Raw genomic sequence first — 144,179 nt, 5'->3', positions numbered from 1 at the left:
CAGCTATACATAAAGCACTTGCAACAGAAACAATGCAGCACTGGCACTGTTGACCCAGACAGGAAGGAAACTGTGATTCAACTGTAATTCAACCTACTCCTCACTGGGTGATAAGACCTGCTTTCAAAAGCTGTGAAGGTGTCTGACAGATGTAGGTCACTGAGAGAGGTCAATGTGAACGTGCATAAAACCACACGAATTAGATGCATCCGCTGTGAGCCAGCTGGATGCTATAAAATGCTCGCAGACCTGGGACTCAAAGGAAGTATGGAGGCCACCTGAACCCAAGCCTGCCCTCATGTAGAACCAGTACCCACATAGTGTGGGAGAAAAAACGGCTCTTACCTTGCATCTAAGAACGTAAGAAAATAGGAGCACCAATAGGCCACTCGGTTCCTCTAGCCTGCCCCATTCAATGACCTGCCCCAGGCCTAGTCTCCTGTTCTGTGCCAGTTCCCCATGGCCCTCGGTTCCAAGGGCTGGGGTTGCACCTGCTCACCATCTCCACCCTGTGCAGCTCCCATCCTGCATGGCAAAAATTTAGAAAATGGGTGAGGGAAAGGTAACAACAAGTGGGATTATTCCTTAGGTGACTGCCCCGTCCCTGGAAATCCACTCTTACCAGTCAAAGAGCTGGCCATTGACTTCAGGAAGGGGGGCGGTGTATGTGGTCCTGTCCACGTCAATGGTGCTGAGCTCAAGAGGGTTGAGAGCTTCAAGTTCCTAGGAGTGAACATCACCGATAGCCTGTCCTGGTCCAACCACGTAGACGCCATGGACAAGAAAGCTCACCAGCGCCTCTACTTCCTCAGGAGGCTAAAGAAATTTAGCATGTCCCCTTTGACACTCACCAACTTTTATCAATGCAGCATAGAAAGCATCCTATCCGGATGCATCACAGCTGGGTATGGCAACTGCTCTGCCCAGGACCGCAAGAAACTGCAAAGAGTTGTGGACACAACTCAGCACATTACAGAAACCAGCCTCCCCTCCTTGGACTCTGTCTTTACCTCTCGTTGTCTTGGTGAAGCAGCCAGCATAATCAAAGACCCCACCCACCCCAGAGATTCTCTCATCCCCTCTCTCCATCAGGCAGAAGATACAAAAACCTGAAAGCACGTACCACCATGCTCAATTACAGCTTCTGTTCTAAGACTATTGAACGGTTCCCTAGTACGATAAGATGGACTCTTGACCTCACAATCTACCTCATTATGACCTTGCACCTTATTGGACAATGAGTAGCAAATATGCTCTATAGATTGGAGTTCATGGATTTTTGATGTATATTTGTCTGCCCTCCTCACATCTGGGTGGAGCATGAATGTTGAAATTCGGCAGTTTGGATGTTGGTGGTTGGATTTTGCTGCTGGCAAGTGAGGTCCATCCTGATCATTCATCCATGTGGTTATACATTAAGATATAGGAAATAGAAGCGAGAGAAGACCACTTGGCCCCTCGTGCCTGCTCTGCTATTCAATAAAATCCTGGTTAAACTTTACTCCCCCTCCCCCATATTTCTTGATTCCCTTAACATCAAAAAATCCTTTAGCCAGAATGTGTCTCTGCCCATAAATAAAGGCCTCGATTCATTGAATGTACAGGTGCTTTGTGTCATCATGACCATGACAGCTCCTATAGGCTGAGGAAATGAAAGAGGATAAGACCACATTCGTAACTTAATAGAAACATTGCACTCTAACCCAAATACTGCTTGTTCTTCCATAGGTCCTGCCTGACTCTTGGGTCACAAATTTTATTTCAGAACTTTCAGCATCTGCAGTATGTTATTTTTGTACAACATTCGGACCATCCAGCGATGAAGATCTTTGCCGCTCTCACGCAGTTGTCCTATTGTTTGGGCAGATTGGAGGACCTCAGCAAAGAGTATTATGTTTGAGGTCTGAGAACCTGGGGGTCCTTGACACCTCACACAGTGGGGCAGTGGTTTCATTACTGATCTAATGATCCAGAGAATGTCAACTCAAATTCCATTAATGCAGCACAGATATATATCTTCATTTTAAAACAAAAACTTAGAAATAAAAGGCAAGTTTCAATAAAAAGCTGTCAGGTTGCTGGAAAGGAACAAACTGGTTTAATTGCTTCCTTCAGCCAAGAAAATCTGACAGCCGATCATTTGTTTGATCATTTTTAGGATCTGTACAGCGCCGGCAAGGTCAATGTTTATTACTGCTCTGTCCTATATCCAACTGCCCCTGACATGGCCCTGCAACAGAAGACCCACCTCCAGTCTCCCAGGAATTAGGATGGGCAATGAATAGCCGGCCTACCAGTCATACCCACGTTCCAGGAATAAATATAATTGAACATCTCCAGGACAACCAGAGACACTTCCTGTACCCTGTGCCTGGCCGACTGGCAACCTTCAGCTCCATCTATGTCACGGACTTTAAAAAAAGTAAAAGATGAACTAGTTGTGTGGTTAAACGAGCATTTATTAGTAATTAGACCACCACTTCCTAGTGCATTTATATCATAGTCATATAATTCAAATCCAAAAAATATTACTTACTAACTCTCCAGTAAAAATACAATTTGACATATTCAGTGATCCTGAAAGTTTAACTCACTTCAAATGTTATAATTGCTAAACTCATCTACAACACTAGGTGCTACATTAACAACATTTTGACACCATGCCAGAGGCCACATTCCAGATGTGACACATTGTTGAATACCAACTTCTGTCCAAGTTCAAGGTGATTGTCATAGGCATACATACCCAGAGTATAAATGCCATAAGAATTAGCTTTTTGCAGAGCAGCACAGTGCATTACCAACATCTAATTCTGCATCACTCTAAACTGGGTACAGAATGTCTGCATGTTTATAATTCCCACAAAACAAAGCAGGAATTCTGATCCATGACCAAAACAATGAGGAGTGATTACACTTAAAAAGGGAGACACAGTTGTGTTTTCTCAGCAGACTAATTCATTGCAAGGCTGGGGGTTGGAGCAGGAAATAAAGGTGGGTACCTGAAACATGCTGGGGGAAGCTATTCATCAGGCAACACTGGATCCACTTGTGTTACCAGACAGGCTCAAGTCTGTGGAAGTTTGTTAAATGCCTCACAGCTGTTCTTGAATTGTTCTGTTCTCTGTCCTGCGTATCCCTCTCCAAAATCTCAGGTGGAAATTATTCACTGTCACAACCATTTCTTAAGTGTAAAACATTCACTACACTGGCCAATTTTGCGTGTGCCCTACAATCAATCAGTGTGCTAACAAACTTGGGTGCAGTATCACTAATTACTGGATTAGTAATTCAAAGGCCAGGATGAATCCGGAGACATTGAGTTCAAATCTCCCCCGCCACATTCCACCAGTATGTGACTAAAAATGTTGGAATTTATAAAATGACTTAGTAACAGTAATGGTAACTATGAAACTGCCTTAAAAATGTATCTGGCTCATTATGTCCTATTGGGAATTTGATGTCCTTTTTTTTGATCTGGCCTGACTCCAGACTCAGAGTCGTGTAGTTGTCTAAGTGTTCTCTAAAATGTAAGTCAATTTGTGTTATAACCATTGCTCTTCAGTTCAAGGACAATCAGGGACAGGCATTAGATTCTACCCTTGCCAATGATTCCCATATTCTATGAACATAAACATTTAAAAAATGTGCGTCTGTCCTTTTCCTGAGCATTCTGGGCAGTGGCCTAGAACAGGATCATCGCAAGTGTTGGCCAGGAGTTTATTCCTGTCGAATCTTGAGCCATATTAGGCTGCCCCTAGTTTCCAGTCTCCTGGAACAGTACAGTAGTGTAGCGGTTAGCGTAACACTATTACAACACCAGTGACCCGGGTTCATTTCCCACCACTGTCTGTAAGGAGTTTGTATGTTCTTCCCGTGTCTGCGTGGGTTTCCTGCAGGTGCTCCGGCTTCCTCCCACATTCCAAAGGCCTACGGGTTAGGAAGTTGTGGGCGTGCTATGTTGGCGCCGGAAGCGTGGCGACACTTGCGGGCTGCCCCCAGAACACTCTACACAAAAAGATGCATTTCACTGTGTGTTTCGATGTACATGTGACTAATAAATAAATATCTTATCTTATCTTAGTTGGCTGAGCAAGAGCTGCCAGCAAAAAGGGATGTAAAAAGAGTTCCTGTTACTCCTGCCAGCTTGCCCTGAATACATTGGTTCTGTGTGGCAGAGTAATTTCACCAGTAATTTTTGGGACTCTGCCTTTGGGTACAGGGATCACTCCTTAAACAGCCTGAAGGAATGACCAGGCCTCTGTTCTACTTAATACAACCATGTGTGCAGTTCCCCCTCTATTTATGTTCCACCAGTGATAGCTCAGGGCACCGGGTGCTCTGTGAACCCCTCCCTTTCCACTTCTGCCTAACGTATAGAGTCATGGGGTTGTACAGCATGGAAACAGGCCATTCAGCCCACCATGTCCACACTTATTAATTCCACCTTCCAGCACTTGGCCATCCACCTTCTAGCCTTGGTGATTCAAGTGCTCATCTAAGCACTTCTTAAATGTTGTCAGCGACTCTGCTTTCACCGCTCTCTCAGGCTGTGTATTCCAGGTACTCAACTCTCTGGGTGCAAAAGACGTCTTCTCAGTCTCTCACCCCAACACTAAATTTATGTCCTCTAGTTTCATCTACCTTTGATATGGGCAAATTATTTCTGCAGTCTATCCTACTATACCCCTTAAAATTTTATATACCTCAATCATGTCTCCTCTTAACCACCTCTGCTTCTGGGAAAACAGACCTAGTCTCTCCAGTTTCTCCTTGCAACCGAAACGCTACATCCCGGTAAAACCCAACTGATTAGGCTTGGATGAGTGGGTGTTTTCCCAAGTTGGTGATGTGCCTTCACAGTGCCATCTTGTGGCGTCAGCAGAGGAGCAGATTTTGAGAGGCATTACACTGGATGGTTTGAACAGCACCATAATACAGTTGCAGCACGTAACTACGCACCCCTGCAGCTGGGAGCCAGAAGCTTCTTTGCCCTGCAATGCTGACTCAATCAGAAGCTGCATGAGTCGGTGGGGGAATGGACTGCACTGATTTCCACAAAACTGATGGGAATCCTGTGATAGGGAGCCAAGACAGAATTCCTTTCAAAAATTTATGATCTCTTGCTCGTCAATGGCTTTTCTCTGATGCCTCCAAATGGAATTTCTGGAGGCATCAGAGAACAATCCAGAACACTAACCCTGATTCTCTATCCACAGGTGCAGCTGAACCTGCCAAGTATCATAGGAAGGATGTGGAGCCTTTGGAGATGGCATAGAAGAGGTTTACCAGGACACTGTGTGGATTAGAGGACATGTGCTATAAGGAGAGGTTGGACAAACTTGGGTTGTTTTCTCTGGAACGGCGGAGGCTGAGGGGAGACCTGATAGAAGTTTATAAAATTATGAGAGGCATAGATAGAGAAGACAGCCAGTATCTTTTTCCCAGGGTTGAAATGTCTCATACTAGAGGGCATGCATTTAAGGTACGAGGGGGTAAGTTCAAAGGAGATGTGTGGGGTAAGTTTTTTACACAGAGAGTGGTGGGTGCCTGGAATGTGCTGCCAGGGGTGGTGGTGGGGGCAGATACAATAAAGGTGTTTAAGAGGCTCTTAGATAGGCACATGAATGTGCAGAGAATGGAGGAATGTAGACATTGTGAAGGCAGAGGGATTAGTTTAGCTAGGCATTTAATTGCTAGATTAATTAGTTTGGCACAACACCGTGGGCCGAAGGGCCTGTCATTGTGCTGCACTGTTCTATGTTCCATGTTCTATTACCTGTAATTTTTCTTTTTATTTCATTGTCCCCCATCCCAAAACTAGCCAGTGATAATTTTTCCCAGAACTTTACAACTCTAATCTATGATTTACATCATGTTTATTTGCAGACTGCTGAGAGATACAATCTGTGTCATCTACACTGAATATAGTGTATTAATGATTGATTCAGTACAAGAAATACCGATATATACTTGGACTAGCATGATATAAATCCCTATTTGCTCTTGCAATATAGCATTCCCTTTCTCTTTATTTTTTTCTGTTTTCTTAATATTTTTAACTTGGATGAACTATATTAAAACTTAAACCTGTTATTACTTGTCGCACTTTTTAAAGTTTCATTCACAATCTCACTCAGGGCATAAGATGTAGCATCTTCATTTTGTGGACTCCAATGTATTATTCATTTTTGTGATGAATTGATGTTTTCTGTTGGTGACCTGTTGCTTGTTACTTCTGTTGCTTTGGAGGTTGGACTTGTCATTGTTGATGTTGAAGATGATACTCACTGTTTCACCATTTCAGGTCTTGGCCAGAAATGGATTATATTTTGTCCCATCTGCTACCCAAAGTTTCTAATCACTCACTTGGCCCATGTACAAATATGGGACATCAACTTCATCAATAACTATAGCTGGGTTCCAGGTTTTCATAACTAGAACCTGTCCATGTACTGCTTGTCCTCTCAACAACTCTTGTGATGATTTAGAATGGTTGTTCTAGCATTGGCTTTGTTGTGTTAATTTGGTCTTGTATAAGCTTATCTCGTATTTTCTGTCATTCAGTTGTTTGGCCAATTTCCTGTCAGTTTTAAGAGGTGAAGCCCAGAATGAAAGTAAGGCCTACGATGATGGTCCTCTTGAATGGTCAGACATGCCTCTTATTGATTGTGTGGAGATGAGGCCACAATCTGCAAACTGCTTAAAGATGAATTGGGTTCTGTTGCCATACACCAGTTTCTCAGGAATTCCCAGTTCTGAAAACAGGATTCGATCTTCTGCGGCAATTGTTCTGCTTCCAGGTCTTTCATCCTTCTGATGAATGAGAAACTGGAGTAGTAGTCCCTAGTGGTAGAAAGGCACCATTCTTGTTTCTGAGTGAGCAAATCAGCTTCCATGGTACGCCATGGCCTAAGTGATATCTCAGTAGCTAACATCTCTTTTTGCTCTGTATTTCTGTACCTCCAGCAAACACAGCATGTTAGTGTCATTCTCTTTATATTTTTGGAGAAGTCAATTCAGTATTTGCTTATCTCACTCTCAGCTTGCATTTCTCTGCACTCACATGGCCTTCATGGATCTTTTAGAGTAATTCTCCTTGTACCTTTTCGGATATGATGATTAGAAATATAGAAGGTAGAAAAGTAGCAGAAAGGGTAGGATATTCGGCCCTTTGAGTCGGCTCCATCGTTCAATACAATCGTGGGTATTCCTCAGTACCAAGCTCCTGCTCTCTCCCCATACCCCTTGATACCTTTAGCATCTAGAAATCTATCTATCTCCTTCTGAAATATGTTCAGTCATGATCTCCTCAGCCTTTTGTGATAGAGAAGAAATTTTTCCTCTCCTTGGTTCTAAATGTTTTACCCTGCATCCCGAGATTGTGGTCCCTGATTCTAGACCCCCACCACCTTTCTCCTTCTAGCCACTGAAAACATCTTCCCTGCATTAACTTGTAAAGTTTTTATGTTTCAAATAGATGTCTCTCATTCTTCTAAACGCTACAGATACTGGCCTAAATAACCCACTCTCTCCTCTATAAAGAGAATGACACTAACATGCTGTGTTTGCCAGAGATACAACTGTCCAGCCATCTCAGGGATCACATTGTTACATGTACATCCTTTTCTAGGTAAGGAGATCAAAAATGCACAGAATACCCCAGTTGTGGGTGTAGCCATGGCCATGGTATCCTTGCTCCAAAACTCAAATCCTATTGCAACAACGTTCAATGTACCATTTCCTTCTTAACTGCTGGCTGCATGTTTGCTTTCAATGACTAGTGTACAAGGACACTCAGATCTCTTTGTATATCAATATTTCACAATCTCTATCACTATTCAAATAATACCTCTGCTATTCTTACCAAAGTGGATAACGTCACATTTATCCACGTGATACTGCATTTGCCATGTATTTGTCCATCCCTCAGCTTGTCTTCATCACTTGAAGCTGCTTTACACCCTTCTCGCAATTCTCAATTACACCCAGTTTCATATCATCAGCAAACTTAGAAAGACTGCATTTGGTTCCATCATCCATATCATTGATATACATTTGGAATAACTGGGGCCCGTGCAGGGCTATGTGCCTGTGATGCTGCTGCAAGTAAGTTTTTCATTGCACCTGTGCATATGACAATAAACTCGACTTTGACTTTGACATTAATCGCACCTCAATAGTTATCATCTGCCACACTGGAAAAGACTTAATTCATGCTCTTGTTTCCTATCCATCAGCCAATTTTCAATCTGTGCCATTGCATTACCCCTAATGTCATGTGCTTTAATTTTGCACACTAACCTCTTATGTAGGACTTTACTGAAGGTCTTCCAGATATCCAAGTACACCATAGCCACTGGTTCTCCCTTATCTATCCTACCAGTTACTTCCTTGAAAAAATCCAGGAGGTTTGTCAAATACTATTTCCCTTTCAGAAATCCACATTGCCTTTGTCTAGCCTGTTCATGTTTTCTAAGTATCCCTTTATTGAACCCTTTACAATAGGCTTTCCCTGCAAGTGATGTTAGAAAAACTGGTCTGTGGTTCCCTGTTTTCTCTCTCACTTTTTTAAAATAATGGATTATATTTGCCACCCTCCAAACTGCAGGGACCATTTCATAATCTTTAGAGTTTTGAAAGATGAGTACACACTATTTCCGTGCCTACCATCAGTTTTTGGTGCTATTCATTTCTACAGCACCTTTTTTCAGAAATACTAATATCTTTTAATTTCTTTTTCATTAGTCTCTTAGTTTCCCAGCATTTTGGGAAGTTACTTGTGTCCTCTTTCATGAAAACAGAACCAATGACACTTCTTTACTCCCCATTATAAATTATCCTGTCTCTGACTATAAGGCACGTACATCTGTCTTCACTAATCTTCATATATCCTTATAGAAGCTTTTATATTCTGCTGTTATGTTTGCTCTCATACTCTATTTTTGCTCCCTTAATCAATCTCTTGGTCCATTCTGGTTCCCACCACTAGAACACTATCTTCCAGTGAAATGTCATCTCTTATAGTCCAGTAATATTTAGTTTGTAGCGACTCACCGTCTGGGTAAGCGAACCGGCTCGGCAGTCAGGTCGCACGGCGTCGGAGCGGCGAGGCCCAAGATGGCGGCGGGCCTTCGTCTTCCCTGAGCGACGGGGAGAACCCGCGCACGGGAAAGACTTGACGACGTAGCATATACGTCATTGCCGGTTGCATTGAGCGGGAACAGCCTTAAAAGGCCTGCGCAAGGCGGGAAAATAAACCAGTTCTGTTCTGAAACTCTACGACTCGCGTCTTGTGTTCATTCCGCGGTAGCACCCGCTACAACTTGTAGCTGACTGCGTTTGCTTTATCCTTTCAAGTCATCCTTTTTTAATTTCAAAAATAAACTCTATTTATAATTTTAAAAATCTACAAAGGAAGAAAGTGCAAAATACAAAAGCTTAACATTCATGATTGTTACATTCAGCAGTGTAAAACTTAAAGAGAAATAAACACATACACAAACAAACATAGCACCATTGCCACTAGTATAGCTCCCTGAGGCGATACCCCTTTCATTGTTTGAGGTGCTTCCCCACCCGATTCTGCCCCTCCCTGTGCAGTAGCGGAAGGAGCCCAGACTGTGGTCTGTCCCCCACAGAGCCTTAGCATTGGCTGCCCCAAGTTTCAGTGCGTCCCTCGGCACGTACTCCTGCAGCCTGGAATGTGCCAGTCGGCAGTATTCCCCTACGGACATCTCGCAGTGCTGGGAGACCAACAAGTTTCAGGCAGACCAAAGGACGTCTTTCACCAAGTTGATACCTTCCAGTAGTACTTGATGTCTGTCTGTGTGTGTGTTCCCGAGTACAGCCCGTAGATCAGAGAATCCTCTGATACGCGGCTGCTGGGGATGAACCGGGACACAGACCCTTGCATCCGTCTCCACACCCTCTTTTCAAATCCACAGTCTGCAAAGAGGTGCATGACCGTTTCCTCCCCCCACAGCCATCCCGAGGACAGCGTGCATTGGGGGTGATGTGTTGTCTACAAAGGAAGGCCCTGACTGTGAGGGCACCTCTCACTGCCAGCCAAACGAGGTCTTGGTGCTTGTTGGACAGATTTGGCGCTGAGGCATTCTGCCATATGGTTTGTACCGTTTGCTCAGGGAACAAACCCACAGAATCCATAGTGTCCCTATCCCACAGTATCTGCAGTACATTCTACACTGACCACTGTTTGATGGACTTGTGGTCAAAGGTGTTTGCTTGGAAGAACTCTTCCTCAAAGGACAGGTAGTGCAGTAACATCCAGCTGACTGGGACATTGCGCGGTAGGGGGGCCAGGCCTCTCTTCCACAATACCGGTGACAGGTAGAACCGCAGCACGTAGTGACACTTGGTGCACACGTACTTTGGATCCACACACTGGCTGATACAGTCATACACAAAGGATGTCATCAGGATGAGGGCAAGTTTGGGTACACTTTTGTCCCCATCCTCAGGGGACTTGTGCAGCGTGACTCATCGGATCCACTCCATCTTGGATTCCCAGATAAACTGGAAGATGTTCCGGGTGATTACCAAGGCTGAGGAGCGAGGAACAGGCCACACCTGTGCCAGGTACAGCAACCCTGAGAGCACATCGCACCTGATGACCAAGTTCTTCCCAGTTATTGACAGAGAATGCCATTTCCACAAACCCAATTTTTATTTTACCTTCCCAATCCTCTCCAGCCAATTCTTGTTACACACCTCAGCCCCTCTGAACCAGATCGCCCAGCACCTTCAGGTAGTCGGACCTGACGGCGAAGGGGATGTTGGATCAGTTGAGCCAGTTACCGAAGAGCATGGCCTCGCTCTTCCTACGGTTGACTCTGGCCCCCGATGCCAACTCGAACTAGTCACAGATGCTGATCAATCTGCGAACTGGCCATGGGTCCGAGCAGAAGATGGCGATGTCGTCCATGTACGGGGAGGTTTTGACTTGTGTGCCTCCACTGCCTGGCAATGTCACCCCTCTTACGCTCTCATCCTTCCTGATGGATTCGGCAAAGGGTTCTATGCAGCACACAACCAAGACTGGGAGAGTGGACAACCCTGCCTGACTCCAGACTTGATGGGGAAACTATCTGTCTCCCACGCACTGATTTGGACTACACTACGGAGATCTGTGTACAGCAGTTGGATCTTATTTCTGACTCCCTCCCCAAGACCCATTTTGGAGAGCACATCCATCATATACATGTGTGTTATCCTGTCGAAGGCCTTCTCCTGGTCCAAGCTGACCAAGCAGGCATCCACCCCTCTGTCCTGCACATAGGCGATGATATCTCTGAGAAGCACAAGTCTGTCAGAGACTTTCCTGCCAGGTACAGCACAGGTTTGGTCCGGGTGGATCACCTGTCTTAGAGCAGACTTGACCCGATTGACGATGGCCTTGGACAGGATCTTATAGTCCACATTCAATAGTGAAATTGGTCTCCAATTCCTGATGTCCTCCTTCTCTTCCTTCTGCTTATTGATGAGGGTAATGATTCCCTTCCTCATGGAATCTGACATGCTGCCAGCCAGAAGCACAGTGGTGTACACTTCCAACAAGTCCGGGCCCATCTAGTCTGCAGAGCCAAGTACAGTTCTGCCAGTAAGCCGTCATTTCTGGGAATCTTACTCGTGCCAAGGGAACGGATGAGGCCAGTCAGCTCTTCCTGGGACAGTGGCTGATCCAGGCTCTCCTGCTTGCTGTCATCTAGCACCTCCGTGACAGAGGACAGGAAATTTTGGGAGGCTGTGCTGTCTGGTCTTGCTGTCATACAGACTGGCGCAAAAGGATCTGCAGATCCTCATTATGTCTGTCTGTGAGGATGCTGCCGAGCCATCCTCTTCCTTAAAGCTGTGGATCACAGAGCTCCCCCTGTGAACCTTTTGGAAGAAGCGTGAGCACGTCTCATCCTGCTCCACAAAGCAGACTCTGGATCTGAAGATGATCTTCAAGCATTCAGAGGCAAAGAGCACAGCTTGCTGGCTCTTCGCCTCAAGTCACCCTGACATTTTTTAATTTCAAAAATAAACTTTATTCATCATAAAAATATTTACAAAGGAAAAATACAGTGCAAAATACAAAAATCTTAACATGCATGATTGTTACATTCAGTAGTATAAAACTTTAAACTGGAAAAAAACACAAAAACATAGCACCATTGCCACTTGTGGCTCCCTGAGATGACACACCTTTGTTCGAGGGGCATCCACACCCTCCTCAGCCCCTCCATGTGCTCATCCTGACTTTTTTTTCATCCAAAATAAACTTTATTCAGAATAAAAGACAAACTATATACAATAATAAAACAGTGCAAGCCCTTACATTCTTGTACAGATCAATCATTAGTGTTACCTTTTTATATATAAAAGAACACAACACCGATGCCACTCTTGTGGCTCCCTGGGGCTGGGTTGCTGGGAAAGGATCTGTAAAAGTTTGTCTTTATTGGTCTCTGCACTCACTCAGCTTTGTTGGTGTCACATTTAACTGGTGGTGTTTGTTCACACTTAAATCTCTCATCTCATGCTTCTCCTGTAGTGACAGACAAGATAGTGCATCTGCTACATCATTTCTTGATTTGTATTTCAGAGTAAAATCATAACTTTTGAAGATTCAAGAATAATCATTGCAATCTTACTGGCTTATCAGGTTTTTCTTCTAGGAGTTAGTGATCGCATTCTGCTACAAATTTCCTTTTGTGGTCATAAATGTATATCTCACATCTGTATGTGAATGCTAATAGCTCTCTTTCTATGTTAATGTATCTTGTTTCTGTCTATGTGACTGCTTTAGATGCAAATGCTATCAGCTTGCTATCTTTGCTTCTTCCAGGGCTATTAGAGAAATGTAGCTGTAAAATGACAGGGTTTTTTTTCCTGTTATACCTCAGTACATATTACCTCCATAAGTCTGTTGAAACCTCTTTCCTGGATTGTGATCTATGGTTTTCAGTATTGTTCCTCATTAGTTCTCTCAGGTTTGCCTATGTTCTGACACAAGAGGAATGAAAGAAATCACACATTGGATTGGTCCAGAAAGCTTCTCAGTTCTTTCCTAGTGCTTTCATCTCAAAATCTTTTCCCCAGGATAGAAATGTCAAACACCAGAGGACATGCTTTTAAGGTTGGAGGGGGGAAGTTCAAAGGCGATGCAAGATGATTAAGGGAAATGCTGTGATAGCTGACATAAACTCAGTGGACTGAATGGTCTCCTTCAAGGGCCATAAGGAAATACAAAAAACATCAGAAAAGCTGATCTCCAAATGAAAAATTTACGCAGAGCGGTAGGTGCCTGCAATGGGTTACCAGGGTAGTAGTGGAAGCAGGCAGTTTGGTTGAGTTTAAGAGGCTTTTAGATAGACACATGAATATGAAGGGGATGGAGGGATATGGATGATACACAGGAAGAGGATATTTAGTATAAATTGGCATCAAGATCAGCACAATGCGTGGGTCGAATGGCCTGTCCAGTGCTGTACTATGTCCTATGTTCTACATAAATAGGTGTGACTTTTTCTGGACTTGGCTTAACTCTATTTGGTGTACTTAACATTCTTTATCCTTTGTAATGTCTGTCAATATTCAGTTTGAGCCAAGCCTTACTCATTCTTTCCATCATTTCTTTGAGCTGATGCTCATTGGCTTGGTTATCCGTTGTATAGATCAGCTGTGCCTGCTGTTCGCTTGCATTCTCCATAAATCTCATTTATTCCTTGCTAAGACACATCTTGGCTTCCTCTTAGGACCAAATGTAGATATTGGAGCTCACATCTTTCAAAAGCTGCTTTAGATGTTCCTCATAAAGCTTTACTAAAAACTTTGACCTCTGCCAAAAGCAGAACTTTTTTTTCAAGAGTTGAACTTGGGTAATGGTTCCAGTTGATCGCTTGATCGAAGTCTTTGGTTCTTAGGCATATCCTCAGCATCCATCTGATTCCTCTCCTATCACAATAGTATTCCTTTTCAATCTTTCTCCTCATTCTCATTAGGATCAGAGTTTTCATTTGGAGATCAGCTTTTCTGATGTTTTTTGTATTTCCTTATGGCACTTGAAGGAGACCATTCAGTCCACTGAGTTTATGTCAGCGATCACAGCATTTCCCTTAATCATATTCCCTACTTACTTTCCTGTAACTATTCCCTCTCACATGCCTATTAACTTCCCCTGCTTCTCCTGCCATCCCCACACTAGGGATAATTTATAGTAGCCAATCAACCTGCCAACTGGCACATCTTTGGGATGTGAGAGGAAACTGGAGCACCCAGGGAAACCCACACGGTCACAAGGAGAATGTGCAAATTTCACACAGAGAATACTGGAAGTCAGGATCAAACCTGGGGCTGTGTGGCAGCAGCACTAAGTGCCTGCCACCCCCATTCAAAATTCTCAAAACATCCAGCGGCTTCATCAAAATATTCTGGGCATGTTTGTATTAGGTCTGTTTTGCTTCTTATTGACAGATGCTTTTAAGTCAGCATGCTGCTTTGAATACTCAGTGTTGTCTCCTCAACTTCATGGACTGAGAAGAACTAAGGTTTCATACAACTTCTCAGACCCAAGATGGCAGGTCCATTTCTACAACTTAGTAAATGCAGTTAACTTTCCTTTTGTCTGTCACTCTGATTTGGGTTGTTCCAAATTGTGGATTTTTACCTCCTCCATACACCATCAGCATGACATTGCTTCATTTAAGACATTTTCCTTCAGATACCCTCTCCTTTCAGGTTTTTAAGGAAGATCTTTTGGTGTGGCCTGAGATATATTATTTTGTGCTTCATATCTGGCTTTAGAATCAGGTTGATGGCTGTGGGTTTATTTCTCATCCTTTTCCTTTTCCAGATGGTGATGTCTATTTCATTTCTCTGGGAACATCCAGTCCCTCCATAAAGATGATTTATTCTCTGTCACCTTCTATGATATGGATGTTCTGATTTTGTTCCTTTTCCGTTGGTCATTTTACTCTTCCTTTCGTACTTCCTCTGTCTATTTTCACTTCTGAATTGCTCATCTTCTCCCATTTGGTGAGTTTACCATCTGATTGCAGCTTGAACAAAATGGAGACATTATTTTAATGTGTAATTAAGGAATGGAGCTCTGGGAACAAGAAGGTTTGATGCGGCAATCTACTATATAAAATTCCATACCTCAGGGACAATATAAGTGCTGAATTTGACTCTTTAAAATTTGGTCTGTGGGCTGAAGGGCCTGTACTGTGCTGTAATGTTCTATTTTGCTGTGAGGTCATCCACAGCTACTTACTTCAGTCTGTTTTTCATTCTTCGTTTTCAATTATCCAACAGTGTCAACTCAGCTTGTTCTCCCACTACTGTCCTGGGTATGGCTGTTTGAGTAGCCTGCATCTTGGATGCTGTCTATTTAGAGCCATAGAGTTGTACAACACAGAAACAGGCCATTCAGCCCACCATGTTCATGCTGACCTTTTTGGCATTCTACACTAATTCCATATGCCTGCATTATGTCTGTACCTTTCTATGCCTTGCCTTTTTAAGTGCCTGTCTAAATGTCTCTTAAACATAGTGATTGTATCTGATTCCACCTCCCCTTCTGGCAGCTTGTGGCTTTCTACGGTTGGGCTGTATATATGGCCTGTGCTGCAGTGAGATTCTCCTTCCCAGTCAAAGCTTTCTGCACTTCTGGCTTTGCTGAGCCCGAAATGAGTTGGTCCACCAATCATTTCCTTCAATATGCTTATACTGGCTATGTTTCTAAACTCACTTAATTCCTGCCTCAGGCTTTACAGCTCATACTTGTGGATCTGGTGATTTAATTTTGGTCGAGGCGTGTGCTGAATTTTTTGAAGATCTACTCAGGACTTTTATTCGCTGACTCAATAATTTCCCAGCTATTGTAAAGATCTAATCCTTTCTGTGTAGAAGGTTTCCTACATACTTTTCCACAACTCTTTTCATTCCTGGTGTCCTTTAGAAAATTGTTGATTGTTAAAAATTTTTGTAATGCCTCCTCAACACCATTGGCTTTCAAGTTCGTCATGGGTTAGAACAAAGAAGATATTGCAGCCATCTTTCATTTGCAATTACCAAAGGTTAGTGTTTTATTTTAAAGAGTCAAATTCAGCATTCATATCATCCCTGTGGTATGGAATTTTATATAGTAGATTGCCACATCAAACCTTCTTGTTCCCAGAGCTTCATTCCTTAATTAAACGTTAAAACTCAAATCTGTGACTTACATTGATTTTCTGACCACAAACCATGTGTTTTCAAGAGATTGAATGCATATTTTCCACACAAAATATAATGCCTTAGAAAGTAACATAGTACAATGAGTGCATTGTAGTCAATAATGAATTTCATCACCTACATCTGCCTTCACTGAGAGACAGTTCCCGAGATATCGGCTGTGGTTCATGTTTTCCAGAGTTTTATTGTAAATGTTTACTATCAGAGGATGGTGTTGTACATCAGGGCAGGTTGGAAGAGGACCTTTCCTGCAGTGTGTCAGCACAGCCTTCAGTCTGGACGGGTGTTTTAAGATCAAGAGCTTAGACTTTGCACAAAACTCATGATCTACCAGGAAGGATTGATCTCTGCTCTCCTATATACTTCTGAGACCTGGACCATCTACAGATACCACTGGAAAAATACCACCAATGCTTTCTCTGAAAAATCCTCCAAATTAACTGGAACAAACATCAGTGTCCTCTCCCAGGCCAACATCCCTACTGTTGAGCCTCAGTTACACTCAATCAGCTTGGTTGGGAAGACCCTTTTATTTGCATGCCGACACTAGACTTCCAAAGCAGACACACTGTTCCAAGCTCTGTCTACCTTAATTCTACCTCTTCTGTTATTGTCACTTCAGCATTTCTTTTTTGCACTAGCTCAGTTTGCACGACTATACTTTGCACAATTACATTTTTTTTTGCACTCATAACTGTATTTATTGTTGTATTTATATATACTGTTTAGTCTGTGAGCTTCACGCAAGCAAGGAATTTCACTGTACCCTGGTGTATATGACAATAAACTAAGCTGAATCTGTCATGGGAAGAGATTACCTGAAGGAAAATATTCAAAGACGTGCTTGAAAAAATGCATGATCCCTTGTGACTCTTGGGAATCCCTGGCCCATGGCAATGATGGTATTGAGAACCTCAAGTCCACACATTGGGAAAAAAGAGAAGCCCTGAAAATGGCAACAGAAGTGTACAACCTCACAAACGATTCCCACTTGTCCCAGCAGACACATTGGGCTCATCATTAACTCAGAACCCACAAAACTGAAATGGAAGCCATACTCAATACTGCGTGACTGCCGAAGAAGATGGCACAAATAATGCCTGTAATAATGTAGATTATTAATTCCTATAATTCCTTTACGACAATATCGTATCCTGGCAAATATCAAAAATATACCAGAGAAAATAGTTGTAAACAAATGGAGAATTTGTCCCTATATAAAACCACTTACCCTTAAGTACTGGCAGAACTTTTATTTGCACGTGATTTACCAGTTTCTTCATTTGTCCTCTTTATTATTGAATTTTCTTGATCTAGGCATCACTGCCAAGCCAGTATTTATTTCCCAGCCCTTAATGACCTTGAGAGGTGGTGATGATCCATTTTTTTGAACTACTCCTGTCCTTTTGATTAAGGTATTCCGATAGTGCTGTTGGATAGGGGAGTTCCAGGATTTAGACAAACTGTGATGAAGGACCAACAATATGTTTCCATGTCGGGATGCTGTGTCATTTGGAACCTTCAGGTTTGTGGAGTTACTGCCCTTGTTCTACTTGGTGGTAGAAGTCACGGGCTTGGAAGGTGCTGTCAGAGTAGCCAAGGTGTGCACAGGTGGTGGAAGGAATGAATGTTTAGGGTGGTCGATGGGATGCCAATTAAGAGGCTACCTTGCCATGGAAGGTGTTCACTTTCTTCAATGCTGCTGTCGCAACACTCTTTCAGCCAGGTGGAGAGTCTTCCATCACACTCTTGATGTGTCTTGTTGAGGGTGAAAAGGCCTTGGGGTCACTTGTTTCATGATACCTTGCCTCTTATGTCCTTATGTGGCCATGGTATTTATGTGGTGGGGAGCTTCTGCTCAATAATGATCCACAGGATGCTGATGGTATGGACTCAGCAATGGTAATGCCATTAAATGTCAAGGGCAGCTACTCTCTGTTGGAATGATCATGGTCTGGCGTGCGTATTACTTGCCACTTACAGCCCATGCCTGGATATTGTCTAGGTTTTGTTGCACATTGGCATGGACTGCTTCATTTGCAAAGGATTATAAATGGAGTTGAATATTGTCCAATCATCAGCAAACAACTGCAATTCTATCCTAAAGAAGGTCTTTAATAAATAAACTGTAGATGACCAGTCCTAGCACACTACCCCAAGGAACTTCTGCTGTGATGCCCTGAGGCTGGGATGACTGACTTCTGACAACCATAACCTTTTTTTTCGAAGCCATATGACTCCAACCATTGGAGTGTTCCTCCTTGATACCCATTGATTTCAGTTTTACCAGGGCTCCTTAATGCTACAGCTGGTCAAATGCTAGCTTGATGTTAAAGGCAATCACTCTCACTTCGTGTCTGGAATTCAGCACTTTGGCCTTCATTTGGAGCAAGGCTGTGATGAATTCTGGAGCAGAACAATCATGATGAAATCCAAACATAGGTTATTGGTGAGAAAGTCCTGCCAATGACACCTTCCATCATTTTGCACTGATTAAGAGTAGACTGATTGGGCAGTAATTAACCAGATTTAATTTGTCTTGATTTTTGTACCTGTACAAAGTTTCACATGTTGGGGTAGTCTCCAGTGTTGTAACTGAACTGCAAAAGCTTGGCCAGAAGCACAGCTGGTTCTGGAACACAGGTCTTCAGGACTGCAGCTGGGATGTTGTCTGGTCCTGGCACCTTTGCTGGATCATTTGTTCTCAACAATTTATGAGTATAATGTGGTGTGAATCGAATTGACTGAAAACTGTATTCTGTGATGGTGGGGATCTCAGAAGGAAGCTGAGATGAATCATTTATTCAGCACATCTGGCTGAACATGGCTGTGAATGCTTCAGCCTGCTGGACTTGAAAATTTGAGTGAAAGATCTTTACCCGGGGAATGCTTAGAATGTGGAACATTTGAGGTAAATATATGCATTTAAGGGGAAGCTAGATAAACATATGAGAAAGAAAATAATAGAGGGATAGAGCATAACGTCACAATAAGATATTGTATTGAATGCTCTGTTAACTGAGGGAGAACAGTAGGTGGTAATCAGCAGAAGGTTTGCTTGCCCATGTTTTACCTGATATCATGAGAGTTCATGGGGTATAGAGTCAATACTGAGTACTCCAAGAGCTATTCCTTCTCAGCTGTGCTGCCACCTCTGGTAAGTCTGTCCAGCTAGTGAAGCAGGACATACACAGGCATTATGTTGGAGGTGTCTGGCACATTGTCTGTAAGTCTAATTCTGTGAATACAACCAGATGAGGCCGTTACTTCCTTGATTAGTCTGTGGACTATAATGCCTGTGGACTCTCAATTTAGACACTTGTCCCCAAATGTTCGCAAGGAGGAATTTTACAAGGAAGTCTGAATTTGGTGATTTGGTCAATGCCACATGGCTCATCTGCTTTTATTCTTCTTCTGTTTGATGTAGCAGTAATGGTGCAACTGAATGGTTTGCTTGACGATGTATAGAGTCAACCACATTGGATGTGGTGGGTCTGCAGTCACATGTTGGATTTGATGACCTTAGTGAACCAGGTGGGTTTTTCCAACAATGCAGTGGTTTTTGTAGTCATCATTACTAGTTGTTGTTTTTTTACAAATTCCAGATTATTAACTACTTAATTCAAATCGCACCCCATTACAGTTGTGGAATTTCAGGTTTCTGGAGTCCAGGCATTGGATTACTAGTCCAGTAACTTAACTACTATGCCACCTCCATACATGATTGCTTCATAACAAGCCTAAAGCTCCTCAAGCCCTGCTAATATCCCAAACATAGAAATTAGAGCAGGAATAGACCACTCAGCCCCCAAGCCTACTCTATTATTTAAGAGGATCATATCTTCTTCAAACAGGATGAAGCAGATATCTGGAATAGTCAGTTCAGTCACTACACCTGGTTGTTGTTCCACCATCAAGGCAAGAAAGCATCTACTGCACCATTAGCAGAAAAGAAGCCTTGATGTTTATCCATTATCAACACTAACTGGCCCTGAAATTTCATAAGAGGGCTTTCAAGGGGGTAGAGTGAAATATCTTTTCAGCCCTCCAGCCATGCCCTGGACTACAACATACTGGTTTCCGGTGTCAAAGATATGATGTGGACACAAATGTCATGAACAGTGTCAAGCCCAGATAATTCACAACTGCACCCAGAACATCATGGTAAAGGTGGTGGAAAGGAATTTCAAGAAGTAAAATGGTCCCTTGGAGCCACTTGAAGATTGGGGATGACTTCATCACCCATTATAAGCCTCTTAAGAACACAATAGTTCCCATCTCAGTATTGCTAAGCCTTGGGGAAGAGTCTTCTGGCAAACACACAGCTATGTAGGATGTCTGATTCTGCATCACTGAGTTGGATAAAAATTGAATTGAAGGAGATGGGAAGCAGGCCACCAATCTGACTGTAGAAGAAAGTCTAGAATGAAAGAGATGATCTGGAGACAGGATTGCTCCAGCCAATTCAAAGTCCTGTGATCCAAGTTGACACAGCCCAGGCCCCTTTCAGTACTGCTTCTGTGACACCTTCTGGTTACTTTGAATTATAATAGCATTGGGAGAGCTCCATTTAAATATGTTCCTGAAGACTGTGCCTACCTATGGCTGACATCAGGGAGGCTTAGAGTCATAGAGTTATACAGCACGGAAACAGGCCCTTCAGTCCAACTCATTTATGCCCACCAAGATGCCCATCTAAGCTATTCCCATTTTTATAATTCACACTAACCAGAGTGGACAATCTGGGATTGAACTCAGGGTCCCATACGTGAAAAGCATGTGCTCTCCCGCTGAGCTACAGCCATGACTTTTTAAAAATGCACCTCTGAAACTGATGGTAGCAGGCAGGGGTGCATTGGAAGATATCTGAACACTCTTTTGGATGCCAATCCACTCCCATCTGACTAGTAGACTAAATTCAGGCCTTAGACTCAATTTGCAAATGTTAGATTGCCAGTGTGAGGGATGAAAATGATTTTGAAGATTATGATCATGTCAGATAACCTTGCCAGTTCCAACAAAATTAACTGCAACAATCAAAGAATTACTAATATTATGTTGCAATTGCTGTTATCTTCTGAATATTCTTTTAGTAATAACAGAGAAACATAAAGGCATTCAATTGACCATCAGAATCAGGTTCAGTATCACTGACATATGACGTGAAATTTGTTGTTTTGCGGCAGCAGTACAGTGCAAAGACATAAAGTTACTATAAATTATTGAAGTAAATAGTGCAAAAAAAAATTGCTGTTTTTCTCCCTGGAGACGCATCAACTTTTACCTAGAATATTTGCTCTAATAGTGGAAGTGAAAAACTTTTATTCTTTTCATACTCAAGTAGCAGGTGATGCTAGAAATATCACAGATAATTGTTCCAATTGCCCAGAAACTATAATCATTCCAATCTTTACCAATTCCAGATCTAGCAGGAGATTTTGGCTGGACGTCCACTCACATATAAAACTGAAATTCAACCCAAGCCTGGCTGGATCCCAGTCAGTCTAAATCTAACCTGAGCCCAAGCCCTTATAAATTTTGCCACCTGACCTGATCACAGAGGCAGCTCCACAAAAGCACACTGAAAGACATTGTGCTATTGATCAAGCACAGAGGACAGTGGCAGTTATAGCAAGATAGTCATCCTGACCTGGATAAACTACAGCACAACATGACTTAACCTAACCCACATCTGAATGTTTGAACAGAATATGCACCCAGCCCAGTCCAAACCTGATAGATGTAGACGGGTCCTGTCAGGCTTTGATCCATGTTCATTCTTTTTAATTTGCACCATTCTCTCTTCAGCGCGTAGCAAAGAATAGTGTCTGAAATCATGATCTTCTTAATATTTCTGTGATGTTTGGAAAAGCTTCCAATTGCTGCTTTACAATGTGCTGCCAGCGAGCTGATGGGATATTTATAGCTGGGTCTGAGCATCCAGTGATGATGTCAGGAATGAGTCATGGGGCATCCACAATACTGGAAATATATAAATGGCATTTCATCAGGCCACACTATGCAGCCTAACTTGCACAAGATAAGTCAGTAAAATTAGAACTCTCCCTTTCAAACACGGGAAGATATTAAATTCTTAACAGAAAGGATTTCTTTTTCTAGCCCTTCGGATGAAACTCAGTGAATGCATTGATTGTGGCAATCACTCCCAATTGTGTCATCTGGCCAGACATATAAAATTATGAAGAGCATTAACAGGGAAGATGTTGAAAGGCTGCTATTTTTTATTTCAAAACTAAACTTTACTCATAACTATATATATATATATATATATATATATATATATATATATATATATATATATATATATATAGAAAGAAAAAAACGGTACAAAACTCTTTACATTATTGTCATTTGGTCAATATATTCAGTAGTGTTAATACTTTTTTTATTAACTATAGCACCATTGCCACTCATGTGGCCTCCTGGGGCAATACACCCTTTCATTGTTTGAGCGGCTTCCCCACCAGACTCTGCCCCTCCATGTCCAGTAGTGGAAGGAGCCCAGACTGTGGTCTTTCCCCACGGAGCCTTTCCATTGGCTGCACCGTGCTTCAGTGCATTCCTCACCATGTACTCCTGCAGCCTGGACTTTGCCAGTCGGCAGTATTCCCTTATGGACATCTCGCTGTGCTGGAAGACCAACAAGTTTTGGGCAGACCAAAGAGCGTCTTTCACTGAGTCGATGATCTTTGAGCAGTACTTGATGACCATCTGTGTGTGTGTCCATTGGAACAGCCCGCAGATCAAAGAGTCCATTGTTACACAGCCGCTTGGGATGAATCAAGGCAAGGACCCTTGAATCTTTCTTTACACCCTCTTAGCAAATCCACAGTCCGCAAAGAGATGGATGACCGTCTCCTCCCTAATGCAGCTGTCCCAAGGGCAGCGTGTGTTGGGAATGATATTTCAACTGTTCAGGAAGGCTCTGACTCAAAGTCAAAGTTGAGGTTATTGTCATATGCACATGTATGCACAGGTGCAATGAAAAACCTACTTGCAGCAGCATCACAGGCACAAAGCATTAGATAAGCAGCATTCATAAGAAAAACATAAATTAAACATAAATTATACGTAATCTTTACAAGAAAGAACACAATTAGAACAAAAAAAAACAAAGTCCATTTTAGTGCACAGTGACCAAATTGTTCATAGCTTTGTTAAGCTGCAGTGTTTAGGGTTTTGCTGGTTGGTTCAAGAACCAAGTGGCTGAAGGGAAGTAGCCATTTTTGAACCTGGTGGTTTGGGGCTTCAAGCTTCTGTGCCTCCTGTCCGATGGTAGCTGCAAGAAGATGGCATGGCCCAGATGGTGTGGATATTTGATGATAAATGTTGTCCTTCACATTATGCATGTTTAGTGATGCCAATTTAATCTCCATGGTATTTTGGAATTCAAGGTTCACAAACACACAGTCCAATCAGCCTGAGCCCTCAGGCCCATAGGCTTGGTGAACTGCAACACTGTTTTCTGGCTCAGGTACTGGGATTGGTCTTCCCCAGGGAGTGGGGTCCCTTGTGGCGATGCTGGTGGTGTCACTGGGGGGGAGATCAGTCTGCATTCCTGTCTGGCCTTTGACTATTCTGTACCTACCACCTCCCGGAGCTGGGGTGCATCAGTCGCAGTGTTACTCCTGGTCTGCCAGAGCTGGGGGCCAACAGCCTCTGTGCTGCTGCTGATCTCCGGAGCTTGGGGGGGGGGGGGGGGGGGGGGGGGGCGGTGCGCAATGGGCTCGTTTCTTCTTTCACCCATGTTTGTCTGTAAGGTCTCCTCCTCCTCCTCCTCTTTGTCCCCTCCATTTTGTCGCTTCCTCTGCCTATAACGTCGGCTTCCCGTATTTGTTTCATGCTCCGACAAGGAAAGTTTGCTAGCGTCTGTCTGTTGTATTACCCTTTTCTTCCCAGTAGTCTTATTCTCAGTAGCCCCTTGTCTCTTTAGACTAAAGACTTCACACTAAGGGGTGTAATCTCAGGATAAGGGGTAAGCCTTTTAGGACTGAGATGGGGAGAAACCTCCTTACACTGAGGGTTGTGAATTTTTGGAGTTCTCTACCCCCAGGGAGCTGTGGATATATCTGGGCTATATTCAAAGCTGAGATTGAAAGATTTTTGATCACTAAAAGAATCAAGGAATATGGGCTTTGGGCAGGAAGTTCGGTGGGGTAGAATATCACTCATGATCTTAGTGAATGTCAGAGCCAGCTCAAATGTCTATTTATACCTCAAGCACTTATGTCCTTCGTCATACAGGACCATGCAAATAATCCAGAGCAAAACACTACAGATACGGGAAACAAATAAAAGCAGAAAATGCTGGAAACACTCAACAGGTTAGGCAATACTGTGGAAAAAGAAGCAGAGCTTATGTTTCAGGTTGATAACCATTCCAGGCCTTCAAACTGAAGTGTTAAGTTTGTGGCAAGAGAAAACATGTTAATGTTTCATTCGAACTGGAAAAGGGCAGAGATGAAATCAGAAATTACTGGAAATACCCAGAAGGTCAGGTAGCTTCCGTGGAGAAGGGAAGAGTCAATGTTTCTGGATGATGAAATATTAATTTAAGCCATAGACCTGTAAAACTCACTGTGTTTCTCTATTCACAGCTGATGCCCCTCCTGCTGAGTACTTCCAATGCTTTCTGTTTTTGGACAAATCACCTCTTTGTCTCATCAACGGCATTTAGAAAAACTGAGGAAAGCACACAGTTTAGAGCAAACAATGACACCTTCTTTCTTTGCCTGGGTTGGATGTAAGGTTGTTTCAAAACTTCCCTCCTTTTATACTTTATACCGTTTGCAGTAAAAACCAACATTCCATCAGCTTTCATAACTGCTAGCTGTATCTGAATGATAATTTTGTTTTGTTTTCTGTTCTAAGATCACCAGATTCCTTAATACTTCAACATTTGGTAGTCTCATTCCACTTAAATAATAATTAACTTTTTTAAATTCTTCCTTCCAAAGTGGATAACCTGACATTTTCCCACAGTATACTCCATCTGCCGACTTTCTTTGCAGGGTCTGTGCTCCTCGTAATTTGCTAACCCAACTAACTTTGTATCCTCAGCAAATTTGGCTACAGAGACACAGTCTCTTCATCCAAGTCATTAACATGGATTATAAGTGATTGAGGTCCTACTGCAGATCCCTGCAGCACCCCACTAGTTACTGACTGCCAACGTATGTTCTCTATTTTTAGAATCTCCTACCTTGAAGACTGATTCAAAATAATTATTCAGAATCTCTGCTGCTTTTCATTTTGTCTTTACCAATTCTCCAGATCCTACTGTATAAGGGACCAACATGTACTTTAGCTTAATACTTAAGTCAACAGGACAGAATGAATACCTAATAAAATTTAACAAGCAATAAAATTTGTGTCTGATTGTGCCATATTGGTGCAGCCTCAATGTGCTGTTTCTCTAATACTCATTGAAATCAATATGGTGAATTTCAGAGACAGAGTACAGTGCATTGATGCTAGTATATATATGTTCAGTACTACTTATCAGAGATGAATTTCTCGACATCGATTTTTCCATTCTCAGCTCTTAATACCCTATTTCTTAATTCCCATAATTACATTTTAGAATGGAGGAAAATTCAGATCGACACAGACTGACAAAACAAAATTGAGCCATTTCCTCGGGAACTTGCTCACCATTTATATACTTCTGTCACATTTTACCCACTTTGCATAATTCCAGTCATCAGTCACCCAATTAAAATCAGAATCAGATTTATTATCACTAACATATAACGTGAAATTTGTTGTTTTGCGGCAGCAGTACAGTGCAAGACATAAAAATATATAAATTACAAAAATAAATAAATAATGCAAAAAAGAAGAATAATGAGGTAGTGTTCATGGATCATTCAGAAATCTGATGGCTGATCTCAAGCATGTATGTGTGAGCTGTGAATGGCAAATTGGACCAGGATCAACATGTCTAGCACCGAAGCATCAGGCACAATTTAGCAGAATTTTGGGTCAAAGTTTCTTTGACTGAAGTAAGTTAGAATGTGATAAGATGCTGCTGAGGTGTCCTGATGAGAAAGATCTGGTTCCTGCGTCTGAAAAAGAATGCACGATGTTGTGCCTTTGTCAACAGCACTTCTCTGCAACTTACATTGAGATCTAATTTTCAAATCTCAATACCAGAGAAGGAAATGATTCTAGGCACAATGACATCACAAAGTCAGAAAGACAACTGATCAACTTGCTTTCTTGAGCAGGAAATCAATACGTATCTCAATTCCGTTATGTCTTGTTGGTTGATAACCTTAAACAATTGTATAGGAACCATCTACCTATACTATTGCTATCAGACTTCTGAACCAATCACCCCATTCACTGCTATCAGACTTTTGAACTGATCACCCCTTTCACATCCCCTTCCCAGTGGTGCTGCCATGTTCTCAAATCCTCAATTCTACCTCTTCTGTTATTGTCACTTTAGCATTTCTTTTTGCACTACTTCAGTTTGCACGACTATACTTTGTACCATTCTGTTGTTTTGCACTCGTCACTGTATTTATTATTGTATTTATTATTACCATGTATACTGTTTACTGTGTGAACTTCACACAAGCATGGAATTTCATTGCACCCTGGAGTTTAGGACAATAAACTAACCCGAATCTGAACACCTGGGCAAAATATATGTCTGGATAAAGTGTGCTAGATAATACTGCGATGGAGACACAATACTGAGGAGGCACTAACTCATGCATGGCTTTTCCATTTTACAGTTATTTATCCAGCATCACTAGTACAGACAGATATTTCCTTACTCTTTACTTCTCAGAATAATGGTAGGCTCAAATTCAGGTGAAAATGTTTTGTGACATCACCATGTCGTTATTATGTCACACCTATAGTAGAAATAATTTTCCTTCCCTCACTGCCATTTTTCTTAAGTGGGTGACACCAATACCACACCCCCCCAAATCCTTTTACTGCATTTCTTTCTTATTTCAGCTTGCATCCTGTTTGAACAGAGCAAGTCTCACCCTAATGTAAAGTGGTAGAGGGCAAGAGGGCCAAAGTATCTGTTGTGGAGGGGAGGATCATATTACTTGGCAGGGCCATGAAGATTTTGACACATTCTGAATCGGAGGTGGTAAAAATTGCATTAAGACACCAGGTACAAAGATTTTCAAGGATTCTAATAGTGTGAATTTCAATTTGATCTCCTTTGTGGATTAAGGCAAAGATTCTAAAAGAAAATATCACATTTTAATGTTCCTGAAGTTCTTCAGCTGAGAGTCTATTTAAATATTAGGGGCTAGAATTACAGTACTGAATATACCCATGCCATATGTATGAGCACTGCTTGTTTTAGGTCCAGTGTAAGTTTGCATATTTTTAATGGATTTATTTTAATTGTATTTCAGATTTTGGAATGACTTCTTCTCATCTTTAGGTTTCCTGTTTTCCATGCATTCAGTGACTGAGAAAACAGGCCATTGGCCTGCTCCTGGAACCCCACCAACACCAACCTGTGACCAACTGCAAGGAGGTGCACCAGAACTCAAGCTGAATCACCTTCGTGTCTCCATTTCCCCCATGTGAAGAACTGTTTCCTCAATGACCTGGTTGTAATTGGAAGCTCAAGGTAAGAGAATTCATTGTCACAGCATAACACTATTACAGCGCCAGTGACCCAGGTTCAATTCTGGCCGCTGTCTGTAAGGAGTTTGTGCATTCTCCCCATGACTGCCACATTTCAAAGATGTAAGGGTTAGGAAGTTGTGGGCATGCTATGTTGGCGCCGGAAGCGTGGCGACACTTGTGGGCATACTATGTTGGCGCCAGAAGCGTGGCGACACTTGTGGGCTGCCCCCAGAACACCCTACGCATTTCACTGTGTGTTTTGATGTACATGTGACTAACAAAGAAATCTCATCTCATCTCAGTAGCTGTATGTGCCACTGTATAATGGAATGGCAAAACCTTTTGCTCACAGATGCTATAGAATGAGTGAGCATTTGAGTTTTGAGAATGGGCAGAGATGTTCTTGTCATGGATGTTGGTTTAGAGCATTAGATAAAGATATTCTCATACTGGATGTAGATTTATAACAGTTGGTACAGATGTTCTGGTTCCCCCGTGTTGATTTATGACTACTGTTAAAGGTATACTAGTCACCGAACTCGACCTAGCCAAATGTTTTAGTGTTCCAGTAATTGCTCAGTTCATTGCAATTTTGCATTTGAATTAGTAGTTTGTGGGTTCAACCACACCCCAGAGATCTGAGCATAAAAATGTGTGCTGACTCGCCAGTGCAGTACTGAAGGAGGTCTGAACTTTCACAGATGCCATCTTTCAGCTGTAGCTTTAAACTGACTTGTTTGTCCTCTCAGATAGAGATAAAAGATCCCGTGAGCAGGAGAGTTATTCCTAATGTCCTGTCCAATATTTATTTCTCAACCAATATTACTGAAAATAGATTATCTGGTCATAATCTAATTGGAGAAGCTTGCTGTATCTAAACCAGTTGTTGCTTTTCCAAATTACAACAATCCTCCTTGGCTGTGTGATGTGTAAGAGTAAGCTGGCATTGACAACACCAGCGATGTTTGTTCAATCCTGACTTGGGCGCTGTTTGTGTGGCATTGCTGCATTCTCACCATAGCCACATGAGATTCCCCCAAGTACTCCAGTTTCCTCCCATATCTCAAAGTCATACTGGATGGCTAATTGGCTCTGTAAATAACCGCTGTAAATAAGTGGCAAAATGAATCAAAGGGGAGTTGATGGGCATGTGAGAGAGAATAAGTTGCAGGGCTACAGGAAAATAAGGAAAGGATGAATGAGACAAATGGAATTTGCTCTATTGGAAGCATTGGACCTGATGGGATAAGTGCTATCATTCTGTGTCATAGTAAGTAAGTATTTCTTTTTTCTGTAAGTGTTAGTTTATGGCAGCAGCTTGGGTGACACATGTCTCAGACAATCCAGTCTTGTAGCTTTTGAATTGGATACCACAATATTTTGCTTAAAATTTACTGATATTGGGTGGTGTTTTCAACTTTTATCTCCTCATCACATTTTACAATCCCCCTTAAGAAAATCATTAATCCATTAGTGTTTAATGAGGCACGAGAAAACAAAGAAGATGGAAATAAGAATGGATGACGCAGCTTGCTGGAACAGATTTTCATCATCCTCCTCCCTTGACCTTGAATTGAACTGAACATCTATTCCTTTATTCTTTCGAAAATTTCACTGAGATTGCAATATTTGCAATATTAGTTTGTATGCAAAACTAAAGGATAAACAGGCAGTTTTAGTCATTTTTATTTTCCAGAAACAAGCTCAGAAGGGAAGTGATGAAGTACGAAAGTGGGTGATCAGTCCAAAAGATCTGACTGTTCTCCATCTTCTATTTCCTGTGAGGTTTTGGCTGGTCAGCTGCTCCTGTCCAAAATAAGTAGAAACTTCAAAAGCATATTGCTAAACAGAAAATAAGGTAATTCCATGAGTTTGTGTTAGAACATGGGGCTTGTGTAGTAACATTATTCCTGAGACAGATCCAGGAAGGACCATGGTGAACTGAAGAACATCAGAACACGAGTTGTAGAATCCTCCATGTTAGTCATTGTGCACTGTAAGCTCCTTGAGAAATTATTCAAAGCTTGAACCGTCAACTATATTGGAATAACTTCCTTTTAAAAATTGATGCTCCATGGTCTACATCCATGTTCTCTTTGACAAAACAAGGATAAGCAAAATAGACTGAGATGAGAAAATCATACAGAATAGAACCGGGACTATTGTCATAGGTTAATCTCCCATCGCAACAGAGTTACATTGGAACCTGGCAAAGTGAAAACACCCAACCTATAAATTTAATTGCAAATTCAGATACAAAATTAATATTGACTGAGTAAAATATTTAGCCAGGTCAATATCAGCAACTGGTACCCCTGTTCTTACCTCTAACAAAGGTAATTTACTTCTTTTCCTCCAGTAGCACTGATACATGTTGCTGTTTGGTCATACTCCATACCCCAACCTGTGCACTCCATTCAAATTTGCAGTTTATTTCCCAAAGGAAAGCTATTATTCTTCTCCTTCGCCAGTAAGAAAAGCTGGGCTCAATTATCTCATCCTTTAAGCACTTATTCCAGCTCCTTGGCATACGTCCAGCTGCTAGCAATTTCCTGTTCCCTGAAGGACCAGCTCCCAATCCCAAGCATGACTCACAAGTGGAAACTTGGCTGAACCTGGAAACAGTAGAGTTGTGGCCTAGGCTTGTGGACATTCCACAGTCTCCAAGACTAGACAACAAAATTGGCCTCAACAACTCTATATGAAGCAATTATTTTTTTTAGGTCATATTCGTCTTAAAATTGCTGTTATAAAAGTACCCCTCAGCCTCTTCAGTATAAATCAGTTGTCTGTACCCACCTTATTGATTCTTCTAAAGTGATGGATTGAGATATTTCAGATTCCAGACGACTTGTTGGAGTGTGAGTTCAGTGTTCAACAACCTCGACCCCAGGTGATTTTTGGGTCTCAGGCTATTTTGCAGGCTTCTCTGGTTACCCTGAGCAACCTGAGAATTACGGCACAGTCTGTGGCCACCAGCCATACCATGCAGCACTGATAATTCATGCCTGTTCCAACATATCTTTAAACTGTTCATAAGTAACACCTTAGCTTATGCAATCAATCAAACCTTTTTCATCATTAAAGTCCTACCTCCACATTCAAATGCCACAGCAAATGTATTTTCCCCAACTGATATTATATTGTATGATGCCAACCCATTTGAGCAGATGAATTGTTCTTCCCCTATCATGGGCATCAAACCTTTCAAAGATGGTGAGAGCCAGTGTAGTGGAGACTCCCAAAGTATTGTATAAGATGCTGGTGTGGATCATATTGTACAGGGACCTGGTGTAACTATAGTGGAAAACTCCTCCCCATGATGTTGCGATTTTTTCATATTCCACAAGATAAGGGGTATCAATAGTAGACAAAGATTATTTTCCATTTTGGGCATGAGTTGGATGCAGAGTTATATGCTCTCGCTTATAGCTATAGCCAACCATATAGTGAAGTGTCTCCTAACTAATGCACTTTGGGATTTTTTTCATTTTTCCACAACAGTCATTCTCTTGATCTCTTCTGCCTGTAAATATTAATCAGGGTCCTTAAACCTATCAAGAAAAGACACATTCCAACCAAATTTTCAGTTCTTGATGATTACAGGACATAGGCCCAGAATCTTTTTCACCCAGTCAATCAGTTCCATGTGGCTGCTTTGATCACAGTATTCAAGGCAAGATGTTTCATCTGGTACCGTCCTGTCTCCTAATTTTTATAATAGGAAAATGTCCATTTCAAAGTTTGCTTCTTTCTTTCTGCCAGTGTTTGTCACAGATATGATCTTGGGGTGTAATTTCTCCAATTTTGCAAAAGGTCAGTGTTACTTCATTGTAAATTATGCTCCATTCATTCATTTATATGACAACGTTATATCTTTAATACCAATATTCCTTCAAATGTGGCCTTTCTCATTACTGCTTTTTTATTTTTTTTATTCATTCACTAGTTGTGGGTATAGCAGCTGGGCCAGATGTTATTTCTCCTCCCCCCCCCAACTGCCAATCAACCAGGGGCAGCTAAGAGTTAACAAGATTGTTGTGTGTTGAGTCACAAATAACCAGACTTCTGACATTTCCTTCACTGAAGGAGGTAAGCGGTCAAATGGGTTTTTAAGACAATTTGGTATTTTCATGAGTATCATTACTGATAGTGGTATTTTTAAAAAATCATATAATTAAATAAATTGGAAAATTTAAGTTCTCCTGCTGCATTGGTGTAATTTGAACCCATGGCTTCATATCAAGTTTAGGTGTCTGGATGTTAGTCCAGTAGCAAACGCTATGCTACCAAAGATCTAAATTAATTCTGAGTATTTTTTTTTCTGTGAGAAATATTTGCTAAAAAGTAGGTTGAAATAGCACATTATTCCCACTTATCAACTCTGCTATGGTCTCAAAGAATTTCAAATGGATTTTGTGACTGCAGTAAATTCCATCTTTTGACGTAACTTTAATGTTGTCTTTTGACTAGAAGGAAATGTCAGAATTATTTCCCTTGAAAAAGACAAAGTAAAATAATTCAAGGATCACAGTTCTAACCTCTGCATTGAGCTGCATTGCCAACTCAGTTCCCCAGACAATATTCTTCTTCATTTTCCAATGAGTCCTCACTTCAAAGCATGATTCATGTCCAAACCATTAAATTATAAAAAAACATAGGTCATGGAAATATGTCACTTTAAGAGTAAAACAAAGTTTGAGAGTGCATCATGCAATTTCAAGGTTCTAAGACCAATTCCTTGTATCCATTGGATTTTGCAAATTTTCTGCCAGCACTCTTTGTAATTCATTATCGTAGTCTTATCTTATTTAATGAATAATTATAGAATTATAGAACAATTCAGGCCAGAAAGTGGCTACTTAGCCCACCATGCTTCTGCCAGTTTTCTGAAAGTGATTAAGCATCAATGGAATTTTATTGGTATTGGTTTATTATTGTCACTTGTACCGAGGTACAGTGAAAAACTTGTCGTGCATACCATTTGTACAGATTAATTCATTACACAGTGCATTGAGGTAGTACAGGGTAAAAATAACAGAATACAGAGTAAAGTGTCACAGCTACAGGGAAGTGCATTGCAGGTAGACAATAAGGTGCAAGGTCATAACAAGGTAGATTGTGAGGTCAAGAGTCCATCTCATTGTATAAGGGAACCATTCAATAGTCTTATCACCATGGGATAGAAGCTGTCCTTGATCCTGGTGGTATGTGCCCTCAGGGTCCTGTATCTTCTGCCTGATGGGAGAGGAGAGAATGACCCGGGTGGGTGGGGTCTTTGATTATGCTGGCTGCTTCACCAAGGCAGCGAGAGGTATAGACAGAGTCCATGGGGGGGAGGGCGGGGTGGTGGGGAAGGCCGGTTTCCGTGATGCACTGGGCTGTGTCCACAACTCTCATCAGTTTCTTGCGGTCACGGGCAGAGCAGTTGCCATACCAAGCCATGATGCATCCAGATAGGATGCTTTCTATGGTATTTTAATATATTTCTGAAATATACAAATATGTGCATTACACTTCAATGAGAATACTGTTTTAAATGTTTCTTCCTTTTAACGTGCCCTTAAGGACCTTGTGCGCCATATTGGTTGAGGTACTGCTACTTCAGCCATAATTAAATAAAAATATTTTCTGAATGGATTAGGTACAAATTATGACAAACATATATCCTTTTAAACTAATTAGTTAGTGGTATTAGGTAGTACACTTTCTGTGTAATTCTTCCCAATTCCCAGTAATAAATTCTTCACCATTAGCTCAATATTATTTGATTATCAAAAAATATTTACATTGATCTTTTTCAAATAATCTACGTGAAGAATCCATTTTTGTTGCAGCATTGCTTTCAGGACTAACTGCCTGCACATGTGTGGCTTCAATATGCAGTTTTCAAATCAACATGAGTTCTTGTAAGAAACTGTTTGAATTTCTCTCGTCTGTAAAAGGTTTTGCTCAGAGTAAGTTAAACCTTGATGGTAAGTTTACTGAGGTTTCCTTTGGCTTTAAGATACATATTGTCAGTAGTTTTTAAAAATCAATCATGATTCACTTTAGTGTCCTTATATCGTTCTATCTAATTATGCTGACATTTTGCTTTCTATGTTCAACAGTGGATACTGAAGATGCCAATCTGTGATTCCCACCTGGGTGAGCTGGAGCTTGACAGCCCCAGTGAGTTGTGCATTTTCTTCATAATTCATGTGGCACCGACTACTTAGTTTATAAAGATATATGTTTGTCATAATTTGTACCTAATCCATTCAGAAATATTTTTATTCAATTATGGCTGAAGTAGCAGCACCTCAACCAATGTGGCACACAAGGTCCTTAAGGGCACGTTAGAAGGAAGAAACATTTAAAACAGTATTCTTATTAAAGTGTAATAGATCAGAAACATATTAAAATTGCATTGATGCTTAATCACTTGACTCTCCTCTGTGGCCTTATTTAAGTTGCTCTAGAGATGGAGCTTGCAGTAGCTGTCAGGAGTTTTGATACCTTCTATTGTTTATCTTTTGTGCAATAAGAGCAAAATACAGATCTGTGAAATAATAACAGAAAATTCTGAAAACACTCAGCAGGACAACCAGCATCTGTGGTAAGAGAAACTGATCTGAAACAAACTCTTTTTTCTTTCTCCATGGATCCTGAATATTTCCAGCACTTTCAGTTTTTTTTAAACAAATTTCCACGACACACTGTAGTTTGCTTTTGTACTTTAATTAGGATCAACCTTTGCTTCCCCACAAATGGTTGAATGGAAATGATTTGCATTTTATGCAGTGACTTTCACCTCCCTGTCAGCAGTTTACAACAAAAAAAGTACTTTTGAAGTAGAGTAAGTTATGTATTATTGGAAATGTGGTAGCAAATGTACACATAGCAAGCTCACAAACAGCAATGGCCAAGCAGTCTGTTTTTAATAATCTAACTTCAAAATACTGCAGGTGCTGAAAATATGAAGTAAAACTATTCAGCAGCCAGGTAGCATCTATAGCACAAGTAAAATAGGTTAATGTTTCAGGTTGATGATCCAGTTCTGATAACAGCGCATCAATTCAGAATGTTAACTGTTTTCTCTCCCCAGATGTTGCCTGACGTGCTGGATATTTCTACCATTCTCTATTTTATTTTAATAAATATTTGTTGAAGAATAATAATCCGGGAACCAAGAAAAAGGCAGGAAACTTCCAGATTTTCTTTTTATTTTATCACTTCAGTTTTGATTTCTGATTTCCAGCAGCTGCAGCACTTACATTTTGTGCTGCTGTATTGGTCAAAATGTAACTGGATCTTAAAAAATAAATTGAGAATGAAAGAATTTAACTCTTTTAAATGGGGGCTTTTGGCATCCTTTTCTTTTTTTGGAGAGAAGGAAGACAGGGGCTTCATCGCCTCAATCAGCACCTCCGACAGTGCGGCATCTCTAACGGTGAGGCCCCTCAGCCTACCCTTCAGTGTAATAAAAGTTTTTTCCGCATAAAAATAAATGGGAGTTCTTTGTGTGTGTGGGAGGGGCTGTGTGTGGAGGTTGTGAGGAAGGAGAACTGTGTATATAAATATTAAATGTGGTTTGGCTGGTTTGCTTACCCCCACTTGCAGCGACAGGCTGACCAGACACCTCGGGTGTCTTGTTGATGACATCCCGCCTGCCCCTCCCCCCCGCCCCGCCGAGCCGCGCATGCGCCTTGCGGGCGTGACATCTGCGTCGCGCCGCCATTTTCTGCACGGTGCGAACAGCGGGGCTGAGGAGAAGAAGGAGGCGGCGGCGAGGCCTAGCGAGCGGGACGCAGCCTGGGAGACAGCGAGAGGCAGGGGAGGGAAGAGCGAGAGAGAGAGAGGAGGCGCCAGCCGGGCTGTTAGCCGCCACCGCAGCGCAAGCGACGAGCCGCTAGAACCACCCACCCCCCTCAATCGGCGTCGATTAATTTTGTTTTGGAAGACGCCCGCCCGCACCCCCTCCGGTTTCGGCCGAATAAAAAGCCGCTAATTTTGATTCTCGGCTCCCTCTCTCCTTTCCCCCTTCCCCTCCCGCACCCCTTCTTCCCCCTCCCCCCCCCCCCGTCCCTCTACCTCCCCCACCCCCTCGGGAGGCGCTGGCTCTCCCCCCACCTCTTTGGGTGCAGGCCGAGGCGAGTTCCCCCCTTTGCCGTGACGAGCGGGGAGGGGGGAAGCTTCGAGCGCGCAAACCCCGGGCGAGATTGGGCGAATCGCGAGCAAATACGTCCGGGTTTCCGTTCCTGTCACCAGGGAGCCGTCGCTCGCGTCCAACCCCGAGGTGAGGGGGCCCGAGGCGGAGGCCGGCGGCGACACCATGAACCACTGCACCAAGTCCGAGCAGAATGAGCAGCACCTCAGCGAGCCCGAGGAGATGGAGATGGAAGGTAGGCAAGCAGCAGGCCCCGGCGCCTCGACTTCTCCGTCCGCAGCCTCCCCGCCTTACTCAGCACTTTGCCCCCACTCCAGGAACAGGAGCAACCCCCCCCCCCCCGAGTTGGCGCTAGGCCGCAGGCTGAGAGCGCGGGGTTTAGGCCCCCTCCCCCCTCCTCCACTGGGCACCACGAGTAGGCCGCAGGCCTCCCTCCAGTTAACCCTCCCCTCCCAGTCTGCCAAATCCCGAATTATTTACTCAACAAGCTTTAAATAACTGGGTGCCTGTTTTCATTTAGGCGTGTGTCTCAAAACGTAGCAAGCAAGGCCTGTGGCTGATGGGAGCCAATGGCTTCCAGATCTCTGCAGCATTTGCTATCTCATGCTGGCTTGGCTTGTTTTATTGCCATCAATGTCTATTTTGTTTTCTTTAACTGGGATCTCACGACAGACTTATTTTTGAACAGAGGTCGGTGGATGTGTTAATGTTTTTATTTTGAATTACTTTTTGATATTAAATGCTCCCAACAGCCAACGTGGAGCTTTATGTTCCTTAAAAGTTTATTATCTTAACTTTTTTTAAAATCAATTCCATAATTAAGATGTAATTTAACTTCTGGACAATATGTCCTGTACAAACAGCATTGATTCATACATCGCCTTTCTAATTTGGTATTGGCTACTGTTCTTGAAACTGAACAGATTATGCATGTTCTCCTCACATATACTCAATTTGAGAGAGTGAATCCTTAATATTCTGTTGTCCAGACATATGTCAAGAATTGTTCAGACCCTTTTCTTGCAGCTTTGTAGTTATTTTCACATTGAGGATAACCTGATTGTTTACACCGTATTGTCAATGTAAATTATGGTCTGTGTTGTGATTAAACTTAATGTTTGTCCAAGTTTTTCAGCAGTTGGATTGTTACAATGTAGCAGTCCATTTGGCCCACTGTCTCACTGTTGGTAACAGCCCTACAACTGGATCTATAAACTCATTTCTATTCCAGTCAAATATGGCTGTTTTTCTTTTGCAGATTCTAATTGTTAACATAGCTGCTCTATTAGAACATTTTTCAAATAAGGTGCTGGGAAAACATCATAATCCACCCTTCAGTTATACTTGTAATTAATCTGTCATTTGCCACTCCTAACATATATTTGAAAATCTATCCATATTTTCTCCTAAAAGTTAGAATGCATTATTTGGATACATTTTAACATGGACACTAGCATAAATTGTCCAGTCATGTACTTGTGCATACTTTTTTTAGATTTTTATGCTAATTTGTTATTTAGGTAAATAGCCATTAGTTTGGAGTTTGGACTTCTCTTGAGCATCTTCGATAATATACACAACAGTGGATTATGTGAATAGATTTGAACTTTCTGGCCCATTTGTGTTTATGGGTTTTGCAATCTGAATGAGTAAGTGGTAAAGCTGTAATGAATTTTCAACTGGACACCTTTCCAAACATCGTACTGACACTTAAAGCATCTTTTGTAATCTTTAAAATTCCAAATAGTTTTGCACCAAATTATGTTTAGTTGGAATGTAGTTATCTTTGTAATGTAAGAAATGTGGCAGCCAATTTTCACACAGTGAAGTTCCATAGTCATTGGAAATGTTGACTAGATATTCTACTGTTCATGATCTCAGTTGAAGGATAAGTTCTGTGGTATTGAAATAATGGAGAGATCTTTATCATATGTTTATCATTGTGAAGGAAACATGTGATTTTTGTTTGTATCTCATCTGAAAGATGGCATTTAACTGTATAGAACTGCTCGTATCACATTTGGAGTGTCAGTTCAGAATGTGTTTGTGTCCCTGGAGTGGGATTTGGAGTCATGGCCACCTGTTTCAAATGAGAGTTGTGCCACTGAGCCAAGGATGACTCCTTGAATTATATTTGGTTCATATTAGCATGTTTTTATTCATGTTGAAATACAATACAATCAGTGGTTGAAAAGCAGCTTTAATTTTAAAAAAGACAAATGTTCTATGCTTAATGTTAGCTTGTGTGGAGTCAAACAGAATGCATTTGTTTTGAGACTATATGATTGTGTTAAATTAGTTCCAATAGGAATTCAGTTTTGCTTTCTATCTTCTTTCAAATGCAGAGATTAGCTGAGCGACTGAGATGCTGAGATTCCAAGTAACATGATGCTCATGTATTCTAAATGTATCTTCCTCAAGGCTCTAAATTGACAACCTAAAGGTTCTCAAATAACTTTGGATTTTCCAATTGTGGCCCTTGATGTTCTCAGTGGCATTTGCATGATGGAATGTGGTCCTGAGGAAAAACTGAGCAGGAAGATCCCAAGTTTTTTCTCTGGAGGAGCGATTTGGTGTCGACTTAGTAAAATGGAAACAAAAATTAATGTTCAATACATGAATAGTGATTTTTTTTTAAGTTTGTAATGTCTATGCTAACAGTAGCTTTCAAATGCAACACAGGAACATGCAATCCACTATCTTTGCTGGTTACTTGAAACGCCTTATGAAATTCTTAAGTTATGAAGGAAATTGTTGTCTTCTAATTTTCTAACTTCCCACTAATTATTCCTCACCTACTCATAAAGCATTGTAGCTTTATATTTTCATGAAATTTTAATTAGTATTTTTTCCTATCCTTTGTTTAATGTTTAAAATTTGTAATAAATTTTTAATTGTACTGTGCACCGTTCCTTGGCTGGGATGTTGATGTTTTCAAGTATTTGTAACCATAGGCTCAAGTTTGAGTGCTTCCTGAGTTGACTGTTCCTCAGTCAGAAGTTGGGTTCATATTACTAGCTTCATCCTTTGCTCCCTTTTTAGACTAAGAAACTGATATTGTGACTTTGAGAATTGTTAATTTATTTTGGAGTTATCTATCCCTCAGCAAAAAAACAGGTGTTTGAGCTGGTTTTACGGTGTTGCTAGCCATTGATATAGAAACACAGAAGGTGGATGTGCAAATGTGGTGCAATTGAGGGCAAGGTGAAGGCAAATATTGTTTAATGCTTCTCAGAGCAGCTGATTGCCTTTCTGTGATTCTGATGTTTTCTGAGATGATGCCTTATTGTAGGACCAATGAAGAAAGAATTGCTTTGGTGCATTTTCAGTACTGCACATTTTGTGGGTACATTTGTATACTCAACCAAAATACTGATGCCTTTTAAAGGCGAATGGAGAGGCTGAAGATAGGAAATTGTAACTTGATAAGTTATTCTTTCCTACTAGAGTGCTTAAGTGTGATCATATTCTTCCCCGACTGATAATGTTTACCTGCCATTTGACATGAAATGCATGAAAGTATGAAATAATATCATGGGGGATTTTCTTTTAAGATTAAAGGTGGTGTGATATTTAAAGCACTAAATGTCAAAACTGCAAATTAGAGTTCCATCAGTGATTTAACTTGCTATGACTTGTGCTGTATGCTCAAAATATTAATGTAGATGTAGGATTTGCACTTGTAGTAAAAAGTGCAAAAAAAAATGTTCACATATAAGAAAAAAAGAGCTTGATTCTGCTTGAGTTTGCTGCACCATTCATTAAGATCATGGCCGATCTTCTACCTTTGCACCATTTTCCCGCGACATTTAATCCAGAAATCTTCGATCTGTTTTGAATGAATTCAATGACTAAGCCTCCATAGCCCTCTAGGATGGAGAAATTTTCTGAATGGACTGTCTCTATCTGAGACTGGCATCTTGTTCTAAACATGTCAGCCAAGGGAAACATCCATCCTGCATCTACCCTGCCAAGCCCTCTGAAACTCAAATTCCTTAGCAAGATGAGAGGTGATCTCATTAACTCAAACAGAGTAGGTCTGTGTTCTACAATTTGTTTGCTGATCTCATTTTATTTGGCTGCTGTTGCTGAGAGCATCTTCCTCAGTTTACCAGGTTCTCCTTTTAAATTGTATTTCAAAGATCAGACGACTTACTGTGCCAGAATACTAATTTGTGTTACTGAGGGAATCCTGCATTATTGGAGGTACAGTCTTTTGGATAAGACACAAAACATGTCTGCTCATTAATAAAAGGTCCTATGGTAGTAGTACTGAAGCAGATTATCTAGCTGTTAACAAGTTACTGTTTTGGGGACCATTTTTTTTCATGCAAATTGCCCTTCATTTCTAAATTATTTTGGTTATTAAAAATATTTGCCCTTTCCTGAGGTTATGAAAAGCAGAATTCAAGTCCTTTCGACAACTTAACATAATTGGTGATGCCAATTTTGCTGGACCAGAAATATTTGTAGCAGATTCTCATATATTACCTTTCCATGCAGACTTGGGTTCTTTCAAATATTACATTCTATCATTTATAGACAGCTGCTTTTAATAAGGCATCTAAGTTGAAAAGCAATTTGAAATTGTATGTGATATTGTCTAATGGAACATAGTATCCCATTAATGTAGATTAGAATAACTGAGCTGAAAGTGACAGTTTGTATTTTATGGCTTGGCTGACTTGACTATTAGACCAATGGTATTGCTCACTTGTGAATACCCTGGGTTTTACATTTTCATCCATTCTTTATTACTGATGCTACTTTCTGGCTCTTCTAAAGCTAGTCTTGCTCTGTCTATATGCTTCACTTAATTACCTTCACTCTTGTGTATATTTCCTCCACTTTGCATTTCATGCACCTCCCAGTTTTGAAATACTGAAATTTTTAAGGCTACAATATGCAGCAAATTGAAGATAATATATCCAATTGGGTGCGATTAAGGTCGAGGGTATTTGAGAGGCACTGAAGCATAATTTTCTCAGATGTCTTGGAATCTGCAGCAGTGGAGGGTAGCAGATCTGGATTTGTTTGTTGCAATGGCTTTGAAGTGGAATTGGTGCAGCAGGGTCTCAGTTGTGGGATTGCCACAATGTCACAGAGTCAGAGTTGTACATCACAGAAATGGGCCCTTCTGACCTTCGTGTCCATGCTGCCTGGCAATGCTAAGCTGTCAATATCTTCTCTGTGAGAGGGACTGAAGCTGACCTGAGGTGTTCAGGGAGAGTGAGGGCAAAACAAAGGTAGAGTGAGTGTAATGGTAATTGAAAGTAGATCCATTTGGGAATGGGATTGGCCTGACCATAGACATACTGAAACCAACCCAGTGATCTGATGGTACTTTTTTCAGGCCAATGCTGGTCCTGGCACACACTCAGGTTGGGTAGCCAGGCTCTGAATAAAATGCTGAGCATTGGATTTATTGAAAATAAAAAGCCAGCCTGATCCAAGCCTGAGGGCTTGTAATTATTTTAGTACCTGACAAGAGCACTCTTTGGATCTTAGTATTAATTACATGACACCACGCACCAAATATATAGTAATGTTACTGCCATTTTACAACATTATAATCTCTAAATACAAAGCCCTTATTCATGTAGCTCTGTGAAAGTGCAACTGTTGTAAATTGAACTGCCAGCATGGGGCAGAGAGTAGCTGTTTCTCTGGGTTTTTTTTAAACTGCAGTTTTTAGTTTAAATTAACATTTGCCTATCATAAATGAATTGTATTATCCATGTTGCTGAATGCAAAATAGGTATGCCTTGCGTATATCACCTGTTTGTCAATGCTCTTTTTAAAAACACAAATTTTGTGTCCCAAACTGATATTATGGGTTGTCTTCTTGGACTTGTCAACAGGGCATGTCAATATAAATTGCAGAACTTTATAGCACCATGAGTACAATTGCTAGAAGTTTCAGTAAGATGATGACAATTGATGGTTGATTCTCCAGCCATTGAAGTTTAAGCTACAGTTATTGTTTATTTGTTACATTGTGATAAGGAAAGATAATTCCCAAGGTATTGGTGTTCAAATAGGTCTTCAAAAAAAATTATTGTCCTCAAGACTTAAAACTTGTAGTTAAAACTTGTGAGAAACTCCAGGAGAAAGTGGTGTAGATTCTTGATTTCTTTCACATTGGTGCTTCTGTTCTCTCCACTTGGTTTTCACAGTGCAGTTCTGCAGTTTCTTTCCTTGGATGGTCATCACTGATGTCACCTTCATTGTGCATATTCTATTCTGCCATAGATTCACCTGGCAAGCCGCACTTAATGTATATCATGGTTAGAGTTGTATGAAGGATCAGCTTTATGCAGTATGTCATCTCCAAGTTGTAGCGGGTTATTGCTGTAGAGAAACATTCTTAAATTATTTTCAGTGCAAATTCTATCATTAGGTTTAAAGATTAAGTAATGTAAATTTTCATTATTCCTTGACTCAGCTATTATTTACATCAAGTTATTGGCATGATCATATTAATATGCTGCTTTTGGAAATTGCATAAATTTCTAGACAGCCAGGCTCTGAATATGTAGACTTTATAATTTTGCATCAAGTGTCAAGGCTCCATTCAGACATAGCATGGACTCTTTGCATCTTTCTGAAGAAACTATTTTATGATGTGGTCATTTGTTGGGATTTATAATATCTTCAGTGGAAATGTTTTTGCAAAAGGTGAGGAAAATATGCTGACATTTTTGATCTGGGCATCTTGATTACTCATTAGTACATGTAAACGAGGGACATGAAAGGTTACTGAGGACATCTTTGTTAAATTTTTTTTTAGGGACATGTATGAAATGGAATCCAAGATGGTAATTTAGAGTTCAAATATTAGAGTATGGCAATAATTGAATTGTTAGAAGTTGGCTTTAAAGCTAGAAAGTGGTATTGCCATGATTGAAGCTATCCCTTTTGTTTTGAATCTCCATAATTAGGTGTGTACTGCCTTTGTTGGATGCACATTACCTCCAAACCAGATTGTGACCCAGAAAACCTTGGTTTTGTATTGAAGTGTTATACCATATTTGTTTTGTCCCAGTTATTCAACTTGCAGTGGTCCACCATTCCATCTCGTGAAGATGTAGAAATCTGCTCTTGGTTGAATTCTGTCTGACCAGGGAAAGTAATGATCTACACCCTTTTGAAATCCCTCTGTGACTTTGTTTTGCGAGTCCTTTCTAGATTGTACACTGTACGATATTGTTTCTTGCATCCTTTTCTCTATCCCTGTTCCAGGAATCTCTCATGCTATTTTAAGGTTCATGAAAATCAAAGTAGAATCCAATTTTTGGGTAATGAGCTTTTCATAAGAATAAGTGGAAGATACAGTATTTTAAAAAACTAATATCATGAAAAATAAATGACTTGTAGACTTGAAACTGTATAGATATTTAGATTAAACATTTTGCATACAAAAGAAATACTTCTCTAGTTAGGAGCATGACCTTTCACATTATAGTATTGGGTGATGTTAAATGTGAAGCTAGTTACACCTCAACACCTGCAGATGTTGTTTTCCCTGTAGCACTCAAAGCTTGCTTCTCATAGCTACCTTAAGTTTATCTCTTGCAAGCCTCTTTTTGCGCACATTTCCTTTTATGGCCGTAATTTGTCATATAGTTTAATAATTAATCAAACTTTCTGTGATAAATAAGTTGAGCTAGCTGGTATGTTAGAACTACCATCATTCTCAGTAGGATGAGCATGTGGATTTTTTTTAACTTGGCGTTATTCAGAGGTCAGGTTGTTTCAGTTAGTGGATTACTCTGGCAGAGTTCTTGGATGTGAGGTGCTATCAAGAGTCATGGCAGGTTCATGGGATCACTGAGATTCCTCCCACCCACATATTGTGAATAAAGTAGTTATTTGACATCAATTTTGTGACCATCTTTATTCCATCGGCATCCATGTAAACTTAACCAAGTTTTAGTTGCTTGATATGTTATGAGAATAGGTTTGCAGAATTTAATCTTGGAGGCCAGTCAAGCAATGAAAACTGGGTTCTGTTTGATTGCTTGCACCTAGTGTGGAGTTATTGTAATAGTACACAAACTTAATTTGCATTGTAAGGTATTAAAAATGAATTTAAGCTGGTAATGGTTCTGTGCTATACATTTCACTAGTACCACAAGTTTAAAAAGTCATTTATGGAATTTAATGATGTTTGAATATGTCAAATACTGAAGGCAGTTAGGTTGTTTTATGACATCATGAGAAAGTTGTTTTGGGATGAGGGGTTTCTACAAAGGTACCAACTTTTAGTTTAAAATTGTCTGGGACATTATTAAAGGAAAATTTAATCAGCTGTTTGAATACTAAGCATGCACACTTCTGGGGTACTCAACTGTTCTTAGCTTCTGAAGTGCAAAAGAACTGTTTTCATTGCAGACAGTTTAGAATGTGAGTTATGGAATGTAGAATAAATTCATTTCACAATAATGGACTTGAATTTTCACACTGTTGTTGGATGTGAGGCTCTTACTTCGAGAACAGCAGGTAGCCAACAAAAAATGAAAAGTGAGTATAGATAAAATGTAGAACTGTTACCTTGAGATTAACACTTCACTATCTGATTTTTCGGTCCAGTTGTATTGTTAAACAGCCATTATGATAGGGTCAAAAGCACCAGTAGTGAATAATACACCTGGGTATTCCTTTAGGTATATGCATTTCCCATTGCTTTCACAAGATAATGCTGCATTAAAAAAATAGGCAGTGAACTGACATTTGTGATGTCGGTACACTATTTCAGACTACAGAGATTTAATTGACAGGAGTTAAACATTTCACAGAAGTTAAAGGAAGCTACCATTTTCAAGAAGTATAAGGACTAATGGGTCTGTAGAGACTTCTGTTGTCTGACCAACATGGTTGTGGCTTTTAAAATTAATTTGACCAGCTGGGACATTGAATTGAGACCTTTTTAAGACTATTTTTTGTCATATGCCTCCAGGTTATCATTGAGCCAGTTGTACAGACAGAATTGGGCCCTTCAGCCATAGTTCACGGTGTCCATTGTAGTGATTTTATACCAATCCCTGTTTCCAACATTAGGTCCTTGGACTGGGTTCTTTGCCTTGTGATTTAAGATGTTTTTAAATGTCATGAGGGTATCTGCCTCCACCACCTTTTCAGACCATTTACAGAATCCAACCACCATTTGTGTATGTGGGGGGGGGGGGGGAGAAGATCCCCTCTAAACCTTTTGTCTTAACATGCCTTCCCCACGGGCAAAAGACTCTATCTATCCTATTCGTCCATCTCATCTCAGCCACCTCCACTTCAGGGAAAACAAACCTACCCTATCTAGTTTCTCCTTGTAACTGTAAAACTACAATCCAGGCAACATCCTGGTGAATCTCCTCTGCATCCTCTAGTGTAATCGCATCCTTTCTGTAGTGTGGCAACCAAAACTGCACATAATACTTGGGATGTGACCTAACCAAAGTTTTATAAAGCTGTAACATGATGTCCCAGTTCTTTTATATTCTGTTATCCTATACTCTTTGGTCAACAAGCCTTTTGATTGCAAGCTCAATTTTGTCCTTGCCAGATTTGTGTAAGGGCTTCCTTTGGAGGTTCCTTCTAGCAATCTGGTGCAATGATTGTGGTCTGTTTTTCCTTTTTTTTCTCCTGACTTTATTTGATGAACTCACTACCATACCCCTGATGAGAAGTGGCAGCACACCTCAGGAATAGAACCAGTAATTACCCTGTATATACAACTGGAGTGCTAATTTGAATAAACTCGCAAAATTATCAGTTATGTAGAGTTCCAATCTGTAAACTTCATACAAATTAATACCTAGCTACTGATATTAAATATTATTGTTTTATTATGAAGTGTTACTGGGTACAGAAGCAAGAATTTTCTTGACATAAATAATTCAGTCAGTTTTTAAGTGATCTTGTTGAGCTTAACAAATGTAAATTGGAGAATGAAGTTTTACCCATGCAAGTTGGCTGCCTTTGGCTAGGTGGGATGCTGTAATTTCCTGGAAAACTTCCAGTCAAATTTGTTCTGTCAAAGTTGTTTGTATTTTGTTACCAACACCTCTTGCCTTTGCTATTTGCCAGATGTTCGTGGCCTGCTGTGGCCTTTCCTTGGATGGACCATGACCATTTGATGACAGCACCTGGTTTTGAATTTTATACTGGATGTTGTAGATCCTTTGTAGCTACCAGAACCTGTTTTCATTGTGTACTTTCCAGCACCGGAGAGCTTGTGCAGCGTTCGGCAAAAGTACTTGTGAATATCTTAACTGCTGGAAAACCATCCTGTTGTCAAAAATGTCCAAATTTGGTTTACTTCTGTGTCAGTCCTGGAATTCAGCATTCTAGAAGAAACATGCTTTCATCTACGAGTCCAAGTCAATGCTCCAGGAAGCAGCTTGAAGAGAATACCGATAAAGCAGGTCATAAAATTTCTTAGTCCCTGTGCTTTGGAACCTGTTGATAAATACCAGGATCTTTAAGCATGGTTTACATTTCTAATAGTTAGAAGAATATGTACTTGATATATTGTGAACCTATGCTTTTTTTTGCCTCCATTGAGATTTGCATGACACCTTAAAAATTACAGTGCTCTTGTAAATGCAAGACTAAATCATTAGAAAGACATTAAGGGACTTCAAAAGTAAATCCTTTTGCATTTCACCAGATCAATATCTTGTTCGATATTACTTTAATCTCTTTTTGCTAAAATCTCTTCCACTACTGAACAAGTGTTGGTTGGTAACTGATCTTGGTTCCTATTAAATCAAGAAGCAGAAACAATTGGATGACCAGTGCAAGAGAGCAGATCAAAAAACTGTCTCCATCACTGTAAATTTTGTGTTATCTTCATAAACCTAGAATCGGTTTTTCAAACAATTTGGAGCATAAAATTAGTCTTGGGTTCTTCAGTATAACTGAATAAACTAAATGTAGAAATTTTAGAGGCCAGAATAACTTTCAGTAAAGTTACGGAGGAGAGAAACCACTGGCATTTGCATCCTAGCCAGCAGTATGTTCTTGAACCAAGGTTCTAAGTGTTCTCTGTTCTCGGGTTATTTCACGTGCAGGCAGATAGGGTGCTGAAGAAGACATAAGATGCGTACCTTCAGCTGTGGCACAGAACATAAGAGCATAGTATATAAACCATTGGTTAGGTTGCACCTGGAGTGTTGTACAGTTCTGGTTCCCACTCTGTTGGAAGGGTAGTGCCCTTGAGGCTTGTGGAGTAACTGGCTTAAAGCACCATACTTGATTTGAAAACTACCTCAATATGGATTTTCTTCCAAGTAGATCTGTTACAAAATGTCCAGTCTCTGAACCATCTTGTCCATTTCAGACTTTGAACAATGACAGAGATTCAGTTTACCTAGCTTGTTTGTTTAAATATCATGGCCTAAAGATAACCTTAAATGTAGTGCTAGTTTTCCCCAGAGTTAAACTTTGCATGTTAGAGTTCTTAGTGAAAGCCCAATTGGAATAATTCTTTCAATACCATTATTTTTAAAAGAAGTGAGCCAGAGTTATATAGTGTAGAAATAGGCCCTTTGGTAAACCATAGCACTTGTCTACATCAATCCCATTCATCTGTATTTGCTCTGCAACCTTCAATCCCTTAGTGATTCAATTGCTTCTCTAGATGCTGCTTAAATCTTGAAAGAGTAGGTTCCATATTCCAAACGCTGAAAAATCCCCATAAAATTCCCTCTTAAACCTCCCACCTTGAACCTATGCCCTCTTGTTTTAGACACATTACCATGGAGAAAAGATTGTTATTGTCTGCCCACCTCACAATTTTGTGTCTGTCGGGTGCCCCTCCATCTCCTCTGCTCCAGAAAAAAACAAACCCAGCCTATCAATCCCCCCTTATAACCAAGATATTGCAATCCAGTCAACATGGTAGAGCAGAGGAGATGGTTCATTGGGAGGAATTGAATACAGACATTGGAAGTTTTTGCTTCATTTGTATTGGGCATAAGTAAGATGACATTCGTGTGCTGTGTATTGGTCAAAATTACGGAAGGATGTTAATGTGTTGGAAGGGGTTCAGAGAAGGTTTACTAGATAATGGAATGCATTGGGTGCCTTTATAAGGAAAGCTTGCAGAGGCTAGGCTTGTGTCTGCCAGAGTTCACAAGTGATAGGCAAGTTGAAACACAATATCCTAGGGATTCTTGGCAAGGTGAATGTAGACAGGATATTTCCACTGTAGGATTAAATACTGGGGTCACTGTTTAAAAATAAGGGGGTGTCCCATTTAACTTGAATGAGGTGACATTTTTCCTGAGAATCTTTAACAATGCTCTTCAAAAGGTAATGGAAGCAGTCTTGGTCTGTCTCTGCTTCAAGAATATTCAGATACCTGATGAGCAAAGGGGACAAAACCTTATTGTGGGTAAACAGATGTGATATTTAGGTTACAGTTAGAACAACCACAATACTAAATGGTAGAGTAGGCTGAAAGGGCTAAGTGGTCTTATTTGTATTTTAAATGCATTAAGTTTTTTAAATTTTCGTTTGGGTTGTGAACATTACTTGCAAGACCAGCATCTTAATGCGTGTCCTTAATGACCATTGAAGATAGTGATGCACTGCATTTCTTCTTGTGAAGCTACTGCCAATGTTATGGATGTGGGGCCAGTAGTAATGGAATACAACATTTTTCCAGGCCAGCGTTTTATGACTTGGAATGGAAGTTGCAGGGGTGGTGCTCTCTGGGGTCTCTTGTGCTTGTCTTTCCATATAGTGGAGGCAAGAGTTTTGAGTGTTGCTGTTTCAGATGTCTTGCTTAAATTTGGCAGTAGATTTTATAGATGGTATACATGGAGACCAGATTGTGCCAGAGATGCTTTTCCCTGGATGCTATCAAGCTGCTGTGTAGCAGCACTCATTTGGGCAAGTGGAAAGTAGTTATCAGTCCAGGTGTCTTTTGTAGATGAGATTCTTGTACCTAAACCCCTCCCCCTGCCCTTTTTCAGATGTAAATAGTGTATACTTTGGTATTTCTATTGATAACAAGTTGCAGGCACCCTTCCCCCATTGTCAAAGTTACTTCTTGGACAACAACTGAATGCATATGCAAATAAATATAGCTTTCTTTTATCTGGTACCTTGCAAATAAACTGAAAACTGCAGTTGTTGCCTTGAGGAAAGGTTGCCTGTAGATTTGTCGTGATTAGCCTCCAGCAAGCATAGCCACCATCCCAAGGTATTGGTTTATGATTCCATCCATTGGGGTCAATTTTGGTTTCTTTTGGTGTTGATTTTATTGCAATTGCTTCATGACATTAAGGAAACATTTGATGAAATGTGGTGAGGCCAGTGGCTCTTTTCTCAGCTCTTGAATTTGGACCAAGACTGTAATGAGATATGCAGTCCATTTGATCTTAGTTAATCCTAAACTAAGCACCTATATGTTGGTATTAGTGAGTGAATGGCACTTGATAGCACTTCAGGTATTTATTTCATTGATGGGGCAGAGTGAGGGGGTGATTAGCAGGAAGGATTTTTTTATCAACAGGAAATAACTGCTGTGGAATTTTCCACTTTATCATGTAGCTCCTACTCTGGTTAGCTAGAAATCTGACAACTGTACCTGGTTTTTGTTTTGGTGCTCTCCCAAACTTGAGACTGGTGTTGGACTCAGGCTTGATGGTAATAGCGAGTCATGAGGTTAGAGATCCCAAATGAATAGAACTTGACTGCAGGTAGCCAAGGCAGCCTTGTGGATTCGTATGTTGAGTTGCTGAAGTCAGAATCCAGCCCATTAGCTTGGTGGTAATGCTTCACAGATCTTGATGAGGAAGAATCAATAGGGAAAAACCTTATCCTTTCTTCTGTTGGTGATGGGCATTGAAGTTTAAATACAAGCTCTCCCTTTCCCAACGTCAAGGTCCTCTCTGAGTAGTGCTCATTGTTAAACTGTTTAGTACTGATTCATCAGGAAAGTACTAGATGTTAACAAATGTCTAATGCCAAAGGAGTCACTCCTTTGACTACTACTCCCAAATGGATTCCACTGTGACACTTACTCTACTGCTCTGTCCTGCCATTGGGGTATGACATTATGCAGAATAATGAAAGGAGTTTGACTGAAAAGTATCACAGAGTACAAATTGGAACATTGCTTAACTTGTCCTGTACTACCAAAGATCCAAGAGCAATGTACTATTATTTTGTATTATAGAATGTATTAGGCCAGAATGTGTTAACTATTGCAATTAGAAAAACAAGGTAACATGCCTCAATGACTACTGACCGGTGGCTCTGACATCCACCACCATGAAGTGCTTTGAGAGGTTGGTCATGGCACACATCAACTCCAGCCTACCAGACAACCTGGACCCATTGCAATTTGCCTATCGGCGAAACAGGTCTACAGCAGATGCCATCTCCCTGGCCCTACACTCGGCTCTGGAGCATCTGGAGAGTAAAGACACATACGTTAGACTATTGTTTATTGACTACAGCTCTGCCTTCAATACAATAATTCCAAGCAAGCTTGTCACCAAACTCCGAGACCTAGGACTCAACACCTCCCTCTGTAACTGGATCCTTGACTTTCTAACAAACAGACCGCAATCAGTGAGGATAGGCAGCAATACCTCCGGCTCGATTATTCTCAACACTGGTGCCCCACAAGGCTGCGTGCTCGGCCCTCTACTCCCAATACATTCACAACTGTGTGGCCAGATTCTGCTCTAACTCCATCTACAAGTTTGCAGATGATACCACCGTTGTAGGCCGTATCTCAAACAGCGATGAGTGAGAGTACAGGAAGGAGATAGCTTAGTGGAAGGGTATCATGACAACAACCTTTCCGTCAATGTCAACAAAAACAAGAGAGCTGGTCATTGACTTCAGGAAAGGGAGCAGTGTACATGCACCTGTCTACATCAGTGGTGCTGAGGTCGAGAGGGTTGAGACCTTCAAGTTCCTGGGTGTGAACATCACCAGCAGCCTGTCCTGGTCAAATCACGTAGATGCCACGGCCAAGAAAGCTCACCAGCTCCTCTACTTCCTCAGGAGGCTAAAGAAATTTGGTTTGTCCCCTTTGACTCTCACCAACTTTTATCGATGCACCATAGAAAGCATCCTATCTGGATGTATCACGGCTTAATACGGCAACTGCTCTGCCCAGGACAGCAAGAAGCTGCAGAGACTTGTGGACACAGCCCAGTGCATCACGGACACCAGCCTTCCCTCCTTGGACTCTGTCTTTACCTCTCGTCTTGGTGTAGCAGCCAGCATAATCAAAGACCCCACCCACCCAGGACATTTTCTTTTCTCTTCCATCAGGTAGAAGATACAGGTGCCTGAAGGCACGTACCACCAGACTTAAGGACAGCTTCTACCCCACTGTGATAAGACTATTGAACGGTTCCCTTATACAATAAGATGGACTGTGACCTCACGATCTACCTTATTGCACTGCACTTTCTTTGTAGCTGTGATACTGTGTACTGTTATTGTTTTTACCTGTACTACATCAATGCACTTTGTACTAACTCAATGTAACTGCACTATGTAATGAATTGACCTGTACGATCGGTTTGTAAGACAAGCTTTTCACTGTACCTTGGTACAAGTGACAATAATAAACCAATACCAGATAGTTCTGATCAAAACTGTTGGCTGTTGAAATGCAAGTAACCCCTAATTCCGCACTGTGAAACAATTCCAGGACTTTGACTGACTGGAGTACAGTATTCCTTAGATTTAAAACAGGATTTGAGATCTGGCTGTTTTCATTTGGGATTATTGGGATATTGTTTTAGAAGCAAAGATAGCTTGAAGTTTGTTTTTCTTAAATTTTTTGTATATTCTTCCTTTTAACTTTTCAATTGTTTTTGAGTGCCTCTGAATTTTAAATTCCAGTTGGCAGAGCCCTTCCCTGTGCCACCTATCAAGTGTTTTGGGGACAGGGCCTCGTCACTATACCCCCAAGTTCCTTTTGCCACAGAGCACTGCATTCCAAAATGGCGAGAACCACAGGGCCCCCTATATCTGTCATGGGTGAACCATGTGTGATTATTTCAGGTAGAGGTTCTGCCCCATTTCTGTGGGTGGTAACTGCCCAAGAATAATCAGAGAAATTTGAATTATGGTTATAAATCTAATAAATGTGCTTTTGGGTCCTTTTGGCACTGAAGCAATAATGAAATAACTTCACGTTCATGGTTACTTTCTTACATTTGCCCCCACAGACTTGTGCTCTATTCTGTGTCTAATTGAATAGCATGCACTCTTCCAAAAATCTGATCAAACAATATTTTGTTTCCACCTCTTTGTGTATTGTCATTTCTAAAAAAGGTATCTGATTAGAACCATGGATTTCTCATTTCATGGAATTTGCTGTTGTTTGTAGCTTCTGTTGGTTAGTTTGTACTTTAGAATGAACTGGTTGTGTTACTGCTTAGTATTTTTCCCCCCGAAGGATGGCATTGCTGGTGGAATAAAGCATGGTTGAAAAAAATAAGGGGGTAAAAGAGGACCATAGATGCTGGAAATATAAACAGTATTTGAAATATTCAGCATGTTGGGCAGCATTTGTGGAAGGAGAAACTTGATGTTTGTTCTCTGCCAGAGGGGAGGGTCTTTGAACTGACGTATGATCTATTTCTCTACCCACGGACACAACTTAACCTGTGTTTACTGTTTTTATTATAGAAGAGAATAATGTTCCTGTGTTTGTGCCAATTTATTCTAAAGATCAGCTCTTGGTCTGCTAATGGGGTCCCAGTAGTTAGCAAGTTGGGCAAATTAAGTTCCTTTGGCCTGACATATCAGTAGAAGTACTTTATTTTGTAGCCTTTCCAGTGGGATTGCTGCTATCCTGCTATCTTTCCACTACTTGTCACCTAACCAAACTTGCTCACTTTTGCATTCAACTGCATAATTAAGATGAAGAATGCAGTAATTCCTCAACAAAAACCATGTAGTGATGCTATTACTCATTGGTTACTTTGCTTTTATTTCTTCTTGTTTGAGCATGATCAACCTCTTATTTTGTTAACAAGCCATTTTGTAAAATTGACCTCAAAATAAATGTTTCGATTTGCCCCTTGCTTGATTCCCTATTGTCTTTTAAGTCAGTTCAACAATGTTTTGTATATCTCTAATACATTTTTTAATTTTTAAATTTAAATTTTATTTTACAGCATGGTAACAGGTCCTTCCAGCCCAATGAGTCCGCGCCACCCATTTTAAACCCAAATTAACCTACCCGTACGTCTTTGCAATGTGGGAGGAAACCCACGCAGACACGGGAGAACGTACAAACTCCTTACAGTGATGGGAATCAAACCCCGATCGCTGGCGCTGTAATAGCATCACACTAACCGCTATGCTACCTGTTAATCATGTTATTGGAATTGTTGAGTGCATCCACTAAATTTATTGGTAATTTGTTTAATTTTTAGGTCTGATATTTGTAGAATGTTCAAAATACTGTAAGCAGACATATTTATGGAGTCTTTAGCAATATGCATTTATTATTTTTTCAGCTGGTGATGCAGATGATCCTCCACGAATTACCCCTAACCCAGTCATCAATGGTAACGTAGCAATGGCGGATGGACACAACAATACAGAGGAAGACATGGAAGATGGTAATGTTTTGTTTTTTTATTAGCTTCCAATTTTAAAACAATTAATGTAAGGGAATGTATATCACTTGAAATATGATGACTCCTGAATGTTGCTCAGTTTTGACTGAAACTGCTTGCTTCTGGCATGCAGCCAACATTTGAACAATGTTTGCAGAAATTTGTTCTAGTGTATCTGAAACAATGTATTGATGCTTGACTTGTTACATTTTTGCTTTTTAGAATAATGATGGCTGCTGCAAATGAAAGTATTTGTGTCTACTATGGTTAAGGATGTTTGTGCAGCTACTTAAAGGTTCCATCTTTTTTTAAATCTCCTGCACACCTCACTTACATTTCCCTTAAGTTTGAACCTTAATGCTGTCATCACTGTCACCTCAAATTATTTATTTACTCTCATCTTGTTGTGACGTTTGCCTTTTGATTTGAATTCATTGTACTGCAACACAACATAAAGCTGGCTGGGAGTATGAGCTATGGGGAGGATGCAGAGGGGCTTCATTGATTTGTGCAGGTTCAGTGAGTGGGCATATGCATGGCAGATGCAGTACAATGTCAATGTGCGAGGTTATCCACTTCAGTTAAAAACGGGAAGGCAGAGTGTTGCCTGAATGACAATAGATTAGGTAGGAGAGTGGTGCATTGAGACCTGGGTGTCCTTGTAGACTGGTGGTTGAAAGTAAACATGCAGTGCAACAGGTTGGTTAAAGACATGTAATGTGGCCTTCATCGCAAGAGGATTTGAGTGTAGGAGTAGTAATGTCTGAGTGCAATTGTGTAGGCCTTGGTAAGATGACATTTCTGAGTATTGTGTGCTGTTCTGGTCTCCCTATCTGAGGAAGGATGTTCTTGCTATGGAGGGAGTGCAGCAAAGATAGTGTCAATCCTGCCATCCCAGGAATCTAAGAGAATTGGGATGGTTAGGCATGTATTTGCTAATCTTGGGAAGAATGAGAGTAGATCTCATTGACACTTGCAAAATTCTGATGGGACTGGATGGAATAGATGTGGGAAAAATGCCCCAGAGATGGGGAAGTCCTGAACTAGTGGTCACAACCTAAGGATGCAAGGTAAGCCATGTAGGACAGATAAGGAAGAATTTCTTTAACCAAAGTGTGGTGAACAAAGTAGAATTCACTAACACAGAAGGTATTTGAGACCAAATCATTCAATGTATTGAAGGAAGAATCAGAAGTAGTTCAAATGGTTAAAGAAATTAATGGATATGGGGAGAAAGCAGGAACAGGGTATTGAATTTGGATGATCAAGCATGATCATATTGAATGGTGGAGCAGGTTTAAATGGCCTAATACATTTTGCTTCTCTGTATTAAGAGAGAGTTTTATTCAATTGTCTTCAACTTTTCTCATTTAAATTTATAGTTCCTCCTCTTCACTCATCTCTCTTCACAATTCCATCCTTCACCCCCACCTGCAATCTGACGGGAAAATGAGTCAGCAATTATACAAAACTAATTTTGCCAAATGGTGCAAATTTTGTTAGTGTATTGTGACTTGAGGTCTTCCTCCAATTTATTAAGTGTTTGATATTGTGTGGTACAACATCTAACCAATGACATAGCAATTGGTGTCTTTTACGGCTATTTCAAAATCCATTTGCATTTGTGTAGCTGACTATTGTAATACTAAAGATAGAATACCGAAGACATTGGAACTACTTTTGCAGTAGCTGAAAAGCTCTCCCTAAATATGGGGAGAAAATGTAGGCAGGATGATGTATTTAACATTTGAAGTTATTTCTGCTTTGAATTTTGTAGGTGCAAAAACAAATTTTTCATGTAGGAAATATTTAATACTCCGTCAAAAGCTCAAAAGACATGCGACCAAAATGCAATTTTAAACAATAGGACTTCATAATAGTTGTCTGGGGCATTGTATGCTTACCTGTAGTTGTGCAGTAGTAATTGCAATGATTTTTGGATGCTGTGCTATCCTATTGTGAAGTTTTAAAGGTTAATCTACAGTTTTGAGCATACATTTGACTGATGATGCTATTGGTTTATACTTTGCTAAATATTTCTTAAGGACCGGATTTATTACACGTGTTCTCCTCCAGATATTCCACAAATGAACACTTATGGGTTATATATGCCTGCACAACTAAACGGACGATTGAGAATTGCACACAGTTCTAGCAAGATGCCTCCCCATGGGGTAGGTGCTCTCTGATTTAAAAAAAAGTCCTGGTCACAAGGAATTTTTTTTCCCTACTTGGAGCATGTTATATGAGAGTTCTCAGTTCCTCATTCATTCAACTTGTGCATTCATATAAGGAATGAATCATTAATTTTAGGGGATAAAGGAATGGAAATGGCCACATTGCAAAATTTGCCATTGTGCTACCAATTGAGTGGTAATATACCCATTATACATCAGCTTTCTAAGATTTTTCATTCTAGCGTTGATTTAGTTTTACTGATGTGCACAGATTTTAACTGGCAGTAGAAAATTACTGCTGAAGTAATTTTGGAAGTATAAAAATTTAAAGGATATTTTTGTTTTGCCCGAGCTTGTACTTTGTAGGTTCAACCCAGAAGCCCATGAATGAAGTTAAGTTTCAACTAAACCTTGTAGAACACAGTCTTTGCCAAACACATGCCTTTAATGTTTAGGCTGTGCCAAACTGCAGGAGTGTTGAATGAAATGGATATTTTCTGCATTGCAAATGTAGATGCTTCTAATTACAGCATAGGGTAACTTAGAATTCCAGTTTTGTTGAGTGCAAATTCAGCTCAGATGGAATTGAGTTGAAATGGAGCTGCATTGTGCTAAGTGATGAGAAGTGCTTAGGCCTTTCATGACTCATGCAGTCTCCCAAAAATTAGTTGGAAATCTTCAAAATTGTTCTGGGATTAGGGCATTTGCTGAGCAATCATAATTCCACTGAGGCGTTGTAGCACTGAATTGGCTAACATTTAAATATTGTCTCCCGGTGTTCCTTTTGGAGTTGATAGGAGATAGCAGATAAGCAGTGTTTTGCCCTGAACCAGCTTCTAGAGGTGCATTGCAGCTTAACCATTCTTGCTAAGTGAATTGCATTGTCAGACTTCTGGCTGCTTTCTCGAGTTGGGAAGTTGGGATAAACTGCTCACTGGTGAATCTCTAACCTTCTCTGATTAACCATGGCACTTAACTAGCTAATGGAGTTAAGTTTTTCCATTGATGACAATCCTAAATGTTCATTGGGGATTTTGCAATTGTACTGCCTTCAATATGGATCAGACTCTTGTTGGAGATTCTGTATATTGTTTAGTGCGACTGTTGTCACTGATTTGCCCCAAACCTGATGTGTATGCATGTTGCTGAATAAAAAGCCTTGTTAGAGCCAGGTGAGCAGGTAGCAACTTCCTCAAATGCAGAAGCATATATTGGAACAAGAACCTTTGATATTTTGATACAAAGTCTGTGATGTTTTATGCCCTAAGGGAATTATTTTATGACATCCAGCTGAGAGCAATTTATGGAAAGGAGCCTGATTTTAGCAGACTAGTTCATTTTAAAAAGTTGAATGCACTTTTATCACTAGAACTACAATTGACCCAACAGAAACTGATAGATCTTCTGCTCAGTTGTAGAATGAATGTGTGCTCTTTCTAAGGGAACTAGTTTGAGGAAAAGGAACATCTTTTCTCTAGATGGTTAATTGTACGAATTTGGTTGTCTTGGATTGGCTTTAAGTTGTAAGAAACTAAAATTATTAAAGTAATAATGTATAAATAGTAACCCAGAAGCAAAATGCTGGAAATTTGAAAATGGAACAAGCTCACTTGGCCCATGGCAGCATTAGTGGGAAGGTACAAGAGTTTAAAATTTCAGGTCTTGATCTTTCGCCTGGAACATTAATTCTCTCTCTCTCTGCATAGAATGCCTCATCTGAATTCCAAGCATATTCTTATAGCGTATGGAGCTGCTCTACAATTCCCTTCTTCATGTCTGCTTCCCTTCCCCCATGGAAGTCACTGTTGCAGACATAACACCTGGTATCTGTACACTGCTTGAGTTATCGCAACCACTTTGACCATGGAACCGTTTCAAGGTGGCTTAATTTTGTGAATGCAAAATTGGAAAATTTAATGTAAATACAATGTAAATAGTTTGGCTCTTACCAAATTTGATGTCCTTCAATAACTCAGTAGTCACAATGCTGAACATAAATCTTGGAGAGCCATATTAGTTACCATATTTGATATTAAAATCTGGGAGAGAAGCTTTGAGTGGGAAATCAAGTAACGTCTGTTATTTCTGAACTGAGGTAGCTCAGTTACCATTAACTCCGGTATTTGGAAGAGGACACTGAAAATTTCCTTGTTTATTAGGTGCTTTTGGTAAAATCTTTGTATGTGACTACTTGGATTGAAAACTGTCATGCTAATCTAAGAACTAAATTATCCAGCAGGAGTCATGGTCTTGGTGAGGAATCTCATCTCAAAAGTATTTGGGGCACAAGGGGATGGAATCAAGTACAGTACTTAATTTCCAAAGCTGTTATGTTCTATCATGAACCACTTCAGAGCAACTAACATGAATGAATGAGGGATAACAAATTTGTGCTAACTTATCAATAAGGGAATATTGATTGGGATAACTGTTGCTGGCACGGCCAGCATTTCTTAGCCATCCTTAAACGAGAATATTGGTGAGTCACCTGCGCTACTGTAGTCTGTCAGCTGAAGGTATTCTAATAGAGCCAATTCTAATTGGGTAGAAATTTTGAAGAAGTTAGATCTAAAGATGTTGAAGGGACAGTTTAAGGAGCTGTATTTGTAAAAGTAATTTCCACTAAATTAGAAAATTACGTATAATGATGTTGAATTAGCATTTGGCTAGTTATAAGCAGTCAGCCAAAATAAACTTTGGCAGCACACTTCATGCATTTTCTGTAGAACTGTGCAAACAATTAGCAGGTAAGTGAGAAGAAACATTTGAAGAGGTATGGACAGGAAAGTTAAGAGAGCTAAGGGCCAAACATGGGCAAATGGGATTAGATTAGATTGGAATCTTGGTCAGCACAGACAAGTTGGGCCAGTATAACTATGAATCTCAAGTAGAGTTTAGAAATCCACTGATTGCCTTTCAGATCTATTTAGAAAGTGCTCTAGAAATTTCAATTATAAATTTATAAACTTTCATGGGTATCATGCATTATCCACACCTTTACCCTTTAGACAGGGGAGGGAGGTGTGTCTATACATTCATCACTTGCTGAAAGTTGTACCCTTATGTAAAATGTATCTGAAATCCAATTTTTAAAACGGACAGCATTGTAGTAACAACTCCCACTTCTCTGAAGGAGGATCTTCCACACAGACACAATCCACCCAGTCCTTTTCTGATCTTTAGTATTTTGTTTTAGCTCAGCTGTTGTTAGAACTATCTGCAGGTGATGCATGCAGTCTTCAATATTCCAGTTAATTGGATTGGTGCAGATTAATGTTTAAGTGTCTGTGGAAGACGCTTTGTGGAGAAATGAGTTATGAATGTGAGTAACGATCCCTTTTGTATATGAATTGGGTTACAACTAACATTGAAATTAGGAGGATATTAAGTATGATTTTTATTTTTAAATTACGCAGACTTAGAATTTCTGTGACTTGTGCTGAACACAGGTGGTGAACTTTAATGAATAGGAAGAGTATTTGATCTTGAAAAGCAGTGGTTTAGGTTGTGCAAGCTTGCCTTAATAGCTAAAGAAATTCCCACCTTGATAACATTGTTAGAAGCTGTATGACCTTTGCGACTGTGAATTGCATTTGAGTATAGTTTCCATTTTGATAGCTCTCAGTAACTAGACAATGGCTAATGAGTAAACACTGGTGTTACAAAAGGATATTATTGAGAATCATAGAAAATAGGAATGGGTAGGTCATTTGATACATGCCTGTACTGTCAGGTACAATCAAAGCTGATCATCTGTTTCTGTACTATTATTCCTACTCTCTCTTCATAACCCTTAATGCTTTTTGCAATTCATCTATCTCCAGTTGTGATCTTGTCAAGGTCCTGTGTAACTCTAGCAAAACATCCTTGCTCTGTTACTCGGATTGCTGTGAAGGCAATTTGCCTCTTAACTGCTTGCTGTATCTGCATGTTTGCTTCCAGTGACTGCTCTACAAAGACACAAGTCTCCGTTTGTTACTGTCAGGTACAATCAAAGCTGATCATCTGTTTCTGTACTATTATTCCTACTCTCTCTTCATAACCCTTAATGCTTTTTGCAATTCATCTATCTCCAGTTGTGATCTTGTCAAGGTCCTGTGTAACTCTAGCAAAACATCCTTGCTCTGTTACTCGGATTGCTGTGAAGGCAATTTGCCTCTTAACTGCTTGCTGTATCTGCATGTTTGCTTCCAGTGACTGCTCTACAAAGACACAAGTCTCCGTTTGTTTTTGCATATTAACATTTTCCGATCTAATACAATTTAAATGTGCTCCCTTTGTGTTTTTCTGATCAAAGTGGATGACTTCAAGTATAACCACATTTGTACTGCATCTATCATGCATTTACTCCTTGCTCAATCTGTTGGTCACATTGAAGTCTTTACATCCTTCTCATAATTCATAACCACACCGAGTTTGATATTATTTGCAAACCTGGGAATATTACTCTCATCCAAATCATTCCAGTGTATTATAAACACATGTGGTCCAAGCACTGATGACTGCTGTACCCTGCTCGTTCCTGCCTGTCATCTTGAAGACACAATTAGTGCTTTTGTTTCCTGCCTTTCAGCCAACTTTCAATCCTTGCCAATGCATTACTCTGATTCCATATGTTTTAATTTTGCACAGTAACCCATTACATAGGACATAATTGGAGGATTTATGAAAATCTAAATACAGCGCATGTATTGTTTTCCATAATAATCTACTAGTTTACATCATCAAAGCTGCAGTAAGTTTATCAAATTAGTATGTGCTTAGTAGAAATCAATGATGACTTTGTCTAATCCTGTTAATATTTTCCAAGTGTCCTGTTATCTTGTCCTTCGATAACCTCCAGTGTATTTTCTCCATTACTGATGTTAAGATAACTGGTCTGTGTTTCCTGTTTGTGAATAATGAATTTGCATTTGCCACCAGCTAATCTGCAGGAATGATTCCATAATCACAACACTTCTGGAAAATGATAACCGATCTATCCACAGCTACCTCCTTTTACTACTTTGGGATTAAAAATCATCAGGCAGTGGGGGGAGAACTTGGTTATAAGTTCTCCAGCAGTATTTTCATTAATTATCTTTAGTTTCTTGCGTTCATTGGATTGTTGGTTTTGTAATATTTCTGGAGAATTACTTGTGTTCTCTTAGCTGAAGCCAGAACCAAAGCATTAATTGCTCTGCCATTTCCTGTTCCCCATAATGAATTCTTGTATTACTTTCAACATTATTGCAGAAGTTTTTACTGTCATTTGTTTCCTGCAAGTTTACTCTTCTACTTTATTTTTGCTCTCAATTTGCTTCTCCTGAAATGTAAATTGCTCCCAATCTTAAGGTTTGCTACTTACTCTGGCAATCTTCTGATTCATAATTACATCCTTCACTTTTGTTAGCTGTGGTTGGGTCAATTTTCCTTTTATATTTGTATGCTGGGTAAGAATATATACCACATATTGCAGATGTTATTATGCATTGCATTTGGTATATCCATTGGGATGTTTGCATGATGTCTCTGTTCTTTGGTGCAATGAAAATCATGTTAACTTGGTTATCATTTGGATTAATGATTCTTGCCTTTAGTTCAGTTAACCCCCGACATTCTTGACCTATCTCATTTTAAGGAGATTTCTTGACCAATGTCTTTCATTGCTAGAGTTAGCACAAAAATATTCAATTGCCTTTTACATGACAATTCTTCAAAAGCTCAAACTCAAATGATGCCTCATCTATTGAGTCTCGAGAGAAAGCATTTCATTCCTGGACCTGGAACAAGAGAGAATTGTTTGCTAGTCAGTATCTTTCACCTAATTTCTTCTAACTGCAGATGTTTCCAGAGCATTCATTGATAATCTGGTTTCAATTTGTGTTTAAGTAGGGATTTTACATTCAAGGGGGCACATTTTATATCAGAAGATTTGATTCTTCATTTTTGCATATATGCAAATCATAACAGGATAATGTCCCTGTGATTTCTGTTTTTTTTATATAGTTTATAATCTTCAACCTTGCATAGTTTGCATTCTGCTTTCCTATTTTCAGGGCATTGTCCTGGACCGTGCCCTGCCCCACCACTTTGGTATTGAGGCAGATGTGGAAGAAGTTGATGAATATGGAGTACTGCTAGTTTTACTTATTAAATGGTAATCTGTGGATATTCATTTTATCCAGATGTGCATCATACTCCTTTCGGAGTGAGCAATTTGATTTTTGGTTGCTGCGGTATAATAGACTAAACAAATGATGTACTTTCTCAGAATTACACTGTTAACTTTCTGTGCAAGTTTGTTTTACTGCTTTTAGTATGCAAAGGTTGAACAAAGGAAAAAGCTATGCACGTCTATAACAGAAATGGTTTTCAATTTGGCCTCTAATTCAAAACTACAAGTCTGATCCATACTGATTTTATTAACCTTTTTGTAGTTACATTTGGTTTCTTGCTGTTGACTTGTTAGTGCAGCTCCTCATGGGGTTGGGGGACAGAAGAAAGAAAAGGTCATGTAGGGAAGAGTGGCGAGAGATCATTTAAGAACTTGTGAAATTTTCTTGGTAAGAATAGTATCCCATTTGTTGTAATCCTTCACTCCCCCCATATTCTATTTGTTCAAGGAATCTGAGCTGCTTTGCACAAATACATATTTCAAAGAAAGAAGACAGCGTACTTACGATATGTCGAGTGGACTTTTTTTTTAAAAAATGCCACTACCAGTCACGCTCAAGCCAGTGCAAAGTGGTAAAGTTGGTCACTGGTCATTATTTTGTGACCAATTGGTCATTGTTGTTGTATACAACCTACACCTTTATTCTTTTTGCTAAAGTTCTGTATACTTTTGTGCAAGTTTGGTTCTTAAGTGAGCTTGTATTAAGATGCTCTCAATAGATGCTATTGCTTAAGCATAAGGGCATCTGGTTTGTTTTCTTTCCAAAAGAGCAACAATTCTGTAGTTCAACAGTGACCTACAAGCCAAAATCAACATAACTAGTGTTTAGTTGTAATGGAGAATCAAAAACCTGAATGTGCATTCTAATGAAGAATTTGTATCTTCCTGTTGAAAATTATTTTGTACTGTAATTGATATTTTATCATTTAGTTACTGTGGAAATGAGAAACATTATTTGTTTTGTCGATGCATCAACTTGGGTTTGTGTTAACACCTTGGAAGCCGCAGGATTAAATACCGACCAACAAAGCAACACTTTTAAAATGCAGTTCTTCTTGATTTTTGACAGATACCAGTTGGCGCTCAGAGGCTACGTTTCGTTTCGCTGTTGAACGGTTTAGTAGGCTTAGTGAGTCTGTATTAAGCTCTCCTTGTTTTGTGCGAAATTTGCCATGGAAAATTATGGTAATGCCTCGCTTCCATCCTGATCGGCCTCATCAAAAGAGTGTTGGATTTTTCCTGCAATGCAATGCTGAGTCTGATTCTACGTAAGTAAAATTTTAACTCTTTATGTGAGTGGCTTATAAAGAATCAACTCACTTTATCCTCTACCCTGAGGAAAAAGTAAGCATGTACAAACAAGACAGAGCTCCTGTATCTATAAAGACTTAAATTATGAAAATAAATTCATTAGCTCTCTAAAGGGGACTGTATGATAGGTGACTGACTAAACCTATTTTATTGTCCAATACAAAGCTATATGGGATATTATGAATTTAGGTTGCTTGAATAGAATGTGTCAGGATCTTAATCTGCAAGTGATTTAATTTGAATTGGGTTGAGAAGGCAGCTTCCTGTATCTGAAAGCCATGGTGCTAGCCACAGATCAGTAAATCCTTCCAGTTTGGTACGATTTCACTCAAGGGTTGCGGTCTTCGCAGACTGAGCCTGCATTCAATTGCCCATCACCAATTGCTCTTGACAAGTTGGTGATGAGCTGCCTCCTTGAACTGCTGTAGTCCTTGAGGTGTGCATGTACCCACAATGCTGTTTGTGAGAATGTTCCAGGATTTTGAAACAGCGATGGTAACGGATATCCAAGTCAGGATGGTGTGTGACTTGGAGGGCAACTTCCAGGTGGTGCTGGTGTTTTCATGCTTTTGCTGCCCTTGTCCTAGCTTGTAGAGAATTTTGGTTTGGAAGGTGCTGTCTATGGAGTCTTGGTGAGTTGCGTTGGTGGTTGAGTGAGGAATGGTTCAGCCTCTTAATTGTTAGTTTAGTATCGTACTTCGCTTCCATATCCTTCATTTAAAAATCTGAATTCCTATCTTGTTATGCAACTGGATACTGATGTAACAAGGTATTTTATTCTTAACCTGGATACATTATGTTCAGTTTTGTAAAGAGAAAACGTATTTCCTTGTGTTCCTTTCTATAGGTCATGGTCCTGTCATGCGCAAGCTGTGTTGAAGATTATTAACTACAAAGATGAAGAGAAGTCTTTCAGTCGAAGGATTAGTCACCTTTTCTTTCACAAAGAAAATGATTGGGGTTTCTCTAATTTTATGACGTGGAGTGTAAGTGCTGAAAAATTTATTTCAATCAAATTTTCTGATTTTGTAATCGAAGTCAAACTGCAAATTTGGAATGATAGTCTTCATTTCTCTATTTCAAAATTGCTGCAGGAAAGTGAGAGTGAATATGCAGGGATGTGACTAAACATTTAGTGTTTTTAAAAAAAAAAGCTCTACAGTGGAGCAAGGCATGTTACCATCAACCCACAATACTGAATTCTTTCTTGAATGTTGTCAAATGATCTTAAATTTGCTGCTAATCCGAAACTCATTTGGCAAGCTTCCTATCTAATCCAGGGTTGTCCATGTTTCCAGGTACCTGTCATGGTCTTGCTGGAGTGAGGTCTTTGATCCTTTCCAACTGAGCCATCTGGAACCTGATTCATTTCCTGCTACTGTTTTGCCAAGCAGCTAGAAAAGGACTTGTCAAGAGGATTGCATAGTTGGATTCAGTGCATGTGACGACTCGAGTGGTCGAATAGCCAAAGCATCCATTTTGTCAATCCAGCAAGATCGAAACATGGACAATCCTGCATTGCAAAGGAGGCTTACCAAATGAGTTACAGATCAGCATCAAATTTAAGATCCCTTGACAATATTCAAGAAAAAGTAATTCAACATTGGGCTGATTTTTGTGGTCAGTGGCAAAGCAACACTGCTTGCTCCTGACCTCAATCTGCTTATAAAGATCTAGCAAACTCTGGTGTGGATTTTACCCCTTATTTGTTGCAGTCAAGCGCCAGTTTTTGTGGATCTCTGGTGTCCAGCAATAGTGATGCAATCAAGCAGGTTCAGCAAACAGTCATTTAGAAGAATTCTCACAGCAAATCAAGAAGTAAAAAGTACAGTTTTTAACCAACTTTTTAAACGTTTTACAGAGCTGAAATAAAGATTGGAACATGCACACAAGATTAAGGTAGAAATTGAAATATCATGAACTGATTTTTTCAATTTAAACAGCTATGGAATTTTGAAATTTGTGGGAATGATGAACCAAACATGGTGTCCTAATACCAGTTTTAGTAGTAGTTGAGGCTTAGTCTGCAATTTTAAACTCATATTTCAAAGATGTTATGCTGAGCTGCTTGAAGTATTTTCATGGCAAAGATATGAAGTTCTCACCAATTCAGTGATTTCTACACACTTTGCTAGAGGAGGCCGCAATAGCATGCGTTGAGTAGGAACAGGAGGTTGTCGACACCAGTTTCAAGACTTGCATTATGCACATGCAAATACACAAGTTATTGCCCCATTTACTCTATAATGGTGGGCACTGAAAGCCTTGTGGTGACACAATGGTTATTTCTTAGCATGAATTCTGAGCCATTGTTAATTCACGAGACTTGAGAAATGGCTTTTGAGAGCTGGTAATAGCACTGCCCTAAATTGGAAGAGGTGCTGCCAGGCTTCCCCTTTGATTCATTGATTTTTAGATCATTCTTTCTCTTAAAGTGCAGGTCATCTTTATTAATATGAAAGAGTTAAATATTTAGATTTTAATACTATTTATCCGTCAGTGTTCGATGTCTGGTTATATTCAGTGCCTCTTCCTCAATTGCACAGCCTTCAAGGATATTTGCTGTACTACAGGAATTGTTTAGGAAGCTGCTATTCTCCTTCCTAAATATTATTAATTCCCATCTGATTAGTCTGCAGTTTGTATTATTTAAAGTTGTAATGTGCATCCTAATGAAAATTGTAATGCAGAGAGAATATTGTGGCTATTATTGCTTATGGTGTCCAGTTATGTTGGGACTCCAAATGTTTTCAATTTCTTCACACTTTTCTGAATTATTCTGTTTTAGGAATTTATTCATTTGCATTATTTTTGCGTACTCTTTATTTGATGCAAACAGAGACCTATAATCAAATCTACTTAAAATTTTAACTTAAAATTTAAGTGATATTGGAAACAATTTCCTGTCATTTCCATCCTCCCCGGGAAAGAAAAGTCCTTGCATCTATGTTTAGATTTGGTCTTTAATTGGGCCTAATTCTCTTGGTAAATTTCTGTCTACGTTTTTCAGCTTCTGAGGTCATGGTGTTGCTATGATATTGTTTGCATAGTTGATATTTGCCTGGAATCGTACCATTGTAGTTTAGGTGAGTTATAAATCATTGAGAGTTGAAGAACATGTCCATTGATTTTTAACAAAGGCATTCCACAAGATCATTTTAAAAATTAAGAAATAGAGAGCAGGAAGTTATAAATAAATATTGGGTCATTTGCTACATTGTGTTGCAAATACCTAGTATGTTCCTAAATTCTGGCCTCATTATTAAGCCTGACTACTTTAACAATTTATCAGTTATAATATTTGAACAAGCAATGGAATGAAATTTTTAATTGAATAGTTAGTTAAAAGCTTATTTAAAATCTCTTTAGGAAGCAACTGATGCTGAAAAAGGTTTCATAGAAGATGACAAGGTTACTTTTGAAGTCTTTGTTCAGGCTGATGCACCACATGGTGTGGCGTAAGTATTAGCATTATCCTATGTTTAGTGTTCTAGAAGTTGATTAATGGCGAGACATTTACATGAATAGTCAATGATAAAGTACATTTTGCATAAAGCAGCATTAAATCATGATTTTTCAGCTTCTTGCTGATGAAACTGGGAGGTAAAATGGGAAAACCTGCTTAACAATGTCCTTGAGCCTCCTGAGAGGCATGAAATCTTAAATTGGAAGCTGCTGAATTTATGCACACACTTTTGCAAAATCTACAAACTAATGTATTATTTTTAAAAATGTCATTCAAGGTGGGATTCTAAGAAGCACACAGGCTATGTAGGATTGAAGAACCAAGGAGCAACTTGTTACATGAATAGTTTATTGCAGACATTGTTCTTCACCAATCAACTACGAAAGGTAACATGGATATCACTGCACAGAAATCTGGAGATAAATTATTGGATGGATACAGTGGTCTACTGTGATTATAATTTCTTTCTGAATATATGATCTAAATACTAAGAATTAAGCTTGCAAGTATTAGTGCCCAGGCAGTTACATTTTGTATGATTTTGCTGTGGTAGACCACATTTTATTGGATCAGGAATAATATTAGCCACACCTTCTGTCTAATCAGTTATGGAAACTGCGAGGGTATGTTAAATAAGGATGAGATTTGGCTTGGCTATGATGCTCATGAAGATGAGGTTCCAAGACGCTGAGGAGGCCTACTTTAGGTGGTGAATCTGCACCATATCCTATGAGGCTTTTTGCCTAGGCTTTTTCTCCTTCAGCTTTTTTTTTGGTATAGTTGAAATATTTTATCATTTCTTTGGGTTATTCCAAGTGGTGCACAGAATACTGTGGAGATGTATTGGTAAATCAAAAAAAAATTGCAGATACTGGAAATCTGAAATCTAAAGAATGCTGGAAACACTCAGCAGGTCAGGCAACGTTCAAAGAAAGAGAAGTGGTTAATGTTCCAGGTCAAGATCCTTTGGAAGAAAACGGGTTACAGTTCCAAGAAGGTGGGGGATGGATATATAGAATAAAGGGAATATCACTGATGGGGTGAGGCCAAATGAGTTAATGTAGCAGTTGGGTTCAAGTTATGAATAAGGTGGCAGACAATCGGAAGGTCGGGTTCACTTCTGAGGAGTGAATGATTACATTCATGATTTGGTGTCTTGGGTTGGTGGTCACCAAAATGGCCATTGCTGCCTTGAGTGCCTGTCTTTTGGGTAAATGGACATTTCCATCTCTGACTGCAAATTAGACAAATGAAGGTGTGACATTTTGCAATGCTACTTCATGTAATTCAAATTTCACACTTTTTTTTGTTATCATAGACTACCACTTGCATGCACTAAACTTGCAAGTGTGGAGGTTGTTTAAGGAATCCTTGCATGGGGCTCTGGATGAGTTTGTCCCATTGAGGCAGGGTAAGGATGGTAGAGTGAAGGAACAGTGGCTGACACGAGATGTAGAATATCTTGTCAAGAGGAAGAAAGAAGCTTACCTAAGGTTTAGAAAGCATGGCTCAGACAGGGCTCTGGAGAGTTACAAGGTAGCCAGGAGGGAGCTTAAGAATGGACTTAGGAGAGCCAGAAGGGGGCATGAGAAGTCCTTGGCAAGTAGGATCAAGGAAAACCCCAAGGCCTTCTACACATATGTGAAGAATATGAGGATAGAACTGATCAGGGATAAAAGAGGAAATGTGGCTGGAGTTGGAAGAAGTAGGGGAGGTCCTTAATGAATACTTTGCTTCGGTATTCACCAGAGAGACCTTGACGTTTGTGAGGATGGTGTACGACAGACTGATATGCTAGGGCATGTCGATGTGAGGAAAGAGGATGTGCTGGAACTATTGAAAGACATTAGGGTAGATGAGTCACCGGGGGCCAGACGGGTATATCCAAGGTTATTACAGGAAGCTAGGGAAGAGATTGCTGTGCCTTTGGTGACGATCTTTGCGTCCTCACTGGCCACAGGAGTAGTGCAGGATGATTAGAGGGTGGCAAATGTCCTTCCTTTGTTTAAGAAAGGAAGTAGGGATAACACTGGAAATTATAGACCAGTGAGTCTTTCTTCAGTGGTGGGCAAATTACTGGAGAAGATTCTTACAGACAGGATTTATGGGCATTTGGAGAAGCATAGGCTGATTAGGGACAGTCAGTATGGCTTTGTGAGGGGTAGGTCATGCCTCATGAGCCTGACTGAATTCTTTGAGGATGTGACAAAGCACATTGATGAAGGTAGAGCAGTGGATGTGGTGTACATGGGTTTTAGTAAGGCATTTGATAAGGTTCCTCATGGAAGGCTCATTCAGAAAGTCAGGAGGCATGGGATCCAGGGAAACTTGACTGTGGATTCAAAATTGGCTTGCCCATAGAAGACAGGGTGGTGGTAGATGGAGAGTGTTCTGCCTGGAGGTCGGTGACCAGTGGTGTTCCACAGGGATCTGTTGTTGTGATTTTTTTTTATAAATGACTTGGATGAGAATGTTGAAGGGTGGGTTAGTAGGTTTGCTGATGATACAAAGGTTGGTGATGTTGTGGATAGTGTAGAAGGTTGCTGTAGATTACAACAGGATATTGATAGAATGCAGAGCTGGGCTGAGAAGTGGCAGATGGAGTTCAATCCAGATAAGTGTGAAGTGATACACTTCAGGAGATCAAATTCGAAGGCAGAATAAAAGGTTAATGGCAGGACTCTTAGCAGTGTGGAGGAACAGAGGGATCTTGGGGTCCATGTCCATAGATCCCTCGAGGTTGCCATGCAGGTCGATAGGGTTGTTAAGAAGGTGAATGGAGTGTTGGCCTTCATTAGTTGGGGTATTGAGTTCAAGAGCCGCGAGGTGATGTTGCAGCTCTATAGAACTCTGGTCAGACCACACTGTATTGTGTCCAGTTCTGGTCGCCTCATTATAGAAAGGATGTGGAAGCTTTAGCGAGGGTACAGAGGGGATTTACCAGGATGTTGCCTGGATTGGAGAGCATGTCTTATGAGGATAGGTTGAGCGAGCTAGAGCTTTTCTCTTTGGAACGAAGGAGGATGAGAGGTGACTTGATAGAGGTCTACAAGATGATAAGAGGCATAGATTTGAGTGGACAGTCAGAGACTTTTTCCCAGGGTGACAATGGCTAACACGAGGGGACATAATTTTAAGGTGATTGGAGGAAGGTATAAGGGGGATGTCAGGGGTAAGTTTTTTTTCCAGAGTGGTGGGTATGTGGAACACACTGCCGGCAGAGGTTGTGGGGGCAGATACATTAGGGACATTTAAGAAACTCTTATATAGACACATGAATGACAGAAAAGTAGGGGGCTATGTGGGAGGGAGGGGTTAGATAGATCTTGGAGCAGGATAAAATGTCGGCACAACATTGTGGTCTGAAGGGCCTATACTGTGCTGTAGTGTTTATGCTTTCTCCAATAAAATTTCTAAATTGCTGTGATAAAATTTTTGTTCACCATTTTCTTTTAGTACACTACTTCCAATAATATTTTACCTCGTTTGTTTTGTTATCATAGGCTGTCTATATGATGCCAACAGAAGGGGATGATTCATCCAAAAGTGTCCCTTTAGCATTGCAAAGGGTGTTCTATGAGTTGCAACACAGTGATAAACCTGTTGGAACTAAGAAACTGACAAAGTCTTTTGGGTAAGTGGGAACTTTGTACATCCATGGGAGAAAAATATTACCTTATTTACCTTTTTATGGGTTCCAACTGCATTTTTGTATTATTTATTCTGCCATATGTCATTTTACATTTTGATAAGATTTTCCCCAGCCTTTGGACAAATAGATTATAGGTGATATAATGATTAATTATGTTATTCCAACACAATCACAAATAACTTGTTTAAAATGCATCTTGGTGTTTTTTGCGCATTTTCCATGTTGATTTGTGACAGCATGACGGTAAAAGCTTGCGTGAATTACTTATTTCCATCTGACTGTAGATTAGACAACTATTGTGATATGATTTGCAAGTAGAAGTTACTACTTTCTGTAATCAAGGTTTCATTGTCCATTCTGAAACATTGAATGTTTTGTGATGACCAACAGTTTGAATTAGCCTTCTAGGGAAAATTTGTGCATACTTGATGAATTTAAAGTTCACCTCAGAACATTAGATTATTACAGTTCATATATGGTAGTATCCTAAATGAATGAATTTTCTCACGCAGCTGGGAAACACTAGACAGTTTTATGCAACATGACGTCCAGGAACTCTGCAGGGTGGTAAGTTTTTTGTTCCCTCCTTATAAATTCAACGTTTGCATTTGTGGCATTTAAGAATATTGATCCTATAGTGTTTAATTCAGTAACAACATCCCAGGTTGCAAGTATAAGTTTTTTTTTCAAACTACTCCTGATTTCAAAAATGGTCCCCTTTGTAGAAACATGAGCATGATTAGACCAATCGAAGCCTCATGCCTGCTCTGCTGATCCAGTGTTATACTCAACACCATTTTCCTGCTCTCTATACACTTAACTTCCTAATAGTTTGAGCATCTTGGTCTCCACCTTGAATATATTTGGTGACTGGACAGCTCTGAGATAAAGAATTCCAAACATTCACCACCTTCAGAAGTTCCTCCTCCTCTCCATCTTAAGTGGGTGACCGCTCATTCTAAAACTGGTCTGTACTTCCATTACTGTAAGCATCTCGGCATCCAACCTAACAATTCCCCTCTAGAATCTTGGATGTTTCAAGAAACGTGTTTTCTTTCATTCTAACTCCAGAGTAGGAGCCCAAGCTGCTCAATCTTCATTTGTCAACCCTTAATCCCAGGAAATAATGGTGAACCTTATTTGCATTGCTTCCAATTCAAGTGGATCTTTCCTTAAATATGGAGGCCAAAACTGTTCACAGAACTGCAGGAATGTTTTAATCGGTACCCTGTGAGGTTGCATTAAATGTTCCCTCTTTTCAAAAAAAAAAGTTTGCATGCATGGTGATGGAGGACAACATTCCATTAGATGTGCTAATTAATTACTGTATCTGCTTGCTAACTTAAATGTTATGTTCTCAGACCATAGGTTCCTTTATCACAATATTTTTATATTCTCGCTCCATTTAAATTAGGTTTTCACATTCTTCTGAAGTGGATAACCTCAATTTTGTGTTAAATAAAAATGATTTGTTTGTAATCTCAAATTATTTTAAAACTTCATGCTTAGAGCTTGTAATTTTTTCTTCTGGAATATTGCAGTAATTGGACTAATCTTAATTATTATTTAGAAACTATACAGAAAATACATGTAAAGTAACTTGCAACCTAAGTTGATATCCTGGATGTCCAAATGAAATGTTGGATATGTGGTAGCAACTACATTGTTAACTACTCCTATCATATCTTGAATATTGGTGCAAACAATTTCTTCTACATGGTTTATTCCTCTGTGTTGGAAATGGGTGTGAAATATTCCAGTTGGTAGCAGCAGGATTTCAGCAAATAATGTAGACACTTGAACAATGAAATACAATTGTACACATCTGCTTTCCATGACCAGCTAGATGTCTTTGTTTGCTGAGGGCTGCTGATGGCGAAAGTAGGTTACTGCAATATTAATGGAGACATGAGACTTCAGATCTGGAATCTAGAGCAATAAACAATATGCTGGAGGAGCTCGGCGGGTCAGGCAGTGTCTGTGGAGGGAAGTGGACGGTTGACATTTAGGGTCAAGCCCCTTCATCTGGACTGGTCAGATGAAGGCTCTCAATCCGAAACATCAACTGTCCATTTCCCTCCATGAGTGCAGCCTGACCCTAAGTTTCTCCAGCAATTTGTTTGTTACTGCAGCAATAATTGGTCAAGCAACTTTGATTTTCAAAACCCTGCTGACTTTAACATATGCAGTAGGTAGCAAGGTTCTGTATGGCTAAGGGTAAGCAAAGTATCTTTAAATCATTCTAAATTGAACTGTTTCAATGCTGTTATAAGCAGTCACTCCTGTGAAAAGTAATGTCACAAGGTCATCAATACCCATGGCAAACTTAATAGTATATTTGCATCATTTAGTAATCATTATGATTGAAGAATCAAGGGAACGTGCCTGCATTTGAACTGTTTGGCTGGTGGCAAGGCACTGTGGCACTGTCGATTTGTGGAACTAGCCATGGTCCTGGTTAATACATTTTTGGTTTGATTTGTTCAAAACTTTAGTTTGTTTTTAAAAAAAATATATAAATCTGACAATGGAATTCAACTTTTTTTTTCAGCTACTTGATAATGTGGAGAATAAAATGAAAGGAACCTGTGTAGAGGGAACTATTCCAAAATTATTCAGAGGGAAAATGGTGGTAAGTGCCTTTCGAATTACTCAGTTTAGATTGATTTTTATTGATTTTGATATCAATGAACATTTTTACTTTTTATTTTTAGTCATATATTCAATGCAAGCATGTGGAGTATCGATCTGAGAGAATAGAAGATTACTATGATATTCAACTCAGTATAAAGGGAAAGAAAAACAGTGAGTACAACTATTATTTGTATATTTAACTATTTTGAATTGCAGCAAATTAAGTCTCTTGTTTTTTGTTCCACAGTATTTGAATCTTTCAAAGATTATGTGGCAGTGGAACAGCTGGATGGGGATAACAAATATGATGCTGGAGAGCATGGTTTACAGGTATATTTTTGGCATTGATGTACAGTATCAGGAAGCATCAGTCATTTCAGCAAATATTATATAGCTATATTGTGTGGAGATACCACTAAACATGCTAAGTGAATTCAAATTAATGTAGACAAGTTCTGTTATCCTAACAATTCACTTTAAACATTCAAATTTTCTTTAAAAACTATTTAATGTATAAATTTTGGCAAGCATTTCCAGTTTTCAGTCTGAACTTGAATCAAAATTTAACCATTTCAATTGCAGAAGCTTGCATTGTGTGAGTCAAATTTGACTTTTCAGTTTTCATTCCATATAAAACTGGAACCAAATATTAACTGTGGCACAACTGCAGTGTTATCTGCTTTTGTTTTCTTGGGTCTTGACCAAGGCAAATTTATAAGTGCCTCTATCAGGTCCCTGTTTCCAGTAGCTCCCGTCTTTGATCTTTTGTTGCTCTTGTAAATCTGTTGCAGTAGTTAACTCAAGTATCTGCATTTACTATTATGATCACTCCAAAACTTGTAAAAGGCAGTTTTTCCTATTTGTAAAACTGTTAAAGTTCCCAACTACATCTGGTGAAACTTTTACTGGGGTCCAATCTAAGTCCTGTACATTGACATTCCTTGTGCATCTGAGACATCACTCTGTTCTTGTCTTAAAGGACATTTGATCTTGCGTGTATAGGCTAATATTTACCTACTGTTCACAGGATGCAGAAAAAGGTGTGAAGTTTCTTACCTTTCCACCAGTGTTGCATCTTCAGCTTATGCGCTTCATGTATGACCCACAGACTGATCAGAATATTAAGATAAATGACAGGTAAGCAAACTTTGGAAACATTGTGCCTTGGTATTGGGAAATTTATTTCATAACTTAAACTAGTACAGTTTGTTTCAACATGATTCAAACGTGAATTTTGGTTTTAATTGGCTTCTCTACTTTGTGGCAATATGTGGCTAAATATAGTTTTGATTTGGGTCTATGCAACCTAAGCGCACATAAATAAAATATTATGTCAAATACAGTGAAAAATAAATGCAGAAGATTGTTCTGAGCAGTATCAATTTAATTAGTTTTAGCTTCTAAATTGCACATGCACGCTGCTCTCTGTGGTTTCTAAGTTTAGTTTTCAAATTAACTCATTTACTGGACATTGACTACAAAATAGCAGGTGCATTTCCTTTCCAGTGCTCATAGCTGCAGCCATGAAAATTGTGTTCCAGGATTCCATCAAGCTTGTGAAACTGTTGATCACTAATAATTTGAGAGGTGTAGGATTGCTGCTACTCATTGCCATCCTTGCATATGAGAGGTCAGGTACATTAGATTGAGGTCACAAAAGAATCTGGACAGAAATTATATTAACCTTGCAGTAAATTATTCCTGCACCCCATTGAGTCTTTGGTAAATGAATTTTTGCCTGTTAGAAATGTAGTTTGTGTGATTGGAATGCATTGGTTATCAAATTTTACATGAGAAATCTATTTTAAAAAAGTCCATGCCAAGTATGTAGAACATCAGAGGAAAGAATTGTCCCAAGGAAATTTGAATCTGTCAAATTAATGTATTTATTTCAGAATAATATGCTACTTACCACGGGTAAAATTCCTTGAAGGATGACTGAGTTGTTACTGCAGGTTTGTTTCAGAAATAATTTGTGGATAAATATAAAAATGAAGGCTGCTTGCATTCATTAGTGAGCTGTGAAAAAGCAATATATATTTTTGAGTAGCCACAAAGTGCAAGGAAGTCCCATTTCATCACAGTTCAACTTCAGAATGCATAGCCACTTGGTTAACTTTAAAATGACAACAAATGAGCAGAATTTAACTTGGTGAGATTTATTTTCAAATTCATTTTTGGGAGTTGGGCATCACTGGTGAGAGCAGTGTTTATTGCCCATTCCTAATTGCTTTTGATAAGATGGTGATGAGCTACCTTTTGAACCATTGCAGTCCTCCTGGTGAAGATATTCCCACAGTGCTATTGGGTAGGCAGTTGCAGGACTTTGAAAATGAAGGACTGGCAAAATAATATTTGGTGTCAGGGTGGTGGCAAATTAATCTACCGACCAGTGCATCTTTGAGATGTGGGAGCAAACTGGAGTAACCAGAGGAAACTTGTGCGTCACAGGAAGAATGTGCAAACTCCACACAGGTGCCACAGGTTAGGACTGAAGCCAAACTGCTGGCACTGTAAGGCAGCAGTTCTGCAGCTGTTCAATTCACCTTATGCGTGCTGCACTACAAAAAATGAGCAGTTTTCTTCTCTTTGAAGGATAACTTTTTTGCTTTTTTTTCAGATTTGAATTTCCTGAGCATTTGCCCTTGGATGAATTCCTTCAGAAACCTGACCCAAAGGATTCTGCTAATTACATACTACATGCAGTGCTGGTACACAGTGGAGATAATCATGGTGGGCACTATGTAGTCTATCTCAACCCCAAGGGTGATGGTAAAGTGAGTATACTTTATATTTTAAAACAAAAAGCGTAGCAACTGTGCATGATGGGTGTATTCTTGACAAAGCTGAAGTAACAAAGTATTGGATAAAATGTTGAATTCATGTAGGGACTTGGGGAACCAATTCTCTTTCAAGTAATTGATCACAATTTGATAACTAGTCTGAAAAGTTTGTTCTTTATTCATTTACTGGGGACATTTTTTCTAGATTACTTGATGGAAGAATCATTAATCAGTATAACAGATCTGCTGCCATCTGCTACAGCAACTTGAATTTTACATTTGTTTCATTGTGGATGATTTTTAAAAGTAGGGATGAACAGTTTCAGTAAACAAGTTGCATATGCCAACATGTAATATTTCATGATGCCATGCCACTTTGAAACATTAATTTTGTTGAATGTTTTGATAAGTACCAGTGATTGGGCTTTGAACTGCAACTTTACCTCTAAGCTTTTTCAATTATTTTAAATTTCACATTCACTTAAGTTCTTCATCTTGAATTTGGCTTTCCTCAAACGATAAGAGGAATAAATGTGGGAATGTAGGATTGTCTTAAGATTTTATTTTAATCTTTGTATTAGTGTATAAAGCTACTTGCTGTTTCATTAAAAATGGTTACTATTTCAAACCTTCAAAAGATGAATTTCCTTTTTCAGTTTCAAATAATTTGGTTTAGTATGGGTGCTTGTTTTAAGATGTGCTTTCTGGTGGCTCATCAAAGCTATAGATGAGCGTAGTTTACTCTTAATTGTGCTTGCTTTCTTGACCAGGCAGTCTGTAGCTTGGTACTTAAAATTTATTACTCTCCTTTCACTTCATTTCATTTGCTTTACATGTATCCTATAATAATGCATGATATGTATATGTGTAATATCAAAACTTGTCTTTTTTTAAAAAAAACAAGTGTTAATGTTTCAGTTGGTTGACCTTGCATCAGAATGGGGGGGAGGAGAGATCATTCAAATATGAAGTCCCAGAGTAGGGGTAGGGAGAGGGGGCCAAGGGTGGGGGATACAGTGGGAATGTCTGTGATAGGATGGGAAGTAAAGAGGCAGAATGATACGCATGGTCTTGGTACTGGCAGAAAGATGCTGGTGAAGGTTTGCTATCATCTGTCTGGAGGAAATATACTTGAATGAAGATGGAGAGGGAATGGAAGAATAATGCTGCAACTTTGAGATACAAATTGTAAAAGAAAAAGCACTGCGGATGGTGGAAAAAATAGTTAAGACAGAATACTCGGGCCAGGCAGCATCTGTGGAGGAAGAAATGGGGTTAACCTTTCGGCTTTTGGTAAGTAGCTAGAAACTCCGATATCTGAAATTGTTGAATCCAGTGTTAAGACCTGAAAGCATGAAAGTAGCTGTTCCTTGGGTGACATTGGGCTTTGTTGGAATTGTGCAGCAGGACAAGGCCAGAGGTTAGAGTGGGAGTTGGGTGGAGAATTGAAGTGACAAGCAGCTGGAAGCTCATGGTCGTTCTTGCACTGAACAAAGGTGTTCCCTGAAGCAGTTACTTGATCTGGTTGGTATCACCAATGTTGAAGAGGCTACATCATGGGCTCTGCATTAGAAGAGATGCAAATGAATCCTGGCTTCATTTGCAAAACGTGTTTACATTCTTGTATGGTGGGGAGGAAAGAGACAAAAGCAAGTGCTGCATCTCTGGTTGTATGGGAAGGGCCTGTGAGAAGGGGAGTGAATGTTAATGGAAATGGAAGGGTGAACCAGAGCATCCTGGAGGAAGTCCCTTTGAAATGCTGGGAAGCAATGGGATGATGTCTTGTGGCAGCATATCAGAATCGGGTTTATTATCACTGCTATATGTTGTGAAATTTGTTTTGCAGCAGCAATACATTGCAAGACATAAATTACTGTAACTTATTGAAATAAATAGTGCAAAAGAGGAATAACAAGGTAGTTTTCATGGACCGTTCAGAAATTTGATGGTGGAGGGGAAGAAGCTGTTCCTGAAACATTGAGTGTGGGTCTTCAGGCTCCTGTATCTCCTCCCCAATGGTGGTAACAACAAGAGGGCATCTCCCAGATGGGGAGAGTCCTTAATGATGGATGCCATCTTCTTGAAGCACTACCTCTTGAAGATGGCAAGGAGGGTTGTGCCCATGATGGTGCTGGCTGAGTCCACAACCCTCTGCAGCCTCTTTTGATCCTGTACATTTGAGCCTCCATACCAGGCAGTGATGCAACCGGTCAGAATGCTCTCTACCATACACTGTAGAAATTTGCAAGAGTCTTTGGTGACATACCAAATCTCTTCAAACTCCTAATGAAGTAGAGCCGCTGGCATGCCACCTTAGTGATTGTATCAATGTGTTGGGCCCAAGATAGTTCCTCTGAGATGTTGATGCCCAGGAACTTGAAAGCTGCTCACCCTTTCTGCCTCTGACCTCTCAATGAAGACTGGTGTGTGTTCTATCGACTTCCCCTTCCTGAAATCCACGGTCAATTCCTTGATCTTGCTGATGTTGAGTGCGAGGTTGTTGTGACACCACTCAGCCAGCTGATCTGTTTCACTCCTGTCTACCGCCTCATCGACATCTGAGATTCTGCCAACAACGGTGGTGTCATCAGTGAATTTATAGATGGTGTTTGAGCTGTGCCTAGACACACAGACGTGAGAGTAGAGCAGTGGGCTAAGTACACATCCTCGGTGTGCCTGTGTTGATTGTCAGAGAGGAGGAGATGTTACCACCGATCCGCACTGACTGTGGTGTCCCGATAAGTCAAGGATCCAGTTGCAGAGGGAGGTACAGAGGCCCAGGTTTTGAAGCTTGTTGATTAGTACTGAGGGATGATGGTGTTGAACGCTGAACTGTAATCAATAAACAGCAGCTTGATGTATGTATTGCTGAAGGTATTGGAAATTAGAGGATCATATGTTGGCACTTGTTTCAGTTGGGAAGAGAGAGCAAGAGTAACAGAAATTGAATTCAGCAAGCCTTTCCAGTCTTTCTTTTGTATCTGACCAGTTCTGATGAAAGGTTGTCCATCTGAAACGTGAACCCTGTTGTGCTCGCTGTGGTTACTGCAGGGTCTGAGTAGTTCTAGCTTCATTTGTTTCAGATGTCCAGAATCTGGAGTGTTTTGTTTCTCTTGCTTTTTTTTGAGTTCCACAGTTATCTTTCTCTCTTCCCTGTTTTCATTCCTGGCTTTCGTATCCGGTGAAAATTCATTGATTTGAAATGTTAACTGTTTTCTCTCCACATATGCTGCCTGACCTGAATATTTCCATCAATCTATTTTTACTTCTGGATACTTGCAGTCACTTTAGAGCATTTCAATTAACTCAATTTGAAGAAATAACTTTAGTCATGTTCTGTTTTTAATTAAAACTATAACATGTCTTGGGCTAAAATGAGATATTTAATTCTTTTTCTCAAGTGGTGTAAATTCGATGACGACGTTGTATCAAGGTGTACAAAAGAAGAAGCAATTGAACACAACTACGGCGGTCATGATGATGATTTATCTGTGCGACACTGCACCAATGCCTACATGTTGGTGTACATCAGGGAATCAAAACTAAGTAAGCAAAATCCGACTGCTCTCTGAAATGTCTTTGTGGTATCTGTGATCCTGCCTTTTGAGTATATCTTTAAGAGTGCATATTTGCCACCAGACTTGAGCCATCTGTTCTCAGACCCAGACATGAATTCGTGTCACGTATGTGCAGTGGGATTGGCCAATTTAAAGAATGGTTATCCAGTAAATCTACAGGGGTATTATAAAGGTTTGAACTGTCCATCTACGTAACCCTTAGAGACTTGACACACACATAACAAATTAGGGTAAATTGTATGCACATTGGCATGAAGAGCAAATCCCTTTCAATGTTTATTTGCGTAGTTTTCTCTATCAAACCAATGGCTCATTCATCTTCAAGTGGTGTTAGTGGAGTCAAATCCAAAGAAAAGTGTCTTCTTCAGACCACTATTTGGAATATTATCAACACATTCAGTTCACTTTGGAGTATTTGCAAATTCACTCATTTGACTGCAAAATAATGAATGCATTTCAAGGAAGTTGCTGGCTGTAAAGCACTGAGTCAAACTTGGAATGCAAGGGGCAAATGGGTTGTAATAACTTTTATTGCTTTGAATATTTGGCCTATTTCAGGCTGTTGTAGGTTTTAGATAATGCATGTAAATACAGATATTCAAACAATTCTGTTTAAAGGTGAAGTTTTACAAGCAGTGACAGACCACAACATTCCACAACAACTGGTCGAGCGTCTTCAAGAAGAGAAGAGAGTGGAAGCTCAGAAGAGAAAGGAAAGGCAAGAGGCACACCTCTACATGCAAGTGCAGGTACTATTGCATTCATAGATCCATTTAATCCATGACAGCAAAAACCTTGCTGATGTGCATGACAAACACTGTATGTGCTCTATTTCGTGTGAGGAGTTTCTCTGAACTTCAAGGAATCAACCAATGTACCTGAAAATTGAATGTATGCAAAGTGGAATAAATCCCGGTTAGATTCTATTAGCTTTATGCTGCTTTTGTTGTGCCTCAAAGATTTATTTCACCCTTTCTATTTGTACATTTTCCAGATGAATAAAATTTGCTTCTATTTTAAAAATAATTGTCCATTGCATGTTTGCCCCACACTTAATTGAAAGCCGCTCAAGTCCTTTGCCCTAGTTGTGTGGAAAATTAGAGGAGTGGCACAGTCTATTGTCACCCTTGTCACTTGCATTTAAAGCCCCTTCTGATGCCGTTGTTTACCATTTCATGTTTTGTCTGATTTCTTGTGACTGAAGGCTGGGATGGTGTTCAGTTTTTCAGCAGTATACTAGATAAGTATGGAAGCCACTACTTAAATCTATTTCTAATTAACTTCTCCAGATTTACTTTATCCAGATTTCCATTAGAACTAAAAATTCACAGGCTTGTTTTGCTTTCACTCTTGGCATGTGTCAGCTCTGATGCCTGCTTGTACTTTGTCTTTTCTGCAGAGAAGGTGACAAGAATAAAGATGAAATGGCTATTTAATTTTGGCCTCCGCCCAGAGGTTTTTTTCTAAAGAATCCCGCATCCAATTTCATTTCATTAAAATTACAAATAAAATGTCAAGAAATGACATGGCTGAGATGAAGAAAAATGTAGATGTTTCTGTATCCAAAGTGAATGTGCAGCTAATTCCTGTGTTTTATTTCAGATAGTAACAGAAGACCAGTTCTGTGGACATCAGGGTAATGATATGTATGATGAAGAAAAAGTGAAATATACAGTGTTCAAAGTCCTCAAAAACTCCACACTTGCAGAATTTGTTCAGAATTTGTCGCAAACAATGGTGAATATTTTAGTATGAGATGCGGTTGATACTATGAACCAGAATGGTTTTTGCTGACTATAGATTGATTTGTTGTTTAATTGCCTAATTATCATTAAAATGTTCTAGTTATGTTTTTGAAACTACTCTGGATCACTACTGAAGGTATCCAGCATTGGCAAGTTGATAATTTCCTAATTTAGTTGCTCTGCTTCCGAGGTCTTGTCTTCAGCTATGGGGTGCTACATTCTAGAATTCCTTAAAATTCGACAATATTTTCACACAGGTACTTTTTAAGAGCTGTGCTTATGGTCACTTCTCCTAATATTTCCTTACATACCACTTTCAAATAATGCTCCCACAAAGTGGTTTGCATCAGATTCTGCTACATTGACTTGGGGTGCCATTGATATGACACATGTAGTACACATGCTCACATGCTCTTGGGGTCCATGTGTAGTGAACCACCAACTTTAAATGTTAAATAGGGCCTTATGGGATTTTGGCAAAATAATAATGGGGGGGATAAAAAGTAAATTACTAAGCTTGGAAAGGATAGCAAATCTGATTTGGATGGTAGAGTTCAGTTATTTGTAAGTTATAATCTAAGAAACCTTAAGTTGCTGATGTGGATTTTGTAGATGGGGCGTACAGGACTTTGGATGGGGTATATTGGGTAATAAATCATAAAGACTACTTTGTCCTGAATGCCATTTGAGTTTACTGAGTGGCTATTGGCTACATTTATTTAGGCAAGTGGAGATATTCTGTGTCTCTGACTTGAATCTTGTAGATAGAGAACAATTTTGGGTGTTAGGAAGTGAATCACTTGGTGCTTTTGCCAAGACTTTCATCCAATATGTTCTTTCTATAATTTAGGGTTATCCACAGGAACAGATAAGGTTATGGCCAATGCAAGCCCGGAGTAATGGAACTAAGAGACCAGCAATGTTGGACTATGAAGCAGATAGCAACAAAACTGTAAGTGTATGTTCTCAAAAGCCATAGTGGTATATCAAAATTTATTTTGTTCTTGAAAAATTTAACATAAACTGGAGATTTCAGAAAGCAAATTGCCTTTATTTTTCTCTTGTTGAAAGGTAATTCTATCAGGCTGTTATGGTAATTTTTCCAAACTGCAGATGGCACAGCTCACAGTGCCAGTGACTCTGGTTCAATCCTGACCTTGGGTGCTGTGTGGAGTTTGCGAGTTCTCCCTGTGACCATATGGGATGTGCAGGTTGGTAGGTTAATTGGCCAGTGTACATTGCCCCTAGTTTGTAGATGAGTGGCAGAATCTGGGAGGGTTAATGTAAATGAATGATGGTCAGCATGGATTGGGTGGGCCAAAGGGCCTGTTTTTGTGAAGTGGTTTCACAAAGCTTTTACAGATGATCTTCAGCTGCTACGTAGTTCAGCTTCAAATAACTATTTAGATGTCATAAACTTCAAATCCATTATATCTTTTTTGGGGGAAAAAGAAACCTTGGCACATTTCTCACAGTTCAAATTTGGAGAATTGACACTTAAGCAAACTATAATCCAGTAATTCAGAAATTTCTTCATTTTGAGAAACTTGGAGGAGGAAAGTGATGTGGGGAAGAGGGGTTTAGGAAAGAAATTCAATTGTTAGCAGGAATGAATGAAGGGGCAACCTATAAGGTGAGGCAGGCAACGAGGGAGATGGGTACACAAGTATTTAGGATCAAGTGTATAGTATCATTTGAGCTCAGGTTGTAACTTTGCAATGGCACATTAACTTTTTTTTAATGAAAACAAAATGCAGTAGATGCTCAGCAAGTTGGGTTGCATCTGTGGAAAGAATGGTTCATGTTTTGGGTCCTGAAGTGATTCCTTGTTTCCTCACAGATGCTGCCTGTCTTTGAGGATTTCATGCATTTCCTTTTTCTATCACAAATTTCAACAGCTACAAAATTTTTCAAATGAAATCTCTCCTCAGCTTTGCTGTTAAAATTGTAAACCCTCCATTGTCTTGTCCTTTCTTCCCCCTCTAAGGGTGACCTGAAATGTTAGTTGATTTTTTTTTTCCTTCCACAGATGCTGCTTTGACTGGCTAAGTTATAGCATTTCTGTTTTTGTTTGCACATTTACGTTTTGGCAAAATGTCACACAATGAACATGCGGATGTATTGCAATTGAGCTATCTTTTGAGTACCACCGTTATTTCAAAAAAAAAATCCATCCTAAGCAGTTTATTCTGAGTTAATTTTTTTTAGAGCTGTTCCCTATCCTGACCCTGATAGAAAGACTTGTACATTACATTTCCATATTTGGAGCAAGTCTTAGTGGGCATTTCTTAGTACAACACTAATGCTGATTGGGAGTACTTGTTATAAATAATCATATGACATTTATCAGAAGCAACCTGATGTAAAACGATAAATATTTGTAGTTATGTTTATATATGTTCTATTTAGTATACTGCCCATTCAGCCTGTGCAGTTTGGATTTTAAACCAGTTCAGTATAGGAAAAATTAGTGTATGATATAAAAATAATGAAACAAAGTCAACTTTTGAGTTAAATGTGTTGTAACAACCAAAATTTGATTTCCCTCAGATGATTGAATTGAGCGATAATGACAACCCATGGACAATATTTCTAGAGACAGTAGATCCAGAGTTAGCTGCCAGTGGAGCAACATTGCCCAAATTTGATAAAGATCGTAAGTCCATGTTAATGTGCTCTTATTTGTGATTATATTCAGCGGTTAATTTTTGTTCTGTCATTACAGGTGGCCCCCCTCGACACCTTAGAAAACAGGCTGTATCATGATTTTCTGTTATGTAAATCCAAGTTATTACATGTGTCAAGAAATAAGTTGAAAATGAATTTTGTTAATTTACTTTTTTCCCCACACAACTTCCATGAGAGAGTTTTAGTCCAGATCTCAAATTTCGGGATTGTTATTTGTAAACTCTTGTGAATTTCTGCAACTCGTGGCTGTAACTTGGGGATCACCTGTACTTGGAGACGAGCTGTTAAGCATTAGGAGGAAAGGAAATGACGTAAGAACACAATAGGAGCAGGAGTAGGCCACCAGGCCCCTTAAGCCTTCCTCGTCATTCAATATGATCATAGCTAATTTATGCTGGCCTTGACTCTTGTGTGCCCATTTCCCCACAACCCTCGATCTTTCAAATATTTAACTGCCATTTTTCTTTGTTTCCTGTTATTAATTTGCCAACCTTGCTCTCTAGAGGTCCCACACTTGTGCAATATGAGCATACCATATGAATTAGGAGCAGGATGCTACTGGGCTGTAACCTTTCACTTCTTTGCGTATCATCATTTCATGCGAACAGTAATGTAGATAATACCATAGTTTTTATTTTTACTTTTTTCAGATGATGTGATGTTGTTTTTGAAGATGTATGATCCCAAAACTCGGAGTTTGAATTACTGTGGACATATCTACACCCCTATATCGTGTAAAATCCGTAAGTTGAGAATTGATGTTGCAGATGTTAATTTTGTAAAGTATTCCAAATAATAACTTTTACACCACTTTGTGCAGGTGATTTACTGCCGATCATGTGTGAGAGAGCAGGGTTTCCGCAAGGAACTAACCTTATCCTCTATGAGGTATGATAAACAGCAAATATTTTAATATTTTTGAAACATTATTATAGCATAGTATTGCTATAAGAACCTGACTTCAAGTATGGTTTCTTTGGGAATTTGTAAACTAAAAGATAGTTCAAACGCTAAATGATCCTGACATTTTAGATTACTTTCACACTTCAAATCTTGAAGCAGCATGTTATTGGTGTCTAGTGTGAGGCAGATGTGAATGTGTATATACAAACTATGTAGGTAACTTATAAAAGTACTTAACAGAAAAATATGCTGAGCAACTTTTCATTCAGAAAGAATGAAAATTTGTTTTCAGTGTTTTATTTCGAGCTATGAAGTTCATTTAAAGTACAAATCTTTTGAGCCCATTGATTAAACTTTTAGACCTTCTGATTATAGGTTGTTTGGCTTTTACAATTGTTGCAGCAGATAAGTGGTAACTATTCATAATGACAAATGTTTTTTTTAATTGTCTGCTTTAATTCAATTATAACATTCTTTACTTTAGGAAGTAAAACCCAATTTAACTGAGAGAATTCAGGATTATGAAGTGTCCCTTGATAAAGCACTTGATGAACTCATGGATGGCGATATTATAGTATTTCAGAAGTAAGTAATGTTTCCGAGCAAATTAATGTGTCCAACTCATCAGGTTATGTTTTAGTCTGATATGCACTTCATTAATTTATGTTGGGGGGGTGGGGGTGAGGATGGGGGAGGTGAAATCCCAGAAAATATTTAGTGGGGTAGCAGCTGTAGTGATTAAAAATATACACAGCTGTATGAAACTGTTCTAATTTATTGTGTTATAGAAATTCATCAGAAGGAATTTCACTGCAGAATATAAGAAAACAGGCTTTGCAGTCAAAGTTTGGAACAAACATCCCATGAAGATAGTCATAGTTGTTTTTTTTCATCCTTAGAAAGCTGTTAATATGGTGAAACTCTAAGGCTATTATGACCATTACCTGGATGAGTGAAGAAATCCTTGTAATCTAAATAGCCCATAAATCATCTTAATTACCATATGTGAACATGTATTCATTTTAAAGGATTCTTTAAAAAAAATCTTAAAGATTCTTGTGCAAAAAAATTCTGTCCTTGCATTTTTAAAAAAACATGATTCAACTGGAGCAAGCCAAATGACCACCTTGAAACTGCTCTACCATTCACTTAAGATCATTGCATTACTACTTTCCACCCAGTTGGTGCTGGATAAGGCAATTTTGATTTGTAAAAAATGTTAATTATGCACTTTATTTTCTTTACTATGCAGAAATTGTCATTTAACGGAGTAAGATGCAACAGCTGGCAACAAGCTGTTATCATTACAGCATACTCCCCAAAAGCCCACTTAGTCGTGCAGGATTTTTTACCAGTGGAAAGCATCTCGTCTAAAGCCAAATGTTCTGTCAAAATCCACATTGATGTGCTTTCCAGCAAAAGCTACTGAATTATATTTAGAATGGAATGTAGATTTTTTTTTCGCTTTTCCCCACTTCTTCCCTAACCCAAAATACTTAAGTTAATTTGAAGTTCCAACACCTCTGTCCCATTCTTGGCAGGTAACTTGGGTATGGGCCAAGATATAGGCTGGGTTTTCATGTTTTTCAGCTAGCTCTGGCAGTAATTTCTTATTCTTTAGACTATTACGTGAGCTTTGCTTGATTTCTAAGTTTAAGATGTAGTTATACAGCATAAAAATAGGCCCTTTGCCTCACCGTGACTATCTGCACATTTTTTCCTCCTTGCATGATCTTTCAACCCTATCTTCATGGGTTCTCATGCAACCCAAGAGCAATTTACGGTGGCCATTTAATTAACCAACCTGCACGCCTTTGGCATGTGGAAGGAAACCTGATCACTGGGGGAAACCTACACTGTCTTGGGAAGAATGTGCAAACTCCTCGCAGATAGCGACCAAAGTCAGGATCAAACCCAAGTCTCTGGAGCTGTAAGGCAGCTGTACTAATTACTGTGCTACTGTACCACCCTAATATATTAATGATTGCACCACAGTATGGCTCCAAAGATCTAAAATCACTGAATTTTTTTGTATCTGAAGCCCTTTTAAGCTCTTTGAGATTAGTGATCAGTATGATGTGGTTTGAGCTGGGGGAAGCATTTTTTTTTATAGCACTGCAATGGAATGCTGCATTTCATCAAAACTTATGTTCTAGTTAAAGTCTGCAGTGATGCTACCTACAGTTTGGTTTTCTCTTAAGCTATCAAGAAAACAAAAACTCAACTGTAATCAGTGACACTGGACACTTGTAACTATTTGATTTCTTTCCAATTTGGTGGCTCAAAGCATATTCCACCTTATTTTTCCAGTATTTTGCAGGTATCAAAATTTGCTACCCCAGCTCAAAATGTAATCCGTCCTGCAGACGCACAAAACACCAGTGTGAGTTACTGCTCATTTGTGACAGGCTCCAGACCACAGCTTGCTTCCACATTGGGTAATGAAATTGCCTAGCCTTTGCATGTTTATCCTTATGATTGGCAAGAGGTACTATTCAATGTTGGAAAGCCAGAAAATTATAGCTAGCAAGTCAAGCATTCAACACTTGTGTTATTGATGTACAGTTGGATGTGCACACATTCCATTACTGTTTGTTTTCTGTAAGCCTAACTGTATGGCAGAAACTTGTAGTACAGTACTATTCATTGTTTTAATTAGAATTGTGGCACCCACCTATGACTTCTAATATTGGGTCCTTCCAGTAGAATATTGCATGCTTATAAGATACCTCCTTTTGACTTTTAATGTGCTGGAACATGGACGCTGGAGGGCACTAGATGAAGTTTAGAGGTATTGTTTAAATTTCTTCCAGAAATCTTAAACTTGTAGGATGTTATGTCCCCCACTTTAAAAGTACGTAGCTAACAATACAACTAACAATGGCAATTTTTATGACGAGGGGTTTTGTCAACCTTGGGTGCATTTTTTTTTAAATCTTGGCATAGTGTGGGTAGTTTTATTTCTCTATTTGCATGTCACCTTGCCTTTTATTTGTTGGTGTTACGGATATTTATGGTGGTGATTGGTCACTGGTTGCTTGCCGTAAGTCAGTGCTGCATCTTCAATGCTCTGCATGATTTTTTTCCCCCGACATTTTCCGGTGGGAATAAATGAACAGTGGTCAGAATCGGCCAGTTGTCACTCCAACCTCCTGCCTTCAACTGAGTCTGGAGAATTGTTGTAGCAAAATTAATTTGTTGTTCCTCTCTGTGGGATAGTGTTCTTACTTGTACTATAATTTTCATAATTAATTTTACTTCTAAATTATCTTATGGTCTTCCAGCTCCTGTCTGTTCGGCTCATCTCTAGTCCTTGAATCCCAGCCTATCTGTTTATCTTCCTCCTCAAATTGGGAGTTTTCATAGTAAGAATAGATTATGTGTAGAATTGACCATTTTATATTGATTAGTATTCCATTGATTATTGAGGAATGTAGAGCAATCTTATGGAAACAAAATTATCATGTAGCTTGCTGGAAGGATGTTTCCCTGGATTGTGGAGTCTAGGATGTAGGGTTACTGTCTCAGAATATGTGATAATAATTAGGAAAGAGATGGAGAGGGTATGCACTCCATTGCTGTATATTTTCAAAGTTTTCTGCTGTGGAAGGTGAGCTAATTGTTGGCTTACCAGGGAAATGGAGGAACACTTTGCTTGGCTGAATAGATGTGAACAGAAATAAAGATTCAAGGAAATTTAAATTTTCACTTTGCAACCACTTAAGCAATACCTGAGCATAGTGGCATAGAATTTGTACTTAACAATTTTAACACTTTCCAATTAAAGTCAATGGAATTCCCCCCTCCCTCCCACACCATTGCAGTTGTGAATATTATCATAACTTTGACTGCATGGCAGGCACAGAACATAGATTGGAAAAGCATTGAGTACATGTTTGGAAGAATTGTTTGGCCATTTAGAGTCATTAAAATATTTTGACTGGTTTTCAGGGATGATCCAGAAAATGACTCCAGTGAGTTACCAACTGCAAAAGATTATTTTCGGGATCTCTACCATCGGGTTGATGTCATCTTTTGTGATAAGACTATTCCTAATGATCCAGGCTTTGTGGTCACTCTGTCTAATAGAATGAACTACTTTCAGGTATGGAAGTTTTGACATTTGTTCACTTGAGGGGTTAACAATAGGTATAGTAAAATTTAGGCTGAAATGATATGAATTTGGCTACATTGAACCATACCAGCAAGTGAACCATCCATTTAAAGCAATCTAAAGGTGGGAATTGGATATTTTGAAATGCATGTAGTGTATGTGGGTTGTGCATGATATACAGTACATTGTAGAGTTTCAATGCTATCTCTGAGTTCGGTAGTTACCTTTGCAACTAATCATTTCTATTACTTTAGCCTTGGTATATCAGCTTGATCAAAAAGCTGATCTTCGAGTCAATACTGTTAAATCAAGTTCTATTTACATGATAGCTCACATTTGTGTAATTCCTTTAACGTAGTTAAATTTACTAAGGGCTTCATGGAAGGATAATTTTACAAAATTTGATATCCCAGCTGGAGGAGGTTATAGGTAGAGGGCAGAGTCCCAAGCCTTCAGGAATCTACAAATGGATGATTATTTTAAAATCACCGCTGGGTTGTTAGACAAAGTAGGTTACAGAGATAATGGAATGAGTGGGACATTGAAATAGTTAAGATCAGAGAGAGCAGCAAATGAAATGATGCTGGAGTAGAGCATGGCCGCATTACAGTGGAAGTACATGTTTTGCTGATGGAACACACATGCAGTCATCCCAGCTTCAGAACATCACTGCAGGTGATCCTCAAAGTAGTGTTTTAGGCCCAATCACTTTTGACTTGACGCTTAACTTCCCTCCACAGTAAAGGTCGGTAGTGAGGATGTTTGTTCCAATTCACCACCTTGACTGATTATTGCCTCCAACAGCAAAGCACAGTGATGGCAGGATGTCTGCTCTACAACATGTTCTGCATTATTTGTCTAGCACCTCCCAAACGCTCAACTTCAGTCACCAAGAGCAACAAGGTTCTAGGGCATGACACCATCTGGAAGGTTTCCTTCCAAGTCGCACACCATTCTGATCTGGAATTGTATTGCTGGTTCTCCCTTATTGCTGGGTATAAATCCTGGAGCTCGCTATCCGACAGTAAAGTGGGAGTACCTTCACCAGATGACCAATACCACCTTGAGGGCAGTTAGGGATGGGCAGTTAATGCCGGCTTGCCAGTGATTTCAAATCCTGGCGGAAAAGAACTGAATAAATTATTAATAAAAGTTCACATTGTAAACTGCCTCTTTTTGGTGTCTCTGACCTGGGATGAGGTTTGACTGCTCACCTGGTAACACTTAAGGTTCGAAATATGACATTCCATTTTTAACTTAACGGTGTGTGCAATGAAGTTCAAAAAGTTGAGTGTATGGAGTCGTGATCTCATTGAATGCAAAATGAAGATTTTGTGCTGGACTCTGCTTCTAAGACTTTTCTCAAGTGAAGCTCTTATTCCAAGATTGTGTAAATATCACATGAATTGTTGTGAGGTTGTACGGCAGGGAAATATTTTGCAGAAAGAAGTGATTTGCATTTCTTGATTTGATACTTATAATAAGATCATGTAACCAGCATTTCAGTTAGGATTCCTAAATTTCTGAATGGTAATATATAATGGTAAAAATAGAACTTTTACTGCAAATAGGTCTCAGAACATGTATTTCTTCTGTTCAGTGTTTCATTCCAAATGTGTCTTCATTCCATTATAGATGCTGCCTTGTGATATCCATTTTTAATGAATTGCTATTTTTAATGGCTGGTTTTAAATGTGCTTTCTTTTTGGTAGGTTGCCAAGACAGTTGCTCAGCGACTAAACACTGACCCAATGTTGCTTCAGTTCTTCAAGTCTCAAGGGTAAGACTACGTAATTTCATTGTTGAAATTCAGTTTGTGTACTAGTGCATATTGCCTCCCAACTTGAACAATAGTGAACCCTTCAAGTAATTTCAGTTACTTTTCCAGATGTGGCAAGATGCAGATGGAGTGTAGTCTTGAATGTGGTCTTGCCATACTTGATCTGCAGTGGCTGCTGCTAATGTAGCGTGCCTGTTTAATTGAGGGAACTTTTAGTATTGTGAAGTAATTGTTTGCTCACTGAAGATAAGTGACAGAGTGGAGGTGGTGACAGCAGGGATCAGAGTTGTAAATTGGATATGCAGAACAAAAGTAACCCTTGATTTGTGTCCTCTGCCTTTTTATCCATGCAACTGACATTGAATCAGTTCATTTTGTCTTGCGTTCTGCAACCTAATAGCCAATTCATTGGAGCGGTGCTCTTTCTTAAAGAGATTTTCAGAAATTAAAGAATTTTATTGTTAAAGTTACAGGGATGGGCCTGGTAATCCTCTTCGACATAATTATGAAGGCACACTTAGAGATCTGCTGCAGTTCTTCAAGCCAAGGCAACCAAAGAAACTCTATTATCAACAGGTAAGCTTGTTTGTATGCGAGCTCTGTAACATATTCCAAAGGCTTGGGTAGACCTGTGTTTAGAATTTTCAAATAGATTTGCTGATTTTGCTCCTTGTGATAACATGTCACTGTTCTGGTCCAGTTTTACCAAGTTTTAACTATTGGTAGACTTGTCACTACTTTTAATTGAGTGCTGCCAACCTGTAGAACATTTTAATCTCTATATTTAAAGAATGTGAGGTTATTCTACTACAAGTTTATGTGGAATTATTTGGATTTGTGACATGGAAATGCAAAGAAATAGGAATGTTATGTTTGAAAGGTAAACAACAGGTTTTAAGCTGATAATTGGTCTTTTTTTATCAGCTTGTTATACCCAGTTGTCTTGAGTATAGAAGTTTTAAAATGCCTCTTAAATTGTCCTTTCAAGGTGTTTCTAAGGAGGACAAGCTCAGTCTGTCGACTCTTAATCACATTACTAAAACCCCTTATTCCTAAAATCAATTTAATCTCTCCTGCACCCTTTCTGGATCCTTTGCATCTTTCCTTAATTTATTACAAGATACTCCATTTATGACTAAACAAGTGTTTTATAAATAATCATCCTGATTCTTCGCTCTTTTGCTGAGCTTCTAGTTATGAAGAATAGTCCCATAAGCTGCTGCACTTTCTCAATCTGCCCTGCCACTTTCCAAAAAAACAATACACACATGCTCCAGATCTCCTTTTAGAATTATGCTCTCCAGTTTTTTTAGTTCCTGCCAAATTAAAATGTTTCATTTCTCAGTATTAATCTTAACCAAGAAATCTACCCATTCCACCAGCCTGTTTGTTTTGTTGAATATATTACTATCCTTGCAGTTCACCACACATCCAAGTTTTGTCATCTATAAATTTAGAAATTCTGACCTGTAAACAAGTCCATATGACTAACATATATGGTCCTAATACTGGGGGACTTCACCATTTGTTTCCCTCAGTCCAAAAAAAGATCCTTTCACCACTACTATTTACTGCTTAATGAGTCAATTTTCTATCTGTGCTGCTGCAGCCCTTTGCAGTACATGACCCTTAGGCCAGATGACAAGTCTATTAAGTGGGACTTTATCAAATGCTTTTTGGAGCACATAACCACATCAACAGCATTTTCCTCGGCAACCTTTCCCTACAAACAGGGATTTTATTAGCCAGTCTCGAAAACAAAATAAATTGAAAGTCAGCTTGAAAGAAAAAAAATCAACTTCCCTTCTTAGGCCCAATAGTCTAGAAAAATTGCTTCATGACAGCTTAATGCTTGAAACTTATTTCTGCATATTTATTGTAAACAAATTTCTTGCTCGTCTAGAACATAGTAAAGCTGTTTTATTAATACCTGTGAAATTGAAGCTTCCAAACTTAAATTATTTGCTTGTTCTGTAACTGGAGTTTGCTTGTAGTGGGCTTAAAGCATTGTAATCACCTTAAACGGGATGGAATTCTTATGTTTTGATTTTGGAAAGAATGGACAATATGACAAAAACTGAAAGGGAAAAATGTTCTTAAAGATCTTGTTTTCATGTGACATTCCTGCCTTTTATATGTTTCAAGTGGCTATAAAATGGTTTATATCTCAACAGCTTGGCAGTCTCTGTTGCATTATTTGTTGGTGATAAGCATTTGAAGCCATTTGAGATTAAAGCTGGATTCAGCTGTAGTTATTGTTTTCATTTTGTTTTCGTTGTACTGGCACTGCAGTAAAATCTTATTTTCTGATCTTTTAGCTGAAAATGAAGATCACAGACTTTGAAAACAGACGAAGTTTCAAATGTATATGGCTCAACAGCAATTATAGGGAAGAGGTGAATATCTACTTTTGGGCTACACTTAAGATTTAATAGACATGTAGTTCAATGTTCTAAAATGGGTGCTATTTCAACAAAATTGTGGGGATACATTCTGAAAGATGACTAACTCGGGTAATGAACGGTTCTTTGCTTTTTGCATATAAACACTTTCTAGTTAATAACATCTGGGAAACTGTTTCCTGCAGAGGTTCAATGCTTCTCATCTCTGCTACATTCCTCTTAGCAATTTGACCATTGATAAGATTGTATAACTTAATAATACATACCAGCAGAAGAAATGGGAGTAGGAGAACATTCAGTCCATTTCTATTTAATAAGACTGAACTTCCAAATAAACCTCAGTTTATTTTTCCCAGTATCCTTTATTCTCTTAATGTACAGAAATCTTTTGATCTGTCCCCTAAATAGGTTCAATCATTAAATATCTACTAACAAAGTAAATTGCAAAGATGTATGATCTTCTGAAAGAACACACTTCTCTAAGCGCCTCTAATGAGATTGAATGAAATCTGTTGCATTTTGCATTTTCTTATTGCTGAAGAATGCAACATAGTTATAGTTTTGTTAACAATGGACATTTTTTGGTAAACCTGCACCAGGATTTGTAATTATAACAGTAAGATGGAAAGATAATCTTTGTCACTCATTTCCCATGGTTTCTAGCACTCAAATGTGCTTTTATGGAAGTATTGACTTTTTTCAATCTTAATTATTGAAAAGCTTTTACAGCAATGAAAATATTTTGTGGATGGTTCAGGTTGGAACTGAGAGCCATCACTTGTGGTCAGGTGTGACTGGCAGTGAACTTTCCAGTACATTTAACTCACAGCGATTAAAAAGTGCAGTCACGGGAATGGTGCTGGCAGCAGGGTGGATTGTGCATGATTTGACCAATTGTAAATAGATTCAAACATTTATTCAGTCATTATTTGGTTTTATTACAGGAGATAACACTATATCCTGATAAGCATGGTTGTGTTCGTGACTTATTGGAAGAATGTAAGAAAGCTGTAGAATTGTCAGATAAAGGATCCAGTAAACTAAGGTAAGAATCTTGTAGTGATTGCCTCCTTGTTAATATAGGCAGTACAAGTGAGTTGCATGGTATACTACATTGTCTTGTGAATCTATTATCTGTTGTCTTGTGAATCTATTATCACCAAATCAGTAGTATATCGTGTTAACAACCCAAAAGCCTTTCAGCCCAATTAACACTTCAAGTAATAGTCAAACTTTCCTACACATTTTGGTAGTATAACTTAAAAATTCTAATACATCCTATACAGTTTTGTCTTCTGGTAACTTTCATGCAGGTTGAGGCACGCTGAGTGATGGCTGGACATCTAGTTAACACATTTACCTGAAGAAAGTAATGCTTGGATGCTAATTAGTATTCACTGTAAGATTTACGTAGTGAAAAACAAATTTATTTGCATATTTTAAAGTGCTTTATATTGCTTTCCAGTCATCATCGATTCCAAGAGTGACAATAATGTATAGTCAGATGTTCCTGGCTCAGTTTCTGTAAACAACACCAAAGATTAAGAGCAAGGTTTTTTGCAATCCAGACAGGTCCAATTTGAGTGGATAATGTAGAGTTCCTTCATCTCTGAGCAGTCAAAGCTGAATCCTGAAATATCCTGGAGTAAATTTAAGCAAAGATCATTTTTATCTTTTTGTGCTTTTTACTTAAGGCTACTGGAAATTGTAAGCTACAAAATAATTGGAGTCCATCAAGAAGATGAACTGTTAGAATGTTTATCTCCAGCAACAAGCCGGACTTTCAGAATAGAGGTACACTGTCTTTAAAAAAAAAAGTCAAACTGCTAAACTACATTCTAATTTTATTTTAAAGTTTCCAATTGGTATATTGATTTGAACACTTTTCAGGAGGTTCCACTAGATCAGGTTGATCTGGATAAAGAGAATGAATTACTGATCCCAGTGGCACATTTTCACAAAGAGGTTTTTGGCACTTTTGGAATTCCATTCTTGTTGCGGATATGCCAGGTGAGCTGCCTAATGTACAAAATATTTGTTTGTATTTATAGGATATCACCAATTTGCAAAAATTTAATGTTAACTATTTGTGGACATTTGAGAAACTTTGTATATGTTTCTGGTATGAGGTCAAGATTTCACCTGTATTTGCACATTTTAGAGTGAACCATTCAGGGAGATTATGAAACGAATTCAAGCAATGCTGGAAGTCCAAGAGAAAGAATTTGAAAAAGTAAGTGCTTCCAATTTTTATTTTCTAATTCGTTTATTTGTGGCAGTCTATAGGATGAGAAAGCAAATACATTCTTGTTGCCAATTCATAATCCTTTAAGATCCAGAAATGGTTATTGACAGAGCAGTAAATGCAACTGTGTTCACTTTGCTTTGTTCAGAATTGGTATTAAAACACATCTCTTTTTAAGTTCAAGTTTGCAATTGTGATGATGGGTCGGCATCAGTACATAAATGAGGACGAATATGAAATCAACCTGAAGGATTTTGAACCACAGCCCAGTGAGTAGCAATAGAATATAAATTTTTCATTTTCTCATCAGAGGTGGAAAAGGTTGGTTGGAATGCCTAAAAATGCTACTAAATTGATTCCATATTTTTTATGAAAATAACCATGGTCATAATTTGTTTCGGTGTACATGTTTGCAAAATATTTCTAGGCAGCAGTCAGGGTTATCTCTTGTGGGAGTTTTATATACATAACTTTTTTTGCAGAAGACTGGCCTGTTCCTGATTCTCTTCAGTTAACGGGTAAGCTTTTGTGAGACTGAGAATAGATTAAAAATTGTATGTGTGACCTGTGTGTTTGCATGAGAATCTGAATATTGAAAGTAACAGCAAAATCATGAAGTGCTGTTCTTACTTTAACGAGGTCCCAAGATGAGATGTTGAAGTTTGGATTTTCAATACTGAAGGCTATTTTTATGGCATAATGCATTCCAAGTTGTTTTTGCAACTAAATGCTCCACAGAAAGCTAGCATGGACTTGCTGAGATGAACTTTCTCCTGTTCCATTGTGGTTGTTTGATTCTAAATCCAGCACAGCCAGCTTCACAATTTCATGTATTGGCATTAGAATTTTCACTGTTTTCTTGTAAGGTGTTCCAAAGAAAGGTAAATCACGAGTTCACTGCAAACAGCATTACCAGTCAGTCATAAGTGGTCCATTCTTCTACGGTGCCATTAACTGTGTGAGATGTCCCACCAATTGCTGTCTCTTTTGGAATTTTCCTGTAACCAAGTTGAAGTGACTTGTATGCATTTGCATGGATGCTTTAAACTGCTGCTCCAAACTCATACTTCCACATTTTTCCGGTTGTTTTCCTTTTGCTGCCTTTGTTCCTCCCTTCCAGTTATTTCCATCCTTCACTATATGCCTTCTGAAGGTTGCAAAGAGACACTTGATACTGCTTTACAAAAAGCAACTCCAGCTCTCCATCTTCCTTTCTGCTGACATCCCACATGGGTGAATTCTGGGTAACGATAAACACTTCTTTTTCCAGGATTCTTGGGTGAGCATGCAAGTAGTGACTAAGTCGTACTGGAATAGTGGGATATTTTTCATTTGTGGTGGGGAAGGGATGCAAGTGCAAAGGAACTGAGGGGTCTTAGAGTATATTTCCACAGATCCTCAAAGGTAGCAGAAAAGTTGTAAAAGGTTAAGGTACATTTCCCTTGATTAACCAAGACATTGAAAATAAGAGCAAAGAGAACTGAGAAAGAGATACAAGAACTGTATAAAACACTGTATAGATTGTCCAATTCTGGTTATCGCATTCCAGCCAGGATGTAACCGTTCAAAAGGAGGAATGGATCAGAATCAGGTTTATCATCACTGACATATGTCAAAATTTGTTGTTTTGCGGCAGCTATACAGTGCAAGACATAAAAATTACTATAACTTACAAAATAGTGCAAAAGAGAAATAACGAGGTAGTGTTTATGGATTGTTCAGAAATCTGATGGTGGAGGGGAAGAGGCTGTTCCTGAATCGTTGAGTGTGGGTCTTCAGGCTCCTGTAACTCTAATGGTAGTATCGTGAAGAGGGCATGTCCTGGACGGTGGTCCTTAATGATGGATGCTGCCATCATTATAGATCAGGATCGGCCAAGGTTGCTGCCAGGGTTGGAGAATTTTGGTTGAGAAGATGGGTTGGTTAGGCTAGGGTTGGTTTCTTCAGAAGAGATTTGACTGATGGGATATTTATTTGAGATGCCTACATGTAAGGGATCCAGATAAAGTGGATAAGAAGGATTTTTATCCTAGGCTTATAACAGAAACAGACCCAGCATGGCAGTGCCAACCATCAGGTACCCATCTTTAGCCTTCTGCCTTGGCAATTCAAGTGCTTGCCCAGATGCCTTTTTAAACATAGAGTAGTTCTCACTACCATCTCAGGCAGTGCATTCCCAATTGCAACCACTCTCTAGGTGAAACATTTTTCCTCGGGTCCACTCTAACCCTCTTGCTCCTCACTTTAAACCTATGCCCTCTGCTCCAAGGAAAACAAGCTCAGCCTTTCCATTTTCTTAACTGAAATGTTCCATTCCAGGCCACATCCTGGTAAATCTCTGCACCTTCTCCAATGCCACCACGTCCATCCTCTACTGTGGTTAGGTTACAGCCAGAGTATTGTGTACAAAATTTCAGAGTTGTACCATGACTTCATTAGGTTTATTTTCTGTGTCCTGGCTAATCAAGGCCAGCAGCTTATGCCATCTTTAATACCTTATCTACCTGTGCTACCACCTTCTGGGATCTATAGATTATACACCCAATGTGCCTTTGCATCTCATACTTTCTCAGCCTTATTATTTATGGTGTATGTTCTATCCTTATTATTATTATTATTATCCCAAAATGCAACACTCAAAACCAAATTCCACCTGCCTCTCTCCTGCTGTACTTACCAGGTGATTAATATAATCATTCTGTAGCCTAAGACCATCCTCCACACTATCAACTAGGGGCATTGAAACAAGGAGTTGCGGCAAAGTCATGATTAAATTTTAAAGTCATAAGATGCACGTTTGAAAGTAAGGTTATAGGCCAAAAGCTAGAATTAAACTGAGCACTCTGACTCTCACACAAGTGAGAAATCAAATGATGACCTGTGTGATAAACTTCTGATTAGCCAACTGAAAAAGGAGTCTTTTTTCCTTAAGTATTGCAAGTTGCTGGAGCTCATCAAAAATAAATATTCTTTCCCTCTAGTGAGTGTGACCATTCAAGCTTGCATGTAGTTTAGTCAATGTCTTCCTTGAGTATGTCGGTATGTAAGTTCAGATGATAGGTTAATGGCTGCATTTCACAATGAACAACAAGTAGAATTTATCATTAACTTCAAAGAAATCTCCCACAAACTTTAGCTGCTGTCAGGCATGGACTTAGATCGTTTTCAACACCTGGTTGGTGTCTGGCATCAGTTCAAAAGGATCCTTGACAACACAATTACATGAGTTGTCAGACAAATTTTCAAGTAGTTTTAAATACTTTTGTGTTTAAACATGAAAAAATACCCATGGTGGTAGATATATCCAACATGTTTTTAAATCCATTATTTTGAATTAAGGAATATTAAATCCCATATGTAATTTTGCAGACTGGTTTAAAAGCCTTTTGTAAAAAGTCACACAACAAGCAATGAATTGCAACATATTTTGTTTTACACCAGGATTAGTTCCAAACACTGATTTCCCTTGTCATTTCGACTGATTTCCCTTGATTACTTCAGTAAGGGCAGCAGTCTGAACTACTGAGCACAGTTGTGTGATTTCTGTGCTGTGCAGAAATCCAGTAGGATGTAATAATAGAAAACCTTAATAAAAAGATTGAGAATAATCTGTGGATTTATTAAGGGAAAATCAAACTTAACTAATCTGTTGTACTTTGAGGATGTGATGAGTAGAATAAATGAGATTCAACCAGAGGAAGTGGTGTATTTGGATTTTGGGAAGGCTTTTAAGGCTCACGTAGGAGGGTGGTTAACAAAGAGTACATGGAATTGGGGTCTATGTACTGACATAGACTGGGAATTGGTTATTGGATAGAAGGTATGGAAATTTGGGAACAATGGAAATGAAACCCTCAAGTTGGAAACCTGGTTTAAAAGCCTTGCAGAGAGTAGGATTCATAAGTGGTGAGGTGATGACACGCCTCTTTTGATAATCAGTCTACACTTGAGATCTGGTATGGATCTGTTAAGTTTGTGGCTTGCATGTCATCGTGAAGCAGGTGATAATGGCAGACTTCTGGGCAGCTAAATTTGAAAAGGATGCTCCACATCCCCCTTCAACACAGTGGTCCAGCTAGTAAAGCTGCTGCCTCAGTTCTAGTGACCAGGGTCATCCTGACCTCTGGTGCTGCCTGAGTGGAGGTTTCACATTCTCCCTGTGACCATGTGGGTTTCCCTAGGATGATCCTGTTTCCCAAAGATGTGTGTATTGGTAGGATAATTGTCCACTGTAAATGTGTTGATCGGGGTGGAATCTGGGGGAGGGGGGTGTTGATGGGAAGGTGAAGAGACTAGATCACGCAAGGCCTTGTACAGTGGTTGATGCTGCTCCCTGCATTTCTCTTGGAATTACTGTGTGGTGAAGATTTTATCACCTCCATTTAACTTCTGAGCCTTTGGCAACCTAGTTGTGGTAAACATAATTTTCAAAACCACAATGGATATACGAGTATAAAACTGGTTAATGATTCAAGATCAAGGCTGCTGCTTCAGAGGCAATCATATCAAAATTCTCTATAGGTTTATCTAACTTTCTCTAAGATGCTTTCTAAAAATCTAGCTCTGATCAAAATGTATTCATGGCTCCCAATTTTATTTACAGTAGCTTTGGGTTGAGCTTTGTCCAGTGAGGTGTTTGAAAGGGGAGAAGTTAGGGTAGTTTGAGAAGTACAGTTGGATGGAGGACAGTGCAGGTTGAGGTGCTAGGAAGATGTATAATAGGATCTGACTTGTATTATAAAATTCAATAAAAATTGTAATGGGGAACAGTGGCAAGGATTGTTCAATGTTTTTGAAAGGTAGAATATGTTCTCTATGAATACTGAAGTGTGGAGGCCAATAGGGCAAGAATAGCTTGAGTTTAACTTGCTCAGTCATTGAGACCATAATTACCCAAGCAAACGGCTGAATCATTGGCCCAACACAAAAAGGCCGCGTACTTCAGTGCTGTGTTTTTATTGGCCCACAACTTGGCTGTTAGCCCTGTCACCAGAGCTAAACACAAGGGAGAATACAAGCTGTTATTAGTCAAGGTCCACAAGACTGATCAGTGTCAAAAATCTTGTTTTGCAGCATTTCTGCATGATGTTTATTCAGATTCAAGGTGGTGATGAAATTTCATAAAATGGGTTTCAATCAGACAGGCAGTTGTTTGACAGTAAAACCTATGCCATTTCCTCTTTCCTGTTTGACACTTTGAACTAAATTACTAAGTGAACCAAGTATATAGAATGTTTGCCCAGAATGTATATTGTACCCATACAGTCAAATGTGGCTGCACAGCATCCAAACAGTTTACATGCATGTTGTCATTTTGGAGTATTGACTTGCTATTCTCAGTTTGTTGAATGGTGGGGGTGGGTTGGGCGGGGTGGGTGTGTGAGATGTCAACCCTCATTGGCTGCAACATTGGCATTCTTGGTATTTACCCAAAGTTGTACCAGTGTGAAAGGAAAACTCATTTTTACAAGGCATCAGGTACATTAAGTTTGTCTCATCAAGTGTGACTGTGTAATATTTTGGCCATATTTTATCTTTGGTTTTCACTACCATGTCTTTGGGATTAAAATCAGGTATGCTTAACATAGTAACACATGCTGGAAACTACCAGTTACTCACTGGATTTACACATTGCTTTTCATGTTAATTTATATGTACGACACATGGTGGGATTCCCACACCATGATCATGTAGGCCTAAACTGTCTGGACTGGTGTAATTTTAAATTGCAAGAATTACTACTAGTGTTTCTCCAACAGAACAATAGGGGTATCTTCAGTGGTTCAAGGATCAGCAACAGCACTTTGAGCAATAAATGCTGGCCCTTACCAGTGCTGTCAAGATCCTGCAAATGAATTTCAAAACGAAGGTTTTATTAAAGTTTTATCTATGTACACTCTTTGAGGAGGCGTGATATATATAAGATTGGCAGCATTGTTTGACTTTGGAAATGGATATCTTTGCTATCTGTGTCTGGTTAAGTTTCCTGGAACCAAGAATGAATATCAAAAAAATGCACATGCTGGAAATCTGAAATAAACAAAATGTCAGAAATGCTCCAAATCAGGCAGCATCTGTTTGAAGCATTCATTTTGGACTTCATGCTTTGAGTCGAAGACCCTTCATTAGATGTAAATGAGTTTTTTTTAATGAACAGGTGGAAAGAAACTGAGCATTTCTGTTTATGCATGCTTTTGTCCGTAATGATGGAACCTGCATCGTGGAAATTTTAAGGGTGTTTCTTTAAAATACGAGAAGTCTGAATTTGCAGATGGAGGAATGACTTTGGCATCCTTGTATTTTAGCAAGTGTGTGAAGCTCTGAGAACCTGTTTCTTATTTGCATGCATGGGCTTAATAACACCATTGGTTGTATTCCAAAGTTTCTGTGATCCTAATTATAGTAAGTGATGTTAATAGTCACTTTAAAAAAAAAAGCTTCAATTTATTCATGATATACAATTGAGTGTTTATTGAATAACATGTACATCAATATTAAAGATGCATCTAATTTTTTTTTCCTTGTTTCAGGTAATATGTCCCAGCCAAGGCCATGGTTGGGACTTGATCACTTCAATAAAGCTCCAAAGAGAAGTCGCTATGCATACCTGGAAAAAGCGATCAAGATCCACAACTAACACCAATACCTGACCTGGTCAGAATTGTGTGTCTTCAAAAAAAAAAATTGTTAAAGAATCAAAAAGACACTGTGCACCTATCCAACAACAGTAAAAATGAACTTTGGTACACGTGCACCTTGTCAAAAGTCTTCAGCGACAGGATTTGCTGCTGATGCTAATTTTATTTTGTTGAGGCTGTTCGGTTTGGCTTCCCTGTACCAATTGACTGCCTATTTTCCAGATGGAGAGAGGAAATGGATTTACCCTTTACAAAGAGCAATGCAGGCGGATGCGAGTTCTTGTTTTAAAGATGAAAAGATGCGGCAGCATAGTGAAGGAGCTGAGTAGTAAGGAAACAGCTAGTCATTTGCTAAATGGTTTCATGCCTTTAGAATAACCCACAGCAGATGGCATAGGATTCACATCTCTGACTGGCTGCTAATTATAAGTGTTGTGAAACTTCACAAACACTTGAAGCAGTCAGCATGTTCATGTTTACAGTCATTTGGATAGTTTTTCTTTATTTAGGTAGTTTGGATGAATTCAGAATTTTTGTGAATTTGTACACCACCTACTTTCACAGCATTAATAAATGGTGTCTGTACTACATCTTGCACGTTGTTGGCACTTAATATTAAGGAGATTTTTTTTTCCTCCCAGCTGAATGTGGTCTTTGATTTTGTTTTTAAACATGACCTGGGTTTTTGTTCCCATACCATACTCTTTGTAGAACACCTTGGCAATAATAATAAATCAGTACTCATTGTATCCTGCCTGGTGCGAGTTTGTAGATCTGGCTATGCTTGTTTTACTTTGATGCTATGGCCATTGGTGCTTCCTAATGGTAACTGACTGGAGTAAGTGGGGTTTACTGTGCTGCCTGTGGGAAATGGTTTTAAAACGGTGGTGGCTGGAAAGGGCAAAGTTGAAAAATCTGAATGTGTTCTATTTTGTCATGGTGAGATGTGAAAAATTATAACATGACAAAAACAGCCTTTAGCACAGAGGGCATGCTCAATAACGTAAGTAGTAAGCTGTTGACTTTGTAAAAATTTTTAAAAAATACAAAAAAAATTGTATATTTAATGATGAACATGTACAATTTAACACTCTAAGGATAAAATTCCCATGGAGGAGTCTGCAGGTAAAGTCACTGATGTTGATATTCATTGCGTGTAGTTTTATTTCAGACTGGGTTTTTTTAAGCTAATTGCAGCAGCGTGTCTAGTTGAGTGCAGTAAAATAGAATCTGCAATTCACAATTTAATTTCTCTTCCCTCCTATCTTTTTAATTCACGTAGCAGTGTATGAAATCTTTTCCTGTATATTGCCTTTTTGCTGGAAAATGTTGTATGTTGAATAAAATTTTCTATAAAAATTGTGTCGTATTTGCTTTGTGCATCATCAAACTAAGATTATTTTGTTTTGTTTTTTGGTTAAGAATTTAACCTGCAAAAAAAAATGTGTTCTGATAGGTTTGCAGATTTTTCTGTAATGCTGAATATTATAAAATAGATTTAGACCAAAATATGGACTCAAGCAGCATTTTATTTCTTAGAGTAATTTGGTTATGCTGTGGGTATTAGATAATATTTATGTACTTAAACTGTATTTCTGCTTTGTGCTTCTGTCATTACCTGCCAAGCTTAACTGATGGGCTTAGTTCTGCTTTTATCAGTTCCAGTATAAAATGTCATTACACCCGTAAAATTTATTCCATCTTTTTGCAGTCCTATTTAGGGTGAAGTGACACATTTGTGTCTATTGGCTCCATTGATTCTAGAGTAAAGTTTATTCTTCTCTCGTGATGCTGTGTCCAACTGTCACAATTGCAAAGAACTACAACTGAGAAATGGAATGGTCTAAAACTTCAAATTGTTGCAGAGATCAACAATATTTGAAGAGGGACAAGATTTCTGAAGTTAGATATATATCTATTTGTGTAGTGACAGTTTTAGCAAGATGCTATACCCCATCCTGAAAATATCTTTGTCATCCAGAATCCCAACTTTCTTAAAATAATTTAAATGCTAGGATGACATGCTTGGCTTGGGGAAAAATAATGGTTCTCCTTTAACAAAACTAACGTAGTAGAGAAGTGGCTTTTCACATGGGGTGGAAGAGGTGACAGATTTTTACCCTTGTGCATATCCAGTTGGAAAAAAGTCATTTCGTAAGACGCTAAGAAATGAATCGTTTTGGATGTTCAACAATTGTGCGTGTGCATTTCATTTTGCTTCCATAGGCATGTTATGTTAATGCTATGCGCCAATTTAGATTCTTGGTTTTGTTTCTTCACTGCTTTTTTGATTGTCAAATTTTCTGCACTTTTTTTGCCTGCCCACAAAGACTGCAGAAAATTTGGCTATCCTCATTGGGTAACGAACCCTGCTTGACTAGAGTGTACCTATCAACTGCAGCCTTACAAAGGCTTTGAAATTTGTATTGCAAAGTTGCTCCTTCCCAGCTATTGGTTATAATCTTACCAGCAAGATTCTTATTATCAAGATAAAGCTTCCATTTTAGTTTCTCAAGTTCATTTTCCTGGGATGGTAGTAATAAAGAAAAAAATGAACAGCAAAAGCTTCTGTTTCCTACAATGCTTCCCAAATGTGCAAATTCAATTATTTTGCCCAAAACAAAAGTGCAATGCTAGTCTTAGTCTTTTGAGATCTTGAATCTTTAGATGGGTCAGGCATAAAATGACTCCATTTCCTACTAAAGTGAAAATAAATGGATAATTACCCCTATCATTCGTGTGTGGTGGGTATTTACCCACTCTCCAGTCACTGCATCTTTCTGCTTTTATGTTGAAGTTGATCATCATTTTGTTCTACCCTGCCTCTAGCTGGCATAGTGTCAACTGACAGCCTATTTAAAAATGCCAGAACCAAAGGAAACAAAAGTGACAGGAAATACCAGGTAACAAAGGGCAGTTTAATAATCTTGATGGATGGAAGATTTTAGAAGCAATTCAGAAAAGTTAAGAGGAACCTGGACAATTTTGAGTTAATGAAGGAGAGCATCTCTGTTAAAGGCAAATTGTGCTTGACCTGTAATAAATTCTTGGCGATGGCAGAAGACTGAAGAAGCAAATGTCGTCCATTGGATTTTCGGGAGACATCCAACTGGGTGCTACACAAAATTGAAGCCATTGGGCAAGAGACCTGAGTTTGGATTTTAGAATAAAAATTGAGAACGATTTGTGATAAGATTCAAATGGTATAATTTGGGATCAGTAGTAGAATTGTGATTTGCTTTTGATAATGACTTGAATTTGGGTGTAAAGTTTCACATTTGCAGCTGATACCAAGTGTGAGCATATTCATCAAGGGGATAGTAATAAATGGCACGAGTTAAATTTGCATACTGACTCATCCCTAGGATGAATGTGTAATGCTCAGTTTCTTTTTGTTGCTTTATAATAATGGATTTTCTGCATTTTATTGCCCTGTGCAAATGCGGATGTGTTTGTCATCAATGAATGCCATTTTGTATCAAGGCATGCTCTGCACCAATCAACTGCAGTCTTTCAAAAGCTTCATGTTCCCTGGATGTTGATACAGAAGCTCCAACTGAAATGAACAGGAGAGGCATTTGAAAATTTGAGCATTTTGTCTTGCATGCACAATTATAATTGGTTTTGCTGTGATTTGGCATCCATTGTGGTCTGTATTTTTAAATCTTGAGATTGGTCATTGGGCACACAAGTGCCAGATGAAATTAATATAGAAGTCAGGTGATGAACTTTGGTGAAAAGAACAGAGAAACATGAGTTTAATTGCAAAGGGTGTGCAGGGCAGGTAGACAGCAGTTGGTAAGCATGTGTAGTGGCAGCCTCAATAAACAGCTCCACACATGCAAGCTTATTTTGACAATATTTAGTGCACAACTGAAGTTTTGCATCCAGTTCAGTCACCACGTTTTAAATAAATATGACAATCCTGGGGCCCGAGAAGAAATTTACTAGGAAGGCTTTAGGGATGAGGGATTCCATCTACAAGGTTAGTCTGGAAAAGCAGAATTCCCTCTGCAACAAAATGAGATACGATTGTGAATTCCAAGCTTGTTACGGGCTTGGATATGATAGAAGCTGTTCTTAGCATATGGTTTATGGATCAAGTGATCAATTCAAAGTAATGGGCAAAAGATGATAGTGCGTGGGTGGGTTGTGGGGGGAAGAGCCATAGAGGAGGTTAGGAATGTGAAGCAAACCTGTTACAGAGTGCATGATTATAGAATGGAATTCAGCTCCCTGTAGTGGTGGAAATCGTAAATCATGCTTTTAAAAAGGAACTTGGATGGGACTTGAGGGGAAAATAATTTGCAGCTCTGTAGGGGAAATCAAAGAAATGGGATTGAGTTGATAGCTGTGCAAAGAGCTTCCAAGTACTTGGGCTGAATGCCTTATGCAGTTATAATTCTATAATGCCAACATGGGTAGTGGGAAGTTGAAGTATTTACTCCAGCTCCTGTGGTTTCTCCAATACTCTTTTGCAGTGTTAGCTAATATTATGCAGCAAGGTAATTGCATAAGTTTAATAGAACAAATGCCCAAGGAACTTCACAGGCCTTTTACATCAAGCAAAAAAGTATTGTAGGTCCTGGAAAGCTGAAATAAAAACGAGTGCTCGTCTGGTCCAGCATATGTGAAGGAACATAGAAAAAAGTTCAGGTCAACTTGCCTCTGGACATGAAGGGGTTTGGGTATTAATAGTACAACAGAGTTTTTGATGAATTGCCAGATGTTTGATGAGCAAACTGCTATTGGCATTGTATTTGTGCATTTCTAAATGGTACTTGATTATGTGCTATGTAATAGGTTTATCATCAAGATTGATGCCTCTGGAATAAAGGAACAAGAGGAATGTGATTGAAAATTGGCTAACCCAAAAGCTGGGAGGGCTGGGGGAAGAACAGGAGGAGGCCAGCTGGCCCATCGAGACTGCTCTGCCATTCAATAAGATCATGGCTGATCTGGCTGTGGCCTAAGCTCCACCTACCTGCCTTTTCCCCAGAACCCTAATACCCCTACTACAAAAATCCATCTAACTGTGCCTTAAATATATTTAATGAGGTAGCCTCTACTGCTTCCCTGGATAGATAATTCCACAGATTCACTACTCTCTGGGAAAAGCAATTCCTCCTCCTCCTCTCTGTCCTAAATCTACTCCCCCCGAAGCTTGAGGCTAAGTCCCCTAGTTCTAGTCTCACCTACCTGTGGAAACAACTTTACTGCCTCACTCTTATCTATCCTTTTCATAATATTTAATGTTTCTATAAGAACTCCTCTCATTCTTCTGAATTACTTTCAGAAGACTCAATCTCTCCTCATTGACAAACGCCTCATCTCTGGAATCAACCTGGTGAACCTCTCAAGTAAGGAGACCAGACTGCACATAGTACTCCAGGTGTATCCTCACCAGTACCCTGTACGGTTGCAGTATAACCTCCCTGCTCTTAAATTCAATCCCTCCAGCAATGAAGGCCAACATTCTATTTGCCTTCTTGATAACCTGTTGCACCTGCAAAACCAACCTTCTGCGATTCATGCACAAGCACTCCCAAGTCTGCACAACAGCATGCTGCAATATTTCACTGTTTAAATAACAATCTGATCTTCTATTTTTCTTTCCAAAGTGGATGACCTCGCATTTGTACAACATTGTACTCCCATCTGCCAGACCCTTGCCCACTCACTTAACCTATCCATATCTCTCTGCACGATTTGCTTTTCCACTCAATCAAGTGTCATCAGCAAACTTAGATACACTATACTCAGTCCTCTCTTCGAAATCGTTAATGTATGTCGTGAACAGATGTGGGCCCAGCACTGACCCCTGCTGCACTCTGATTGCCAACCAGAAAACCACCCACTTATCCCAACTCTCTGCCTTCTGTTGGTTAATCAATCCTCTATCCATGCTAATACATTACCCCCCACTCCATGCTTCCTGATGGATAAGTCTTTTATGTGGCACCTTATCAAGTGCCTTCTGGAAATCCAAGTATACAGCATCCACCTGTTCCCCTCTATCCACTGTGCTCATTGTATCCTCCAAGAACTGTATTGTAGTTGACAAAGGAGTTGCTGGTGCCTGATACTTGAACTGCTTAAAGGAAGGGCCATTACATTGTTCTCTGTGATGGTGGATCTGTTGTGTGAAGAGAGGTTAATTAGACTGGGCCTCTCACTGAATGTACCAAATTCTTAGAAGTGTTGATAGGGTGTCTTGAACTGGAGCTCAGCGTCAAAATGAGGTGTTAGGCACTCAGGACCAGAATGAAAAGACATTTCTTCAGCAGGAGGGCCGTGGATCTTTGCCAATACCGAAGAGGGTTATGGAGGCTCAATCACTAAGTATATCGGAGATTAATCAATTACCCTTTTTGTACATTTAAAGGAATCTAGATTTGGGGGTAATGAAGTAAAGTGTGCAGAGGAATAAATATCTTAATGGAAGGGCCAAGTGCCTGACTACTATTTATGTTCTTAGACATGAGTGTTCAGGGCACTGTTTCTAAATTTGCAGATGACACAGAGGAAATGGACTGAACTGGGGGTGGGTGCTAATTGAGATGCTGACAGGTTGGCAGAAAGGGCAATTAAATAACATTAAACTGTGAAATGTGCAGTTGGTAGAAAGAACAATCAGCAATATAAACAAGTGATAATTTGTTGGAAGCAGCAAAACTAATTCAGAAATTTATATTTAAAAGAAAGAGGTCCAGGATTTGATAGCCAAGCTGTTAAACCATGATGAACTTGTCAGAAAATATTGTTTTGGCCACAAGTGAGCTATTAGTTTTGATCAAGTGACCAGATATGATGGATGTGAAGGTTTTAGAAAGAATGCAGAAGAGATTTGCTAAATGTTTCCAGGAATAAGATGCAGGCAATGTAGACTGCAGTGGCTGGGGCTGTTCTAGCAACAGGAGAGGTAAATGGGATCATCTGTTAGAGGTATTTAACACTGTGAAGGGTAATGGGCAGAGTAGGTAGAAGTTGACCCCTTTGAGAAAGGGGAATAGTGACAACTGGCAAATAATCACGTGACAAAAATTCTGTGCGGGTCTGGGGGCAAGATTCAATTGTGACATATCTGAAAGGAAAGAACTTGTAGGGTGGAGGAGAGGACAGCAATTAGGAATAGCTGCTTTGCTCTTGCTTCAAGCCAATACTCTAGGTACTGAATTTTACGGTGCAGAACCAAACCCTTCAGCCGACTGAGCCAATCATCTGACTACCAACCACCTACATGGGTTAATCCTACACTGATCCTATTCTCCCCATAGTCCTCTCAACTCCCAGTTTCTACCACTCACCTGCACATGAGGGACAATTAACAGTGGCCAATTAGCCTAGCAACCAGCACATCCTTGGGGTGAAATCAGAGCACTTGGAGTTGGGGGGGAAACCCCCATGATCACAAGGACAATGTACAGACGATACAGGAGGTCAGGATTGAACCTGGGTCACTGGAGCTGAGAGACAATGGTGGAGGAACTGCTGTCCTATGATTCTGTGTAGTAAGGAGAAAGTGCTGGAGGTGAAGTGTGGAACGTTACAGTAATGGCAAGGCAAAACAATTTCAGGATGAGGACTTCATGTCTCCGCAACAAACAGAATTTGAGGCAACAATGGTGTAGGACAGGTCCAGCCAGTGCATCTATAGGCAACATGGAGTTTGAGGACAGATGCTCGATATCTACACTTTTCTCCTTTTAGGCTTCTACCTAAAAACTAAAATTTAAATATGTTCCAGGTAAAGGAAGAAAATATTTGAAACCTAACTTTGTTTAAATAGATCTTGTGTAATCTGCTCCATTGGGCTGTGTTGCTGCAATATGAGCATGAAGTCAGTGGGACACAAGCAGTGCATGTCATGGTCAGAAATCATGCCTTTGGTTTTCCTATTGCTTCGAAAAAAGCACGTCAAGCATACAATGTGACACACTGGTTAGGGAATGAGGTAAAATCTGGTCTTGTAAACATACGGTGGCTGACTCTGTGCCTGCAGATGTCATTGGATCATGTAGATGTCAAAGAGATGAAGTGTGGCACAAAACAAGCTTGACATTGAGAAATCCAGTCAGAATCACTTATTGTCCGTGCGTTTACATTGGTGACCCTCTGAAAGTGATGGTATGGGTGTGATGACTGCAAGGGGAAAATGCAGTGCTGGGGGGATGTAGCAGTTTTGCTATGAATGAGAGCATTAATGAGGTGTTGTGGAAAGTGGAGGGTTGGAAGTGTGGAGGAATTTTTCTTTAAAGCGAGTCATGAGACTTGTAGGAGACGAGAAGGTGGGGAAGAAGAAGTGACGTCGATGGAGGTCAGGACTTTGAGATGTTGCCTAGTTGAACAGATAACCCGAGTTGAGGGTGAGATTGAGAATAGAAAAGCAGATAAAAGCAGAAGGAAGCAGACAGGAGGTGGTGAGATCTTGAGGGCACCATACAATGTGCATTTTAAATGCACAATGCATGAGAAAGAAAGCACTAAAGCTATCAGCGTAATATAAACAGAAAATGCTGGAATCACTAGTAGACCTGGCAGTAGTTATGGAAAGAGAAATAGAGGTAACATTGCAGTCCTACTCAAGTCCCCTCCCTCAACTCCTTTTTTCCCAGTACACCAATGACTGCATTGAAGCTGCTTCATGCACTCGTGCAGAACTCAAAATATCATTTCCTTTGTGGTCAGTTTCCATTCTTTTCTTCACACGGTCCATCTCTCTCTGCGTTCCCATTTTGGATAATACACATTCAATGCTTTAGAATGTGTAACCTGATCCCTTCTATTGCAAGCTAGTGCGGGTACACATGCCTTGCCAATATTTACAGCACAGTTACTATTGATTCATTCAGTGCTAATTTACCTGGTGTATTTCAGAAAATGTAGCGGTGCCATGAGACGTGTGTGGTAAGTGCATGCTTTGGCACCACAGGTGAGTTATAGGTGACTTTTCGTTTGCTACTCTTGTGAGAATTTTCTTTTTCTTTCCATCAAGTTTGGACTGTTGAAGACTAATTGATGTCCTCTAATTTCAGCCATCAGCATTAATATCGTATCGTCTAATGACCATATTGGTAGAGAACAAAATAAAACTCAGCAGGGCAGGCGGCATCTGTGTAAAGCAAAACAGTGAATGTTTCAGGCCCAGGACCCTTCACGAGAAGGGCAGAGGGTGTGCTGGATGAATCTTGGTTTATATCATTTTTTTCCCCGTCTGCTTCCCCGCAGATACATACTGACCCTGTTCTACTTTAACTGGGCCCATCATTATTGCTGCTTACAGAAGCCTTGTTTCTCCTATAGTAGCTTCAGTTTTTCATTTCTTTCCTCTTTAGATCTTCTCATTTACCCCCCCCCCCATATTTAATATAAGTATGGAGATACAATTCCTACTTTCCAGAGACCTAGACTTATGCAGGAAAAGAGTTTAAACTCCACTATTAACAGCTAGCAAACTTTATATCCAGTTGAATAATCTGATACAAAAAGTAGTTGTAAGTACTTGTGAGCTCAGAACCACTGGATTGTCACTACTACCCTACAGGGAAGAAAAACTGCTGTCTTTGCCTAGTCTGGCCTATATGCAACTCTAGGTCCACAACAATGTGGTTGACTCTTAAATATCCTCAGATCAGCTCGCAAGCTGCCTAGTTTAAAGACAATTAAAGATATACACATGTTGGTCTTGCCATCATGCTAACTTTGAAAGGTTTCAACGGCTAGGCAGTTGCTTATGTTATACAGCCTTTGGCCACTTGGTGGTGGACTTGTCATTCATGCGCGTTCTTTTTCAACATGAAATGTGAGCAACTTATAAAATGCTTTGTCCTTGGCTAGAATATAACTCTACATCTTGCTGAATGTTACATTAGGAAAATCTTGTCACAGGCTGGTGCTTTTGGTCCAGGTTGTCCTAATCCCAAACATCTTCAGCCTCTTCATCAATGAACTTTCATGTTCAATGGCAGCAATGGAGATGCTTGATGATGATTCTACAATGTTCATTTGCAAATGAAGTAATCCATACACACCTCCAGCAACACCTGAAGGTATTTCAGATGGGCTGATGTGTAAGTAACCTTTGCACCACACAACTGTCAGGCAATGACCATCTCCCTGTTGGTAGTAACGAGAAGAGGGACATTTCCCCCTTCACATTACTACCATCGGGGGGGGGGGGAGGTACAGGAGCCTGAAGATCCACACTCAACAATTTAGGAACAGCTTCTTCCTCTCTGCCATCAGATTTCTGAACGGTCCACGAACACTACCTTGTTATTCCCTTTTTTCCCCCTGCACTATTTATTTTGTCCTTTATAGTAATTTTTGTCTTTGTACTGTACTGTTGCTGCAGAACAACAAATTTCACTTCATATAAGACAGTGATAATAAACCTGCTTCTGATTCTGATCTCTAAAGAGAGTGCCACATTACCATTCCATGACAACCAGTGGCATCTCAATATTTCTCTTACTTTAAGATATTAGAAAGATTCGTAAAACAGCTCACAGAACCAGTCACTATTTTTATAGTTCCTTTCTTCCAAACAACCTCCTGGAACGTTCATCCACCAATCACTATTGCAGCATTCCTTAGGGCATTAGTAGAATAATTGTCTATGGACCAGTTTTACACATGCTGCATGTTACAATTAGTACTGCCAAATTGTCTCTCCATTTAGTATCCTGCACATAACCACTGAAAAGAAGCCTAACTAGAGCACCCAGATTAATAATGTGCCCTGACCTTATTCCGAAACTCTTTCCACCATTTGTGTGTGGCACAAGTCAAGAAAACGATACAATATTCTCCATTTACTTCATTAGTGTAGCTTCAATATCAGTTGAAGTTTGACTTTCACCCAGGGCAAAGGGATTTATGTGCACCCCAACACACCACTGATGTGCCATTCAGCATGTGTCATCAACAAACTGTATTGCCGAGTCTTCCACAGCTCAGATAGGAGGTAGCAAGGAAAGAGAATGCCAGCCTTGAACATCCTGTCTTAGAAATGTACTGAAGACAGAAGAGACTGCAGATGCTGGAATCTGGAGCAATAAAACAAGCTGCTGGAGGAACTCAGCAGGTCAGGCAGCATCTGTGAAGGGAAATGGACAGCTGACATTTCAGGTCATCTGGACTGGATTGGAAATATATTGTTGCTTCATTGTCACTGCAAATCCTGCAGCTCCTTACTAAATTCTAAACAGTACGATTCTAAACTGCAACAGTAACGGATCATGAAGGTGGCACATAACTACTGCCAGGAACAGTTAGCAATGGGCAATTTAAAACAAAAAGTACTCAGAGTATACTGATGTGAACACCTGCATGTAAATGTCAAACACTTTCATAAGTAAGTCAAAATTAGTTTGTGACGGACACTGATCATCGGGTAAGCCTCTTGCTTTTGAGTCAGAAGTCTGTGGGTTTAAGTCTTACACAGAGTTGAGCAGATAAATCCAGGAACTGTTTCGTGGATGGTGAGTATTTTTAGATATCTTCTCTGCCATCTCGTGGATGTGGTATGGGAGTTGTTTCTGGTATTTAATATGTATTGATCAATATCAGAAACAAGATTGCATGGTCATTATTCCAGAGCTGGAGATGGGAGCTTGCTGTGAGGAAATTGACTGCCTCACTTTCTCCAGTGACTACATTCCACAAAGTGATCCATTTATTGTAAATGCTTACTAAGGATTTGAAATTTGGAGTCACCTTATAAATGCAAGTCTTTTACTTTTAATTGAGGCTTTACACAGACTATTAGGTGGACATAATAGATTCTGTGGCACCATTTCAAAGTTTGGAATAGTTCTTTGAGTCCTGCCATTTCTGACTTTCAGGGTTAACTTATTGTGATCACATGTTTTCTCTGGGATTTTGCACAAATTGTCTGCTGTGCTTCTTACATTGGAACGGTGACTGAACCTCATACAAACATCCTTGGCTGTAATAACCCAAGGCTAAGAAAAGTATGGTATAGATTATAGTTCGCTCTTCAGACAGTGGTCATGGTTGCATCGCATTGCGAGAACAGGTTTTATTTCATCCAGTAACAGTGTTTTATACTGTCGCTCTTCTACATTTTCCCACAGCCTCTGTGGTTCTGTGAGCATTGTGAATGGCTAGGCCTTCTCAATGTAACTATTGTCCCTCCTGAAATGGTTGTCAGCTCTATCACTTTCTCACAGTTAGTAGGCCATCTTCATTGAAAGTGTGTTTATCTGCTTGATTTATTGTAATCTTTCAACAAGCCAAGTTGCGTATTTTTAAGGTACTTTGGAAGATCATAAGAGTATTGAATCATTTATCTTGCAAAAGGAAAATTTAACTATGGTGGCACACATTAGCAGAGAGGAATTAGAAAGTGCAATTAAAGTCATTTAGAGAATTAGGGAAGTGTAAAGACTTGTCTTTTGTTGTCTCCTTCACATAACAGCACCCTCAACTGCTTCAATCTGTGTTAGTAACTAGGCAAACAAATGCAGAGAAGCAACTTAACTCTTAAATATAAAAATCCTTGTGTTCACAAGGAAGCAACTTGCATTTATATAGTGCCTTTCACAATGTCAGAATGTTCCCAAACAGTAACTGCTCCAAAAGTACTTAGAAGGCTGTAACATAGCAAATATTTTGAGCAGAAATATGCATAACCTCCTCCACATGCCATCATAATGTCTGATCATCAATGAGCAACATTACTGATTACGTACTTTGTCACATCTCTTTAAATGTCAAGTCTGAAACAGTGCAACTATACTAAACAAAGCATTGCTACAACGTCTCCAGTTTGGGTTAATTATAATGCTTTGGGCTTGTTCTGTCTTTATCCTGTTTTATATTGTTCTACTATTTGATTTCATTCATTTACAAAGATCTCTTTATAGAAGTACTTTAACCAGTGCTGTTTCCCATATTCATTTAAATTAAAATGTTAATAAAATTATCAGCTGTAAGGGAAAATTTTAATGCAAAGGGAAAATTTGCCTTTTATTTTGTCAAAACAGACAAATGCTTGATAGGTTCCACAAAAAGGAAGTACAGCTTCCTGTTTCTAGTGCAAGGTATTTTCTCTGGTCTGAAAGCTGACTAATCTAGGAATTTTTGGGTTCGTGTTTATAGAGTCCCTTTTACATACAGAAAATAAACTCTTTTAATCAGTTTAAGGGGGTTTCAAAATGTAAGGTGATTAAAAGTATCACTGGAAAATGCTGGGAGAATTTTTTTTTCCTCAAGTTTATTGTCAGAGGCACACATACACAGAATATAAATGCCAGGAAAATTAGCTTTTTGCAGCAGCAGCATAGAACATGACAAACATTAATTAACCTGAACTTAAATTAACATAAATTATACATGAGTTAAACAACAAAATAAACAACAACACTGGTGCAAGATGAGAGAGGAAAGAAGTATAGTCCGAGGTAGTGTTAGGATTTTTCAGGTCAGTTCAAGAACCTGACGGCAGTGGGGAAGAAGCTGTTGTTGAACCTTGAGGCATGGGTCTTCAGGCTCCTGTACCTCCTGCCTGATGGCAGCATCGAGAAGAGGCATGGTCCGGATGGTGGGGGTCCCTGATGATGGATGTCACCTTCCTGAGACATCTCCTCTTGTACATGTCCTCGATGGTGGAGAGAGCTGTACCCGTGATGGAACTGGCTGAGTTCACCACTCTCTGTAGCCTCTTGTGTTCCTGTGCATTGGAGTTTCCATAGCAGGCTGTGATGCAACCAGTCAAAATGCCTTCCACTGTACATCTGTAGAATTTTGTCAGAGTCTTAAGAAGGCCATGTTGGAATTGTAATTTTAGGTTATGCTGGAGAACCACCATTGGTCATTGAGATATGTTGGAGCAGCCTGCATCCAATGTTACGTAATATTGCAGAGGCAATCTCAAAGACGCAAGGCCCCTTTATTTTGAAATGCAAAGGGTCTAACACTTGTTTTAGGCATTGGCCCAATGCATTTTTTTTGTATGTACCAATATGACAGGACGCATACACTTCCTGACCACCACACTGAAAATGTAAAAGCCCATTAGGGATCTGAGAAAGCAGCATGCCACCATCAAATTTATAGGCCTTAGAGTCAGCTCAATGAATGAATGAATCGAACAAACAGTCTTTTCAAAAAAAGCATTCAAGGAGAGGTGTCAAAATCTATTCTCACACAGTATCTGTATTATGAAACTTAGGTTGACATAAATTACCTTGGGAACAGCAATCAATATGACCCTCTGAGGAACTGAAGGAGAACATTAATACAAATTTGAAATCTATTTTGCTTTATCCAGTGTATATAATGCCCAGAATTGAAACCAGGGATTTGCTTCAAATTGGATTAAATTTTGTATATACTGCTCCAATTCCAGTTCCAAATTAGGGACAAATAAACTTGTATTTGAATCAGTAAGCAATATTTTTCCCAATTTGCAGGAACTCAAATTATACAATGATGATATATTGCTAAAATCAATTATCACCATGGTAACAAACAACAGGGAGCACCTGAATGAATCAACAGGTGTGGAAGCAGGCAAAAAAATATTGTTTTTTTTCAAAACATCTGTTTTCCAGAACTAATTTCTCATATATTGTACTAATAAATATGTGTAGGCAAATTTAGTGCAATGGTGATCTGTCAAATAAAAATTACCTCAATGAGAAGAAAGCTATTTAATTAATGTTGCAATGGATGCAATTAGAGAATAGCATCTCTAACATATTTGGAAATGTGACTTTCAGAAATAAAAAGCTACCTGATTGGAGAAACTAAGGTTGTTCTTCTTGTAGGAAAAAGGACTGAGAGGGGGATTGATGGCTGTATCAGACAGTGACTTAATTAGACAGAGTAAATCGAGGAAGCTGTCCCCAATAGCAGATAGGTCACTGAGCACAGGGTACAGATTTAAAGTTTTCAGCAAATGATACAAGTGGAACATGAGGAGTAGTTTTTTTTTTTACGTACAGAGTGGCTTTGATCTGGAACCCACTGTCAGTAGGAGTGGTGGGAACCATAAATTGGGACTTCCAAGAAGGGACTGGACAGAGACTTGCAGGAACATAATTCACAGGGCCATGGGGAAAGAGGAGAAGTAGGACTGATGGGATCAATCAAATAAGAGCTGACACAGAGCCAATGGGCTGAATAGCCTCTTGCAATATAACAATTCCATGATTCTAATGTATTATTAGGGTTTTCACACATATAATGCAGGTGAATGGGGTTAGTGAAGATGGGCAAAAAGGTCAGCGTAGTCATAGTGGTGCTGCATCTATCATCAAGGACCCCCACCATCTGGGTCATGCCCTCTTCTCACTGCTACTGTCAGATAGGAGGTACAGAAGCCTGAAGTCCCACAGGTTCAGGAACAGATTTTCTCCTACAACCATCAGGTTGTTGAACTGACCTGCACAACCTTAATCCTTCCTCGGCAATGGAACACTATGGACCACCTCTTGCACTATCATTGACTTGTCTCCTTGCTTTTTTGCATTAATGTCTCATTTTGCACAGTTTGTTTCTTCATTGTCTTGTAAAATTATACATAAATCATGCATATATCAATGTTCTGTATGTTGTTGTCTGAATCTATGTGCCTGCGATGCTGCTGCAAGCAAGTTTTTCATTGAACCTGTAACTCGCCGTAATTGTGCATATGACAATAATCTCGACTCGACTTGACTTGGTTCTACACGAAAACAGAACACTGGAAGAACTCCGTGGGTCAAGCCACATCTGTGAAAGCAAAAGATGGAAATCAACATTTCAAGTTTGGGGAGGCACTGTGGCATAGCGGTTAGCGTGACACTATTACAGCGCCAGCGATCGGGGTTCGATTCCCGTCGCTGTCTGCAAGGAGTTTGTACGTTCTCCCCGTGTCTGCATGGGTTTCCTCTGGGTGCTCCGGTTTCCTCCCACATTCTAAAGACGTACGGGTAGGTTAATTTGGGTTTAAAATGGGTGGCGCGGACTCGTTGGGCCGGAAGGGCCTGTTACCACGCTGTAAATAAAATAAATAAAAAACATCAACTTCACACTGCTCGCCTTCACAGATGCTGCTTGACCTGCTGAATTCCTCCAGCATTCTGCTCTTGTTCTAGATCCCAACACCTGCAGCTTCTTTTGTCTTCCTATTTTGGTGTGCCAGTGGGGGTTGTGGGGAAAGAGATGATGATTCCTAATGGCTTTTATGTGAAATTTATTCTTTCTCCAACTCACCAACTTTTATCAATGCACCATAGAAAGCATTCTATCTGGATGCATCATAGCTTGGTGTGGCAACTGCTTTGCGTGGGACCTCAAGAAACTACAGAGAGTTGTGGACACAGCTCAGCACATCATGGAAACTGGCCTCCCCTCCATGGACTCTGTCTACACTTCTCGCTACCTCAGTAAAGCAGCTGGCATAATCAAAGACCCCACCCACCCTGGATATTCTTCTCCCCCATCCCATCAGGCAGAAGATACAAAAGCCTGAAAGTACGTACCACCAGGCTCAAGGACAGCTTCTATCCCAGTTATAAGACTATTGAACAGTTCCCTGGTACAATAAAATGGACTCTTGACCTCACAATCTACCTCGTTATGACCTTGCATCTCATTGTCTACCTGCACTACACATTCTCTGTAGCTGTGACACTTTACTCTGCATTCTGTATTGTTTTCCTTTGTACTACCTCAATGCACTGTGTAATGCATTGATCTGTATGAACGGTATGCAAGATGAGATTTTCATTGTACCTTGGTACAAGTGACAATAATAAACCAATTCAATAATAAACCAATTCAATTCAGTTCAGTGGACATTAGTGGTAGCTTGCTGGAATCACACAGCCTTTGTGACTGTGGCATGTAATAAAACTTTACTTGAAGTGAAGGCACACAGTAGAAAGAATGTGCCAAGTCCTATATGAAATTCTGTTGGCTGATATTTTAAGGAGGGAAGTAGCCAAATAGGACAATAGTTCTGCAAAATTTTCTAAAAAAACCCATACAAACCTTAATGTTTTGGACCCCAATATCACAAAGCACAGTCTGAGACGTTCCCAGGGCAGGAGTAAAGACGTTGTAAAGTACCTGCAGCCTAGTTCTCACAGGGCCGGAACCTGACCGGTGCACTGGTGCCAAGTTCAAACCCAGTGCTGCAGGCAAGGAAAAGAATGTGTTGTGAATGAGCATAGAAGGATGATGTCACGCTGGAAGGAATCTCGACGCTTAAGCTGCTGAGACAGGCAAATTGAATCCAATAACTTGTTTCTGTTTTATGCACAATTAGGAAAACAGCAGCTTTGCTGGGAAAGCTGCCCATCCCTGATAATAATGCAGAGCACATCGTTAGTGAGAGACAGCTTTCCCAGCTCCGCTTGGGCTTCTTCTCGGAGTTTCCATCAGGACCCCTGACCCCCATCTATCCCAGTGCCTGGAAAACGTAGAAATAGAGGTGGATTTCAATGTTTTCTCTGTGGGTTGTGGGTGGTGACTACTTTGGTATTTTACATTGTGTTAGTTGTTGCAGCTTAGGAGAGACAAAAGGGGAGGGCACAACTGTCGACGTCCAGCTGTGTGGTGGGAGAGACACCCTGCCAAGGGCTGAAGGCTCCACATTTGATCACTGACACGACATTGTTTCTTCCTCTGTTCTGTCTAAGGTTGTGCCCCTCCCTCCTGTCCAAGGACAGAGTTTAACCTCACCAGGGCTGGACACCAGCTGGGGTCACCCAAGCACCTGCTGCTCATGGGCGCACATGAACAGTGATTGTTAGCAGATGGGGATGGGAAAGATGAGACCAATATCCTTGGACACTTCCCAATTTACTCACTGTCAGGGGAAGCAGCCAATATACTTGCCATTATCTCTACAAACTGATGAATCTGCCTGTACTCTGTATACCTCGTATGGCTGTGTGCCCTTTTGAGTCAAATACTTTGACTGCAGCTATTGCAGGAAGCCAATGTTCTTGCATCATGCCAGAGGGAGAGCTGTCCATGAGGACAAGTCAGCTTGCTGAAAGATTTTCACATTTATCATTGAGCTCCCACTGATACATAGAATCATAGAGAGATACAGCGCAGAAACAGGGCCTTCCCACCATCAACCACCCACTTACACTAATCCTACATTAATCCCAGTTTTATTCTCCCCACCTTCTCATCAACAACACCCTGCCCCCAAGATTCTACCATTCACCCACACCAGGCACAATTTGCAGTGACCATTTAACTTGCCAACCTTCATGTCTTTGGGTCACGCAACATGATTGGCAAGTGAGGAAGAAAAGGGATCCAACATGGTCGCTGTTGACTGAGACTCCCATAGATGCCCTGGGACTCTCTCCCCATGTGTTTGTGATAGAAGGAAGATTGTAAATGCGTCGACTATGGCCTGATTTAGTAGCTCTTATGTGTTTGACTCTGAAAATTGTAAGTTTAAAGCCCACTATAGAGATTTGAGTATGAAATTCTGGGCTGACAGTACTGAACAGATCTGAAGGAATAATGGGTTGCATTTGGATGGGATCAACTTGACCCCCTACTTGGGAACATAAGCAATCACGTGATACTGTTCATGGAAGAGCAGAGCAGAGGAGTTCTCCCCTCTGCCCTGGCCAATGGTCATTCCTGAATTAAACCACCAACAAATAGATAAATCTGGTGGTCATCATGTTGCTGGTACAAGCTGTGTACTCTCTTAATTTCTACCTTGCAACACTGACTGCATTTCAAAAGTGATCACTGGTTCTAAATTGAGATTGCAGAAGGTGCTTTATTCAGACAAATCTTTCTTGGAGACTGGCAGATCCATGCCCTTGGGATGAAGCAAGTCAGCTGTCGATGGGAAAGTGTTCAAATTTCCCTGCGTGTTCTGTGAGCACTAGGCTGCAGGTGCTTTACATCGTCTTTACTCCCGCCCTGGGAACCTCTCAGACTCTGCCTTGTGATATTGGGATCCAAAACATTAACGTTTACCTGAGTGTTCAAATTTCACCTATCTACAACCTGTGCCTATAAGTCGCTTAATTTCTCTTTATTGTATCAGAGATGGTGTGGGATGGGTGAATTGGGTGGGGATGTAAACATAGCATGCTCTGGTCGCTGTGTTAATACTCAGAATACTGTCTAACCAGACATCAGACCACAGATATAGAATGTCTAGTTAGAATGCAGAGCGCTGAGCACAGGGACAAAGTAATGCCAATACTATGTCCAAGCTGGTAGAGTCATAGAGCAGGAAAACACTGTGCCCATGTCGACCAACAAGTATGTTTCTGTACATATTCCATTTTCCAGCACTTGGCATGTTTACTTTTCTCCAAGATATTCTAGGTGCCCATCTAAATATTTCTTACACATTGTGAGTGTACTTGCTTCACCAGCCTCTCTACTGGAAAGTATTCTACTCATTGCTTCAAGGACTCACTCTTGGCACAGCAGTCCCGCTGCTGCCCCACAGCTGCAGTGTCCAGGGTTCAGTCCTGACCTCTGCTACTGTCTGTGTAGGATTTGCTGGTTCTCCCTGTGATTGCAGGGGTTTCCTCTGTATGCTCCAGTTTCCTCCTGCATCCTAGAGATGTGCTGGCAAGTTCACTGGCTGCAGTAAATTGCCCCCTACTGCCGGTAAGTAACAAAAGAACCAAAGGGGAGTTGATGAGCACCTGAGGGATGATAAGTTGCAGGGCTACAGGGAAATAAGGAGAGGGGGAATGGGAATGACGGGATTACTCTGTTAAGAGCCAGCATGGGCCCAATGGGCCCATAAGCAATACCTTTGTTATTTACAATGACAGGCTTCCTGCAAGCTACTGCCAAGGTCACAGTGGTAAAATCATTTTCCATCAGCAATCTGTCCCACTTCCTTTGACTGGAATAATTTCTTCAGTTTTGCCTTTGCAAAACTCATTATAGGAAGGATGTGGAAGTGTTGGAAAGGGCGCAGAGGAGATTTACCAGGATGCTGCCTGGTTTAGAGAGTGTGCATTATGAGGAGAGACTAAGGGAGCTAGGTCTTTACTCTTTGGAGAGAAGGAGGATGAGAGGAGACATGATAGTGGTGTACAAAATATTGAGGAATAGATAGAGTGTACAGCCAGCGCCTCCTTTCCAGGGCACCAATGCTCAATACAGGAGGGCATGGCTTTAAAGTAATGGGTGGGAAGTTCAAGGGAGATATCAGAGGAAGGTTTTTTACCCAAAGGGTGGTTGGGGCATGGAATGCGCTGCCTGGGGCGGTGGTGGAGGCAGGTACATTGTTCAAATTCAAGAGATTACTGGATAAGCATATGGAGGAATTTAAAATAGAGGGATATGTGGGAGGAAGGGGTTACATAGTCTTAGGTGAGGTTTAAAGGTCAACACAACATTGTGGGCTGAAGGGCCTGTTTTGTGCTGTACTGTTCTATGTTCCAAGTTTGCATTCTCCTCAGAAAGCAGCAGTTTCACCTTGGTCTTCCCATCCTGTGTAGAACATTCATGTGGAAGCAAGTGCTTTGTGACATCCCAATAGTCAGAGAGTTGCCACAACCAACAGCCTCAGTGCTTTTCTGTAGCATCCTAGTAAATTTGCCCATTATGTCCAGTGTGAATGTTGTCAAACAAAATATGACACCAGCACACGTAAGGAAATAGTGGGACAGTGAAGAGGAATTCAACGTTGGAGCCAATGTAGCTGCAAGCACAACAACCCTTTTGTCAAGTAATTAGGACAGGGGATACTCAGAACTGCAGAATTCGAGAAGGTGGAAGGATTGGAGAAGGTTACAGAAAAAAGGTGATAAGACAACTTGAAAACAAAGCTCAAAAGTTCAATACTGGGATCCACTGTTGCACCAAGCTGTTGGGCAAATGGGATTTGGTGTGAGTTAGCAAATGGGCAGCTGAGTTTATAATGAGATCAAGATTGTAAAAGGGTGGAAGATGAGAGAGTGCATTGGAATATATTACTGTTAGTTTGCTCAAGCAGTACAGGGTTCATTTTAATAACAGTTTCTTTTTGACATCGTTTATCTTAAACGACAAATTGGGAAAACACTGGCAGGAATAATGACCAACACCAGCCAAAATAAGATATTCAACTATTCCAAAGCAGAAACAATGAGCTTGCAAAGTTAAATTACTACCGCTAGCTAAATTGCAAACAGAATAACAACTTAATAATGCAATATAGTCAAAAATTCCCCACTGTTGCTTTGTCTGAGTAATGCAGGTCTTCACACAATTAATGTCTTCATGTGCCTTTGTTTCAGCCCTAAAACATTCCTCACTGAGTAGAACATGGAACTGGTTATTACTTTCAATGTTTGGCATCAGATTAGTGAAGAGCAGGCAAGCAGCACCCAATGGCACTTTGTTACAACTTGGCTCATTTAACCACCAACCCACAAATAAAATGTGACCAACCAGAACCACAACATATGCAAAATAAGAGCTAAAGTCTGTATCTATCCACAGGCAAAATTACTGCTACTTTAGCTAAAGAGTTAACTGAAGAGTAAGGCAGCATCAACTAGCACTTGGAACTGCAAATGAAAGCTAAATCCTGTGGCTTGCACGGTTATTATCAATGTTGTTAACATCCTTTTAATTATGTGAAGTTCACATCAGCTGTGGAAGGTTGTTACACGGTGTAGAGATTCATTGGTTTAGTTCTTCAGTTGCCCTGTCACTGGAGTTTAAATTGAAAGTAATGTAGATCTGGCTGACTGGTGCATTATTAGTCTTTGGGATGCAGGCTTATAGTCTTGTCAGACAGGCAACCAACACCCTGTCATTTCCTCCGGGATGAAAGGTTCTCTCCTGTGATCACCATAATTTGATATTCAATAATAACAATAAAAACATTGCATTTTGGCCAGAAGCTTTAGACTGGGGGATATCCTGGCAGTTCAAATATATTTCCTACTGGATTTTGCAACTTGTTATTGAATCTGTTTCCAGGCCATACATTCCAGATCATAAGAACTTCCTCTTTTATTAAAAAAACATCATCCTCACGTTGCTTTGCAAATTATCCTACATCCATTTCCTTTCATTACTGGACCTCTTTCCAATGGAAACAACTTCTTCTCATTTGTGATATCAAAACCCTGTATAAGTTTGATTCCCTGCAATGAATTTCCCCTTAACCTTCTGTTTTAAGAAGAATCTCATCTTCTCCAGTTCTACCACACAATGAAGGGTCATTTATCCCCAATAATCCTTTAGTTGGTCTGCACTGCACCAATGCCATCTTGATTTTTGTGGTCATTCTTCATGTGTGAGAGGGCTGCACTGAGAACTACTCAACCCAGCCTTTCCAGTCTCCCTTGTACTCATGCTGCAGATCTCCTCTGCACCCTCTCCAGTGCAATCACATCCTTCCTATAATACAGCAACTGGCACTGCTCATCAAACTGTGGGTTAACCATTATTTTATTGTTGTACCATACCTCCTTGTTCTTATATTCTATGCCCCAGCTAATGAAAGCAACCCTCCCATTTGCCTTCTTCACCTTTTTATCAACCTGTGTTGCCATAATCAAAGACCCCTCCCACCCCGGACATTCTCCCTTCTCCCCCCTCCCATTGGGCAGAAGGTACAAAGGCCTGAAAGCACGTACCACCAGGCTCACGGACAGCTTCTACCCCACTGTTATAAGACTATTGAATGGACCTCTTGTACAAAAGATGGACTCTTGACCTCTTTGTCAATGCCTTGCACTGTATTGTCTCCCTGGACTGCACTTTCTCTGTAACTGTAACACTTTATTCTGCATTCTGTTATTGCTTTTCCCTTGTACTACCTCGATGCACTGATGTGATGAAATGATCTGTATGGATGGGATGCAAAACAATGTTTCTCATTGTACCTCATTACATGTGACAATAATAAACCAACTTTCCAGTTTACCAATTTCACCTTTGGGGATCCTTGAACTTGTGCAACAAAGTCCCTTTGTTCCTCAATACTCCCGAAGGCCCTACCGTTCATTGTGTCCAACCTTTATTAGTCCTCCCAAAGTGCATTACATTGCATCTATTGGAATTAAATTCCATCTGAATTACTGTACCCATCGTACTAAATGATCAATAATTTCTACAGCCTCCAACTATCCTCCTCACTACCAACAGCACTACCAATTTCCGTGTCATCTGCTATCTTACTATAGTCATATCCAAATCATTAATGTATGTGATAAACAGCAAGGGTCGCAGCAGTGATCACTGTGGTACACTACATCACAAACACAATCCTCCGTTGTCACCCTCGATCTCCTGTTACCAAGCCAATTCTGGATGTAATTTGCTCTTCCCCTGATGCTATGAGCTCTGACCTTTTAGACCAGTCTCCCATGTGTGTGACCTTGTTAAAAGCTTCACTGAAATCACGCTGATCACATAAGATGAGCTATTTATTTATTAGTTACATGTACATCGAAACACAGTGAAATGCATCTTTTTTGCATTACTGAGAATGTGCTGGGGGCAGCCCGCAAGTGTCATACTCTTCCAGCGCCAGCATAGCACGCCCACAACTTCCTAACCCGTATGCCTTTGGAATGTGGGAGGAAACCAGAGCACCCGGAGGAAACCCACACGGTCACGGGGAGAACGTACAAACTCCTTACAGGTAGCAGCAGGAATTGAACCCGGGTCGCTGGCACTGTAATAGAGTTACGCTAACCGCTACACTACCATGCCACCCAACCACACTGCCCTCATCAATACATTTTGTTACCTATTAGAAAAATGCAATCAAATTGGGCAGATGAGATTTCCCTCTGACAAAACCATGGGGACTATCTTTGACTAATCCCTGCTTTTCTTATCCTGACTATTTTTTGCAATAGCTTCCTCACCATTGACCTTGCCACACCCTTCTTCATGAATGGACAGCACACTGGCAGATTTCCAACTCTGAGTTACATCACTGAACCAGACAGGATTTAGCAACAATCCAGTAATTTTATGGTCTCATTGTGGATAGGAGCTGTTTAATTGCAGAATTTATTTAATAAACCAAAATAAAATTCTACAGTGGTGGCTGTATTTGAACTCACGTTACCCACAATTCAGCTCTCTAGATTCCTAATCCAATAATTTAACCATCATGTTTTCATAACCGTATGAATTCACACAGATCTTGTGAATTCAACTTGGGGTAGTGGATGGTCTGAAAAAGGATGAATTAATTGATGACAATTTAAAAGCTTTTCCTGACACAGGTTCAGAACTAGAATTCCAATGTAGTTGTTAAATAAAGACAAGCTTACTTTTACGTAGGCCCATAATCCATGATGTTCCAAAGTACTTCACAGCCAATGAAATAGTTTAGAAGCATATTCATGGTTGTAATGTAGGGTCCAAGGCAGAAGATGTTAGGAGGGATTTTTGCCTGTACTAACTAGACATTAATCTGGTGGAACAAATTACCAACATGCTGTAGAATCCTCTGTCCTTTGCTTTTAATTTGAGTCTCATTGCAATGGAGAACAAAAGAAACAAACTGCTAGAGGAACTCAGCAGGTCGAGCAGCATCTGTGAGGAGAAAGGAATTGTCGATATTTCGGGTTAATTTGCAGGCTGAGTTGGTAGTAAAGAAGGCAACTGCAATGTTAGCATTCATTTCGAGAGGATTAGAATAAAAGCAAGGACGTACCGCTGAGGCTCTATAAGGCATTGGTCAGACCGCATTTGGAATATTCTGAGCAATTTTTGGCCCCATATCTAAGGAAGGATGTGCTGGCATTGGTAAGGGCCCAGAGGAGACTCACAAGAATAATCCCAGAAAGTAAGGCTTAATGTATAAGGAGATTTTGATGGCTCTGGGCTTGTACCTGACGTATCTCAGAAGGATATGGGGGGATCTCATTGAAACCTACTGAATACTGAAAGGTCTGGGTAGAGTGGACAAGGGAAGGATGTTTCCATTAGTAGGAGAGTCTAGCATCCAAGGGCTCAGCCTCAGAATAAAGGGGTGTCCTTTTAAAACTGAGATGAGGAGGAATTTCTTCAGCCAGAGGGTGGTGAATCTGTGGAATTTATTGCCACAGAGGGCTGTGGAGGCCAAGTCATTGGGTATCGTTAGGACAGGTTCTTGATTGGTAAAGGGGTTAAAGGGTTACAGGGAGAAGGCAGGAGGGTTGAAATAAAAACAGCCATGATTGAATGGCGGAGCAGACTCAATGGGCTGAATGGCATAAATCTGCTTCTACATCTTATGTTCTTCTGGTGAAGACCCTGCACCATGTCGGAATGATCAAAAGAAACCTAGAACTATGAGATTTTTTCCACAGATCTGAGATGATGGTCAAACATCTCATTATTTAAGTGGCCACTCACCTCCTTCTATAAGAATCACTCAGCACAGAAACAGGCCTTTCTGCTCATCATATCCATGCTGGCCATCAAGTACCTATCTATGTTAATCCTATTTACCAGCACTTGGTCCATAGCCTACCAACTGTTGCCCATAATAAATGTAATTTTATTTGAAATGACTCCTGATTAATTTTAAAAGATAATAGGAATTTTTCCAGCAAATTCACAGATGATTTATATCAACAATGCTACAGCAGAGTTAATCAAAAAATCTCAGTAATTTTAGAATTTCTGAACACTTGATGAATGTATCATAGCTGCAGATCTAATGTGGTAAAGAAGATCTAATGACGAATGATTGGATTCCACTATGAAAACACAAATTCTCACCAGAGTGGCAGGTGATAGATAGAGGCAGACAAAAGGGCAGATGGAGCCTCTGTCTCCCAACTCCACCCCTCCCCCTCCCCTACGTGGTCCCACCTGCCCATCACCCTTCACCTCCCCTCAGTCCACCAATCGCCCACTAGCATCTGTCCCCCAGCTCCACCCCTCCTCAATCCACCAATCACCTCTGGCCCCTGTCTCACCACTCCCCCCCCCCACCTTCTCTTTATACTGACTACCTCCCCTCTCCAATCTCAGTCCTGATGCAGGGCTTCGACCTGAAACTTCAACAATTCGCCTCCCCCCACAGATGCTGCTCGACCCGCCGAGTTGCTCCAACAGACTGTTTGTTGCTCCAGATTCCAGCATCCGCAGTCTCATGTGTCTTGACAGAGTTAAGGTTTCAGGTTGATAGGTTTGCACAAGTATTCCTGCACTCCCTGCTCAGTAAGGAAAGGAAAGAAACACAGCTCTGTCGGGTCCTGTTCTTCCTGGTCTGAAAACCCCATCTCTCCAGCTGCTACTCAAGGTAAAAAGGAAAACAATAGGAATGATGCAGATCACCTGGTTTGGGTCTCATTGCCGACACTCACTGGTTTCCCTGAGGCAGGCAGGATTCATATTGCTTCCCATGATACTTGAACCATCTTTAATTACAGTGTGCCATTTTGGTTAGATGCTGCATTAACAAATAATAATTATAACTGGCTGGCCTGATTCAGACAGAGATCTTTTAGTTATCATGCTAATCAGATTGTGTTCTCAATGTTCCATTAATACATGCAGTACAATTGACTTCTGGCAAGAATTATGGATGATGCATGTGATCTATCCTCTCCAGTAGGTTATAAAATATTAAGAAGAGTATTTTGCTGACCTTGAAAATAAGCAAGAGACTGGAACCTATCTCCAAGAAGAAGAATAAACAAAAACTCTGAAACCTCAGAGTCACAGATGAGACTGGCGTCTATCCCTCCGTCTTCCTCCCTTCCTTCCTTCCTTTCTCCATACCTCCCTTCCTCCCTCTCTCCCTTCCTTCCTCCCTCCCTCTTTCCTCAACAGGTCAGGCCAGATCTGTAGAAAGAGAAACAGTTCTGATGAAGGGTCCGAGCCCTGAAGCATTGAGTATTTTCTCTTTCTCCAGGTGCAGCCTGACCTGCTGAGTATTTCCAGCATTTTCCATCTTTATTTCAGATTTGCAGCATCTGCAGTACTTTTAATTTTCCTCCTCCTCCTTCCTTCCTCCCTCCCTTGCCCTTCCCTGACACCCCACCCAGCTCATGAGATGCACACTCTGAGTGGATGGTCACGGTCTTTTTCCCAGGCCAGGGGAGTCTAAAACAAGAGGACATAGATTTAAGGTGAGAGGGGAAAGATTTAAAAGGAACCTGAGGGACAACCTTTTCACACAGAGGATGGTGGGTGTATGGAACCAGCTGCCAGAGGAAGCTGTGGAGGTGGTGTTGTGTGAAATCGTTCTTTTAACTGTCTTAAGGATCAAGGACTCTGGACTCGAGCTTTGTAGACCAAAACTAGTTTAATCACAAAGGCAAGCGCGGGACAGAATGGATGGGAACAGACACACGTTCACTCACGCACAGGATACTATGAACCCGAGAGGGGAAGTACAACTGGGGTAAAATACACTCACACACACACACTAATACACACAAGCACACAGTAACAATGTACAACTTCAAGATATAACACTTCAATGCCCCTCCCATACTAGCATTGGCCCTTAACGCTCCCTGAGTCTGAGTGGAACGCTCCCTGACCATGTGGTGATGCACTCTTACCAATGATCTCTGCAGCGTCGTCTCACTACTCCTGGGGTCGTCGAAAGAGGCAGGGCTAGGGGAGGCAGCCCTTTTTATGGTGCTAGGAGGCTGGGTGGAGCCTCACTGTTGTGATTTGAATGAGCCAATGGTGTGGAAGTCAAAGACAAAGGTTCCTGCCACAGCCAATGGTCAAGTGGGTTCAGAGACAAAGGATACTGGTCAGGCAGGTTCAGATGCAAAAGGTACTCTCAGACCTGAGGGGTGGGTGGAGCCGCACCTTGATCGACAGTAGTATCACTTCCAATCAGAGGAGCAATGCTGTCCTCCGGTCAGCGGGGGTCAGTGTCGTTACTGTCACGTGACAGCCACGTGGCTTTCTCACAACAGGTGGGTACAATTACAATGTTTAAAAGACCTTTGGACAGGTATGAGGATGGAAAAGGTTTTGAGGGATATGGGCCAAATGCAGGGAAATGAGACTGGATCGGATGGACATCTTGATCGGCATGGACAAGTTGGGCCAAAGGGCCTGTTTGCATCTGTATAACTCTATGACCTGCCAGGAAGTGTGGAATGGTAGGTCAGTGAGTACACTTTATTCCTCTACCTGGTGGGAGACTCCTTTCTGCCTGTCAAATTCTCTTCAGAGCAGGGATGGAATGGGTTGATATTATTTGATATATGGGTTAAGATTATATTTTTGTCTTAATGTAATTATAAAGATCCCTGGTCTCCATACCTAGGGAAGGATATACTTGTGATAGAGGGATTGCAATGAATATTCACCAGATTGATTCCTGGGATGGAGGGGTTGTCCTCTGAGGAGAGATTAAACAGACTGGATCCATTCATAGCAGAGGAATAAGAGATGAACTCATTGAAGTTTAAGAGCGTTCTCATGGGGCTTGTCAGGGTAGCTACGGGGAAGATATTTTCCCTGGCTGGGGTGTCTAGAACCAGGAGTCACAGACTTAAAATAGTGGTCAGTCATTCAGGGCAAAGATGAGAAGAAATTTCTTCATGCAGAAGGTAATGAATGTTTGGAATTCTCTATACCCTCAGTCACTGAGTATATTTAATACAGAGGTGACACTGAGATAAAAGATCAACCACGATCTTTTTAAACAATAGAGTAGGCATGAGGGGCCGAGGGGACTTCTCCTGCTTCCTTTTCCTCTGTTATTCTGCTTGCTACATCAGTGATTATCTGCGTCCATTGGGGAACCTGTTTAGTTATTATCATTTCATTGATTTTGAGAAGGAGATTAGGTGAGTCCTTTTAAAAAGAGAAAACGATGCCTCACTAGATTTGAAGGATGAAAAATTATCCTAAATTGTCTTTTAAAACTCTAAACACACGGGCTATGTTTTGCATTTATCTTCCACTTTCCTTTCAATCAATGTGTAGATTGCTGCTGCAGTGATGGCCTTTCACTAGGGTGCCCAGCTCCATAACTGATAGTTAAGATGTCTTTAAGTATCAGCTTCTGGATTCATATTTTATAACAAGCATTAACTGCAGAAGCGTAATGGATGGTCAATCTCTCTACTATTCCAAATATGAATCACTGCCTCTGATGATGATTTAATCCAAATACCAAACAGTTCATTTATGCTAAGTCTCTACAATCATTTTTGCATATTAGCAAACACAAGGGCAGAGGTGGATTTTATCTCATGAATTAAAATACAACTGACAAGTCCATCAATATATCACTGCTGCAGAATCACAAATAAGCCATAAAGACAGATTAATTTATGTTAAGATGTTACTTCAGATATCCTTCCAGTTCAAGGAAGTACCAGCCCAATTTCTTCTTGTTCACTCTTTCTAGATATTACATTCAGCTAAAACCAAAATAACCTGGTGACACAGGGAAGAGCAGCATGGTGCAGAACACACGACTGTAGGATTCTGCAAATCCAAAATTAATTTGGGAATCTGGGATGAGACCCGGATTAACGACCCTGCACCAGAAGAAATGGAAATAAAATTCATTGGCAGGTCACCCCATGTCAAATTGTACCTAGAAGTCACCCAGAGCAGCAGAATTCAGAATAATTCAGGGGTTCACCCTTAGACCATAAGAGTCAGGGTGATCATTTTCCAAGCATTTCATGAGCTGACTTAATTATTTTTTTCAGCAACCTTGTGTGGCCTGTTTTACGGTTCGCAAACACTTAACACTTCCAAAAAGACATTTTCCCATTGAATCTTCCTGTGATGCTCTGTTTCAAAAGTTATTATTGGCAGAGCAAAACTGCAGAGAGAGAAAGAGAGAGAGAGGGAGATTGATAGAGATTGATTCTTGGTTATCATTTAATCAGGTATTGATGCAATTTGTACACTTTGGAGGATTTTAACTAAAAACAGAAAATGCTGTAAACACTCATCAGGACAAGCAGAGAGGGAAACAAAGTTAAGAGTTCAGCTGTTACAGTTCTGATGAATGGCCTTTGACCTGAAACATTAACTCTGTTTCTTTTTCCACAGATGCGGCCTGACCTGCTGAGTATTTTCAGCATTTTCCGTCTTCATTTTACCTCTCCAGCATCTGCAGGTGTTTGGCTGTCATTGGAGGATTTGACCTCATTCATTCACAAAATATGGGTGGTACTAGTAGTCAGTATTTATAGTCCTTTCCTAATTGATGTTTAACCAAGCAGCTTGCCAGACCTCTTCAGAGCAGAGCTGAGAGCCAACCACACTGCAGTGGGTCTACTGTCACTTTTGGCTGGCTGGTTAAAGGTTGAGTCTTCCGTCCTTGAAAGACTACAGTGAACAACAATCCTAAGGTTTCATGGTCACCATTACTGATGCTACATTTTTATTTCATGTTTAAGTAAATGATTAATTTAAATTCATTGTGATGGGATTCAAACTTGTGTCTCTAAATCAATAGTCCAAGCTGCATTACAGCAATTAAACTTCATCACTAGGCCACTGTATTCTTGTCTATTTAAAAGTGTTAGCAAGATCCTGCAAAATGCATATTAAAACATGATTTTATGTGATGTGAAAGGACTGTATCTTCTCCCTCTTTTCAGTCTCCGCATGGTCTGCTCTTACCTGGGCCTGAGCAAGTGCAGGTGACTGGTGACCATGATGTGGTGAGACTTGGGCTCAGGTTAACTCAGAATCAGAATCAGATTTAATATCACTGACATATGACGTAAAATGTGTTGTTCTGTGGCAGCAGTACAGTGCAAAGACATAAAAATCTATAAATTACAAAAATAAATAAATAGTGCAAAAAAAAAGGAATAATGAGATAGTGTTCATGGGTTCATGGACTGTTCAGAAATCTGATGGCAGAGGGGAAGAAGCTGTTCCTGAATTGTTGAGTGTGGGTCTTCAGGCCTCTATCTCCTCCCCGATGGTAGTAATGAGAAGAGGGCATGTCCTGGATGGTGAGGATCCTCAATGATGGATGCGGCCTTCTTGAGGCACCGCATCTTGAAGATGTCCTCGATGGTGGGGAGGGTTGTGCCCGTGATGGAGCTGGCTGAGTCTACAACCCTCTGCAGCATCTTGCGATCCTGTGCATTGGAGCTTCCATGCCAGGCGGTGATGCAACCAGTCAGAATGCTCTCCGCCGTACATCTATAGGAATTTGCAAGAGTCTTTGGTGACATTCCAAATCTCCTCAAACTCCTAATGAACTAGAGCCACTGGCATGCCTTCTTCATGATTGCATCAATGTGTTGGGTCCAGGGCAGATCCTCCGAGATGTTGACGCCCAGGAATTTGAAGCTGCTCACCCTTTCCACCGCTGAACCCTCAATGAGGACTGGTGTGTGTTCTCCCGACTTCCCTTCATTCACACAACATATTCCCTGTGTTTTCTCAGGGTAACATAGACGTAGAACGATACAGCACAGGAACAAGCCCTTTAGTCCATCATGTCTGTGCTGACCATGATGCCAGTCGAACTTATTCCATCTGCCTGCACACGGTCCAACACTGTCTATTCCCTGCCTGTTAATGCATTTGTCTAAATGCCTCTTAAGTGTTGCTAGCACATCTGCTTCTGCCACCTCCTCTGGCAGCTCCACAACCTCTGGCACTTCTCCAGCTATGGTCAAGCTGATCTAACAGAGAAACTGTGATACTTCTCTAAAGTGAACCTAATCAGTCCAACTACAGTTACAGTGAAGCAACATACAGCCTGCTGGAGGAACACAGCAGGTCGAGCAGCATCTGTGGGGGGAAAGGAATTGTCAATGTTTCAGGTCGAAATCCTGCAACCGGTTTCGACCTGAGACGTTGACCATTCCTTTCCTCATTCAGATGCTGCCTGACCCACTGAGTTCCTCCAGCAGATTGTTTGTTGCTCCAGATTCCAGCATCTGAGGACTCTTGCGTCTCAACAGTTAGAGTGGGAAGGATTGAGAGAAACATCGCATCTTCTCGAGAGGAAGAAGATAAATTAGTAGGCATTCTGTTCTCACTTCTGTTGGGAAGTGCTTTCCTAATGATGCTCAGGAAAGGACTTTCCTGCAGTCTTCAGGATCCTGAACCTCCTCCCCGATGCTAGTAACAAGAAGAGGACATGTCCCAGATGGTGAGAATCGTCAGTGATGGATGCCACCTTCTTGAAGATGTCCTCAGTGGTGGGAAGGGGATTGAGATTCAGGTTTTCAATGATACACTGTTCATGGAAAATGAATAATTACATATCTTTTATAATAATATTGAAGTCCCATTGAATCACAGAAAAAAATGTTATCTGTGCTCAGGATACATTGTTTTCTGTTAAAGATTCTAAGTACTAAAGGATTCGTCAATGACAAATCTAGCTTACTTTTAAGGATAATAAGACCATTGTTTTCTCTCCTGCACAGATGCAGTCTCTTGACGAAGGGTTGCCAAGCCATCTGTCCGTTTCCTGACGTCTTCCCCTCCCCATTAACTTCCCCTTCAGACCCAGTGATGGAATTACAATTAACATCCATCTAAAGTGTTTTTGGATTTCAATGATTCAGCTGTAAGGATACAAAAGGCAGAATTACATTCATCCACTTCATGAGTCTTTGAATTACATGAGTCACAGGAGATTAGTGACTATCTGGGCATTATTTAAAGGACCTATGATAAGAGAGTTGGGTCAGTTTCTGGGTGTTTGTGCAAGAAAGACTTGGAATTTTTGCAATAATGGTGCTGCTCTTCCTCGGTGAAACTGACATCAGCCCTTGGTGTCTTCACTTTGACAGTTGTAGTCTTACAGCAGGGAAACAGGCCCTTCGGCCCAACTCATCCATGCTGACTGCATTGCCCAGCAAGCTAGTCCCATCTGCCTGCGTTTGGCCCATAGCCCTCTGAACCCCTCCTATTCATGTACTTATCTGGATGGCTTTTAAATGTTGCTAATATGCCTGCCTCAACCACTATTTCTGGCAGCTCATTTCAAATACGCACCACCCTTTGCATGAAGAAGCTGCCCCTGATGTCCCTTTTAAATCTCTCGCCTCTGATCTTAAACCTATGCCCTCTTGTTTTTAGCCCTGGGAAAAAGACTCTGTGCTTTCACCCTGTCTATGCCCCTCATGATCTTATATACCTCTATCAGGTCACCCCTCAATCTTTTATGTTCCAGGAAATAAAATCCTAGTCTACACAACCTCTCCTTATAACTCAGGCCCCCAAGTCCAGACAACATTCTGGTAAATATTTTCTGCACTCTTTCTAGTTTAATAACATCTTTCCTATAAGAAGGTGACCTAAACTGTACACAATACTCCAAGTGAGGCCTCACTAACGTCTTATAAAACTGCAGCATAACCCCCCAACTCCTACGTAGAACATGGGAATCCAGGAAGAACAGTCAATGGTACATCTACCCTTGACGTTCCATGTACAGGCAATGAACTCAAGATCAGTGAACACTATATTACTGCAAAAAAGCACTGAAAATGTCATGCCAGAGCTTTTAATGGTATGTAAGTTGTAAACACCACCTAACACCCTCTCTGCCCCTAACTACATTGGAATATTTTGATTTTGCATGGATTTTTTAAAAATCTGTTAATGATTATTTCAGTTTCCATCTTAATCCTTGCGTTTGTTTTAAATCTTTATTTCACTGTAAAATACTTCAAAGCTTACAAGTTGGTGATTTTTGATTATACTGGGAAGGATTGCTGGAAAAGGTGCAGGAAAGACTCACGAGGATATTACCGGGACTGGAGGGCTTGATTTGGTATTGGTATTGGTTTATTATTGTCACTTGTACCGAGGTACAGTGAAAAGCTTGTCTCACAAACTGATCGTACAGGTCAATTATAAGGAAAAGCTGGATAGGTTGAGATTTTTTTCCCCTGGGGTGCAGCAGACTGAGGGGTGATCTTACAGAGGTGTATAAAATCATGAGGGGCATTGATAAGGTGGATGATAACAGTTTTTATCCCAGGGTAAAGGAACCTTGAACTAGAGGACATTATTTAAGGTGAGAGGGGAAAGATTTAAAAGGGGCCCCTGAGGGACAACTGAGGGACAGCTGCTAGAGGAACTGGTGGAGGCAGGTACAACAACAACATTTAAAAGACATTTAGGTAGGTGCAGAGAAAGGAAAGGTTTAGAGGGATATGGATCAAACGCAGGACCAGCTGGGATAGGTAGACATCTTGGTCACATGGACAAATTGGGCTAAAGGGCCTGTTTCCATCCTGTATAGCTCTGTGACTCTATCCTGCTTTGCCATCTGTAAGAATGCTTCAGTTTGATTGGCTCCTCTGCCAAATGGATGACATCACTGTTGATGCATTGACCCCCCCCCCCCCCCCCCCCCGCATCTGACAGCAGGGACTGATTAACCCACTTAATTCCTGAGGTCAGAGGTTGGAGGCAAAAACTGTCACTTCACTGCTGCCCAGAAAATCCAAGCCAACATGTTTCATGCAACTTAGAATTGGTTTAATTATGTCAATGGCTGAGAAGGCATCTTAAATGTGCCTGGCGGCTAGCTTTATATTATCTGGCATTGCAGCCATCTGTAATTGCATCACTGATCTTTTGAGTGAAATTGGATTGAATGAGGGACTCTTGACATCTGCACCTTGCACTGACTCCTCTCTTAGTTACTGCATCTGCTCCAAAACCAAATGGGGATAATTTTAACTAGCTGCTGCACATTATAAATACACATCACACCCAATTATGGTAGAATCATGGTTTGGGTTTTGGACTAATTACTTGAAATCATGGAATAGTAGAATTGTTAAGGTAGAGAGAGGATATTTGACCCATTGAGTCTGTGTGGACCCATAGACATTCACCTTTACAGTGCCATTTGCCTACACTTTCCTCATAACCCTGCAAGTTATTCCCTCTCACATGTGTTTGGTTCCCTGTCGAAGGCACGAGTTGATTCTAGAGTCATAAAGAAAAATTAGCCCTTCAGCCCACCAAGTCTGTGCTGACAATCAACCACCCATTTATACTAATCCTACATCAATCCCATTTAAAGTATCAAAAAAGCATTTCATTCACCATTGAATTCAATAACATTAATTCAATGATAGCTCCTGAATTAAACTTAATAAATGATTTGTATAAAGAACTATTCATTTTTACTTGATAAATGAACCTTTTAGTCACTGTGAGATGAGTGTTTCCAAGCTATTTTTTCCAGTTAGTCTGTATTCAATGAATTTTAATATTAGGCCATCGGGAGGTCATGTATGAAATAGTTATTAATGATATTTGATTCTACTCTCTTATACAAATCTTACCCCTCTTGATGCATTCATTTAAATGTCAGAATCAATTAGTTTAGTTGTTGTGTGGGGATTTTGAAAGCAGCCTAAAAATAGCTCTGAAATGCCAAGTGAAATTTTTAGTTTGTGTGTGGGAGAGAAGAGGGAGAAGGGAGGGTCGGAGTAACTTCCTCCCCACATCTTGATGCTGCAGGACAGCAACAGCTTATCCTGGTATGACTTTTTTAATATGGTAAAAATATAAGATAAGATATCTTTATTAGTCAGATGTACATTGAAACACACAGTGAAATGCATCTTTTGCGTACAGTGTTCTGGGGGCAGCCCGCAAGTGTCACCACGCTTCCGGCGCCAATGTAGCATGCCCACAACTTCCTAACCTGTAGGTCTTTGGAACGTGGGAGGAAACCGGAGCACCCGGAGGAAACCCACGCAGACACGGGGAGAACGTACAAACTCCTTACAGACAGCAGCTGGCGCTGTAATAACATTACTCTAACCGCTACACTACCGTGCCGATGTAAGAAAACTGTAAGCTGCCATGAAGTACAACACTGTAATATTTGGCGTATAGGTCCTCTTTGTATAAGTTGTATAGGCCTATTTTTTGGGTACGTTTGGAAGGGGCTGTAGGTTGGGTGCAATGTGCTTGTCAGACAAAATGAGAATTCAACATTTACTTTTCATCTTTGAATGTTCACAATTGTTTATATTTTACCGAACTTTATTTGAAACTTTGAAACTGTAGAGCATAAGACATTCTTTATCCACTGTCAGGGTGAAGCCCAACACAGAATAGAGGAACAACACTTCATATTCCACCAGGGTATTCCACACCCAATGGTATGAACATTGAATGTCCCAATTTCAGGTAATCTCACTCCAGTTCCCCCACTCCCCCATCTCTCACCCTTTCTCCTCCCAATACTCCTTCCGTCCCCCATTTTTGTCCCCCTTCCCCTTCCAGTTTTATCCCACACATTTCACCTACTGGCTCTCGCGCCCCCCCCCCCCCCCACCACCACTCAAATCTGGTCCTGGTTCCACCTGCCTTTCACCTGCCCCCCTTACTCTGTATTCTGTTGTTTTCACTCTGTACTACCTTGATGCACTCTGTAATACCTCAATGCACTGTGTCATGAATTGACCTGTACGATCAGCATGCAAGACAAGTTTTTCACTGTACCTCGGTACAAGTGACAATAATAAACCAATACCAATACTCAATGGTTCCCATTATCACTTTTAATTTGATGAAGGTTTAGGGTCAAGATGGTACCTCATGTTCTCCTTCAGGAGCATCCCAACATCATAGCAGGGACTCAATGGGCTTTGTGACCTGGAGCGTTCTATGATCCTGTAACTGAATGTACCCAGGAAACACCTCCATGGGAAAATAATGGTCTGATCTTTGAAGACAAGAAGAAGAGATCACACTCAGCACTGACCTCAAGATAACATGCCCTCTGGGTTAAAAGTCAAGAAGTCAAAAAAAAGGCAAAGAGTCGAGTTTCTTCCCATGTGCACAAGTACATGTATGCACACATGCGAAGAAAAACTTATTTGCAGCAGCTTTACAGGCACATAGCATCAGATACACGATATTCACAAGAAGAACATAAGTTAAACATAAATTATCCAAGAAAGAACACAATTAGAACAAAACAAAACAATGTCCATTTTAGTGCAAAGTGGTCATAGGTTGCTATACTGAGGTAGTGATTAGGGTTGTGCAGGTTGGTTCAAGAACCAGATGGTTAAAGGGAGGTAGCTGGTCTTGATCCTGGTGGTGTGGGACTTCAGGCTTCTGTACCTCCTGCCCGATGGTAGCTACGAGAAGATGGCATGGCGCAGATGGTGGCGATCTTTGATGATCGATGAAATAGGCTCTGGGGATTGGATTTCCTCATTCCTGACATTAGACAGAATCAGGTACCAGTGAGCTATAGCAGTGATGTCAACCAGCCAGCTAAGTGGCCAATCAGATTGAAGAATTCTCACACTTGATATTGGTATTGGTATTGGTTTATTATTGTCACTTGTACTGAGGTACAGTGAAAAACTTGTCTTGCATACCATTTGTACAGATCAATTCATTACACAGTGCAACTCAGCAAACCAGCAAGCAGGAAGCACAACTCTTAACTGACTTTTTAACCCTTTTACAGAGGTAAATGAAGATTTTGACAAGCAAGCAGGTTAAGGTAGGAAATGAAAAAGTTATAATATTCAGTCTGAAGAAGACTCCCCATATATGAAATTACATTTTCAGAGCCAGGAAGGTTGGTAAGTTATAATTATGGCCTTTATATAATTTAAAACTCTGTTATTTAACAAGGCATAATATTTTTCAGATTTTATGAAAACATAAACTCTTAGAGTAATGCAGCATGGAAACAGGCCATTCAGCCCATCTTGTCCAGGCCAACCATGGTGCCAATCTAGTTGGTCCCATTTGCCTACATTTGGCCGTTATCCCTCTAAACCCCTCTTATCCATGTACCTCTCCAAATGTCTTTTATTGTTATTGTACCTGCCTCAGCCAGTTCCTCCGGCAGCTCAATATATGCACCACCCTCTGCATGAAGAAGTTCATTGACTCATTAAAAGGTTGAAGCTTCCTTCAATTTACCAACAGTTCATTGACTGCCAAGTTAAGCTTGGCAAAAGTGCAAGCAGAGGAGGAGTAACTTCAGGATTTCCATCTTTAACCATGTGTGCAAACACTCCAGAAACTGCTCGCAGATTTTCTCCATCATCATGATGAGCATTGATACTTTCACTGCAAATTCTGGGCCTGTGGAAGAACTGGAAAGGACACATGGTTAGGTGTAGCACAGAGTAGGTATAATTGGGGCAGGTCATCTGTTGCCCCAAAGTTAATGACCACCTGCCCCTCTGCCAGACTGTTGGTTCTAGAGTGGCCTTGGATGCAGACATCTTTGATGAGTCTGGTCCCTAACACTTGGCATGGCCCAACACAGTGTAGAGGTTCTCTCAGTGCAGGCAGCCAGCTACACTCACACAATGGTTTAGACAGCCGGTGAGGCCCCTTCTCCAGAATCAACATGCTGTCAGAGTGATCACTACAATCAGGGCCACTGAATGTTTGACGTTCACAAACATTCAGTAACAACTGGGAACGTATTACAATCTAAAAATACTATTTTAAAAAATTAAAATAATTACAAATGATTTTACATTAAAACAGCTAAGAAGCACATCCACACAATCAAGATCAATTAAAATCATAGAAAATAACTGAAATAAATTATAAAAACATAACTATTTTTCCCAGGAGCCAACAACCCCCATTCGATTTTATGGGGTCTGCTGTACTAACACCAGGTTTAAGCCCACACCAGCTCAGTGGCAAGTTTCTTATCCTGAGAAGTGAGAGGCCTGTGGAAGATCGTTCTACCCCATTGTATTCTACAAGGAGCCTACTGGAGAGGAGCACAGGGGGAGTGCAGCCAACAGAGGCAGAGTGGAAGAAGCCATTGTCAACATTGGCAGATGCATACACTGGAAACTAGGACTCATGCTGGGATGCCCCATCATTGGCACCTGCCCCAATATAAAAGAATTCTTTCCACAACGCCTATCACTCACTTTCATCACTCCTATTGGACCAGAGTAAATATTCACATATTGTCTTTTCACCAGGGTGATTTGTCTGGTTTATTCTTGCTTTATTGATCAAAGGGAATTGGATTGCAATTGCCAAAGGTCATTCTATGTAGGACCTTCCCAACCATGGCGAGCAAACACCATCACATCAGTGGTTTGGATGAAAGCCCAGGTTCCCAATGTTATCCATACCAATCTCCTGGCAATCGTATTTCCAAATGAAGAAAATGATTTTGCACCAAAATACTCACCCTCCATGAACCTTGAAATGTTAATGTGTGTTTGGTGCCAAAAAAACACTTACTTAAGATGTTTCTTTGCAAAAGGCACCATTTGATCTTCTTCATTTTCCATTGATTTCTCCGCCCTCCCCCACCATCACCTTAAGCTGCTAAACTACTGAGGTGAGCCAGTGAACTGCTGTTGAACTGAAGAATAGATGTGAATAGAGAAAAGAAAGAAACATTCAGCTGTCAACTGTACAAAGTTGAACAAGGGCAGCCTGTTCAGGAGTTCTAAATGAACCTTCAATGAGAGGACAAGTGAGAATTTCTTCGAATATTTTTTTCAATGATTCAGCAGACCACGTTTTTAAATTAAAAACTCAACAAAACACCAAAAGAATTTAGTTTCCTTATTAATATTATTTAATATTCATTTGAGACTTAGAGTTACAGTGTTCCAAAAGACTTCTTTTGCAACAGCCAAACTTGCTTGGTTATATTAGGATAAAGATTTGCACTGCCACTAACTCTACAATCACATACTCAGGGTAAATTGTTTTCAGCTATCTGTTTTTAAGAGTGGAAGTGTATTTGTGTGACCTTCACAAACAGAAACCTTAAGTCAAGTCATAGAATAATGTATAGAGTGAGGTCATTTAGCTCATTTTGCAATGGCCAGCATTTTTGGGAGCAATCCGTTTAAATGACCAAATGTTTAAAAGACATTTAGGCGGGTCCATGGATAGGAAAGGATTAGAGAGATATGGGCCAAACGCAGACATGTGGGACTATCTCAGGTAGGCACCTTGGTCAGCATGGATGAGTTGGGCTGAAGGGCATGTTTCTGTGCTGTATAACTATGACCCTAATTTCACAGTCTGATTGAATTGTTCTGCAATTTTGTTTCCATATATTTCCCCTATTCTCTTTTGAGTACCGTATTGAATTTGACCTTTAGACCAGATCATAACAAATTGTCTCTTTTAAAAAAAAGTTTTCCATATTCATATCTGGCTTTGTTGCCAATTGCCTTTAACCGGTGACCTCTGGTTACTAGCCCTTCTGCCAGTGGAAACAGTTTCTCCTTATTTTATCAAAACTTACACGAGTTTTGTCCGGTTTTGTCAATCTCTTTACCTTTTTCTACTCTAGGGACAACAAACCCTGTGCAGGGGATGTAAATAAGTGTAATGTCACTGATTACAGGTAGGTGTATTGTATTGGCCCAGTGTTATGCTGGGTTTCTGTGTGATCTTGTCACAGTAATGATGGTGCTGCATCCATTGCTGAAGGAGGATGAGCTGGAGCAGTGCAGAAAGGAACAGCAGAGGGCACACAACCTCTGCCAGAGAAGTCCAGATGGAGGACCTCGACCCGAAACATCGACTGTCCGTTTCACTCCACAGATGCTGCCTGACCTGCTGAGTTCCTGCAGCTTTTTGTGTGTAAGTCCAAGTAGTGGGTCCATCCCAGTGCACTGCATCACCTGCACTCTGGAGCTCATGTGTAAAACCACTGATGGAGGATACGGTCAGCTAGTTACCCCCTACTGCAAGTATACGGACATCAGATGAGGAAGATGGCAGGCTCCTCTGCAAAGCCCCTGCAGTTGAAGAGCTAATGAGACCTGATTTAGTGCAGGATGAGTAAGTGCGCAGGTAATCATTCCATTGTGCTCCAGAATGAGGAGAGCGGGGGAGAGAGAGACATAATGATCCATATCATGTGATTGTTATCTGGAAATTAGCTGATTTTGCTCTTGTTATATTTAGCACATGGGCAAATGTGATGTGCTCCAAAACACATGACGCAAGTGGATTAATAGCAGCAGGGTACAGTAGTTTATCATTTTAATCCTCTTTGCAGTTTAATCATCATTTTCATGGATGTAAAAATATTGACTTAAACAACTATTAATCAGAATCATCTGAAATTGCTGCTTCAGAAGGTACACAGTTTGATTTCATCAGGACACCTGATTCTCAGCCAATGTCTTGCTAAATGGCCAAGTCTTTAAATAGAAAGTGAAAAGCTGCAAATGACGGAATTTACTGTTTGCAATCTCTCTCCATCTTTATCTTTGCTTGGAGGCTCTAAATTTACAGAGTTTCAGATTAAATTTGAAATTTACGTCACATAATTTACATTCTTTCTTCAAGGGTTTTTACTTTGTGAATTATATGCAGATCAAGGCGACAGATGTTAGTGCCGGAGCCTGATCCCGTTTCCAGGCACCAGGTATCGTCTACTTCAGCAATTCATGGGCAAGTTCAGCAGTAACATATAACAGTAGCTTACACTTACGTTGCCCTTAGCAAAGTAGTTCAGTGCTTCACGGGAGCGTTGTCTAATGAAGTCAGACACTGAGTCAAGGAAGTAGATATCAGGACAGATAATCCAAAGCTGGGTCAAAGAGGAAGATTCCAAGCAAGGTCTTGTTGGAAGTTAGAGGTTCAAGGACAGATATCCAGGATCTGGGTAAAGGAACTGATGGATGGACAAGAGGTTTAATCTAGGAGGGTTGGAGGGCTGGAGGAAGTCATAGAGCGAGGTGGTGCAATGGATGTGGAGTAAAGCTCCCTCTGTTTTAGCAATGGCTGCTCTGGAAAAACAGCCATTTTCACACAGTGCTTTATTTCCTTGCTTGGTGGAAATAGTTTGATTTAATCAAATCTGGAGCTATAACTATGACATTTTATTCCCAATTTTTGCTGTTCCACCATTTGAGGATGTACTTTCAACATGAACACAACAATCTATTTATATTGGCTGAGTAATATCATTCCAGATCCTTTGCAGGAGAGGTACCAGACAAAATGTGATAACAACTCATATAAAAATCATTAGGACAGGCCACTAAATACTTAGTTGAAGACAGATTTGTAAGAGGAGGGTGTAGAGAGGCATAGCTTTGAGTTGTGAGGCTGATACTTGGATTATAATTGTCTTCAAACAAGGTGGCCCATGCAGAAGGAGACCGGACAAAAAAAGCAAAATACTGCAGAAACTGGAGACCTGAAATAAAAAAGAAACCGGAGACACAGCACATCAAGCAGCATCCATGGAGAGAGAAACACTGCAGGTTAATGACCTAATAACTGGGAAAAGTTAGAGTTCAATCCAGTTCCAAGATGCAGAAGAAGGAGGGATGGGCAGGGAGACAAAGGGAAGGTGTTTGATGGAATGGAGGGCATGAAAGATTAAATGACAAAAGTGATGACTGAACAAGGGTGGTAAAGGCGTA

The 144,179-nt window shown here is 40.1% G+C and overlaps 1 protein-coding gene across 5 annotated transcripts; it reads left to right on the top strand.

Moving 5' to 3' along the window:
• Nucleotides 1–35,485: 35,485 nt before the first annotated feature.
• Nucleotides 35,486–103,407, top strand: usp7 (ubiquitin specific peptidase 7 (herpes virus-associated)). Of its 5 annotated transcripts, none has more exons than XM_052021423.1 (32): nt 35,573–36,254; nt 53,524–53,628; nt 63,029–63,227; nt 64,118–64,256; nt 66,640–66,728; nt 67,014–67,122; nt 70,240–70,370; nt 70,901–70,955; nt 72,940–73,020; nt 73,103–73,193; nt 73,270–73,352; nt 74,050–74,159; nt 75,643–75,799; nt 79,207–79,351; nt 80,002–80,132; nt 80,986–81,120; nt 81,979–82,080; nt 83,679–83,784; nt 84,467–84,559; nt 84,637–84,704; nt 85,204–85,304; nt 88,671–88,824; nt 90,546–90,613; nt 91,087–91,189; nt 92,932–93,009; nt 93,960–94,060; nt 94,710–94,809; nt 94,906–95,025; nt 95,177–95,248; nt 95,439–95,529; nt 95,743–95,778; nt 101,791–103,407. In XM_052021423.1, exons 1-32 carry the CDS (start codon nt 36,185–36,187, stop codon nt 101,895–101,897), a joined length of 3,330 nt encoding a protein of 1,109 aa, XP_051877383.1. In that variant the 5' UTR covers nt 35,573–36,184; the 3' UTR covers nt 101,898–103,407. The 5 variants fall into 5 exon arrangements, with proteins under 5 accessions (XP_051877384.1, XP_051877383.1, XP_051877382.1 ...); XM_052021422.1 differs by having other exon boundaries at nt 91,081–91,189; XM_052021424.1 differs by lacking the exon at nt 95,743–95,778 and having other exon boundaries at nt 35,486–36,254; nt 91,081–91,189.
• Nucleotides 103,408–144,179: the final 40,772 nt, after the last annotated feature.

The sequence above is a fragment of the Pristis pectinata genome, chromosome 8 (genome assembly GCF_009764475.1).
Source record: "Pristis pectinata isolate sPriPec2 chromosome 8, sPriPec2.1.pri, whole genome shotgun sequence".
NCBI classification, from domain to species: domain Eukaryota; kingdom Metazoa; phylum Chordata; class Chondrichthyes; order Rhinopristiformes; family Pristidae; genus Pristis; species Pristis pectinata.
The sequence above is the reverse complement of the archived record's forward strand: the minus strand, read 5'-3'. Positions and strand labels throughout refer to the sequence as shown.

What these genes read in the sequence shown, in the direction of transcription:
- usp7 (XM_052021422.1), top strand. Translation starts at nt 36,185, where the DNA reads ATGAACCACTGCACCAAGTCCGAGCAGAATGAGCAGCACCTCAGCGAG. An exon ending in CGAGGAGATGGAGATGGAAG is followed by an intron (nt 36,255 to 53,523) that starts GTAGGCAAGCAG and finishes TTATTTTTTCAG; the next exon opens with CTGGTGATGCAGATGATCCT. An exon ending in CTAATTTTATGACGTGGAGT is followed by an intron (nt 64,257 to 66,639) that starts GTAAGTGCTGAA and finishes AAATCTCTTTAG; the next exon opens with GAAGCAACTGATGCTGAAAA.